The sequence below is a fragment of the Gadus morhua genome, unplaced genomic scaffold, assembly GCF_902167405.1.
Source record: "Gadus morhua unplaced genomic scaffold, gadMor3.0, whole genome shotgun sequence".
NCBI classification, from domain to species: Eukaryota; Metazoa; Chordata; class Actinopteri; order Gadiformes; family Gadidae; genus Gadus; species Gadus morhua.
Window position 1 is genome coordinate 148191 of NW_021964144.1, and position 144179 is coordinate 292369.

Genomic DNA, 144179 nt, shown 5'->3' on the forward strand with positions numbered 1-144179 from the left:
CGTGCTCCTAGACACTTTCTGTGGGAACTTTTTTGACTCCACACTTGGTCAAATCTTCTAAGAAAAAAATCCAAAAAAGTTTACACTGCCCAATTTTGACCTTCAATTTGGACCCTAAATTTGCACCCTCAATTTGGACCTTCAATTTGGACCCTCAATTTGGACCTTCAATTTGGACCCTAAATTTGGACCCTCAATTTGGACCCTCAATTTGGACCTTTTGGGTCCTAAATTTGGACCCTCAATTTGGACCCTCAATTTGGACCTTTTGGGTCCTAAATTTGGACCTTTTGGGTCCTAAATTTGGACCCTAAATTTGGACCCTCAATTTGGACCCTCAATTTGGACCTTTTGGGTCCTAAATTTGGACCTTTTGGGTCCTAAATTTGGACCCTAAATTTGGACCCTCAATTTGGACCCTCAATTTGGACCTTTTGGGTCCTAAATTTGGACCCTAAATTTGGACCCTCAATTTGGACCCTCAATTTGGACCTTTTGGGTCCTAAATTTGGACCTTTTGGGTCCTAAATTTGGACCCTAAATTTGGACCCTCAATTTGGACCCTCAATTTGGACCTTTTGGGTCCTAAATTTGGACCTTTTGGGTCCTAAATTTGGACCCTAAATTTGGACCCTCAATTTGGACCCTCAATTTGGACCTTTTGGGTCCTAAATTTGGACCCTCAATTTGGACCCTAAATTTGGACCCTCAATTTGGACCCTCAATTTGGACCTTTTGGGTCCTAAATTTGGACCCTCAATTTGGACTTTCAATTTGGACCTTAAACTGCCCAATTTGGACTTTTTGTCAGAGTGTCACCATTGAACAAATGTAGAGTTGGACCTTACACTGCCCAATTTGGACTTTTTGTCAGAGTGTCACCATTGAACAAATGTGGAGTTGGACCTTACACTGCCCAATTTGGACTTTTTGTCAGAGTGTCACCATTGAACAAATGAGGATCACGAAATTTTGTCAGTGTCACCCAGATCCAGCCAGACCTCTACGAGCCTCTACCAATCTCCCTTCTATTTCTAATAACCTAAACACACGTCAATTAATTTGGATCGGTTTTAAGTTATTTTCTCGGCATAGGAAGGGGCTAGAAACATAATTCCTGCAGATTCAGGATCGGACCGAGCCCTGCTACTCACATATAATCGTTGGGCGAGATTGCGCCAACAAGTGGTGGAAAGAAATTCCAAAAAAGTGCACCACAGACCACCACCGAACGACTCAAAATGGCCTAAAACGTGCTCCTAGACACTTTCTGTGGGTACTTTTTTTGACTCCACACTTGGTCAAATCTTCTAAAAAAAAAGTGCACCACAGACCACCACCAAAAGACTCGAAATGGCATAAAACGTGCTCCTAGACACTTTCTGTGGGAACTTCTTTTCAGAATTTTCAAATTTCAAATTATAAAAAAAAATAAAAATTCAAATTTCAAATAATCAAAAAGAAAAAAAAAATAATTAATATAATTTTTAAATATTAATTTACAATTTAAAGATTTCAAATTATCAAAAAAAAAAAAAGAAGATTTTTCAAATTTCAATTTATCAAAAGAAAAAAAAATGTGATGAATTTTCAAATTTCTAATTATCAAAAAAAATAAAAGAATGAAAAAAAATGGAATGAATTTTCAAATTCCAAATTAAAAAAATGGTGAATGGGATCGGGCCGGATATTTTTTTTGACTCCACACTTGGTCAAATTTTCCAAAAAAGTGCACCACAGACCAAAAAATAAATAAATAATTAAATGTGAATGATTTGTCAAATTTCAAATTATCAAAAAGAAAAAAAATAAAATAATAATTAATGAATTTTCAATTTTCTAAATATCAAAAAAAAAAAAAATGAATTTTCTCATTTCAAATTATCCAAAAAAAAAAAAATGAATTTTCAAATTTCTAATTATAAAAAAAAAAATCAAATTAATAAAATCACCAAACGAGTCAAAATGGCATAAAACGTGCTCCTAGACACTTTCTGTGGGAACTTTTTTGACTCCACACTTGGTCAAATCTTCTAAAAAAAAAATCCAAAAAAGTTTACACTGCCCAATTTTGACCTTCAATTTGGACCCTAAATTTGCACCCTCAATTTGGACCTTCAATTTGGACCCTCAATTTGGACCTTCAATTTGGACCCTAAATTTGGACCCTCAATTTGGACCCTCAATTTGGACCTTTTGGGTCCTAAATTTGGACCCTCAATTTGGACCCTAAATTTGGACCCTCAATTTGGACCTTTTGGGTCCTAAATATGGACCCTCAATTTGGACCTTTTGGGTCCTAAATTTGGACCCTCAATTTGGACCTTTTGGGTCCTAAATTTGGACCCTCAATTTGGACCTTTTGGGTCCTAAATTTGGACCCTCAATTTGGACCCTCAATTTGGACCTTTTGGGTCCTAAATTTGGACCCTCAATTTTGACCCTAAATTTGGACCCTCAATTTGGACCTTTTGGGTCCTAAATTTGGACCCTCAATTTGGACTTTCAATTTGGACCTTAAACTGCCCAATTTGGACTTTTTGTCAGAGTGTCACCATTGAACAAATGTAGAGTTGGACCTTACACTGCCCAATTTGGACTTTTTGTCAGAGTGTCACCATTGAACAAATGAGGATGACGAAATTTTGTCAGTGTCACCCAGATCCAGCCAGACCTCTACGAGCCTCTACCAATCTCCCTTCTATTTCTAATAACCTAAACACACGTCAATTAATTTGGATCGGTTTTAAGTTATTTTCTCGGCATAGGAAGGGGCTAGAAACATAATTCCTGCAGATTCAGGATCGGACCGAGCCCTGCTACTCACATATAATCGTTGGGCGAGATTGCGCCAACAAGTGGTGGAAAGAAATTCCAAAAAAGTGCACCACAGACCACCACCGAACGACTCAAAATGGCCTAAAACGTGCTCCTAGACACTTTCTGTGGGTACTTTTTTTGACTCCACACTTGGTCAAATCTTCTAAAAAAAAAGTGCACCACAGACCACCACCAAAAGACTCGAAATGGCATAAAACGTGCTCCTAGACACTTTCTGTGGGAACTTCTTTTCAGAATTTTCAAATTTCAAATTATAAAAAAAAATAGAAATTCAAATTTCAAATAATCAAAAAGAAAAAAAAAATAATTAATATAATTTTTAAATATTAATTTACAATTTTAAGATTTCAAATTATCAAAAAAAAAAGAAGAAGATTTTTCAAATTTCAATTTATCAAAAGAAAAAAAAATGTGATGAATTTTCAAATTTCTAATTATCAAAAAAAATAAAAGAATGAAAAAAAATGGAATGAATTTTCAAATTCCAAATTAAAAAAATGGTGAATGGGATCGGGCCGGATATTTTTTTTGACTCCACACTTGGTCAAATTTTCCAAAAAAGTGCACCACAGACCAAAAAATAAATAAATAATTAAATGTGAATGATTTGTCAAATTTCAAATTATCAAAAAGAAAAAAAATAAATACATAATTAATGAATTTTCAATTTTCTAAATATCAAAAAAAAAAAAAATGAATTTTCTCATTTCAAATTATCAAAAAAAAAAAAAATGAATTTTCAAATTTCTAATTATAAAAAAAAAAATCAAATTAATAAAATCACCAAACGAGTCAAAATGGCATAAAACGTGCTCCTAGACACTTTCTGTGGGAACTTTTTTGACTCCACACTGACCTTCAATTTGGACCTTCCATTTGGACCTTCAATTTGGACCTTCAATTTGGACCTTCAATTTGGACCCTCAATTTGGACCTTCAATTTGGACCCTCAATTTGGACCCTCAATTTGGACCCTCAATTTGGACCTTCAATTTGAACCTTCAATTTGAGTTGAGTTGGACCTTACACTGCCCAATTTGGACTTTTTGTCAGAGTGTCACCATTGAACATACGTAGATTTGGAAGTTGGAAGTGTGACCATTGAACATGCGTGGATTTGGAAGTTGGAAGTTGGAATCTGTCAGTGGCACCATTGAACATATGTAGATTTGGAAGTTGGAAGTGTGACCATTGAATATGTGTGGATTTGGAAGTTGGAAGTTGGAATCTGTCAGTGTCACCATTGAATATATGTTGATTTGGAAGTTGGAAGTTGGAAGTGTGACCATTGAACATGTGTGGATTTGGAAGTTGGAAGTGTGACCATTGAACATGCGTGGATTTGGAAGTTGGAAGTTGGAATCTGTCAGTGGCACCATTGAACATATGTAGATTTGGAAGTTGGAAGTTGGAAGTGTGACCATTGAATATGTGTGGATTTGGAAGTTGGAAGTTGGAATCTGTCAGTGTCACCATTGAATATATGTAGATTTGGAAGTTGGAAGTTGGAAGTGTGACCATTGAACATGTGTGGATTTGGAAGTTGGAACCTTCCCAATTCCGACTTCCAAATCTACACATGTTGAATGGTGACACTAAGTATTTAACAAACAAATAAACTAAACTATAAACAAATTATAAATAAACTAATAGTATTTATAATTTGTCAAAATCAAAACATGGTGACAAACACACCAACATCTACAGGGTTTTAAGTATATTCTATGTATAATATGTGTTGAGATTTATTTGATCATTACTTTTCCTAACTAAAAATGTCACTTAATCAGTAAACAAGACGATAAGACGGGCAACAATCAAACATTTATTTATTAATACCGTGACAATGGAACATTTAAACATATCAATAATAGAACATAAAAACAATGGAACCAATCAACATAACAACAATTTAACGCAACTTATATCTTTCAGAACAACCACCATCTTCCTTTGTCTTTGAAACTTTGTGGCGGGCGGCTTTGGGCCTGCAATAACGATAGCTTCCTCTTCATCCCTCGACGTTTCAGTGGGCGCCCCACTTCAGGTTCCTCTGAGTCGGATTCCTCCAGCTCCATGGAGGCCATGTCCTCATCACTGGGAGGGTCTCGCTGTGAAGCGGGTGACGTGGGTGTGGGCGGGGTCCCAGTGTTGAGGTCCTCATCACAGGGAGGGTCTCGCTGTGCAGCAGGTGGCAAATCAACAGACATAGGCTTATGTTAAAGAGGTGTTTACACTTATTTCAATTTTCCAAAAAAGTGCACCACAGACCACCACCAAACGACTCAAAATGGAAATGCATCAAAACTCATTGAAATGTATTTGTGAGAAGAGAGTAATTTATATAAAAATTACAAAATACATTTGTTAATCCTTCTCTTTGCATTCATTATTAATGAGACTGTTCTGACCCCATAAAAATGGACAAACAACGACCAGTTTCCAAATGTTTTTTTTATTGAAACGTTTCTAACACGGAACATGAATAAATATATATAACTAAAACACGGAACATGAATAAATATATATAACTAAAACACGGAACATGAATAAATATTAAGAACTTGAACATAACATGAATAAATATATAGAACTGAAACACAACACGAATAATAAATATATAGAACTGAACTGAACTACTCAACGGTTAGTTTTTTCAGGACAATGACTGCCCTCCTCCTGCTCTTTCGGGGAGAAATCCCCACTCTCTCCTTCACCTTTCTGGCCAAAAATTGGGCCACAGAGGGCCTTAGCCTCTTCTTCATGGAGCCAGCACGACTGGAGGAGGAGGAGGAGGAGCCAGCAGGAGCGGGGGAGGAGGAGCCAGCAGGAGCGGGGGAGGAGGAGCCAGCAGCAGCAGGAGCGGGGGAGGAGGAGCCAGCAGCAGCAGGAGCGGGTGAGGAGGAGGAATCAGATGAAGGCTCCTGCTGTGCCAAGCAGACGAAGAGGTCCCTCATCTGCTTGGCCCGTGGTAATGTCTTGTGGAGCGCATAAAAGCGCTCCTGCGTGTGGACGTCGTGGCACATGAATTCACTCAGACTCCTGCGGACCTCTGAGTGGTTGGTCTCGAAGTTCTACAAACAAAGAAAAAGAGGGGCAATTACAAACAAGAATGTGTTTGCATCGAATGTGCGTAACGGAAGCAAAATGCACCAAATTGACCAATTCCTTATCACGTGTTTTTGATACTCACGTATGTGGCCACGGCTGAACGGATGTCCGTCAAGCTTGGGGACCCGGGGAGGCCCATCTCCCCCCAAGCTTGGAGGAGGGACGACAACACCTATGAGGCCGACTGTGCGAAAAACAAACATAATTAACAACTCTCAGAGTGACACAAGATATACTCATCCTGCTTCTGGAAACATTGGACCCGAAGCTTGTATGTGTTTTAATTATGTGTTTTAATTATGTTTGTATTATAATTGATAATGCCTCATTTGCATTCCTTCTTAAATGTTTTATTGTCAGGATCCTCGCATGGACTGTTGTTTTTGTCTCCCCCTACCTGTTGGAGTGTGATAGTTCGGGACTTTGTTTATGTTTGGAGCCATGTGTTGGTCATGTGTCCGGGGTGACACCCATGTCCTTATTTGGGCGACTTCCTGCCTTTTGTTTGTGCCCTCCATTTTCTCTGTCCACCTGTCCCTCATTTTGCATTGATTGGTGGAGTATTTAAACGCTGCCCTTTCTGCTCACTTTGTCAGATCGTCACGTTAGGTACTGTATGCTACCCGACTGCCACGTGAGTGCGACTAGCGTGAAGCTCTTTAAAGAGAGACTATAGTTTCTGTTCTTCCCGGTTTTGAACCCTGCCTGTTTGGACTAAGCCTTCTGCCTATCAGTTTTTGGATATCTTGCCTGTAGCTGTCCGTCAGTATCTGTCTGCCTGCCTGCCCGTTTACGAACCCTGCCTGTACCTGGAATCTGATTTGCCCGCTGGACTGTATGGAAATAAACCCTTTTGATCTGCTATTGATTCCCGTTCTGTGTCCTGACATTTATATTGTTTTATATATGCGTGTGTGTGTGTGTGTGTGTGTGTGTGTGTGTGTGTGTGTGTGTGTGTGTGCGTGTGTGGACATATACGTGTGCATGTGTGCGTGTGTGCTACATGTTTGGTAGGTGTGTGTAGAAGTTGGAATCTGTCAGTGTCACCCAGATCCAGCCAGACCTTACACTGCCCAATTTGGAATTTTTGTGAACATATGTCGATTTGGAAGTTGGAAGTTGGAATCTGTCAGTGTCACCATTGAACATATGTAGATTTGGAAGTTGGAAGTGTGACCATTGAACATGTGTGGATTTGGAAGTTGGAAGTTGGAATCTGTCAGTGTCACCATTGAACATATGTCGATTTGGAAGTTGGAAGCTGGAAGTGTGACCATTGAACATGTGTGGATTTGGAAGTTGGAAGTCGGAACCTTCCCAGCTTTCGACTTCCAAATCTACACATGTTGAATGGTGACACTAAGTATTTAACAAACGAATAAACTAAACTATAAACAAATTATAAATAAACTACTTATAGTATTTATAATTTGTCAAAATCAAAACATTTTGACAAACACACCAACATCTACAGGGTTTTAAGTATATTCTATGTATAATATGTGTTGAGATTAATCTGACCATTACTTTTCCCAATTAAAAATGTCACTTAATCAGTAAACAAGACGATAAGACGGTCAACAATCAATCATTTATTTATTAATACTGTTACAATGGAACATTAAAACATATCAATAATAGAAAATAATAACATAAAAACAATGGAACTTATCAACATAACAACATTTTAATGCAAGTAAGCTAATATCTTTCAGAACAACCACCATCTTCCTGGCTCCTTGAAACTTTGTGGCGGGTGGCTTGGGCCTGTAATAGCCCCGCTTTATTCCACCACCGCCCCAGAAAACGATAGCTTCCTCTTCATCACTCAACGTTTCAGTGGGCGCCCCACTTCAGGTTCCTCTGAGTCGGATTCCTCCAGCTCCACGGATGCCATGACCTCATCACTGGGAGGGTCTCGCTGTGAAGCGGGTGACTTGGGTGTGGGCGTGGTCCCAGTGTTGAGGTCCTCATCACAGGGAGGGTCTCGTTGTGCAGCAGGTGTGGGCGGGGACTGTTGCAAATATATAACAAAAGTTATTTTTCTTATTTCACTCTTTTATATTTGTACATTTTATTAGAAGCTCTTTTCTTGATAATCACGGGTTATTGAACAAATTCAAAGTCTAGAAGTTTCGATATTTCGATATTTAAATGCAGTGTGTCCTGGGATCCTCGCCCCTCATCCGTGATTTTATCATTACAATTCGGACATTTCCATTCTGTTCTGCTGTGTCATGGATTTTTGTGGATCAATAAAGGTTACACATTATTTTAAAATGTCACTTCAAATGTCAGTCTTTATGTGTATTCTGTGTATAATATATGATGCGATGAATGAGATCATAATTTTTCCGAATTAAAAATGTCATATCAAATGTCTGTCTCTTTCCTTGGATGGGCGTTAATGAAAAGCAAATCAACAGATATAGGCTTATGTTAAAGAGGTGTTTACACTTATTTCATTTAAGAAAATTATTTTGAATCAGTTTCCCTACATATAGTATCTCATATCGTATATATATCATTCAATATGGTTGAATGAAAGAGGGCGTTCAACAAATTGAGTTAACTCACATCTGGAGGAAGTAGGTGGACGACCGCCAAGTGTCTGCGACACAGGTCTGTGTCGCAAACTCGGCAGTTGAATCGACCTGTAACACTAAAATGAACATGAACAGCTTCCATCAAGGCCTTGGCTGGGGATAGTGTTATGAATAAATACATCTGAAACTAGAGAATGCATTTCTTGCAGAACATGCAGTGAGTGCTGTAGTGGAAAGTAAGGTTAGATAAAGAAAAAGAAAGATAGAAAGAAAGAAAAACAATAGTTGAGCACTGCTTGCAACACCCAGCTATGACTTTGACCCACCGCCCACTGGACCAGTTGAGGAGCAGGGTTCTTTCCTGAACGTTGCTCACTTTATGAACTCCTTGTAGGTGTTGACTCAGTTGGGAAATGAGCTTCCCGCAAATTGGGCACTCTCTGAAGTCACAATTTTCTCTCGATGACTGAGGAGATGGACAGATGATGGACAACAATAAAATAGAAGTAAACATTCAAACAAATTACAAATGCTTCTCAATATGTAGTGAAGATGGTATTCCTATGGGAAGCCAAGAAGAGCACTTACCATCATGAAGGTCCGCTGGGGTAAATTACATTGTTGTGCAGCTCCCACTTTTATAGCAGCGAGGGTCTGCCCAAATCAACACCAACTTCCAACTTCCAAATCTATATATGTTCAATAGTGGACTCTGAAACAAAATATCCAACTTCCAACATCCAAATCGACATACATTCAATGGTGAGAAAAAATCCAACTTCCAACTTCCAAATCTATGTATGTTCAATGGTGGACTCTGACCAATAAAATCCAACTTCCAACTTCCAACTTCCAAATCGACACACGTTCAATGGTGAAAAAAATACAACTTCCAACTTCCAAATCGACATATGTTCAATGGCGACAGTGATAAAAATCCAACTTCCAAATCTACATATGTTCAAAGGTGACACTGACAACAAAATCCAACTTCCAAATTCCAACTTCCAAATCGACATACGTTCAATGGTGAGAAAAAACTACAACTTGCAACTTCCAAATCCACATATGTTGAATGGTGAGACTAAGTCTTTAGTAAACGAATAAACTAAACGTATTTATAATTTGTGAAAATCAATACATTGTGACAAACACACCAACATCTACAGGGTTCCATGTATATTCTATGTATAATATGTGTTGAGATTAACCCTTCGGTGTTCGGGTCTGTGGGACCCGTTTTCAGTTTTTAGCTTTATAAAAGTGATACAAATAATTATTTTTTTGAACTAAGATTCATTGGCTTTGGCTCATTTTCTGTGAGGGACCTTGTGCATCCCGCACAAGGTTGCAAAATTGGAGCACCCAACACTATCAAGTTTGGGGACCTGACACTATAAAAAAGCTCTGTCAGCGTGGTTCCATTCCACAACTGATCAAGATGGCAAAGCGATTCTCTGTTCAGACTGCCCTACAGTTGATATTTGAAGAGACAGAGGGTTTTGATGGTGATGCAGAGGAAATAGTTTCGGAAAGTGAGGATAACATTTCAGAGTCTGACACCGAGTTTGAAGAGGAGGATGAGCATCAGCCAGCTCCGAAACGTAAAAGAGCCTCAGGACTAGCCCTTCAGCAGCCAGGACAAGCCTGCGAGCAGCAAGCCCCAGGACCATCCCGTGAGCAGCCAGGACCAGCCCGCAAGCAGCCAGCCCCAGGAACATCCCGTGGGCAGCCAGGACCAGCCCGCGAGCTGCCAACCCCAGGACCAACCCGCGAGTAGCCAGCCCCAGTACCAGCCCGCGAGCAGCCAGCCCCAGGACCAACTCGCAAGCAGCCAGCCCCAGGAACAACCCGCAAGCAGCCAGCCCCAGGACCAACCCGCAAGCAGCCAGCCCCAGGACCAACCCGCAAGCAGCCAGCCCCAGGACCAACCCGCAAGCAGCCAGCCCCAGGAACAACCCGCAAGCAGCCAGCCCCAGGAACAACCCGCAAGCAGTCAGCCCCAGAAACAACCCGCAAGCAGCCAGATGTAGGACCAGCCCGTCAGCCAAAAAGAAACGCTGTGAAGTGTGTGGACCCATGATGGACAGAAAAACACAATATACATGCAACCAGTGCAAAAAATACATATGCAATACACACACAGTGAGACTCTGCCCCTCATGTGTGGTATAGTCTGATATACGTATAATGGCTGTGTTCAAAGGCTTTAATGTGTTGTTCAGACAGATGTTATTGAGTATGTTTCAATTTCTAATGATGTTGATTATTTCCCAGTTATGCCTGTTTTATGAGGCATTTCCTTATTTTGTTGCATTTTAATACAAAAAGAAACAAAAACGAGTGGCACCTCTATTCATAAATGTGATTTAACAAAGGTAAAGGGATCAAATTTAACATATGTGTTGTTTATATTACTTGCAATTGGGTTGAAGTAACCATTTGGTGAGTATTTAAAAAAAAAGTTAGATTACATTGAATTAAAAGGCCTAAAATGCAATGGGTCCACCAGACCCAGCAGCACCTCCTGTGTAACAAAAACACGAACACCCTATGAGGGTTAATTTGACCATTACTTTTCCCAATTGAAAATGTCACTTAATCAGTAAACAAGACGATAAGACGGGTCAACAATAAAAACGTTTATTTATCAATACTGGGTTAGGGTTAGGTCCTCTTCCCAGAAGAATACATTCGAAAAGAGTTCGGAGGGTTGGGGCTGTGTACTCGGTGCCGGCCCAGTGTTCAGGTAATGACTGGGGCTGGCAAGGGCGGCTGAAGAGGTGGCCGTGCTGCTGTCATGCTGCAGGGACATCGTGGCCTGCAGCTGACGGACTTCCAACTCCAGCCCTTCCACCCTCTTCTCCAGTGCAGTGCATGACATGCACTGCACTGCACTGGAGAAGAGAGTGGAAGGGCTATCCACAGGATGGATAGGCATGGGGGCAGGGGTGGATGGGGAGGAAGCCAGGAATCCAAGGGTGGCAACTGGTCCTGGAGAAGGTGGAGGAGGGTCCGATGGAGAGCGCTTGGGGGTTGAGCCGGGTTTATCCAACCTAGACACCATGGGTAGAGTCGGGCTTGTGGCCCTCAGCTCCCTGAGCTTCTGCACGATAAGCCGCTGCTTGGACAGAAGGATCTGTTCATCGACCTCCTGCAAGTTTATTTTAATGAATACAAATATTGAATCAATTATAAGGCAATTGTAAACACAATGTGGAGACAGATCCAAATGTATAACAAAAGTTTTCATTCTACATCTATTTCTTATTTCACTGTTTTATATTTGTACATTTTATAAGAATATCTTTTATTGATGTCCATTGTGTTCTGCTGCGTCATGGATATTTCCTATGTGGATCAATAAAGGTAGCATGTTTTGTTTTTTAAGTGAACTCACGTTTGGAGGAAGTTGGTGGAGGTCGGCCAGGTGTCTGTCCAGGCGGGACAGGCCCACCTTGTCGCAAACCCGGCATGTCAGTTTACCTGTAACCTTAAAAACAAGAACAGTTTCCATCAAGACTTGGCTGTTGATAGGGTTAGGAATAATTACATCTGAAACTACAGAATGCTTTACTTGCAGACAATGCAGCAAGTGCTGTAGTGGAAAGAAAGGTTAAATAAAGAAAAATAAATATATAAAGAATAATAACAGTAGTTGAGCACTCAACTAATAATTAATTAAATTAATTAATAATTAAATAATTTCCCTCTGGGATTATTAAAGTATTTATCTATCTATCTATCTATCAACTAGGACTTTGACTCACCGTCCACTGGACCATTGGACAAGTAGAATATTCTCCTCCACGTTTTTCACTTGGTGAACTCCCTTCAAGTGTACCCTCAGTTGCTACATGTGCTTCGCGCAAATGGGGCACCCTCTGTTGACATGCTGAGGAAAGGGACAAATAATGGAAAAATAAATAAATATATATCCTCATTCAACCGAATTACAATTGCTCATCAATATGTCGACCCGGTATCACGCGATTTCGAGCTCATTCGCACAAACATAGACATCTTATAGCATAGACGGAGCATTTGCTGCTGGGACGCGAGAAATACGGCCGCCATCTTGGAGTGGTGAACCGGGAGCAGCAACAGCAGCAGAAACAAGATGCCGGGCGGTCGTTCAGCGTATTCCTACTCAAGCGGGTGACCTCTCCAAAATGGCGGCCACGCGTCTCGTCAGCGCGGGTAGGCGGTAGCATTCGATGCTCCGTCTATAAGATGTCTATGCGCACAAACGTTATTAATCTATGGAATCGTGTCCCAAATTACTATTGTCCGACTTTTTTAATGCTACAGACCGAAATGTAAACCAATGCATACTGAATGGGAGCGTTCTCCTACAATTGACGTACAGTGCATCCTATAGTAAATATCTGTAGGTCTATACATTATTATCTAGTTATATATATGTCAACATTTCTGATTTGTAAGCAGACCTCCTCAAAAACGACGTTTATTGTCGGAGAACTCTCCCATTCAGAATGCATTAGTTTACCTGTCGTTCTGTGACGCACTAAGGCCGCACACTCACACTGCCAGCACGGTTATGTGTGGGGTGATCTGCGACACGCTGCGCACAGATTAGCGTTTCTGCGCCTGAGCACGAAATGATACCGGGTTGAAATTGTAGTGAAGATGGTGTTACACTGAAATAGTTACAAATTGAAATCACTTCAACGTTCAAATTAGGACCCGTAAGAAGAACAAGACTGCTTAACATCTTGAAGTGTGTGAACAGATGAACGATAAAGCCGTGCAGCCGCTAACTGTATCGACAGTTACGGCCGCCCTCCTTCAATTGGGGCGGACCTAGTTCGAATATAGTTATTTCTGTTTCTAACAGAATCTGAGACTTCTTGTTTCTAATGGTATCTCAGCCACTGTCGGTCGTACAGGAAAACAGAAATATGCGTTGGATTCGTTTAATCAAGACCTTTAAGACGCATTTAACAATAACGTAATTATGTATATATTACAGAGAGTCAGAGTGCCGATTTGGAAGTTGGAAGGTGTAATTCGTCAGTGTGACCATTTGAACATATGTATATTTGGAAGTTGGAATTTGGAAGTGTGTCCATTGAACATGTGGGGATTTGGAAGTCGGAACCATCCAAATTCCGACTTCCAACTTCCAAATATACACATGTTGAATGGTGACACTAAGTATCTAACAAACGAATAAACTAAACTATAAACAGATTATATTAGTATTTATTAGTATTATAGCACTTATAATTTGTCAAAATCAAAACATTGTGTCAAACACACCAACATCTACAGGGGTTTAAGTATATTCTATGTATAATATGTTTTGAGATTAATTTCACCATTACTTTTCCCAATTAAAAATGTCACTTAATCGGTAAACAAGACGATAAGACGGGTCAACAATCAAACATTTATTTATTAATACTGGGTTAGGGTTAGGTCCTCTTCCAAGAAGGATAAATACGAAAAGAGTTCGGAGGGTTGGGGCTGTGTACTCGGTGCCGGCCCAGTGTTCAGGTACTGACTGGGGCTGGCAAGGGCGGCTGAAGAGGTGGCCGTGCTGCTGTCATGCTGCAGGGACATCGTGGCCTGCAGCTGACGGACGTCCAACTCCAGCCCTTCCACTCTCTTCTCCAGTGCAGTGCATGACTTGCACTGCACTGGAGAAGAGGGTGGAAGGGCTATCCACAGGATGGATAGGCATGGGGGCAGGGGTGGATGGGGAGGAAGACAGGAATCCATGGGTGGCAACTGGTCCTGGAGAAGGTGGAGGAGGGGCCAATGGAGAGCGCTTGGGGGTTGAGACGGCTTTATCCAACCTCGACACCATGGCTAGAGTCGGGCTTGTCGCCCTCAGCTCCCTGAGCTTCTGCACAATTGGCCGCTGCTTTGACAGAAGCATCTGCTCATCGACCTCCTGCAAGTTTATTTTAATGAATACAAATATTGAATCAATTATAAGGCAATTGTAAACACAATGTGGAGACAGATCCAAATGTATAACAAAAGTTTTCACTCTATATCTATTTCTTATTTCACTGTTTTATATTTGTACATTTTATAAGAATATCTTTTATTGATGTCCATTGTGTTCTGCTGCGTCATGGATATTTCCTATGTGGATCAATAAAGGTAGCATGTTGTTTTTTTTAAGTGAACTCACGTTTGGAGGAAGTTGGTGGAGGTCGGCCAGGTGTCTGTCCAGGCGGGACAGGCCCACCTTGTCGCAAACCCGGCATGTCAGTTTACCTGTAACCCTAAAAACAAGAACAGTTTCCATCAAGACTTGGCTGTTGATAGGGTTAGGAATAACTACATCTGAAACTACAGAATGCTTTACTTGCAGACAATGCAGCAAGTGCTGTAGTGGAAAGAAAGGTTAAATAAAGAAAAATAAATATATAAAGAATAATAACAGTAGTTGAGCACTCAACTAATAATTAATTAAATTAATTAATAATTAAATAATTTCCCTCTGGGATTATTAAAGTATTTATCTATCTATCTATCTATCAACTAGGACTTTGACTCACCGTCCACTGGACCATTGGACAAGTAGAATATTCTCCTCCACGTTTTTCACTTGGTGAACTCCCTTCAAGTGTACCCTCAGTTGCTTCGTGTGCTTCGCGCAAATGGGGCACCCTCTGTTGACATTCTGAGGAAATGGACAAATAATGGAATAATAAATAAATAAATATCCTCATTCAACCGAATTACAATTGCTCATCAATATGTCGACCCGGTATCACGCGATTTCGAGCTCATGCGCACAAACATAGACATCTTATAGCATAGACGGTTCATTTGCTGCTGGGACGCGAGAAATACGGCCGCCATCTTGGAGTTGTGAACCGAGAGCAGCAACAGCAGCAGAAACAAGATGCCGGGCGGTCGTTCAGCGTATTCCTACTCAAGCGGGTGACCTCTCCAAAATGGCGGCCACGCGTCTCGTCAGCGCCGGTAGGCGGTAGCATTCGAAGCTCCGTCTATAAGATGTCTATGCGCACAAACGTTATTAATCTATGGAATCGTGTCCCAAATTACGATTGTCCGACTTTTTTAATGCTACAGACCGAAATGTAAACCAATGCATACTGAATGGGAGCGTTCTCCTACAATTGACGGACAGTGCATCCTATAGTAAATATCTGTAGGTCTATACATTATTATCTAGTTATATATATGTCAACATTTCTGATTTGTAAGCAGACCTCCTCAAAAACGACGTTTATTGTCGGAGAACTCTCCCATTCAGAATGCATTAGTTTACCTGTCGTTCTGTGACGCACTAAGGCCGCACACTCACACTGCCAGCACGGTTATGTGTGGGGTGATCTGCGACACGCTGCGCACAGATTAACGTTTCTGCGCCTGAGCACGAAATGATACCGGGTTGAAATTGTATTGAAGATGGTGTTACACTGAAATAGTTACAAATTGAAATCACTTCAACGTTCAAATTAGGACCCGTAAGAAGAACAAGACTGCTTACCATCTTGAAGTGTGTGAACAGATGAATGATAAAGCCGTGCAGCCGCTACCTGTATCGACAGTTACGGCCGCCCTCCTTCAATTGGGGCGGACCTAGTTCGAATATAGTTATTTCTGTTTCTAACAGAATCTGAGACTTCTTGTTTCTAATGGTATCTCAGCCACTGTCGGTCGTACAGGAAAACAGAAATATGCGTTGGATTCGTTTAATCAAGACCTTTAACACGCATTTAACAATAACGTAATTGTGTATATATTACAGAGAGTCAGAGTGTCGATTTGGAAGTTGGAAGGTGTAATTCGTCAGTGTGACCATTTGAACATATGTATATTTGGAAGTTGGAATTTGGAAGTGTGTCCATTGAACATGTGGGGATTTGGAAGTCGGAACCATCCAAATTCCGACTTCCAACTTCCAAATATACACATGTTGAATGGTGACACTAACTATCTAACAAACGAATAAACTAAACTATAAACAGATTATATTAGTATTTATTAGTATTATAGTATTTATAATTTGTCAAAATCAAAACATTGTGTCAAACACACCAACATCTACAGGGGTTTAAGTATATTCTATGTATAATATGTTTTGAGATTAATTTCACCATTACTTTTCCCAATTAAAAATGTCACTTAATCAGTAAACAAGACGATAAGACGGGTCAACAATCAAACATTTATTTATTAATACTGGGTTAGGGTTAGGTCCTCTTCCAAGAAGGATAAAAACGAAAAGAGTTCGGAGGATTGGGGCTGTGTACTCGGTGCCGGCCCAGTGTTCAGGTACTGACTGGGGCTGTCAAGGGCGGCTGAAGAGGTGGCCGTGCTGCTGTCATGCTGCAGGGACATCGTGGCCTGCAGCTGACGGACGTCCAACTCCAGCCCTTCCACCCTCTTCTCCAGTGCAGTGCATGACATGCACTGCACTGGAGACGAGAGTGGAAGGGCTATCCACAGGATGGATAGGCATGGGGGCAGGGGTGGATGGGGAGGAAGACAGGAATCCATGGGTGGCAACTGGTCCTGGAGAAGGTGGAGGAGGGGCCGATGGAGAGCGCTTGGGGGTTGAGACGGCTTTATCCAACCTCGACACCATGGCTAGAGTCGGGCTTGTCGCCCTCAGCTCCCTGAGCTTCTGCACAATTAGCCGCTGCTTTGACAGAAGCATCTGCTCATCGACCTCCTGCAAGTTTATTTTAATGAATACAAATATTGAATCAATTATAAGGCAATTGTAAACACAATGTGGAGACAGATCCAAATGTATAACAAAAGTTTTCACTCTATATCTATTTCTTATTTCACTGTTTTATATTTGTACATTTTATAAGAATATCTTTTATTGATGTCCATTGTGTTCTGCTGCGTCATGGATATTTCCTATGTGGATCAATAAAGGTAGCATGTTGTTTTTTTTAAGTGAACTCACGTTTGGAGGAAGTTGGTGGAGGTCGGCCAGGTGTCTGTCCAGGCGGGACAGGCCCACCTTGTCGCAAACCCGGCATGTCAGTTTACCTGTAACCCTAAAAACAAGAACAGTTTCCATCAAGACTTGGCTGTTGATAGGGTTAGGAATAACTACATCTGAAACTACAGAATGCTTTACTTGCAGACAATGCAGCAAGTGCTGTAGTGGAAAGAAAGGTTAAATAAAGAAAAATAAATACATAAAGAATAATAACAGTAGTTGAGCACTCAACTAATAATTAATTAAATTAATTAATAATTAAATAATTTCCCTCTGGGATTATTAAAGTATTTATCTATCTATCTATCTATCAACTAGGACTTTGACTCACCGTCCACTGGACCATTGGACAAGTAGAATATTCTCCTCCACGTTTTTCACTTGGTGAACTCCCTTCAAGTGTACCCTCAGTTGCTTCGTGTGCTCCGCGCAAATGGGGCACCCTCTGTTGACATTCTGAGGAAATGGACAAATAATGGAAAAATAAATAAATAAATATCCTCATTCAACCGAATTACAATTGCTCATCAATATGTCGACCCGGTATCACGCGATTTCGAGCTCATGCGCACAAACATAGACATCTTATAGCATAGACGGTTCATTTGCTGCTGGGACGCGAGAAATACGGCCGCCATCTTGGAGTTGTGAACCGAGAGCAGCAACAGCAGCAGAAACAAGATGCCGGGCGGTCGTTCAGCGTATTCCTACTCAAGCGGGTGACCTCTCCAAAATGGCGGCCACGCGTCTCGTCAGCGCCGGTAGGCGGTAGCATTCGAAGCTCCGTCTATAAGATGTCTATGCGCACAAACGTTATTAATCTATGGAATCGTGTCCCAAATTACGATTGTCCGACTTTTTTAATGCTACAGACCGAAATGTAAACCAATGCATACTGAATGGGAGCGTTCTCCTACAATTGACGTACAGTGCATCCTATAGTAAATATCTGTAGGTCTATACATTATTATCTAGTTATATATATGTCAACATTTCTGATTTGTAAGCAGACCTCCTCAAAAACGACGTTTATTGTCGGAGAACTCTCCCATTCAGAATGCATTAGTTTACCTGTCGTTCTGTGACGCACTAAGGCCGCACACTCACACTGCCAGCACGGTTATGTGTGGGGTGATCTGCGACACGCTGCGCACAGATTAACGTTTCTGCGCCTGAGCACGAAATGATACCGGGTTGAAATTGTAGTGAAGATGGTGTTACACTGAAATAGTTACAAATTGATATCACTTCAACGTTCAAATTAGGACCCGTAAGAAGAACAAGACTGCTTACCATCTTGAAGTGTGTGAACAGATGAATGATAAAGCCGTGCAGCCGCTACCTGTATCGACAGTTACGGCCGCCCTCCTTCAATTGGGGCGGACCTAGTTCGAATATAGTTATTTCTGTTTCTAACAGAATCTGAGACTTCTTGTTTCTAATGGTATCTCAGCCACTGTCGGTCGTACAGGAAAACAGAAATATGCGTTGGATTCGTTTAATCAAGACCTTTAAGACGCATTTAACAATAACGTAATTGTGTATATATTACAGAGAGTCAGAGTGTCGATTTGGAAGTTGGAAGGTGTAATTCGTCAGTGTGACCATTTGAACATATGTATATTTGGAAGTTGGAATTTGGAAGTGTGTCCATTGAACATGTGGGGATTTGGAAGTCGGAACCATCCAAATTCCGACTTCCAACTTCCAAATATACACATGTTGAATGGTGACACTAAGTATCTAACAAACGAATAAACTAAACTATAAACAGATTATATTAGTATTTATTAGTATTATAGTATTTATAATTTGTCAAAATCAAAACATTGTGTCAAACACACCAACATCTACAGGGGTTTAAGTATATTCTATGTATAATATGTTTTGAGATTAATTTCACCATTACTTTTCCCAATTAAAAATGTCACTTAATCAGTAAACAAGACGATAAGACGGGTCAACAATCAAACATTTATTTATTAATACTGGGTTAGGGTTAGGTCCTCTTCCAAGAAGGATAAAAACGAAAAGAGTTCGGAGGGTTGGGGCTGTGTACTCGGTGCCGGCCCAGTGTTCAGGTACTGAATGGGGCTGGCAAGGGCGGCTGAAGAGGTGGCCGTGCTGCTGTCATGCTGCAGGGACATCGTGGCCTGCAGCTGACGGACGTCCAACTCCAGCCCTTCCACCCTCTTCTCCAGTGCAGTGCATGACATGCACTGCACTGCACTGGAGACGAGAGTGGAAGGGCTATCCACAGGATGGATAGGCATGGGGGCAGGGGTGGATGGGGAGGAAGACAGGAATCCATGGGTGGCAACTGGTCCTGGAGAAGGTGGAGGAGGGGCCGATGGAGAGCGCTTGGGGGTTGAGACGGCTTTATCCAACCTCGACACCATGGCTAGAGTCGGGCTTGTCGCCCTCAGCTCCCTGAGCTTCTGCACAATTAGCCGCTGCTTTGACAGAAGCATCTGCTCATCGACCTCCTGCAAGTTTATTTTAATGAATACAAATATTGAATCAATTATAAGGCAATTGTAAACACAATGTGGAGACAGATCCAAATGTATAACAAAAGTTTTCACTCTATATCTATTTCTTATTTCACTGTTTTATATTTGTACATTTTATAAGAATATCTTTTATTGATGTCCATTGTGTTCTGCTGCGTCATGGATATTTCCTATGTGGATCAATAAAGGTAGCATGTTGTTTTTTTTAAGTGAACTCACGTTTGGAGTAAGTTGGTGGAGGTCGGCCAGGTGTCTGTCCAGGCGGGACAGGCCCACCTTGTCGCAAACCCGGCATGTCAGTTTACCTGCAACCCTAAAAACAAGAACAGTTTCCATCAAGACTTGGCTGTTGATAGGGTTAGGAATAATTACATCTGAAACTACAGAATGCTTTAATTGCAGACAATGCAGCAAGTGCTGTAGTGGAAAGAAAGGTTAAATAAAGAAAAATAAATATATAAAGAATAATAACAGTAGTTGAGCACTCAACTAATAATTAATTAAATTAATTAATAATTAAATAATTTCCCTCTGGGATTATTAAAGTATTTATCTATCTATCTATCTATCAACTAGGACTTTGACTCACCGTCCACTGGACCATTGGACAAGTAGAATATTCTCCTCCACGTTTTTCACTTGGTGAACTCCCTTCAAGTGTATGGCAAGCCGAGTGTGCCACAATTCGACTTCAATTAAACGCGTTCTGAAACGCCAGCACGCGTGGCCAGAACGCGTTTTGGTTTTCCAAAACGCGTTCCGGCGTTTCAGCGCGCGCGCCCAGAACGCGTTCCGGCGTTTCAGCGCGCGCGCCCAGCGTTTCAGCGCGCGCGCCCAGAACGCGTTCTGGCATTTCAGCGCGCGCGCCAAGAACGCGTTCCGGCATTTCTGCGCGCGCGCTCAGAACGCATATTAGCATATTAACAGCACGCGTGCTGTTAATATGCTAATGCACTCCTCCCCTCAATTTTCTCAGCCAATAGATTTGAGCCGTTTTCACCTAATCATATGCTAGGGCAAACACACAGACAACATCAGTCGAGACCAGAGCTCTTCTTTCGCGAATCTTTTCTGTTGTGTCGTTCTTAAAGTCGAAAGATGTTAAGATGTTTCAAATTAGGTGGTTAATGTGGAGGTGGTGAACACTACAAGTACATACACTTTGACTATACACTATCTAAGCTACTTGACTTGAGTTAATCCTTGTAATGTGGACAGCAGTCTGATTTATGGTTTTATGGTAATCTTACGCATATGCATTGTTGTGGCCTATGTATTATGTACAATGTGTAAAGATGAACTTCACACCTTAGTCACACATCAGTTGACCAATCACAAGTCAGCTGGATGGATGGGCAGTGCCCTAGCTTGAGACAAAGACCAGATTTGTATAAATCACATTACTTTTGAAAAACTGACCCTGAAGTCCTTGATATTGTCTCTTCTCTATTGGCCTCTGCGGGAGTGTGTGTGTGTGTGTGTGTGTTTTTAAATATATATCTGGTTGTGATTCGTTTAATTTGGTTTACCTGGTTACATTTAAGTTTATTCGTAACTGTTCTTAATGGAGTCAGATGAATCTGTAGTTTCTCCTATTCTTCTCCATTGTTCAGAACTGAAGTATTTTTAAGCTTTAAGTTTCTATTTACAGAGGTGATGGACTTGGTGGGGACTTGATGTCCCTTATTGAGACTACGGTAATAGTAACATTATGATGATTATTAATAAATAGCATCTCAAGTCTGTCAGTCTCTCTCCAACAGGCTGTGTATATTTTGGTCTGTCTCTTTCCCCCAAGCCTGCAGATAGAGCTGTCCGGATGGGCAGGTACTGAATCAAAGGAAGGCCTAATTGGGCAGACTTTAAAGCCTCTTGCTGAGCATGCTGCTCTCTGGCTCTGCTTGCTGCTCCGGCCTGTTGTTACACAGGGCTGGCTGCAGCTTTTTTCTCCTTTACTGGTTTTTGACTTGTATAACAGTGTGGTCTTCTCTGTCAGTTGTACCTGTGTGGCCACATGCTGCTCTGGGTGTAGTAGTACCAGATAGGTTAAATGTAGAGAAAGAATTTCCACAACGGCTTAATAAAGTACACTATTATTGTATTTTTTCTATTACATTTTATATATTCTATATATATATAGTTTTTTCTATCTGTCTCATTCCAACTGATGAAGTGAATTATACCTCGTCTTATAGGCTACTACCACGTACAGGCTAAAACCTGCAACTGCATGTTAATACTTCAGACGGACTTATTTACTTCTAATGGAATTTTAACTCTAACTTCTGAACTCTTTTATTGTTTTTATTGTACTCAGAAGACGAATAAGCTGACTCATGTAATGCTGTAATAAATAAATGTAATAAACAATACGCTATAAATAAAAGTATTTTTTAATTATGTTATCATAGTTGCCACGGCACTTACCATACACAATGTTCGGTCAAGTAGCTTAGATAGTGTATAGTCAAAGTGTATGTACTTGTAGTGTTCACCACCTCCACATTAACCACCTAATTTGAAACATCTTAACATCTTTCGACTTTAAGAACGACACAACAGAAAAGATTTGCGAAAGAAGAGCTCTGGTCTCGACTGATGTTGTCTGTGTGTTTGCCCTAGCATATGATTAGGTGAAAACGGCTCAAATCTATTGGCTGAGAAAATTGAGGGGAGGAGCGCATTAGCATATTAACAGCACGCGTGCTGTTAATATGCTAATATGCGTTCTGAGCGCGCGCGCAGAAATGCCGGAACGCGTTCTTGGCGCGCGCGCTGAAATGCCAGAACGCGTTCTGGGCGCGCGCGCTGAAACGCTGGGCGCGCGCGCTGAAACGCCGGAACGCGTTCTGGGCGCGCGCGCTGAAACGCCGGAACGCGTTCTGGAAAACCAAAACGCGTTCTGGGCACGCGTGCTGGCGTTTCAGAACGCGTTTAATTGAAGTCGAATTGTGGCACACTCGGCTTGCCATACAAGTGTACCCTCAGTTGCTTCGTGTGCTTCGCGCAAATGGGGCACCCTCTGTTGACATTCTGAGGAAATGGACAAATAATGGAAAAATAAATAAATAAATATCCTCATTCAACCGAATTACAATTGCTCATCAATATGTCGACCCGGTATCACGCGATTTCGAGCTCATGCGCACAAACATAGACATCTTATAGCATAGACGGTTCATTTGCTGCTGGGACGCGAGAAATACGGCCGCCATCTTGGAGTTGTGAACCGAGAGCAGCAACAGCAGCAGAAACAAGATGCCGGGCAGTCGTTCAGCGTATTCCTACTCAAGCGGGTGACCTCTCCAAAATGGCGGCCACGCGTCTCGTCAGCGCCGGTAGGCGGTAGCATTCGAAGCTCCGTCTATAAGATGTCTATGCGCACAAACGTTATTAATCTATGGAATCGTGTCCCAAATTACGATTGTCCGACTTTTTTAATGCTACAGACCGAAATGTAAACCAATGCATACTGAATGGGAGCGTTCTCCTACAATTGACGTACAGTGCATCCTATAGTAAATATCTGTAGGTCTATACATTATTATCTAGTTATATATATGTCAACATTTCTGATTTGTAAGCAGACCTCCTCAAAAACGACGTTTATTGTCGGAGAACTCTCCCATTCAGAATGCATTAGTTTACCTGTCGTTCTGTGACGCACTAAGGCCGCACACTCACACTGCCAGCACGGTTATGTGTGGGGTGATCTGCGACACGCTGCGCACAGATTAACGTTTCTGCGCCTGAGCACGAAATGATACCGGGTTGAAATTGTAGTGAAGATGGTGTTACACTGAAATAGTTACAAATTGAAATCACTTCAACGTTCAAATTAGGACCCGTAAGAAGAACAAGACTGCTTACCATCTTGAAGTGTGTGAACAGATGAATGATAAAGCCGTGCAGCCGCTACCTGTATCGACAGTTACGGCCGCCCTCCTTCAATTGGGGCGGACCTAGTTCGAATATAGTTATTTCTGTTTCTAACAGAATCTGAGACTTCTTGTTTCTAATGGTATCTCAGCCACTGTCGGTCGTACAGGAAAACAGAAATATGCGTTGGATTCGTTTAATCAAGACCTTTAAGACGCATTTAACAATAACGTAATTATGTATATATTACAGAGAGTCAGAGTGTCGATTTGGAAGTTGGAAGGTGTAATTCGTCAGTGTGACCATTTGAACATATGTATATTTGGAAGTTGGAATTTGGAAGTGTGTCCATTGAACATGTGGGGATTTGGAAGTCGGAACCATCCAAATTCCGACTTCCAACTTCCAAATATACACATGTTGAATGGTGACACTAAGTATCTAACAAACGAATAAACTAAACTATAAACAGATTATATTAGTATTTATTAGTATTATAGTATTTATAATTTGTCAAAATCAAAACATTGTGACAAACACACCAACATCTACAGGGGTTTAAGTATATTCTATGTATAATATGTTTTGAGATTAATTTCACCATTACTTTTCCCAATTAAAAATGTCACTTAATCAGTAAACAAGACGATAAGACGGGTCAACAATAAAAACATTTATTTATTAATACTCGGTTAGGTTTAGGTCCTCTTCACGGAAGAATAAATTCGAAAAGAGTTCGGAGGATTGGGGCTGTGTACTCGGTGCCGGCCCAGTGTTCAGGTACTGACTGGGGCTGTCAAGGGCGGCTGAAGAGGTGGCCGTGCTGCTGTCATGCTGCAGGGACATCGTGGCCTGCAGCTGACGGACGTCCAACTCCAGCCCTTCCACCCTCTTCTCCAGTGCAGTGCATGACATGCACTGCACTGCACTGGAGACGAGAGTGGAAGGGCTATCCACAGGATGGATAGGCATGGGGGCAGGGGTGGATGGGGAGGAAGACAGGAATCCATGGGTGGCAACTGGTCCTGGAGAAGGTGGAGGAGGGGCCGATGGAGAGCGCTTGGGGGTTGAGACGGCTTTATCCAACCTCGACACCATGGCTAGAGTCGGGCTTGTCGCCCTCAGCTCCCTGAGCTTCTGCACAATTAGCCGCTGCTTTGACAGAAGCATCTGCTCATCGACCTCCTGCAAGTTTATTTTAATGAATACAAATATTGAATCAATTATAAGGCAATTGTAAACACAATGTGGAGACAGATCCAAATGTATAACAAAAGTTTTCACTCTATATCTATTTCTTATTTCACTGTTTTATATTTGTACATTTTATAAGAATATCTTTTATTGATGTCCATTGTGTTCTGCTGCGTCATGGATATTTCCTATGTGGATCAATAAAGGTAGCATGTTGTTTTTTTTAAGTGAACTCACGTTTGGAGGAAGTTGGTGGAGGTCGGCCAGGTGTCTGTCCAGGCGGGACAGGCCCACCTTGTCGCAAACCCGGCATGTCAGTTTACCTGTAACCCTAAAAACAAGAACAGTTTCCATCAAGACTTGGCTGTTGATAGGGTTAGGAATAACTACATCTGAAACTACAGAATGCTTTACTTGCAGACAATGCAGCAAGTGCTGTAGTGGAAAGAAAGGTTAAATAAAGAAAAATAAATATATAAAGAATAATAACAGTAGTTGAGCACTCAACTAATAATTAATTAAATTAATTAATAATTAAATAATTTCCCTCTGGGATTATTAAAGTATTTATCTATCTATCTATCTATCAACTAGGACTTTGACTCACCGTCCACTGGACCATTGGACAAGTAGAATATTCTCCTCCACGTTTTTCACTTGGTGAACTCCCTTCAAGTGTACCCTCAGTTGCTTCGTGTGCTTCGCGCAAATGGGGCACCCTCTGTTGACATTCTGAGGAAATGGACAAATAATGGAAAAATAAATAAATAAATATCCTCATTCAACCGAATTACAATTGCTCATCAATATGTCGACCCGGTATCACGCGATTTCGAGCTCATGCGCACAAACATAGACATCTTATAGCATAGACGGTTCATTTGCTGCTGGGACGCGAGAAATACGACCGCCATCTTGGAGTTGTGAACCGAGAGCAGCAACAGCAGCAGAAACAAGATGCCGGGCGGTCGTTCAGCGTATTCCTACTCAAGCGGGTGACCTCTCCAAAATGGCGGCCACGCGTCTCGTCAGCGCCGGTAGGCGGTAGCATTCGAAGCTCCGTCTATAAGATGTCTATGCGCACAAACGTTATTAATCTATGGAATCGTGTCCCAAATTACGATTGTCCGACTTTTTTAATGCTACAGACCGAAATGTAAACCAATGCATACTGAATGGGAGCGTTCTCCTACAATTGACGTACAGTGCATCCTATAGTAAATATCTGTAGGTCTATACATTATTATCTAGTTATATATATGTCAACATTTCTGATTTGTAAGCAGACCTCCTCAAAAACGACGTTTATTGTCGGAGAACTCTCCCATTCAGAATGCATTAGTTTACCTGTCGTTCTGTGACGCACTAAGGCCGCACACTCACACTGCCAGCACGGTTATGTGTGGGGTGATCTGCGACACGCTGCGCACAGATTAACGTTTCTGCGCCTGAGCACGAAATGATACCGGGTTGAAATTGTAGTGAAGATGGTGTTACACTGAAATAGTTACAAATTGAAATCACTTCAACGTTCAAATTAGGACCCGTAAGAAGAACAAGACTGCTTACCATCTTGAAGTGTGTGAACAGATGAATGATAAAGCCGTGCAGCCGCTACCTGTATCGACAGTTACGGCCGCCCTCCTTCAATTGGGGCGGACCTAGTTCGAATATAGTTATTTCTGTTTCTAACAGAATCTGAGACTTCTTGTTTCTAATGGTATCTCAGCCACTGTCGGTCGTACAGGAAAACAGAAATATGCGTTGGATTCGTTTAATCAAGACCTTTAAGACGCATTTAACAATAACGTAATTATGTATATATTACAGAGAGTCAGAGTGTCGATTTGGAAGTTGGAAGGTGTAATTCGTCAGTGTGACCATTTGAACATATGTATATTTGGAAGTTGGAATTTGGAAGTGTGTCCATTGAACATGTGGGGATTTGGAAGTCGGAACCATCCAAATTCCGACTTCCAACTTCCAAATATACACATGTTGAATGGTGACACTAAGTATCTAACAAACGAATAAACTAAACTATAAACAGATTATATTAGTATTTATTAGTATTATAGTATTTATAATTTGTCAAAATCAAAACATTGTGACAAACACACCAACATCTACAGGGGTTTAAGTATATTCTATGTATAATATGTTTTGAGATTAATTTCACCATTACTTTTCCCAATTAAAAATGTCACTTAATCAGTAAACAAGACGATAAGACGGGTCAACAATAAAAACATTTATTTATTAATACTCGGTTAGGTTTAGGTCCTCTTCACGGAAGAATAAATTCGAAAAGAGTTCGGAGGATTGGGGCTGTGTACTCGGTGCCGGCCCAGTGTTCAGGTACTGACTGGGGCTGTCAAGGGCGGCTGAAGAGGTGGCCGTGCTGCTGTCATGCTGCAGGGACATCGTGGCCTGCAGCTGACGGACGTCCAACTCCAGCCCTTCCACCCTCTTCTCCAGTGCAGTGCATGACATGCACTGCACTGCACTGGAGACGAGAGTGGAAGGGCTATCCACAGGATGGATAGGCATGGGGGCAGGGGTGGATGGGGAGGAAGACAGGAATCCATGGGTGGCAACTGGTCCTGGAGAAGGTGGAGGAGGGGCCGATGGAGAGCGCTTGGGGGTTGAGACGGCTTTATCCAACCTCGACACCATGGCTAGAGTTGGGCTTGTCGCCCTCAGCTCCCTGAGCTTCTGCACAATTAGCCGCTGCTTTGACAGAAGCATCTGCTCATCGACCTCCTGCAAGTTTATTTTAATGAATACAAATATTGAATCAATTATAAGGCAATTGTAAACACAATGTGGAGACAGATCCAAATGTATAACAAAAGTTTTCACTCTATATCTATTTCTTATTTCACTGTTTTATATTTGTACATTTTATAAGAATATCTTTTATTGATGTCCATTGTGTTCTGCTGCGTCATGGATATTTCCTATGTGGATCAATAAAGGTAGCATGTTGTTTTTTTTAAGTGAACTCACGTTTGGAGGAAGTTGGTGGAGGTCGGCCAGGTGTCTGTCCAGGCGGGACAGGCCCACCTTGTCGCAAACCCGGCATGTCAGTTTACCTGTAACCCTAAAAACAAGAACAGTTTCCATCAAGACTTGGCTGTTGATAGGGTTAGGAATAACTACATCTGAAACTACAGAATGCTTTACTTGCAGACAATGCAGCAAGTGCTGTAGTGGAAAGAAAGGTTAAATAAAGAAAAATAAATATATAAAGAATAATAACAGTAGTTGAGCACTCAACTAATAATTAATTAAATTAATTAATAATTAAATAATTTCCCTCTGGGATTATTAAAGTATTTATCTATCTATCTATCTATCAACTAGGACTTTGACTCACCGTCCACTGGACCATTGGACAAGTAGAATATTCTCCTCCACGTTTTTCACTTGGTGAACTCCCTTCAAGTGTACCCTCAGTTGCTTCGTGTGCTCCGCGCAAATGGGGCACCCTCTGTTGACATTCTGAGGAAATGGACAAATAATGGAAAAATAAATAAATAAATATCCTCATTCAACCGAATTACAATTGCTCATCAATATGTCGACCCGGTATCACGCGATTTCGAGCTCATGCGCACAAACATAGACATCTTATAGCATAGACGGTTCATTTGCTGCTGGGACGCGAGAAATACGGCCGCCATCTTGGAGTTGTGAACCGAGAGCAGCAACAGCAGCAGAAACAAGATGCCGGGCGGTCGTTCAGCGTATTCCTACTCAAGCGGGTGACCTCTCCAAAATGGCGGCCACGCGTCTCGTCAGCGCCGGTAGGCGGTAGCATTCGAAGCTCCGTCTATAAGATGTCTATGCGCACAAACGTTATTAATCTATGGAATCGTGTCCCAAATTACGATTGTCCGACTTTTTTAATGCTACAGACCGAAATGTAAACCAATGCATACTGAATGGGAGCGTTCTCCTACAATTGACGTACAGTGCATCCTATAGTAAATATCTGTAGGTCTATACATTATTATCTAGTTATATATATGTCAACATTTCTGATTTGTAAGCAGACCTCCTCAAAAACGACGTTTATTGTCGGAGAACTCTCCCATTCAGAATGCATTAGTTTACCTGTCGTTCTGTGACGCACTAAGGCCGCACACTCACACTGCCAGCACGGTTATGTGTGGGGTGATCTGCGACACGCTGCGCACAGATTAACGTTTCTGCGCCTGAGCACGAAATGATACCGGGTTGAAATTGTAGTGAAGATGGTGTTACACTGAAATAGTTACAAATTGAAATCACTTCAACGTTCAAATTAGGACCCGTAAGAAGAACAAGACTGCTTACCATCTTGAAGTGTGTGAACAGATGAATGATAAAGCCGTGCAGCCGCTACCTGTATCGACAGTTACGGCCGCCCTCCTTCAATTGGGGCGGACCTAGTTCGAATATAGTTATTTCTGTTTCTAACAGAATCTGAGACTTCTTGTTTCTAATGGTATCTCAGCCACTGTCGGTCGTACAGGAAAACAGAAATATGCGTTGGATTCGTTTAATCAAGACCTTTAAGACGCATTTAACAATAACGTAATTATGTATATATTACAGAGAGTCAGAGTGTCGATTTGGAAGTTGGAAGGTGTAATTCGTCAGTGTGACCATTTGAACATATGTATATTTGGAAGTTGGAATTTGGAAGTGTGTCCATTGAACATGTGGGGATTTGGAAGTCGGAACCATCCAAATTCCGACTTCCAACTTCCAAATATACACATGTTGAATGGTGACACTAAGTATCTAACAAACGAATAAACTAAACTATAAACAGATTATATTAGTATTTATTAGTATTATAGTATTTATAATTTGTCAAAATCAAAACATTGTGACAAACACACCAACATCTACAGGGGTTTAAGTATATTCTATGTATAATATGTTTTGAGATTAATTTCACCATTACTTTTCCCAATTAAAAATGTCACTTAATCAGTAAACAAGACGATAAGACGGGTCAACAATAAAAACATTTATTTATTAATACTCGGTTAGGTTTAGGTCCTCTTCACGGAAGAATAAATTCGAAAAGAGTTCGGAGGATTGGGGCTGTGTACTCGGTGCCGGCCCAGTGTTCAGGTACTGACTGGGGCTGTCAAGGGCGGCTGAAGAGGTGGCCGTGCTGCTGTCATGCTGCAGGGACATCGTGGCCTGCAGCTGACGGACGTCCAACTCCAGCCCTTCCACCCTCTTCTCCAGTGCAGTGCATGACATGCACTGCACTGCACTGGAGACGAGAGTGGAAGGGCTATCCACAGGATGGATAGGCATGGGGGCAGGGGTGGATGGGGAGGAAGACAGGAATCCATGGGTGGCAACTGGTCCTGGAGAAGGTGGAGGAGGGGCCGATGGAGAGCGCTTGGGGGTTGAGACGGCTTTATCCAACCTCGACACCATGGCTAGAGTTGGGCTTGTCGCCCTCAGCTCCCTGAGCTTCTGCACAATTAGCCGCTGCTTTGACAGAAGCATCTGCTCATCGACCTCCTGCAAGTTTATTTTAATGAATACAAATATTGAATCAATTATAAGGCAATTGTAAACACAATGTGGAGACAGATCCAAATGTATAACAAAAGTTTTCACTCTATATCTATTTCTTATTTCACTGTTTTATATTTGTACATTTTATAAGAATATCTTTTATTGATGTCCATTGTGTTCTGCTGCGTCATGGATATTTCCTATGTGGATCAATAAAGGTAGCATGTTGTTTTTTTTAAGTGAACTCACGTTTGGAGGAAGTTGGTGGAGGTCGGCCAGGTGTCTGTCCAGGCGGGACAGGCCCACCTTGTCGCAAACCCGGCATGTCAGTTTACCTGTAACCCTAAAAACAAGAACAGTTTCCATCAAGACTTGGCTGTTGATAGGGTTAGGAATAACTACATCTGAAACTACAGAATGCTTTACTTGCAGACAATGCAGCAAGTGCTGTAGTGGAAAGAAAGGTTAAATAAAGAAAAATAAATATATAAAGAATAATAACAGTAGTTGAGCACTCAACTAATAATTAATTAAATTAATTAATAATTAAATAATTTCCCTCTGGGATTATTAAAGTATTTATCTATCTATCTATCTATCAACTAGGACTTTGACTCACCGTCCACTGGACCATTGGACAAGTAGAATATTCTCCTCCACGTTTTTCACTTGGTGAACTCCCTTCAAGTGTACCCTCAGTTGCTTCGTGTGCTCCGCGCAAATGGGGCACCCTCTGTTGACATTCTGAGGAAATGGACAAATAATGGAAAAATAAATAAATAAATATCCTCATTCAACCGAATTACAATTGCTCATCAATATGTCGACCCGGTATCACGCGATTTCGAGCTCATGCGCACAAACATAGACATCTTATAGCATAGACGGTTCATTTGCTGCTGGGACGCGAGAAATACGGCCGCCATCTTGGAGTTGTGAACCGAGAGCAGCAACAGCAGCAGAAACAAGATGCCGGGCGGTCGTTCAGCGTATTCCTACTCAAGCGGGTGACCTCTCCAAAATGGCGGCCACGCGTCTCGTCAGCGCCGGTAGGCGGTAGCATTCGAAGCTCCGTCTATAAGATGTCTATGCGCACAAACGTTATTAATCTATGGAATCGTGTCCCAAATTACGATTGTCCGACTTTTTTAATGCTACAGACCGAAATGTAAACCAATGCATACTGAATGGGAGCGTTCTCCTACAATTGACGTACAGTGCATCCTATAGTAAATATCTGTAGGTCTATACATTATTATCTAGTTATATATATGTCAACATTTCTGATTTGTAAGCAGACCTCCTCAAAAACGACGTTTATTGTCGGAGAACTCTCCCATTCAGAATGCATTAGTTTACCTGTCGTTCTGTGACGCACTAAGGCCGCACACTCACACTGCCAGCACGGTTATGTGTGGGGTGATCTGCGACACGCTGCGCACAGATTAACGTTTCTGCGCCTGAGCACGAAATGATACCGGGTTGAAATTGTAGTGAAGATGGTGTTACACTGAAATAGTTACAAATTGAAATCACTTCAACGTTCAAATCAGGACCCGTAAGAAGAACAAGACTGCTTACCATCTTGAAGTGTGTGAACAGATGAATGATAAAGCCGTGCAGCCGCTACCTGTATCGACAGTTACGGCCGCCCTCCTTCAATTGGGGCGGACCTAGTTCGAATATAGTTATTTCTGTTTCTAACAGAATCTGAGACTTCTTGTTTCTAATGGTATCTCAGCCACTGTCGGTCGTACAGGAAAACAGAAATATGCGTTGGATTCGTTTAATCAAGACCTTTAAGACGCATTTAACAATAACGTAATTATGTATATATTACAGAGAGTCAGAGTGTCGATTTGGAAGTTGGAAGGTGTAATTCGTCAGTGTGACCATTTGAACATATGTATATTTGGAAGTTGGAATTTGGAAGTGTGTCCATTGAACATGTGGGGATTTGGAAGTCGGAACCATCCAAATTCCGACTTCCAACTTCCAAATATACACATGTTGAATGGTGACACTAAGTATCTAACAAACGAATAAACTAAACTATAAACAGATTATATTAGTATTTATTAGTATTATAGTATTTATAATTTGTCAAAATCAAAACATTGTGACAAACACACCAACATCTACAGGGGTTTAAGTATATTCTATGTATAATATGTTTTGAGATTAATTTCACCATTACTTTTCCCAATTAAAAATGTCACTTAATCAGTAAACAAGACGATAAGACGGGTCAACAATAAAAACATTTATTTATTAATACTCGGTTAGGTTTAGGTCCTCTTCACGGAAGAATAAATTCGAAAAGAGTTCGGAGGATTGGGGCTGTGTACTCGGTGCCGGCCCAGTGTTCAGGTACTGACTGGGGCTGTCAAGGGCGGCTGAAGAGGTGGCCGTGCTGCTGTCATGCTGCAGGGACATCGTGGCCTGCAGCTGACGGACGTCCAACTCCAGCCCTTCCACCCTCTTCTCCAGTGCAGTGCATGACATGCACTGCACTGCACTGGAGACGAGAGTGGAAGGGCTATCCACAGGATGGATAGGCATGGGGGCAGGGGTGGATGGGGAGGAAGACAGGAATCCATGGGTGGCAACTGGTCCTGGAGAAGGTGGAGGAGGGGCCGATGGAGAGCGCTTGGGGGTTGAGACGGCTTTATCCAACCTCGACACCATGGCTAGAGTCGGGCTTGTCGCCCTCAGCTCCCTGAGCTTCTGCACAATTAGCCGCTGCTTTGACAGAAGCATCTGCTCATCGACCTCCTGCAAGTTTATTTTAATGAATACAAATATTGAATCAATTATAAGGCAATTGTAAACACAATGTGGAGACAGATCCAAATGTATAACAAAAGTTTTCACTCTATATCTATTTCTTATTTCACTGTTTTATATTTGTACATTTTATAAGAATATCTTTTATTGATGTCCATTGTGTTCTGCTGCGTCATGGATATTTCCTATGTGGATCAATAAAGGTAGCATGTTGTTTTTTTTAAGTGAACTCACGTTTGGAGGAAGTTGGTGGAGGTCGGCCAGGTGTCTGTCCAGGCGGGACAGGCCCACCTTGTCGCAAACCCGGCATGTCAGTTTACCTGTAACCCTAAAAACAAGAACAGTTTCCATCAAGACTTGGCTGTTGATAGGGTTAGGAATAACTACATCTGAAACTACAGAATGCTTTACTTGCAGACAATGCAGCAAGTGCTGTAGTGGAAAGAAAGGTTAAATAAAGAAAAATAAATATATAAAGAATAATAACAGTAGTTGAGCACTCAACTAATAATTAATTAAATTAATTAATAATTAAATAATTTCCCTCTGGGATTATTAAAGTATTTATCTATCTATCTATCTATCAACTAGGACTTTGACTCACCGTCCACTGGACCATTGGACAAGTAGAATATTCTCCTCCACGTTTTTCACTTGGTGAACTCCCTTCAAGTGTACCCTCAGTTGCTTCGTGTGCTTCGCGCAAATGGGGCACCCTCTGTTGACATTCTGAGGAAATGGACAAATAATGGAATAATAAATAAATAAATATCCTCATTCAACCGAATTACAATTGCTCATCAATATGTCGACCCGGTATCACGCGATTTCGAGCTCATGCGCACAAACATAGACATCTTATAGCATAGACGGTTCATTTGCTGCTGGGACGCGAGAAATACGGCCGCCATCTTGGAGTTGTGAACCGAGAGCAGCAACAGCAGCAGAAACAAGATGCCGGGCGGTCGTTCAGCGTATTCCTACTCAAGCGGGTGACCTCTCCAAAATGGCGGCCACGCGTCTCGTCAGCGCCGGTAGGCGGTAGCATTCGAAGCTCCGTCTATAAGATGTCTATGCGCACAAACGTTATTAATCTATGGAATCGTGTCCCAAATTACGATTGTCCGACTTTTTTAATGCTACAGACCGAAATGTAAACCAATGCATACTGAATGGGAGCGTTCTCCTACAATTGACGTACAGTGCATCCTATAGTAAATATCTGTAGGTCTATACATTATTATCTAGTTATATATATGTCAACATTTCTGATTTGTAAGCAGACCTCCTCAAAAACGACGTTTATTGTCGGAGAACTCTCCCATTCAGAATGCATTAGTTTACCTGTCGTTCTGTGACGCACTAAGGCCGCACACTCACACTGCCAGCACGGTTATGTGTGGGGTGATCTGCGACACGCTGCGCACAGATTAACGTTTCTGCGCCTGAGCACGAAATGATACCGGGTTGAAATTGTAGTGAAGATGGTGTTACACTGAAATAGTTACAAATTGAAATCACTTCAACGTTCAAATTAGGACCCGTAAGAAGAACAAGACTGCTTACCATCTTGAAGTGTGTGAACAGATGAATGATAAAGCCGTGCAGCCGCTACCTGTATCGACAGTTACGGCCGCCCTCCTTCAATTGGGGCGGACCTAGTTCGAATATAGTTATTTCTGTTTCTAACAGAATCTGAGACTTCTTGTTTCTAATGGTATCTCAGCCACTGTCGGTCGTACAGGAAAACAGAAATATGCGTTGGATTCGTTTAATCAAGACCTTTAAGACGCATTTAACAATAACGTAATTGTGTATATATTACAGAGAGTCAGAGTGTCGATTTGGAAGTTGGAAGGTGTAATTCGTCAGTGTGACCATTTGAACATATGTATATTTGGAAGTTGGAATTTGGAAGTGTGTCCATTGAACATGTGGGGATTTGGAAGTCGGAACCATCCAAATTCCGACTTCCAACTTCCAAATATACACAAGTTGAATGGTGACACTAAGTATCTAACAAACGAATAAACTAAACTATAAACAGATTATATTAGTATTTATTAGTATTATAGTATTTATAATTTGTCAAAATCAAAACATTGTGTCAAACACACCAACATCTACAGGGGTTTAAGTATATTCTATGTATAATATGTTTTGAGATTAATTTCACCATTACTTTTCCCAATTAAAAATGTCACTTAATCAGTAAACAAGACGATAAGACGGGTCAACAATCAAACATTTATTTATTAATACTGGGTTAGGGTTAGGTCCTCTTCCAAGAAGGATAAAAACGAAAAGAGTTCGGAGGATTGGGGCTGTGTACTCGGTGCCGGCCCAGTGTTCAGGTACTGACTGGGGCTGTCAAGGGCGGCTGAAGAGGTGGCCGTGCTGCTGTCATGCTGCAGGGACATCGTGGCCTGCAGCTGACGGACGTCCAACTCCAGCCCTTCCACCCTCTTCTCCAGTGCAGTGCATGACATGCACTGCACTGCACTGGAGACGAGAGTGGAAGGGCTATCCACAGGATGGATAGGCATGGGGGCAGGGGTGGATGGGGAGGAAGACAGGAATCCATGGGTGGCAACTGGTCCTGGAGAAGGTGGAGGAGGGGCCGATGGAGAGCGCTTGGGGGTTGAGACGGCTTTATCCAACCTCGACACCATGGCTAGAGTCGGGCTTGTCGCCCTCAGCTCCCTGAGCTTCTGCACAATTGGCCGCTGCTTTGACAGAAGCATCTGCTCATCGACCTCCTGCAAGTTTATTTTAATGAATACAAATATTGAATCAATTATAAGGCAATTGTAAACACAATGTGGAGACAGATCCAAATGTATAACAAAAGTTTTCACTCTATATCTATTTCTTATTTCACTGTTTTATATTTGTACATTTTATAAGAATATCTTTTATTGATGTCCATTGTGTTCTGCTGCGTCATGGATATTTCCTATGTGGATCAATAAAGGTAGCATGTTGTTTTTTTTAAGTGAACTCACGTTTGGAGGAAGTTGGTGGAGGTCGGCCAGGTGTCTGTCCAGGCGGGACAGGCCCACCTTGTCGCAAACCCGGCATGTCAGTTTACCTGTAACCCTAAAAACAAGAACAGTTTCCATCAAGACTTGGCTGTTGATAGGGTTAGGAATAACTACATCTGAAACTACAGAATGCTTTACTTGCAGACAATGCAGCAAGTGCTGTAGTGGAAAGAAAGGTTAAATAAAGAAAAATAAATATATAAAGAATAATAACAGTAGTTGAGCACTCAACTAATAATTAATTAAATTAATTAATAATTAAATAATTTCCCTCTGGGATTATTAAAGTATTTATCTATCTATCTATCTATCAACTAGGACTTTGACTCACCGTCCACTGGACCATTGGACAAGTAGAATATTCTCCTCCACGTTTTTCACTTGGTGAACTCCCTTCAAGTGTACCCTCAGTTGCTTCGTGTGCTTCGCGCAAATGGGGCACCCTCTGTTGACATTCTGAGGAAATGGACAAATAATGGAATAATAAATAAATAAATATCCTCATTCAACCGAATTACAATTGCTCATCAATATGTCGACCCGGTATCACGCGATTTCGAGCTCATGCGCACAAACATAGACATCTTATAGCATAGACGGTTCATTTGCTGCTGGGACGCGAGAAATACGGCCGCCATCTTGGAGTTGTGAACCGAGAGCAGCAACAGCAGCAGAAACAAGATGCCGGGCGGTCGTTCAGCGTATTCCTACTCAAGCGGGTGACCTCTCCAAAATGGCGGCCACGCGTCTCGTCAGCGCCGGTAGGCGGTAGCATTCGAAGCTCCGTCTATAAGATGTCTATGCGCACAAACGTTATTAATCTATGGAATCGTGTCCCAAATTACGATTGTCCGACTTTTTTAATGCTACAGACCGAAATGTAAACCAATGCATACTGAATGGGAGCGTTCTCCTACAATTGACGTACAGTGCATCCTATAGTAAATATCTGTAGGTCTATACATTATTATCTAGTTATATATATGTCAACATTTCTGATTTGTAAGCAGACCTCCTCAAAAACGACGTTTATTGTCGGAGAACTCTCCCATTCAGAATGCATTAGTTTACCTGTCGTTCTGTGACGCACTAAGGCCGCACACTCACACTGCCAGCACGGTTATGTGTGGGGTGATCTGCGACACGCTGCGCACAGATTAACGTTTCTGCGCCTGAGCACGAAATGATACCGGGTTGAAATTGTAGTGAAGATGGTGTTACACTGAAATAGTTACAAATTGAAATCACTTCAACGTTCAAATTAGGACCCGTAAGAAGAACAAGACTGCTTACCATCTTGAAGTGTGTGAACAGATGAATGATAAAGCCGTGCAGCCGCTACCTGTATCGACAGTTACGGCCGCCCTCCTTCAATTGGGGCGGACCTAGTTCGAATATAGTTATTTCTGTTTCTAACAGAATCTGAGACTTCTTGTTTCTAATGGTATCTCAGCCACTGTCGGTCGTACAGGAAAACAGAAATATGCGTTGGATTCGTTTAATCAAGACCTTTAAGACGCATTTAACAATAACGTAATTATGTATATATTACAGAGAGTCAGAGTGTCGATTTGGAAGTTGGAAGGTGTAATTCGTCAGTGTGACCATTTGAACATATGTATATTTGGAAGTTGGAATTTGGAAGTGTGTCCATTGAACATGTGGGGATTTGGAAGTCGGAACCATCCAAATTCCGACTTCCAACTTCCAAATATAGACATGTTGAATGGTGACACTAAGTATCTAACAAACGAATAAACTAAACTATAAACAGATTATATTAGTATTTATTAGTATTATAGTATTTATAATTTGTCAAAATCAAAACATTGTGACAAACACACCAACATCTACAGGGGTTTAAGTATATTCTATGTATAATATGTTTTGAGATTAATTTCACCATTACTTTTCCCAATTAAAAATGTCACTTAATCAGTAAACAAGACGATAAGACGGGTCAACAATAAAAACATTTATTTATTAATACTCGGTTAGGTTTAGGTCCTCTTCACGGAAGAATAAATTCGAAAAGAGTTCGGAGGATTGGGGCTGTGTACTCGGTGCCGGCCCAGTGTTCAGGTACTGACTGGGGCTGTCAAGGGCGGCTGAAGAGGTGGCCGTGCTGCTGTCATGCTGCAGGGACATCGTGGCCTGCAGCTGACGGACGTCCAACTCCAGCCCTTCCACCCTCTTCTCCAGTGCAGTGCATGACATGCACTGCACTGCACTGGAGACGAGAGTGGAAGGGCTATCCACAGGATGGATAGGCATGGGGGCAGGGGTGGATGGGGAGGAAGACAGGAATCCATGGGTGGCAACTGGTCCTGGAGAAGGTGGAGGAGGGGCCGATGGAGAGCGCTTGGGGGTTGAGACGGCTTTATCCAACCTCGACACCATGGCTAGAGTCGGGCTTGTCGCCCTCAGCTCCCTGAGCTTCTGCACAATTGGCCGCTGCTTTGACAGAAGCATCTGCTCATCGACCTCCTGCAAGTTTATTTTAATGAATACAAATATTGAATCAATTATAAGGCAATTGTAAACACAATGTGGAGACAGATCCAAATGTATAACAAAAGTTTTCACTCTATATCTATTTCTTATTTCACTGTTTTATATTTGTACATTTTATAAGAATATCTTTTATTGATGTCCATTGTGTTCTGCTGCGTCATGGATATTTCCTATGTGGATCAATAAAGGTAGCATGTTTTTTTTTTTAAGTGAACTCACGTTTGGAGGAAGTTGGTGGAGGTCGGCCAGGTGTCTGTCCAGGCGGGACAGGCCCACCTTGTCGCAAACCCGGCATGTCAGTTTACCTGTAACCCTAAAAACAAGAACAGTTTCCATCAAGACTTGGCTGTTGATAGGGTTAGGAATAACTACATCTGAAACTACAGAATGCTTTACTTGCAGACAATGCAGCAAGTGCTGTAGTGGAAAGAAAGGTTAAATAAAGAAAAATAAATACATAAAGAATAATAACAGTAGTTGAGCACTCAACTAATAATTAATTAAATTAATTAATAATTAAATAATTTCCCTCTGGGATTATTAAAGTATTTATCTATCTATCTATCTATCAACTAGGACTTTGACTCACCGTCCACTGGACCATTGGACAAGTAGAATATTCTCCTCCACGTTTTTCACTTGGTGAACTCCCTTCAAGTGTACCCTCAGTTGCTTCGTGTGCTCCGCGCAAATGGGGCACCCTCTGTTGACATTCTGAGGAAATGGACAAATAATGGAAAAATAAATAAATAAATATCCTCATTCAACCGAATTACAATTGCTCATCAATATGTCGACCCGGTATCACGCGATTTCGAGCTCATGCGCACAAACATAGACATCTTATAGCATAGACGGTTCATTTGCTGCTGGGACGCGAGAAATACGGCCGCCATCTTGGAGTTGTGAACCGAGAGCAGCAACAGCAGCAGAAACAAGATGCCGGGCGGTCGTTCAGCGTATTCCTACTCAAGCGGGTGACCTCTCCAAAATGGCGGCCACGCGTCTCGTCAGCGCCGGTAGGCGGTAGCATTCGAAGCTCCGTCTATAAGATGTCTATGCGCACAAACGTTATTAATCTATGGAATCGTGTCCCAAATTACGATTGTCCGACTTTTTTAATGCTACAGACCGAAATGTAAACCAATGCATACTGAATGGGAGCGTTCTCCTACAATTGACGTACAGTGCATCCTATAGTAAATATCTGTAGGTCTATACATTATTATCTAGTTATATATATGTCAACATTTCTGATTTGTAAGCAGACCTCCTCAAAAACGACGTTTATTGTCGGAGAACTCTCCCATTCAGAATGCATTAGTTTACCTGTCGTTCTGTGACGCACTAAGGCCGCACACTCACACTGCCAGCACGGTTATGTGTGGGGTGATCTGCGACACGCTGCGCACAGATTAACGTTTCTGCGCCTGAGCACGAAATGATACCGGGTTGAAATTGTAGTGAAGATGGTGTTACACTGAAATAGTTACAAATTGATATCACTTCAACGTTCAAATTAGGACCCGTAAGAAGAACAAGACTGCTTACCATCTTGAAGTGTGTGAACAGATGAATGATAAAGCCGTGCAGCCGCTACCTGTATCGACAGTTACGGCCGCCCTCCTTCAATTGGGGCGGACCTAGTTCGAATATAGTTATTTCTGTTTCTAACAGAATCTGAGACTTCTTGTTTCTAATGGTATCTCAGCCACTGTCGGTCGTACAGGAAAACAGAAATATGCGTTGGATTCGTTTAATCAAGACCTTTAAGACGCATTTAACAATAACGTAATTGTGTATATATTACAGAGAGTCAGAGTGTCGATTTGGAAGTTGGAAGGTGTAATTCGTCAGTGTGACCATTTGAACATATGTATATTTGGAAGTTGGAATTTGGAAGTGTGTCCATTGAACATGTGGGGATTTGGAAGTCGGAACCATCCAAATTCCGACTTCCAACTTCCAAATATACACATGTTGAATGGTGACACTAAGTATCTAACAAACGAATAAACTAAACTATAAACAGATTATATTAGTATTTATTAGTATTATAGTATTTATAATTTGTCAAAATCAAAACATTGTGACAAACACACCAACATCTACAGGGGTTTAAGTATATTCTATGTATAATATGTTTTGAGATTAATTTCACCATTACTTTTCCCAATTAAAAATGTCACTTAATCAGTAAACAAGACGATAAGACGGGTCAACAATAAAAACATTTATTTATTAATACTCGGTTAGGTTTAGGTCCTCTTCACGGAAGAATAAATTCGAAAAGAGTTCGGAGGATTGGGGCTGTGTACTCGGTGCCGGCCCAGTGTTCAGGTACTGACTGGGGCTGTCAAGGGCGGCTGAAGAGGTGGCCGTGCTGCTGTCATGCTGCAGGGACATCGTGGCCTGCAGCTGACGGACGTCCAACTCCAGCCCTTCCACCCTCTTCTCCAGTGCAGTGCATGACATGCACTGCACTGCACTGGAGACGAGAGTGGAAGGGCTATCCACAGGATGGATAGGCATGGGGGCAGGGGTGGATGGGGAGGAAGACAGGAATCCATGGGTGGCAACTGGTCCTGGAGAAGGTGGAGGAGGGGCCGATGGAGAGCGCTTGGGGGTTGAGACGGCTTTATCCAACCTCGACACCATGGCTAGAGTCGGGCTTGTCGCCCTCAGCTCCCTGAGCTTCTGCACAATTAGCCGCTGCTTTGACAGAAGCATCTGCTCATCGACCTCCTGCAAGTTTATTTTAATGAATACAAATATTGAATCAATTATAAGGCAATTGTAAACACAATGTGGAGACAGATCCAAATGTATAACAAAAGTTTTCACTCTATATCTATTTCTTATTTCACTGTTTTATATTTGTACATTTTATAAGAATATCTTTTATTGATGTCCATTGTGTTCTGCTGCGTCATGGATATTTCCTATGTGGATCAATAAAGGTAGCATGTTGTTTTTTTTAAGTGAACTCACGTTTGGAGGAAGTTGGTGGAGGTCGGCCAGGTGTCTGTCCAGGCGGGACAGGCCCACCTTGTCGCAAACCCGGCATGTCAGTTTACCTGTAACCCTAAAAACAAGAACAGTTTCCATCAAGACTTGGCTGTTGATAGGGTTAGGAATAACTACATCTGAAACTACAGAATGCTTTACTTGCAGACAATGCAGCAAGTGCTGTAGTGGAAAGAAAGGTTAAATAAAGAAAAATAAATACATAAAGAATAATAACAGTAGTTGAGCACTCAACTAATAATTAATTAAATTAATTAATAATTAAATAATTTCCCTCTGGGATTATTAAAGTATTTATCTATCTATCTATCTATCAACTAGGACTTTGACTCACCGTCCACTGGACCATTGGACAAGTAGAATATTCTCCTCCACGTTTTTCACTTGGTGAACTCCCTTCAAGTGTACCCTCAGTTGCTTCGTGTGCTCCGCGCAAATGGGGCACCCTCTGTTGACATTCTGAGGAAATGGACAAATAATGGAAAAATAAATAAATAAATATCCTCATTCAACCGAATTACAATTGCTCATCAATATGTCGACCCGGTATCACGCGATTTCGAGCTCATGCGCACAAACATAGACATCTTATAGCATAGACGGTTCATTTGCTGCTGGGACGCGAGAAATACGGCCGCCATCTTGGAGTTGTGAACCGAGAGCAGCAACAGCAGCAGAAACAAGATGCCGGGCGGTCGTTCAGCGTATTCCTACTCAAGCGGGTGACCTCTCCAAAATGGCGGCCACGCGTCTCGTCAGCGCCGGTAGGCGGTAGCATTCGAAGCTCCGTCTATAAGATGTCTATGCGCACAAACGTTATTAATCTATGGAATCGTGTCCCAAATTACGATTGTCCGACTTTTTTAATGCTACAGACCGAAATGTAAACCAATGCATACTGAATGGGAGCGTTCTCCTACAATTGACGTACAGTGCATCCTATAGTAAATATCTGTAGGTCTATACATTATTATCTAGTTATATATATGTCAACATTTCTGATTTGTAAGCAGACCTCCTCAAAAACGACGTTTATTGTCGGAGAACTCTCCCATTCAGAATGCATTAGTTTACCTGTCGTTCTGTGACGCACTAAGGCCGCACACTCACACTGCCAGCACGGTTATGTGTGGGGTGATCTGCGACACGCTGCGCACAGATTAACGTTTCTGCGCCTGAGCACGAAATGATACCGGGTTGAAATTGTAGTGAAGATGGTGTTACACTGAAATAGTTACAAATTGATATCACTTCAACGTTCAAATTAGGACCCGTAAGAAGAACAAGACTGCTTACCATCTTGAAGTGTGTGAACAGATGAATGATAAAGCCGTGCAGCCGCTACCTGTATCGACAGTTACGGCCGCCCTCCTTCAATTGGGGCGGACCTAGTTCGAATATAGTTATTTCTGTTTCTAACAGAATCTGAGACTTCTTGTTTCTAATGGTATCTCAGCCACTGTCGGTCGTACAGGAAAACAGAAATATGCGTTGGATTCGTTTAATCAAGACCTTTAAGACGCATTTAACAATAACGTAATTGTGTATATATTACAGAGAGTCAGAGTGTCGATTTGGAAGTTGGAAGGTGTAATTCGTCAGTGTGACCATTTGAACATATGTATATTTGGAAGTTGGAATTTGGAAGTGTGTCCATTGAACATGTGGGGATTTGGAAGTCGGAACCATCCAAATTCCGACTTCCAACTTCCAAATATACACATGTTGAATGGTGACACTAAGTATCTAACAAACGAATAAACTAAACTATAAACAGATTATATTAGTATTTATTAGTATTATAGTATTTATAATTTGTCAAAATCAAAACATTGTGTCAAACACACCAACATCTACAGGGGTTTAAGTATATTCTATGTATAATATGTTTTGAGATTAATTTCACCATTACTTTTCCCAATTAAAAATGTCACTTAATCAGTAAACAAGACGATAAGACGGGTCAACAATCAAACATTTATTTATTAATACTGGGTTAGGGTTAGGTCCTCTTCCAAGAAGGATAAAAACGAAAAGAGTTCGGAGGGTTGGGGCTGTGTACTCGGTGCCGGCCCAGTGTTCAGGTACTGAATGGGGCTGGCAAGGGCGGCTGAAGAGGTGGCCGTGCTGCTGTCATGCTGCAGGGACATCGTGGCCTGCAGCTGACGGACGTCCAACTCCAGCCCTTCCACCCTCTTCTCCAGTGCAGTGCATGACATGCACTGCACTGCACTGGAGACGAGAGTGGAAGGGCTATCCACAGGATGGATAGGCATGGGGGCAGGGGTGGATGGGGAGGAAGACAGGAATCCATGGGTGGCAACTGGTCCTGGAGAAGGTGGAGGAGGGGCCGATGGAGAGCGCTTGGGGGTTGAGACGGCTTTATCCAACCTCGACACCATGGCTAGAGTCGGGCTTGTCGCCCTCAGCTCCCTGAGCTTCTGCACAATTAGCCGCTGCTTTGACAGAAGCATCTGCTCATCGACCTCCTGCAAGTTTATTTTAATGAATACAAATATTGAATCAATTATAAGGCAATTGTAAACACAATGTGGAGACAGATCCAAATGTATAACAAAAGTTTTCACTCTATATCTATTTCTTATTTCACTGTTTTATATTTGTACATTTTATAAGAATATCTTTTATTGATGTCCATTGTGTTCTGCTGCGTCATGGATATTTCCTATGTGGATCAATAAAGGTAGCATGTTGTTTTTTTTAAGTGAACTCACGTTTGGAGTAAGTTGGTGGAGGTCGGCCAGGTGTCTGTCCAGGCGGGACAGGCCCACCTTGTCGCAAACCCGGCATGTCAGTTTACCTGCAACCCTAAAAACAAGAACAGTTTCCATCAAGACTTGGCTGTTGATAGGGTTAGGAATAATTACATCTGAAACTACAGAATGCTTTAATTGCAGACAATGCAGCAAGTGCTGTAGTGGAAAGAAAGGTTAAATAAAGAAAAATAAATATATAAAGAATAATAACAGTAGTTGAGCACTCAACTAATAATTAATTAAATTAATTAATAATTAAATAATTTCCCTCTGGGATTATTAAAGTATTTATCTATCTATCTATCTATCAACTAGGACTTTGACTCACCGTCCACTGGACCATTGGACAAGTAGAATATTCTCCTCCACGTTTTTCACTTGGTGAACTCCCTTCAAGTGTACCCTCAGTTGCTTCGTGTGCTTCGCGCAAATGGGGCACCCTCTGTTGACATTCTGAGGAAATGGACAAATAATGGAAAAATAAATAAATAAATATCCTCATTCAACCGAATTACAATTGCTCATCAATATGTCGACCCGGTATCACGCGATTTCGAGCTCATGCGCACAAACATAGACATCTTATAGCATAGACGGTTCATTTGCTGCTGGGACGCGAGAAATACGGCCGCCATCTTGGAGTTGTGAACCGAGAGCAGCAACAGCAGCAGAAACAAGATGCCGGGCGGTCGTTCAGCGTATTCCTACTCAAGCGGGTGACCTCTCCAAAATGGCGGCCACGCGTCTCGTCAGCGCCGGTAGGCGGTAGCATTCGAAGCTCCGTCTATAAGATGTCTATGCGCACAAACGTTATTAATCTATGGAATCGTGTCCCAAATTACGATTGTCCGACTTTTTTAATGCTACAGACCGAAATGTAAACCAATGCATACTGAATGGGAGCGTTCTCCTACAATTGACGTACAGTGCATCCTATAGTAAATATCTGTAGGTCTATACATTATTATCTAGTTATATATATGTCAACATTTCTGATTTGTAAGCAGACCTCCTCAAAAACGACGTTTATTGTCGGAGAACTCTCCCATTCAGAATGCATTAGTTTACCTGTCGTTCTGTGACGCACTAAGGCCGCACACTCACACTGCCAGCACGGTTATGTGTGGGGTGATCTGCGACACGCTGCGCACAGATTAACGTTTCTGCGCCTGAGCACGAAATGATACCGGGTTGAAATTGTAGTGAAGATGGTGTTACACTGAAATAGTTACAAATTGAAATCACTTCAACGTTCAAATTAGGACCCGTAAGAAGAACAAGACTGCTTACCATCTTGAAGTGTGTGAACAGATGAATGATAAAGCCGTGCAGCCGCTACCTGTATCGACAGTTACGGCCGCCCTCCTTCAATTGGGGCGGACCTAGTTCGAATATAGTTATTTCTGTTTCTAACAGAATCTGAGACTTCTTGTTTCTAATGGTATCTCAGCCACTGTCGGTCGTACAGGAAAACAGAAATATGCGTTGGATTCGTTTAATCAAGACCTTTAAGACGCATTTAACAATAACGTAATTATGTATATATTACAGAGAGTCAGAGTGTCGATTTGGAAGTTGGAAGGTGTAATTCGTCAGTGTGACCATTTGAACATATGTATATTTGGAAGTTGGAATTTGGAAGTGTGTCCATTGAACATGTGGGGATTTGGAAGTCGGAACCATCCAAATTCCGACTTCCAACTTCCAAATATACACATGTTGAATGGTGACACTAAGTAGGCTATCTAACAAACGAATAAACTAAACTATAAACAGATTATATTAGTATTTATTAGTATTATAGTATTTATAATTTGTCAAAATCAAAACATTGTGACAAACACACCAACATCTACAGGGGTTTAAGTATATTCTATGTATAATATGTTTTGAGATTAATTTCACCATTACTTTTCCCAATTAAAAATGTCACTTAATCAGTAAACAAGACGATAAGACGGGTCAACAATAAAAACATTTATTTATTAATACTCGGTTAGGTTTAGGTCCTCTTCACGGAAGAATAAATTCGAAAAGAGTTCGGAGGATTGGGGCTGTGTACTCGGTGCCGGCCCAGTGTTCAGGTACTGACTGGGGCTGTCAAGGGCGGCTGAAGAGGTGGCCGTGCTGCTGTCATGCTGCAGGGACATCGTGGCCTGCAGCTGACGGACGTCCAACTCCAGCCCTTCCACCCTCTTCTCCAGTGCAGTGCATGACATGCACTGCACTGCACTGGAGACGAGAGTGGAAGGGCTATCCACAGGATGGATAGGCATGGGGGCAGGGGTGGATGGGGAGGAAGACAGGAATCCATGGGTGGCAACTGGTCCTGGAGAAGGTGGAGGAGGGGCCGATGGAGAGCGCTTGGGGGTTGAGACGGCTTTATCCAACCTCGACACCATGGCTAGAGTCGGGCTTGTCGCCCTCAGCTCCCTGAGCTTCTGCACAATTAGCCGCTGCTTTGACAGAAGCATCTGCTCATCGACCTCCTGCAAGTTTATTTTAATGAATACAAATATTGAATCAATTATAAGGCAATTGTAAACACAATGTGGAGACAGATCCAAATGTATAACAAAAGTTTTCACTCTATATCTATTTCTTATTTCACTGTTTTATATTTGTACATTTTATAAGAATATCTTTTATTGATGTCCATTGTGTTCTGCTGCGTCATGGATATTTCCTATGTGGATCAATAAAGGTAGCATGTTGTTTTTTTTAAGTGAACTCACGTTTGGAGTAAGTTGGTGGAGGTCGGCCAGGTGTCTGTCCAGGCGGGACAGGCCCACCTTGTCGCAAACCCGGCATGTCAGTTTACCTGCAACCCTAAAAACAAGAACAGTTTCCATCAAGACTTGGCTGTTGATAGGGTTAGGAATAATTACATCTGAAACTACAGAATGCTTTAATTGCAGACAATGCAGCAAGTGCTGTAGTGGAAAGAAAGGTTAAATAAAGAAAAATAAATATATAAAGAATAATAACAGTAGTTGAGCACTCAACTAATAATTAATTAAATTAATTAATAATTAAATAATTTCCCTCTGGGATTATTAAAGTATTTATCTATCTATCTATCTATCAACTAGGACTTTGACTCACCGTCCACTGGACCATTGGACAAGTAGAATATTCTCCTCCACGTTTTTCACTTGGTGAACTCCCTTCAAGTGTATGGCAAGCCGAGTGTGCCACAATTCGACTTCAATTAAACGCGTTCTGAAACGCCAGCACGCGTGGCCAGAACGCGTTTTGGTTTTCCAAAACGCGTTCCGGCGTTTCAGCGCGCGCGCCCAGAACGCGTTCCGGCGTTTCAGCGCGCGCGCCCAGCGTTTCAGCGCGCGCGCCCAGAACGCGTTCTGGCATTTCAGCGCGCGCGCCAAGAACGCGTTCCGGCATTTCTGCGCGCGCGCTCAGAACGCATATTAGCATATTAACAGCACGCGTGCTGTTAATATGCTAATGCACTCCTCCCCTCAATTTTCTCAGCCAATAGATTTGAGCCGTTTTCACCTAATCATATGCTAGGGCAAACACACAGACAACATCAGTCGAGACCAGAGCTCTTCTTTCGCGAATCTTTTCTGTTGTGTCGTTCTTAAAGTCGAAAGATGTTAAGATGTTTCAAATTAGGTGGTTAATGTGGAGGTGGTGAACACTACAAGTACATACACTTTGACTATACACTATCTAAGCTACTTGACTTGAGTTAATCCTTGTAATGTGGACAGCAGTCTGATTTATGGTTTTATGGTAATCTTACGCATATGCATAGTTGTGGCCTATGTATTATGTACAATGTGTAAAGATGAACTTCACACCTTAGTCACACATCAGTTGACCAATCACAAGTCAGCTGGATGGATGGGCAGTGCCCTAGCTTGAGACAAAGACCAGATTTGTATAAATCACATTACTTTTGAAAAACTGACCCTGAAGTCCTTGATATTGTCTCTTCTCTATTGGCCTCTGCGGGAGTGTGTGTGTGTGTGTGTGTGTTTTTAAATATATATCTGGTTGTGATTCGTTTAATTTGGTTTACCTGGTTACATTTAAGTTTATTCGTAACTGTTCTTAATGGAGTCAGATGAATCTGTAGTTTCTCCTATTCTTCTCCATTGTTCAGAACTGAAGTATTTTTAAGCTTTAAGTTTCTATTTACAGAGGTGATGGACTTGGTGGGGACTTGATGTCCCTTATTGAGACTACGGTAATAGTAACATTATGATGATTATTAATAAATAGCATCTCAAGTCTGTCAGTCTCTCTCCAACAGGCTGTGTATATTTTGGTCTGTCTCTTTCCCCCAAGCCTGCAGATAGAGCTGTCCGGATGGGCAGGTACTGAATCAAAGGAAGGCCTAATTGGGCAGACTTTAAAGCCTCTTGCTGAGCATGCTGCTCTCTGGCTCTGCTTGCTGCTCCGGCCTGTTGTTACACAGGGCTGGCTGCAGCTTTTTTCTCCTTTACTGGTTTTTGACTTGTATAACAGTGTGGTCTTCTCTGTCAGTTGTACCTGTGTGGCCACATGCTGCTCTGGGTGTAGTAGTACCAGATAGGTTAAATGTAGAGAAAGAATTTCCACAACGGCTTAATAAAGTACACTATTATTGTATTTTTTCTATTACATTTTATATATTCTATATATATATAGTTTTTTCTATCTGTCTCATTCCAACTGATGAAGTGAATTATACCTCGTCTTATAGGCTACTACCACGTACAGGCTAAAACCTGCAACTGCATGTTAATACTTCAGACGGACTTATTTACTTCTAATGGAATTTTAACTCTAACTTCTGAACTCTTTTATTGTTTTTATTGTACTCAGAAGACGAATAAGCTGACTCATGTAATGCTGTAATAAATAAATGTAATAAACAATACGCTATAAATAAAAGTATTTTTTAATTATGTTATCATAGTTGCCACGGCACTTACCATACACAATGTTCGGTCAAGTAGCTTAGATAGTGTATAGTCAAAGTGTATGTACTTGTAGTGTTCACCACCTCCACATTAACCACCTAATTTGAAACATCTTAACATCTTTCGACTTTAAGAACGACACAACAGAAAAGATTTGCGAAAGAAGAGCTCTGGTCTCGACTGATGTTGTCTGTGTGTTTGCCCTAGCATATGATTAGGTGAAAACGGCTCAAATCTATTGGCTGAGAAAATTGAGGGGAGGAGCGCATTAGCATATTAACAGCACGCGTGCTGTTAATATGCTAATATGCGTTCTGAGCGCGCGCGCAGAAATGCCGGAACGCGTTCTTGGCGCGCGCGCTGAAATGCCAGAACGCGTTCTGGGCGCGCGCGCTGAAACGCTGGGCGCGCGCGCTGAAACGCCGGAACGCGTTCTGGGCGCGCGCGCTGAAACGCCGGAACGCGTTCTGGAAAACCAAAACGCGTTCTGGGCACGCGTGCTGGCGTTTCAGAACGCGTTTAATTGAAGTCGAATTGTGGCACACTCGGCTTGCCATACAAGTGTACCCTCAGTTGCTTCGTGTGCTTCGCGCAAATGGGGCACCCTCTGTTGACATTCTGAGGAAATGGACAAATAATGGAAAAATAAATAAATAAATATCCTCATTCAACCGAATTACAATTGCTCATCAATATGTCGACCCGGTATCACGCGATTTCGAGCTCATGCGCACAAACATAGACATCTTATAGCATAGACGGTTCATTTGCTGCTGGGACGCGAGAAATACGGCCGCCATCTTGGAGTTGTGAACCGAGAGCAGCAACAGCAGCAGAAACAAGATGCCGGGCGGTCGTTCAGCGTATTCCTACTCAAGCGGGTGACCTCTCCAAAATGGCGGCCACGCGTCTCGTCAGCGCCGGTAGGCGGTAGCATTCGAAGCTCCGTCTATAAGATGTCTATGCGCACAAACGTTATTAATCTATGGAATCGTGTCCCAAATTACGATTGTCCGACTTTTTTAATGCTACAGACCGAAATGTAAACCAATGCATACTGAATGGGAGCGTTCTCCTACAATTGACGTACAGTGCATCCTATAGTAAATATCTGTAGGTCTATACATTATTATCTAGTTATATATATGTCAACATTTCTGATTTGTAAGCAGACCTCCTCAAAAACGACGTTTATTGTCGGAGAACTCTCCCATTCAGAATGCATTAGTTTACCTGTCGTTCTGTGACGCACTAAGGCCGCACACTCACACTGCCAGCACGGTTATGTGTGGGGTGATCTGCGACACGCTGCGCACAGATTAACGTTTCTGCGCCTGAGCACGAAATGATACCGGGTTGAAATTGTAGTGAAGATGGTGTTACACTGAAATAGTTACAAATTGAAATCACTTCAACGTTCAAATCAGGACCCGTAAGAAGAACAAGACTGCTTACCATCTTGAAGTGTGTGAACAGATGAATGATAAAGCCGTGCAGCCGCTACCTGTATCGACAGTTACGGCCGCCCTCCTTCAATTGGGGCGGACCTAGTTCGAATATAGTTATTTCTGTTTCTAACAGAATCTGAGACTTCTTGTTTCTAATGGTATCTCAGCCACTGTCGGTCGTACAGGAAAACAGAAATATGCGTTGGATTCGTTTAATCAAGACCTTTAAGACGCATTTAACAATAACGTAATTATGTATATATTACAGAGAGTCAGAGTGTCGATTTGGAAGTTGGAAGGTGTAATTCGTCAGTGTGACCATTTGAACATATGTATATTTGGAAGTTGGAATTTGGAAGTGTGTCCATTGAACATGTGGGGATTTGGAAGTCGGAACCATCCAAATTCCGACTTCCAACTTCCAAATATACACATGTTGAATGGTGACACTAAGTATCTAACAAACGAATAAACTAAACTATAAACAGATTATATTAGTATTTATTAGTATTATAGTATTTATAATTTGTCAAAATCAAAACATTGTGACAAACACACCAACATCTACAGGGGTTTAAGTATATTCTATGTATAATATGTTTTGAGATTAATTTCACCATTACTTTTCCCAATTAAAAATGTCACTTAATCAGTAAACAAGACGATAAGACGGGTCAACAATAAAAACATTTATTTATTAATACTCGGTTAGGTTTAGGTCCTCTTCACGGAAGAATAAATTCGAAAAGAGTTCGGAGGATTGGGGCTGTGTACTCGGTGCCGGCCCAGTGTTCAGGTACTGACTGGGGCTGTCAAGGGCGGCTGAAGAGGTGGCCGTGCTGCTGTCATGCTGCAGGGACATCGTGGCCTGCAGCTGACGGACGTCCAACTCCAGCCCTTCCACCCTCTTCTCCAGTGCAGTGCATGACATGCACTGCACTGCACTGGAGACGAGAGTGGAAGGGCTATCCACAGGATGGATAGGCATGGGGGCAGGGGTGGATGGGGAGGAAGACAGGAATCCATGGGTGGCAACTGGTCCTGGAGAAGGTGGAGGAGGGGCCGATGGAGAGCGCTTGGGGGTTGAGACGGCTTTATCCAACCTCGACACCATGGCTAGAGTCGGGCTTGTCGCCCTCAGCTCCCTGAGCTTCTGCACAATTGGCCGCTGCTTTGACAGAAGCATCTGCTCATCGACCTCCTGCAAGTTTATTTTAATGAATACAAATATTGAATCAATTATAAGGCAATTGTAAACACAATGTGGAGACAGATCCAAATGTATAACAAAAGTTTTCACTCTATATCTATTTCTTATTTCACTGTTTTATATTTGTACATTTTATAAGAATATCTTTTATTGATGTCCATTGTGTTCTGCTGCGTCATGGATATTTCCTATGTGGATCAATAAAGGTAGCATGTTGTTTTTTTTAAGTGAACTCACGTTTGGAGGAAGTTGGTGGAGGTCGGCCAGGTGTCTGTCCAGGCGGGACAGGCCCACCTTGTCGCAAACCCGGCATGTCAGTTTACCTGTAACCCTAAAAACAAGAACAGTTTCCATCAAGACTTGGCTGTTGATAGGGTTAGGAATAACTACATCTGAAACTACAGAATGCTTTACTTGCAGACAATGCAGCAAGTGCTGTAGTGGAAAGAAAGGTTAAATAAAGAAAAATAAATATATAAAGAATAATAACAGTAGTTGAGCACTCAACTAATAATTAATTAAATTAATTAATAATTAAATAATTTCCCTCTGGGATTATTAAAGTATTTATCTATCTATCTATCTATCAACTAGGACTTTGACTCACCGTCCACTGGACCATTGGACAAGTAGAATATTCTCCTCCACGTTTTTCACTTGGTGAACTCCCTTCAAGTGTACCCTCAGTTGCTTCGTGTGCTTCGCGCAAATGGGGCACCCTCTGTTGACATTCTGAGGAAATGGACAAATAATGGAAAAATAAATAAATAAATATCCTCATTCAACCGAATTACAATTGCTCATCAATATGTCGACCCGGTATCACGCGATTTCGAGCTCATGCGCACAAACATAGACATCTTATAGCATAGACGGTTCATTTGCTGCTGGGACGCGAGAAATACGACCGCCATCTTGGAGTTGTGAACCGAGAGCAGCAACAGCAGCAGAAACAAGATGCCGGGCGGTCGTTCAGCGTATTCCTACTCAAGCGGGTGACCTCTCCAAAATGGCGGCCACGCGTCTCGTCAGCGCCGGTAGGCGGTAGCATTCGAAGCTCCGTCTATAAGATGTCTATGCGCACAAACGTTATTAATCTATGGAATCGTGTCCCAAATTACGATTGTCCGACTTTTTTAATGCTACAGACCGAAATGTAAACCAATGCATACTGAATGGGAGCGTTCTCCTACAATTGACGTACAGTGCATCCTATAGTAAATATCTGTAGGTCTATACATTATTATCTAGTTATATATATGTCAACATTTCTGATTTGTAAGCAGACCTCCTCAAAAACGACGTTTATTGTCGGAGAACTCTCCCATTCAGAATGCATTAGTTTACCTGTCGTTCTGTGACGCACTAAGGCCGCACACTCACACTGCCAGCACGGTTATGTGTGGGGTGATCTGCGACACGCTGCGCACAGATTAACGTTTCTGCGCCTGAGCACGAAATGATACCGGGTTGAAATTGTAGTGAAGATGGTGTTACACTGAAATAGTTACAAATTGAAATCACTTCAACGTTCAAATTAGGACCCGTAAGAAGAACAAGACTGCTTACCATCTTGAAGTGTGTGAACAGATGAATGATAAAGCCGTGCAGCCGCTACCTGTATCGACAGTTACGGCCGCCCTCCTTCAATTGGGGCGGACCTAGTTCGAATATAGTTATTTCTGTTTCTAACAGAATCTGAGACTTCTTGTTTCTAATGGTATCTCAGCCACTGTCGGTCGTACAGGAAAACAGAAATATGCGTTGGATTCGTTTAATCAAGACCTTTAAGACGCATTTAACAATAACGTAATTATGTATATATTACAGAGAGTCAGAGTGTCGATTTGGAAGTTGGAAGGTGTAATTCGTCAGTGTGACCATTTGAACATATGTATATTTGGAAGTTGGAATTTGGAAGTGTGTCCATTGAACATGTGGGGATTTGGAAGTCGGAACCATCCAAATTCCGACTTCCAACTTCCAAATATACACATGTTGAATGGTGACACTAAGTATCTAACAAACGAATAAACTAAACTATAAACAGATTATATTAGTATTTATTAGTATTATAGTATTTATAATTTGTCAAAATCAAAACATTGTGACAAACACACCAACATCTACAGGGGTTTAAGTATATTCTATGTATAATATGTTTTGAGATTAATTTCACCATTACTTTTCCCAATTAAAAATGTCACTTAATCAGTAAACAAGACGATAAGACGGGTCAACAATAAAAACATTTATTTATTAATACTCGGTTAGGTTTAGGTCCTCTTCACGGAAGAATAAATTCGAAAAGAGTTCGGAGGATTGGGGCTGTGTACTCGGTGCCGGCCCAGTGTTCAGGTACTGACTGGGGCTGTCAAGGGCGGCTGAAGAGGTGGCCGTGCTGCTGTCATGCTGCAGGGACATCGTGGCCTGCAGCTGACGGACGTCCAACTCCAGCCCTTCCACCCTCTTCTCCAGTGCAGTGCATGACATGCACTGCACTGCACTGGAGACGAGAGTGGAAGGGCTATCCACAGGATGGATAGGCATGGGGGCAGGGGTGGATGGGGAGGAAGACAGGAATCCATGGGTGGCAACTGGTCCTGGAGAAGGTGGAGGAGGGGCCGATGGAGAGCGCTTGGGGGTTGAGACGGCTTTATCCAACCTCGACACCATGGCTAGAGTTGGGCTTGTCGCCCTCAGCTCCCTGAGCTTCTGCACAATTAGCCGCTGCTTTGACAGAAGCATCTGCTCATCGACCTCCTGCAAGTTTATTTTAATGAATACAAATATTGAATCAATTATAAGGCAATTGTAAACACAATGTGGAGACAGATCCAAATGTATAACAAAAGTTTTCACTCTATATCTATTTCTTATTTCACTGTTTTATATTTGTACATTTTATAAGAATATCTTTTATTGATGTCCATTGTGTTCTGCTGCGTCATGGATATTTCCTATGTGGATCAATAAAGGTAGCATGTTGTTTTTTTTAAGTGAACTCACGTTTGGAGGAAGTTGGTGGAGGTCGGCCAGGTGTCTGTCCAGGCGGGACAGGCCCACCTTGTCGCAAACCCGGCATGTCAGTTTACCTGTAACCCTAAAAACAAGAACAGTTTCCATCAAGACTTGGCTGTTGATAGGGTTAGGAATAACTACATCTGAAACTACAGAATGCTTTACTTGCAGACAATGCAGCAAGTGCTGTAGTGGAAAGAAAGGTTAAATAAAGAAAAATAAATATATAAAGAATAATAACAGTAGTTGAGCACTCAACTAATAATTAATTAAATTAATTAATAATTAAATAATTTCCCTCTGGGATTATTAAAGTATTTATCTATCTATCTATCTATCAACTAGGACTTTGACTCACCGTCCACTGGACCATTGGACAAGTAGAATATTCTCCTCCACGTTTTTCACTTGGTGAACTCCCTTCAAGTGTACCCTCAGTTGCTTCGTGTGCTCCGCGCAAATGGGGCACCCTCTGTTGACATTCTGAGGAAATGGACAAATAATGGAAAAATAAATAAATAAATATCCTCATTCAACCGAATTACAATTGCTCATCAATATGTCGACCCGGTATCACGCGATTTCGAGCTCATGCGCACAAACATAGACATCTTATAGCATAGACGGTTCATTTGCTGCTGGGACGCGAGAAATACGGCCGCCATCTTGGAGTTGTGAACCGAGAGCAGCAACAGCAGCAGAAACAAGATGCCGGGCGGTCGTTCAGCGTATTCCTACTCAAGCGGGTGACCTCTCCAAAATGGCGGCCACGCGTCTCGTCAGCGCCGGTAGGCGGTAGCATTCGAAGCTCCGTCTATAAGATGTCTATGCGCACAAACGTTATTAATCTATGGAATCGTGTCCCAAATTACGATTGTCCGACTTTTTTAATGCTACAGACCGAAATGTAAACCAATGCATACTGAATGGGAGGGTTAGGGTTATGGTTAGCTAGGTATGACAGTTGACAATGTTGGTGTATTACAATTCATTATTTGGGTAGGCTACTCCAACTTCGTTGCTGGTCGATATGTAAACATTTACTCTTATATAAATTATTAATTGCATTTTTCGTAAATAGTTAGTTGGAAGGAATCTGTTTCTTAAGCAATAACATTGAACTGATTTTTTAGGCCTACATACGTTTACTATGTTACTATGGTATTATATGGAGCAATCTTACATATTTATGAAGTTTCCAGATCAATAAAGTTCTATCTCTTTTTATTTGAACTGCCTGTCTGTCCTCTTGATTATAGTATTACAGTGTGTAACATGGTTATCAGTTATTAAAGCATAATTTGCCAACGTCCTTGTCACAAACTCCTGTGTAGTATTCCAGTAGGTGGCGGTATATGGGGAAAAACTATGATCCTCCACTAAACTAGAAGAAGAAAAAGAAGATCTCTGCATCCGGTACGTCACGGACTAGGTCACGTGTCTTGGCCCCATAACGCGGAAGCAAATCGCTCCTGCATGTTACCCATGGACATAATAAAGGATGGACCACAGACTGGAAAATGGCCGCCCATTCATTCCTATGCAAACTGCTCAGTGGCGCATGGTAACATACAGGAGCAATTTGCTTCCGCGGTATGTGGCCAGGACACGTGACCTAGTCCGTGACGTACCGGATGCAGAGATCTTCTTCTTCTTCTAGTTTAGTGGCGGATCATAGTTTTTCCCCATATACCATGACCTACTGGACTACTACACAGGAGTTTGTGACAAGGACGTTGACAAGGACAATGACGTTGGCAAATCATACTTTAAATCATACAAATAAATTCAAAGAAAAAAACAAACTAACGAAACAAAATAAACAAAATAAAACAAACTAACAAAAGAAATGAATAAATAAAGAAAATATATATATATACTTAAGGTTAAATTCTTCTAATTAGGTTAGTGTCTTTTAGCTAATTTATCAGCAATCTCATTGCCATATATTCCATGGTGGGCTGGAATCCAACAGAACAGAATAACTAAAACCAAGGCTTATAATATTTAAAAGAAGATGCTTTACCTCTATCACCAAATCTTCACGTATTGAATTATTGTTATAAAACTTAGTATCTACAACCCATCTAAGAGCGGTTATTATTGTGGCCATCTCGATTGAGTATACTGATAAAGTCACCAACTCTATATCCATATCCTTTTTCAAATTCTGGAATATATATGCCAATACCACATTGTCCTTTGGGATCTTTAGAACCATCTGTAAATATTTTCAGATATCCATAGAATGAAGTATTTAAATAACTTGAGCAGGCATTAGCAAAACTTTGCTTGGTGAGATGCTCGCTTTTTCGAAATGGAATAAGATGCAGCTGGGTAGGCGCTGAGAGGTGATGCATGAGGCATGATGGTGGCACGGCAGACAAGTAGAGGAGCATGATGGACTGGGATCTGATGAGGAAACAAAAAAAGATGATCTAACTTAAGATAAAATATACTCTGAAGTTTCCATTTTCTGCAAACAGAAGAGAAGGGGTTTAATTAAGGCTTTGTATCATTAATAAGATAGACTGTGAATAACAAACGAAAAAAATATAAAAGGCCTGGCTTAGTTTAAAGCCCACTCACCACGTCAAGGTGCAGGCCAAGAGTGGGAACATAGAACAAAGACTCACATCACAAACTCAGACAGTCACAACATGTAAAAAACATAAATACATACAGGCAGTTCAAATAAAAAGAGATAGAACTTTATTGATCTGGAAACTTCATAAATATGTAAGATTGCTCCATATAATACCATAGTAACATAGTAAACGTATGTAGGCCTAAAAAATTCAGTTCAATGTTATTGCTTAAGAAACAGATTCCTTCCAACTAACTATTTTACGAAGAATGCAATCAATAATTTATATAAAAGTAAATGTTTACATATCGACCAGCAACGAAGTTGGAGTAGCCTACCCAAATATTGAATTGTAATACACCAACATTGTCAACTGTCATACATAGCTAACCATAACCCTGTCATACATAGCTAAACAAGCAAATGAAAATGAAATACCTACCAACGCAACGGAAATGTTAATATTAGACAATTAACAATATTATGAAAATTACGTAGGTCTCCCATAATCATTCAGGTAATCAATACGTCCGTGCCTGTTACAGCTATTTCAATGATGTGTGTTATATATCCGTGTTCAACGCCATTCATGTTAAGTAAAAGGACAAATCTCAGACTTTGGAAGTTAATGGAGTTAATGGAAGTTAATTCAGAATTTAATTTAATTCGGAAGTTAATGGAGCCGTGCTCTTCAAAATAGGTCCATAGCAAGGAGCCGTTTGTTTCAGTACGACTCCCTTCAGCTGCCCACCCAACATAAACTGCTAATAAAACGCTTGAGGAGGCGTTTTGAAAAGAAAAAACTTACATTTTTTTAGAACAGGGTAGAAATATAATTATGAGCCTTTGATTGATATCCAGACATTTTTTGCGGAGACACAATCCTGTTCCCCACTTGTATTGGAGTGGACGGCGATATCTACTTCTGGGCCACATGAAATGACGGACCCCCGTCCCCAGCCAGCTTAAACAGCTGCAATACCAGGCTTGGCCTCTGAGCACTGGTGGATTGCGGAAGTATGCGCCTATCCTGGGGGCCTGGCTAGTAGTGATGCGCGGGTTACCCAATTACCCGCGGGCCGGGTGGGTTGGGTAGCAGTTTTCTCTAAGTATCGCGGGTTCGGGTGGGGCGGGTCAAAAAAGTCAAAACCCGCAACCACGCATTTGTTAACAGTTCTTCAATAAATAATTGCGTAAAGCTGTCGTTGTTGTTGTTGTTTGATGTAGACCTGCCGTTGAAGTTTCACAATAATGCGAATTTAGCGCAAATCCTTCTCATTTAGTTACGTGTTAAATTAGGCATAAGCCTCAGCCCCAGGCTTTTTATTTTACTTGTTGTTATTATTATTTTTATTTTTTTGCGGGTCAAATTGGGAGGGTCGGGCGGGCCGCTTCAGAATTCCCCACGGGTCGGGCGGGGCGGTTTGGAAAATGTCTTGGGTCGGGTTGGGGCGGTTGTTAAAAAAACGCCGTCTCGCGCATCACTACTGGCTAGTACACCCGGAATAATGGGGGCAGAGTTTTTGACGCGCCACTGCGGCGCCAGTGTGTGGAGGCCTTTACACTGCCCAATTTGGAATTTTTGTCAGAGTGTCACCATTGAACATATGTTGATTTGGAAGTTGGAAGTTGGAATTTGTCAGTGTCACCATTGAACATATGTAAATTTGGAAGTTGGAACCTTCCCAATTCCGACTTTCGACTTCCAAATCTACACATGTTGAATGGTGACACTAAGTCTTTAACAAACGAATAAACTAAACTATAAACACATTATAAATAAACTAGTATTTATAAGTATTTATAATTTGTCAAAATCAAAACATTGTGACAAACACACCAACATATACAGGGTTTTAAGTATATTCTATGTATAATATGTGTTGAGATTAATTTGACCATTACTTATCCTAATTAAAAATGTCACTTGATCAGTAAACAAGACGGTCAGCAATCAAATCAAACATTTATTTATTAATTCTGTGACAATGGAACATTTAAACATATCAATAATAGAACTTAATAACATAAAAACAATGGAACCTATTCACATAACAATTTAACGCAAGTTAGCTAATATCTTTCAGAACAACCACCATCTTCCTGGCTCCTTGAAACTTTGTGGCGGGCGGGCGGCATTGGGCCTGTAATAACCCCGCTTTTTTCCACCACCGCCCCAGAAAACGATAGCTTCCTCTTCGTCACTCGATGTTTCAGTGGGCACCCCACATCAGGTTCCTCTGAGTCGAATTCCTCCAGCTCCAGGTTGGCCATGTACTCATCACTGGGAGGGTCTTGCTGTGAAGCGGGTGACGTGTGTGTGGGCGGGGTCCCAGTGTTGAGGTCCTCATCACAGGGAGGGTCTCGCTGTGCAGCAGGTGTGGGCGGGGTCCCAGTGTTGAGGTCCTCCTCGCTAGTCGACTCTCGCTGTGCAGTGGGTGACCTTGGTGTGGGCAGGGTCTCCGTGTCATAGCTATCATCAAATGATGGCTCTCCTTCCTCCACACTGCTGGTGTCCTCTTCCTCGCTGGTGTCAGCGTCCTCCAAGAGCGCCTTCATTCGTAGACCCCTCACCTGGAACAGTTCCGTCACATTCGGGACAGGGCAGTAAAACCGGTCAGCAGTCGCTACGTCGTGGCACATTGAGCTTGCCACCCTGGTGCGCTCCTCCTGTGTCAGGTGTTTCTTTGCCTTGGAAGAGGTCAAAAAAGTTGGTGTTAAATTTCAGAGGGCTTTGTTCTAAGTTATGTCCACTTTCACACTCAAGCCTGAGGTGGAGAATGCAATGCAAGCTTCCACACTTACCTGACTGCTGACACTGGATCGCACCATGTTAAAGTTGATGCTGCCCTTCATGCCAGCATCAACCCAAGCGCCAAGGAGCAGACGACTCAATTTTGAATGTTGCTGCCCATCAAGCCTGTGGATGAGGTAAGGCGAGTCCTTGTGGAGGCAGTTGGATATGTCCATCAGACGTCTCAGCCAACCGTACTCCTCCTCAAAGAGAGCCATCTGGGCATGCCCAAAGCTTCTTTGAGTCTTATGCTCCCCAACCTGAAAGACAAAATAAACATATGGTAGTCAAACACACATACACACACACACACACACACACACACACACACACACACACACACACACACACACACACACACACACACACACACACACACACACACACACTTGAAAACAAGCATGAAAAACAACCATCTGATTTGTAACTCACCCACACTACATATCCTTCTCCCTCGTGTTCTGCCTCCAGGACCTCCTTCTTCTTTAAAGAATTGAACACCACTGGCCGGTGTCCAGTGAGAATGGCCAGGTAGCCAGTAATGTAGCCCTGGACCAGGTCAAGGTCCAGCGATGTGGCCTTTTTTTCCAGTCGATCTAATAGGAGAAAAAATAGAAACCCTAAATGGGGCACCATCTCTTCATGTTCCTTCAGAGAACTTCTCCTCATTTTCCCGAGCATTTTTCCTTATTGCCTGCTATAAGGAAACATACTGGGGAACATGGTATGTTTCCTTATTGCCTGCTATAAGGGTTGAAATCAGGGGGTATCGTTCTGATTGTTTTACTGAACTGTGAGCATGTAAAGCTCTTTTAAACTGTAAACAGGGATTCAAGGCTATAAAAAAGCTTGTACCAGAACTTGAATTGAACATTATTGAAACCTAAACAAGGCAATCCAAAAGAGAATATGTTTTTGGCTTACTTACTGAGCAATTTGGGGATCTTTCGCTTCGCCTTCTCTAAGAAGCAGTTTTCCTCCCCGGCACTCAGCATGTTCTCTGGACACACAAAATGATGAAAATGAAATACATATTTGTATTTCTGTAATAACAATAAGTCACATATAGAGGCTGACATCTTTAGACTGGCTCCAGTGCCTATTGAGTCCCAGTCCCACAACTCACTCCATATTGAACACACTTCCAATTTTTGATCTCCCTTCCTTTTGGAAGCGGGACAAATGAGGGTATGGTTAAGGAGACCATGGGACCAAAGTAGTTTAGTGAGGCACACGCTTCAAAAACATTACAATTACTTTAAAAACGACGAAACTTACGACTCTTCTTCTTCTTTATTGTTTGGCGGTGGCTCACCACGTCCCGCAGAATGTCGCTCTGAAGGGCTTTAATGGTCTGCTGTATCTGCCCCATCTGCACCCCAGTGATTTTGCTTGTTGAGCGATGGAAGAGCTCCACATGCTTCATGAACCCCTTCACATTGCACATCATATTCTTTATGGTCGTCACTTGATAGTTTGCTCTTTTCAGCACAAGTGGCCACCTGCAGAAAGAACAGTTATAAGCAGTTGTAAACAAACATTACTTAGCATTGTCTTTGAGTATATATCTTTAAATTTTAATCAATGGGGTGCTCCGAAGTAATGTTACTTACTCTTGCAACTTCTTCAGGTTAAAGAGGAACCTCATCCCCCTCTTGGCTGATGCCCCCTTCTGCATGTATGTACAAAAACGCTGGGCATGGCTTCGCAGGGTCCTGGCATTTTCCTTGTCCTTTTTCCCTGTCTTGCACCCCAGGGAAGCCCGCTGGTACATCAGCAGTGCATTTCCTGTATGGAAACATGTCCCAGTTAATGTTGAGACCAGAATCCCTGTACTGCAATCCAAGGGGGCCTTCCATGAACACACACACTCTTTGCAATAAAAACAAAAAAGGTACTAATAATTACCGAGAGCGGTCTTCTTCAGCATGGGTGATTTCGGGGTATGCTTGAATTTCTTTCCAGGGCTGGGGCTGGCAAGGGTGGCTGAAGAGGAGCCCTGTGCTGTTCCGGTCCTGTTATACAGCTGCAGGCACACCGTGTCCTGCAGCTGACTAACTGCTAACTCCAGCCCTTCCACTTTCTTCTCCAGTGCCGTGCATGACATGCAGGAGTAGACTGGATGGATAGGCATGGGGGCAGGGGTGGATGGGGAGGAAGCCAGCAATCCAGTGGCAACTGGTCCTGGAGAAGGTGGGGGAGGGGCCAATGGAGTGCGCTTGGGGGTTGAGCGGGGTTGGTTGCAGGCCAACGGAGAATGGTTCGACTGGGTCGACCATGGAGAAGAAGGTGCCGGAAAAGAAAATGCCTTGGGGGTTGAGTGGGATTGGGGGGAAAGCATCGCAGGAGAGGGAGACTGGAGTTCAGTTGGGGTGGCTGGATCAACTGAAGGCCCAGGTTGGACTTCTGCCTCCTCCTCAATTGCTGAAGCCAGTTGGTGCTGTGGGTCAATGATGTAGCAATACATTTAATGGAGGTCGCCTGATGTGCATTTGCATTTTCACGGATATCATATACCATGCGCTCAGGACATAATAAGTGATTAATGCAGGACAAATTCTAAAAAAAATCTAAATCACCACTGACTTTTAAATCTAACCTGGACACCATGGGGATAGTTGGGCTTGTTGCCCTCAGCTCCCCAAGCTTCACCACAACAAGCTGCTGCTTGGAGGGTAGCATCTGCTCTTCGACTTCCTGCAAGGTTATGAATACAAATATTGAATGCATTATAATGCAATTATAAACACAATAGAGAGACAGCTGCAAATATATAACAAAAGTTATTTTTCTTATTTCACTCTTTTATATTTGTAGATTTTATAAGAAGCTCTTTTCTTGATAATCACGGGTTATTGAACAAATTAGAAGTCTTGGAGTTTCGATATTTCAATATTTAAATGCAGTGTGTCCTGGGATCCTCGCCCCTCACCCGTGATTTTATCATTTCAATTCGGACATTTCCGTTCTGTTCTGCTGTGTCATGGATTTTTGTGGATCAATAAAGGTTTTAAAATGTCACTTCAAATGTCAGTCTCTTTCCTTTAATGGGTGTTAACGAAAAGCAAATCAACACACATAGGCTTATTTTAAAGAGGTGTTTACGCTTGGTGCAGAGTAAGATAGCATTTTTTTTTTCTCAGCACACGGGACACCTTCCAAATTCCAACTTCCGACTTCCAAATATAAATATGTTGAATGGTGAGACAAATTCTTTGGTAAACGAATAAACTAAACCATAAACGAATTATAAATAAACTACAATTACGCAAAATGGCCACCATAATGGTGTCCGCTTTAGGTCAAAATCAAAGTATTGTGACAAACACCAAAATCGACAGGGTTTTATGCGTATTCTGTATATAATATATGTTGAGATGAATGAGATCATAATTGTTCCTATTTAAAAATGTCACTTCAAATGTCAGTCTCTTTCCTTTGATTGGCGTTAATGAAAAGCAAATCAACAGACATAGGCTTATGTTAAAGAGGTGTTTACACTTACTTCATTTAAGAAAATTATTGTGAATCAGTATCCCTACATATAGTATCTCATATCGTATATATATCATTCAATATGGTTGTATGGAAGAGGGCGTTCAACAAATTGAGTTAACTCACATCTGGAGGAAGTTGGTGGATGCCCGCCAGGTGTTTGTCCAGGCGGGACAAGCCCACCTTGTCGCAAACTCGGCAGTTTAATCGACCTGTAACACTAAAATGAACATGAACAGCTTCCATCAAGGCCTTGGCTGGGGATAGTGTTATGAATAATTACATCTGAAACTAGAGAATGCATTTCTTGCAGACAATGCAGTGAGTGCTGTAGTGGAAAGTAAGGTTAGATAAAGAAAAAGAAAGATAGAAAGAAAGAAAGAAAAACCATAGTTGAGCACTGCTTGCAACACCCAGCTATGACTTTGACTCACCGCCCACTGGACCAGTTGAGGAGCAGGGTTTTTTCCTGAACGTTGCTCACTTTATGAACTCCGTGTAGGTGTTGACTCAGTTGGGAAATGAAGTTCCCGCAAATTGGGCACTCTCTGACGTCACTTTTTTCTCTCGATGACTGAGGAGATGGACAGATGATGGACAACAATAAAATAGAAGTAAACATTCAAACAAATTAAAAATGCTTCTGAATATGTAGTGAAGATGGTATTCCTATGTGAAGCCAAGAAGAGCACTTACCATCATGAAGGTCCGCTGGGGTTAATAACATTGTTGTGCAGCTCCCACTTTTATAGCAGCGAGGGTCTGCCCAAATCAACACCAACTTCCAACTTCCAAATCTATATATGTTCAATAGTGGACTCTGAAAAAAAAAATCCAACTTCCAACATCCAAATCGACATACATTCAATGGTGAGAAAAAATACAACTTCCAACTTCCAAATCTATCTATGTTCAATGGTGGACTCTGACAAAAAGATCCAACTTCCAACTTCCAAATCGACACATGTTCAATGGCGACAGTGATAAAAATCCAACTTCCAAATCTACAAATGTTCAAAGGTGACACTGACAACAAAATCCAACTTCCAACTTCCAACTTCCAAATCGACATACGATCAATGGTGAGAAAAAACTACAACTTGCAACTTCCAAATCCACATATGTTGAATGGTGAGACAAAGTCTTTAGTAAACGAATAAATTAAACGTATTTATAATTTGTGAAAATCAATACATTGTGACAAACACACCAACATCTACAGGGTTTCATGTGTATTCTATGTATAATATGTGTTGAGATTAAGGAGAACATAATTGTTACCAATTAAAAATGTCACAAATGTCTCTTAGTCTCATCGTCTTTTTTCCTTTGATGGGTGATAAATGAAAAGCAAATTAACAGACATAGGCTTATTTGATAGAGGTGTTTACACTTATTTCATTTAAGAATGTTATTTTGAATCAGTAGCCCTACATATAGTATCTCCTATCGTGTGTGTGTTAATGCATACATATATATATATATATCATTCAATATGGTTGTATGGAAAAGGGCGTTGAACTATAAACGCCACTTCCAGATTTGGTACCCCTCCATTTTGGAAGCGAGGATAAACCATGACTGAGTTCTGAAAAGGAGCCATTTCCTCTGCAGACGCGTTCGCCATCCCTAAAATAGAATAGAGTATTATTTTGGGGCATTTCTGTCTTTTCATTGTGGAACGGTAGACACTTCCAGATTGGGTACTGTACTCTTTTTGGAAGGCCTTCCTTGACCTATTGACCTTTGGGAAGCGTTCAATGGTGTCGCTCTGCCATCTTAAGAGGCTGAAGCTCCACACTTATAGCCCAAAGAGAAGGTTGTTGGTGCTACAACATACCTCAAGCTCGGACAGAAAACCCTTTTCCTTGGCTTTTTACAGAGGGTGAAAGGTGCTTCCAGAAGCACTCAAACCTTAACCCAATATAAGTGGTTGGGGAAAACCCTAACCTCTTTGCGAAGCTTTCAATGGAGCCGCTCTGCCATCTTAAGAGGCTGAAGCTCCAAACTTATAGCCCAAAGAGAAGCTTGTTAGTGCTACAACATACCTCAAGCTCGGACAGAAAAACCTTTTCCTTGGCTTTTTACAGAGGGTGAAAGGTGCTTCCATAAGGCAATATAAGTGAATGGGGGAGGTTGGGGAAACCCTAACCTACAAAGTTTGTGACCTTTCGAGATAGCGGATGGTTTCAAAACGCATTCACGCGTCCCCATTGTTCCCATGAACGACATATCCGACAGACGGCCCATTTGACACAACAGAAAAAAAATTGGTACTGGTCTCTTTTTGGAAGCCCATAGGCCTTTTGGAAGCCTTAAGCTTTGCCAAGCGGCCATCTTAATAGACTGAAGCACCAAACCTATAAGCAAAATCGATGGCTGTTGATGCAACAACATATATCAAGCTCAGAAAGAAACAGCTTTTCGTTGGTCTTTTAGAGAGGCTGAAAGGGGCTTCCAAAAGCAGACTGTTTGGTTTGACTTCCAGATTGGGTACTGGTCTCTTTTTGGAAGCCCATAGGCCTTTTGGAAGCCTTAAGCTTTGCCACGCGGCCATCTTAATAGACTGAAGCACCAAACCTATGCCCAAAATAGATGGCTGTTGATGCAACAACATATATCAAGCTCAGAAAGAAACAGCTTTTCGTTGGTCTTTTAGAGAGGCTGAAAGGTGCTTCCAAAAGCAGACTGTTTGGTTTGACTTCCAGATTGGGTACTGGTCTCGTTTTGGAAGGCCTTCCTTGACCTATTGACCTTTGGGAAGCGTTCAACGGTGTCGCTCTGCCATCTTAAGAGGCTGAAGCTCCAAACTTATAGCCCAAAGAGAAGGTTGTTGATGCTACAACATACCTCAAGCTCGGACAGAAAAACCTTTTCCTTGGCTTTTTACAGAGGGTGAAAGGTGCTTCCAACAGGCAATATAAGTGAATGGGGGAGGTTGGGGAAACCCTAACCTACTAAGTTTGTGACCTTTCGAGATAGCGGACGGTTTCAAAACGCATTCACGCGTTCCCATTGTTCCCATGAACGACATATCCGACAGAAGGCCTATTTGACACGACAGAAAAAAAATTCATCGTTAAGGTCACTTTTTCTATCAGATCTACTCAGAAGTGTAACCCCCAAGGGCTTCTTAATCAGCATTGGGCGAAAAAACAATTAAGAGACAGGAAGGTGTCACCGCCCCGAGACTCGACAAGCTTTTCACAGGGTCTGACTGGGACCTCCACTCCGAATCTCAGCCCTCTAGGACCTCGGGGTCGCCATTGGTCACCCTAAACCCTCCCCCGAAAGGTCAACTTTGAACCCTTTTAACTTTGTGAAATAAAGGCCTACAGGAATGAGGCCAAGTGTTTTGGAAAGTTCTGAATGAGTTATTTCCAGCACATGTCATCATCAATAGAAGGTACTATTTCTTGATATAGAAATCAAATTTGGAACACTTTGTGAAACAAAATGTTAAATTAGACAATTCAGGCCTGTTCGCCATCCCTTAAATAGCCCAGTGTCTTATTTTGAGGCATTTCTGTCTTTTCATTGTGGAACGGTAGACACTTCCAGACCTTACACTGCCCAATTTGGAATTCTTGTCAGAGTGTCACCATTGAACATATGTCGATTTGGAAGTTGGAATTTGGAAGTGTGAACATTGAACATGTGTGGATTTGGAAGTTGGAAGTTGGAATCTGTCAGTGTCACCCAGAGCCAGCCAGACCTTACACTGCCCAATTTGGATTTTTTTGTCAGAGTGTCACCATTGAACATGTGTGGATTTGGAAGTTGGAATCTGTCAGTGTCACCATTGAACATATGTAGATTTGGAAGTTGGAAGTTGGAAGTGTGACAATTGAACATGTGTGGATTTGGAAGTCGGAACCATCCCAATTCCGACTTTCGACTTCCAAATCTACACATGTTGAATGGTAACACTAAGTATTTAACAAACAAATAAACTAAACTATAAACAAATTATAAATAAACTACAAGTATTTATAATTTGTCAAAATCAAAACATGGTGACATACACACAAACATCTACAGGTTTTTAAGTATATTCTATGTATAATATGTGTTGAGATTAATTTGACCATTACTTTTCCTAATTAAAAACGTCACTTAATCAGTAAACAAGTCGATAAGACGGGCAACAATCAAACATTTATTTATTAAAAACTGTGACAATGGAACATTTAAACATATCAATAATAGAACATAATAACATAAAAACAATGGAACCTATCAACATAACAACAATTTAACGCAAGTTAGCTAATATCTTTCAGAACAACTACCATCTTCCTGGCTCCTTGAAACTTTGTGGCGGGCGGCTTTGGGCCTGTAATAACCCCGCTTTTTTCCACCACCGCCCCAGAAAACGATAGCTTCCTCTTCATCACTCGACGTTTCAGTGGGCGCCCCACTTCAGGTTCCTCTGAGTCGGATTCCTCCAGCTCCATGGAGGCCATGTCCTCATCACTGGGAGGGTCTCGCTGTGAAGCGGGTGACGTGGGTGTGGGCGGGTTCCCAGTGTTGAGGTCCTCATCACAGGGAGGGTCTCGCTGTGCAGCAGGTGTGGGCGGGGTCCCAGTGTTGAGGTCCTCCTCGCTAGTCGACTCTCGCTGTGCAGTGGGTGACCTTGGTGTGGGCGGGGTCTCCGTGTCATAGCTATCATCATATGATGGCTCTCCTTCCTCCACACTGCTGGAGTCCTCTTCCTCTCTGGTGTCAGCGTCCTCCAAGAGCGCCTTCATTCGTAGACCCCTCACCTGGAACAGTTCCGTCACATTCGGGACAGGGCAGTAGAACCGGTCAGCAGTCGCTACGTTGTGGCACATTGAGCTTGCCACCCTGGTGCGCTCCTCCTGTGTCAGGTGTTTCTTTGCCTTGGAAGAGGACATGAAAGTTGGTATTAAATTTCAGAGGGCTTTGGTGTAAGTTATGTCCACTTTCACACTCAAGCCTGATGGTGGAGAATGCAATGCAAGGTTCCACACTTACCTGACTGCTGACACTGGATCGCACCATGTTAAAGTTGATGCTGCCCTTCATGCCAGCATCAACCCAAGCGCCAAGGAGCAGACGACTCAATTTTGAATGTTGCTGCCCATCAAGCCTGTGGATGAGGTAAGGCGAGTCCTTGTGGAGGCAGTTGGATATATCCATCAGACGTCTCAGCCAACCGTACTCCTCCTCAAAGAGAGCCATCTGGGCATGCCCAAAGCTTCTTTGAGTCTTATGCTCCCCAACCTGAAAGACAAAATAAACATATGGCGGTCAAACACACAAACACACACACACACACACACACACACACACACACACACACACACACACACACACACACACACACACACACACACACACACACACACACACACACACACACACACTTAAAAAACAAGCATGAAAAAACACCATCTGACATGTAACTCACCCACACTACATATCCTTCTCCCTCGTGTTCTGCCTCCAGGACCTCCGTCTTCTTCATAGAATTGAACACCACTGGCCGGTGTCCAGTGAGAATGGCCAGGTAGCCAGTAATGTAGCCCTGGACCAGGTCAAGGTCCAGCGATGTGGCCTTTTTTTCCAGTCGATCTAATAGGAGAAAAAATAGAAACCCTAAATGGGGCACCATCTCTTCATGTTCCTTCAGAGGACTTCTCCTCATTTTCCCTAGTATGTTTACTTAATGCCTGCAATAAAGGTTAAAATCAGGGGGCATCGTTCTGATTGTTTTACTGAACTGTGAGCTTGTAAAGCTCTTTTAAACTGTAAACAGGGATTCAAGGCTATAAATAAGCTTGTACCAGAACTTGAATTTAACTATATTGAAACCTAAACAAGCTAAACCAAAAGAGAATATGTTTGTGGCATACTTACTGAGCAGTTTGGGGATCTTTCGCTTCGCCTTCTCTAAGAAGCGGTTTTCCTCCCCGGCACTCAGCATGTTCTCTGGACACACGAAATGATGAAAATGAAATACATATTTGTATTTCTGTAATAACAATAAGTCACATATGGAGACTGACATCTTTAGACTGGCTCCAGTACCTATTCGGTCCCAGTCCCACAACCCACTCCATATTGAACACACTTCCAAATTTTGACCTCCCTTCCTTTTGGAAGCGGGACAAATGAGGGTATGGTTAAGGAAACCATGGGACCAAAGTAGTTTAGTGAGGCACTTCAAAAACATTAAAATTACTTAAAAAATTAAGAAACTTACGACTCTTCTTCTTCTTAATTGTTTGGCGGTGGCTCACCACGTCCCGCAGAATGTCGCTCTGGAGGGCTTTGATGGTCTGCTGTATCTGCCCCATCTGCACCCCAGTGATTTTGCTTGTTGAGCGATGGAAGAGCTCCACATGCTTCATGAACCCCTTCACATTGCACATCATATTCTTTATGGTCGTCACTTGATAGTTTGCTCTCTTTAGCACAAGCGGCCACCTGCAGAAAGAACAGTTATAAACAGTTGTAAACAAACATTACTTAGCATTGTCTTTGAGAATAGATATTTTTTTAAAATGTAATCAATGGGGTGCTCCTAAGTATTGTTACTTACTCTTGCAACTTCTTCAGGTTTAAGAGGAACCTCATCCCCCTCTTGGCTGGTGCCCCCTTCTGCATGAATGTACAAAAACGTTGGGCATGGCTTCGCAGGGTCCTGGCATTTTCCTTGTCCTTTTTCCCTGTCTTGCACCCCATGGAAGCCCGCTGGTACATCAGCAATGCATTTCCTGTATGGAAACATGTCCCAGTTAATGTTGAGACCAGAATCCCTGTACTGCTGTCCAAGGGGGCCTTCCAAGAACACACACACTCTTTGCAATAAAAGCAAAACAGATACTAGTAATTACCGAGAGCAGTCTTCTTCAGCATGGGCGATTTCTGGGTATGCTTGAATTTCTTTCCAGGGCTGGGGCTGACAAGGGTTGCTGAAGAGGAGCCCTGTGCTGTTCGGGTCCTGTTATACAGCTGCATGGACACCGTGGCCTGCAGCTGTCTAACTGATAACTCCAGCCCTTTCACTCTCATCTTCAGTGCCGTGCATGACATGCAGGAGTAGGCTGGATGGATAGGCATGGGGGCAGGGGTGGATGGGGAGGAAGCCAGGAATCTAGTGGCAACTGGTCCTGGAGAAGGTGGGGGAGGGGCCATTGGAGAGCGCTTGGGGGTTGAGCAGGGTTGGTTGCAGGCCAACGGAGAATGGTTCGACTGGTTCGACCATGGAGAAGGAGGTGCCGGAAAAGAAAATGCCTTGGGGGTTGAGTGGGATTGGGGGGAAAGCATCGCAGGAGAGGGAGACTGGAGTTCAGTTGGGGTGGCTGGATCAACTGAAGGCCCAGGTTGGACTTCTGCCTCCTCCTCAATTGCTGAAGCCAGTTGGTGCTGTGGGTCAATGATGTAGCAATACATTTAATGGAGGTCGCCTGATGTGCATTTGCATTTTCACGGATATCATATACCATGCGCTCAGGACATAATAAGTGATTAATGCAGGACAAATTCTAAAAAAATTCTAAATCACCACTGACTTTTAAATCCAACCTGGACACCATGGGGATAGTTGGGCTTGTTGCCCTCAGCTCCCCAAGCTTCACCACAACAAGCTGCTGCTTGGAGAGTAGCATCTGCTCTTCGACTTCCTGCAAGGTTATGAATACAAATATTGAATTCATTATAATGCAATTATAAACACAATGCAGAGACAGTTGCAAATATATAACAAAAGTTATTTTTCTTATTTCACTCTTTTATATTTGTAGATTTTATAAGAAGCTCTTTTCTTGATAATCACGGGTTATTGAACAAATTAGAAGTCTTGGAGTTTCGATATTTCAATATTTAAATGCAGTGTGTCCTGGGATACTCGCCCCTCGACCGTAATTTTATCATTTCAATTCGGACATTTCCGTTCTGTTCTGCTGTGTCATGGATTTTTGTGGATCAATAAAGGTTTTAAAATGTCACTTCAAATGTCAGTCTCTTTCCTTTAATGGGTGTTAACGAAAAGCAAATCAACACACATAGGCTTATTTTATAGAGGTGTTTACGCTTGGTGCAGAGTAAGATAGCATTTTTTTTTTCTCAGCACACGGGACACCTTCCAAATTCCAACTTCCAACTTCCGACTTCCAAATATAAATATGTTGAATGGTGAGACAAATTCTTTGGTAAACGAATAAACGAAACCATAAAGGAATTATAAATAAACTACAATTACACAAAATGGCCACCATAATGGTGTCCGCTTTAGGTCAAAATCAAAGTATTGTGACAAACACACCAAAATCGACAGGGTTTTATGCGTATTCTGTATATAATATATGTTGAGATGAATGAGATCATAATTGTTCCTATTTAAAAATGTCACTTCAAATGTCAGTCTCTTTCCTTTGATTGGCGTTAATGAAAAGCAAATCAACAGACATAGGCTTATGTTAAAGAGGTGTTTACACTTACTTCATTTAAGAAAATTATTGTGAATCAGTATCCCTACATATAGTATCTCATATCGTATATATATCATTCAATATGGTTGTATGGAAGAGGGCGTTCAACAAATTGAGTTAACTCACATCTGGAGGAAGTTGGTGGATGCCCGCCAGGTGTCTGTCCAGGCGGGACAAGCCCACCTTGTCGCAAACTCGGCAGTTTAATCGACCTGTAACACTAAAATGAACATGAACAGCTTCCATCAAGGCCTTGGCTGGGGATAGTGTCATGAATAATTACATCTGAAACTAGAGAATACATTTCTTGCAGACAATGCAGTGAGTGCTGTAGTGGAAAGTAAGGTTAGATAAAGAAAAAGAAAGATAGAAAGAAAGGAAAACCATAGTTGAGCACTGCTTGCAACACCCAGCTATGACTTTGACTCACCGCCCACTGGACCAGTTGAGGAGCAGGGTTTTTTCCTCAACGTTGCTCACTTTATGAACTCCGTGTAGGTGTTGACTCAGTTGGGAAATGAAGTTCCCGCAAATTGGGCACTCTCTGAAGTCACTTTTTTCTCTCGATGACTGAGGAGATGGACAGATGATGGACAACAATAAAATAGAAGTAAAACTTCAAACAAATAAAAAATGCTTCTGAATATGTAGTGAAGATGGTATTCCTATGGGAAGCCAAGAAGAGCACTTACCATCATGAAGGTCCGCTGGGGTTAATAACATTGTTGTGCAGCTCCCACTTTTATAGCAGCGAGGGTCTGCCCAAATCAACACCAACTTCCAACTTCCAAATCTATATATGTTCAATATTGGACTCTGAAAAAAAAATCCAACTTCCAACTTCCAAATCGACATACATTCAATGGTGAGAAAAAATACAACTTCCAACTTCCAAATCTATATATGTTCAATGGTGGACTCTGACAAAAAAATCCAACTTCCAACTTCCAAATCGACATATATTCAATGGCGACAGTGATAAAAATCCAACTTCCAAATCTACACACGTTCAAAGGTGACACTGACAACAAAATCCAACTTCCAACTTCCAACTTCCAAATCGACATACGTTCAATGGTGAGAAAAAACTACAACTTGCAACTTCCAAATCCACAAATGTTGAATGGTGAGACTAAGTCTTTAGTAAACGAATAAACTAAACGTATTTATAATTTGGGAGAATCAATACATTGTGACAAACACACCAACATCTACAGGGTTTCATGTATATTCTATGTATAATATGCACTGGAAAAAGGTTTTTAAGCCGTACTTCATCTGATTATTATTTTGTAATTCAATTCAAATAAACATTTTTTGTTTTATTTTTAAAATAACTTTTTTTTATTTCAAAATACTGTGAAATATAGATATTTTTAATTAGGAGCTCAATTAAGAAATATCCATTTGACAAATGTAAAATTTAAAGGTTGTGTATTTAACTGATTAATAATTTTGTCATTCAATCCAAATAAACATTTTTTGTTTTCTTCCTAAAACACTGTTATATTTGATTAGGAGCTCAATTTAGAAATATTTGTTTAGACAAATGTACAATTTCAAGGTTACGTACAAGCCTGCGCATGCGTATTAAATACAAAGACGCTTACGACTACTGGACCAAACCGCTGTGTTGCCAACTTAGCGATTTTGTCGCTATATTTAGCTACTTTTCAGACCCCTTTGGCGCCTTTTTTTCAAATCAGCGACAAGCGACAATTCTAGCTTCTTTTTCAGCTGCTATTGGTGACTTTTGGCGACTTTTTGAGGTGAAAGCACTATCGCTATTACCTTTTCACAACGAGCACCGGGTGCCTGCACGGCCCCTCCCCCGTCTCAACGCACTTACAGGCAGCTCAGTCCTCGTGGTAAAAAGCAAACTCAAGAACCGGATGTCCTTGCAGACCTTAAACTCCATCCTATACATCCGATATGGATTAAAGCTGTCAGGTGATGCTTGCTTTGAGCACTAGCTGCCTGATCATGTTTTGAAGCTTTTTGGAACATCAGCTGCTTATTCATTCAAGGTAGCACCTACAGCTGAACCTGCAGTAGAGAGCCTTGACCAGAGTGACGATGACTCACTGGTTCTGTGAGCTAGGACAGCCTGTCTGTCTGGAGGGAGGTCTGGAGTAGGCCTAACTCTGCCATTTAGATTGTTAATATATATTGTACACAAAAATATGTTATGTTTAAAAATGTTCATGTTTAAATGAGAAACAATTGTTTGATTAAATTTTAATCTTTTTGATTGGATAAAACAAATTATTTCTGATAGATATTTCTTAAATGAGAAACAATTGTTTGATTCGATTTTTATCTTTTAAATTGGATAAAACAAATTATATCGGATGCATATTATGACTTAAATGAGAAACAATTGTTTGATTAAATTTTAATCTTTTTGATTGGATAAAACAAATTATTTCTGATAGATGTTTCTTAAATGAGAAACAATTGTTGGAGTGAATCAATATTTTTTTGTTTAGGATTTAACATACGATTTAAATGTATTAACTTCATTCAAAGAATAGAATTATACTTGGTGCCAAGTTGTATTATTTTGTTTTTATGAACATAGGAAATATTGTTTGAGGCAAGCTATATATTTGTCATTGGCTCAAGTTATGTAATATAGATGTGAACCATTACCCTACATTTTTTTAATTGGTTCAATGAAAGACTTTTTCCAGTGTGTGTTGAGATTAATGAGAACATAATTGTTACTAATTAAAAATGTCACAAATGTCTCTTAGTCTCATCGTCTTTTTTCCTTTGATGGGTGATAAATGAAAAGCAAATCAACAGACATAGGCTTATTTTGATAGAGGTGTTTACACTTATTTCATTCAAGAACGTTATTTTGAATCAGTAGCCCTACATATAGTATCTCCTATCGTGTGTGTGTTTATGCATATGTATATATATCATTCAATATGGTTGTATGGAAAAGGGCGTTCAACTATAAACGCCACTTCCAGATTCGGTACCCCTCCATTTTGGAAGCGGGGATAAACCATGACTGACTTCTGAAAAGGAGCCTTTTCCCTCTGCAGACGCGTACACTCAATCTAACCCCTCCCCCGAAAGGTCAACTTTGAACCCTTATAACTTTGTGAAATAAAGGCCTACATGAATGAGGCCAAGTGTTTTGGAAAGGTCTGAATAAGCTCTTTCCAGCACATGTCATCATCAATAGAAGGCACTATTTCTTGATATAGAAATCATTTCAGGACACTTAATTAATAAATGTATGGATTTATATCACTTTTATTCAAAACAAGACACATTTGTGTGTGGATCAGAAATGTGTGTGTGAAACTTACTTTTGCTTATGGATTTATTTTACATTTATACCTGCAGATATCCATTTGTGTGTGCATTGAAATGTATTTGTAAGAAGAGAGTAATTTATATAAAAATCACAAAATACATTTGTTAATCCTTCTCTGTGCATTCATTATTAATGAGACTGTTCTGACCCCATAAAAATTGACAAACAACGACCAGTTTCCAAATGTTTTTTTTATTGAAACGTTTCAAACACGGAACATGAATAAATATATATAACTAAAACACAACATGAATAAATATATATAACTAAAACACAACATGAATAAATATATATAACAAAAAAAAAAAAAAAAAAAAAAAAAAACCCTAACCCAAACAATTTGACCCAGTGAATGCTTAGAGAGCAGTCTTTTACTGCTCCATACACACTTTGATACTCTTGAGCATTGAACACAAATTTTCATCTATTTTTGCATGCATGTTAGAACTTGGAGCCAACACAGACTACCCGATAGACTACCAGACAACTTCACCAAACCAAGTAAGTGCAATAACCCTAGGGTAACCCTAACCCTATCAGTGCAATTTAAAGGTACAGGTTTTCTGTGCATCCTTGTGTATTTTTATTTTATAGGCTGTTCCTTAATACAGTAGTTATTCTAGCTATATGACGAGGCAGTTTTGTTCTCTCGACAGTTAAATCTCATGTCATCATCAATAGAAAGCACTATTTCTTGATATAGAAATCATTTCAGGACACTTAATTAATAAATGTATGGATTTATATCACTTTTATTCAAAACAAGACACATTTGTGTGTGGATCAGAAATGTGTGTGTGAAACTTACTTTTGCTTATGGATTTATTTTACATTTATACCTGCAGATATCCATTTGTGTGTGCATTGAAATGTATTTGTAAGAAGAGAGTAATTTATATAAAAATCACAAAATACATTTGTTAATCCTTCTCTGTGCATTCATTATTAATGAGACTGTTCTGACCCCATAAAAATTGACAAACAACGACCAGTTTCCAAATGTTTTTTTTATTGAAACGTTTCAAACACGGAACATGAATAAATATATATAACTAAAACACAACATGAATAAATATATATAACTAAAACACAACATGAATAAATATATATAACAAAAAAAAAAAAAAAAAAAAAAAAAAAACCCTAACCCAAACAATTTGACCCAGTGAATGCTTAGAGAGCAGTCTTTTACTGCTCCATACACACTTTGATACTCTTGAGCATTGAACACAAATTTTCATCTATTTTTGCATGCATGTTAGAACTTGGAGCCAACACAGACTACCCGATAGACTACCAGACAACTTCACCAAACCAAGTAAGTGCAATAACCCTAGGGTAACCCTAACCCTATCAGTGCAATTTAAAGGTACAGGTTTTCTGTGCATCCTTGTGTATTTTTATTTTATAGGCTGTTCCTTAATACAGTAGTTATTCTAGCTATATGACGAGGCAGTTTTGTTCTCTCGACAGTTAAATCTCATGTCATCATCAATAGAAAGCACTATTTCTTGATATAGAAATCAAATTTGGAACACTTTGTGAAACAAAATGTTGAATTAGACAATTCAGGCCTGTTCGCCATCCCTTAAATAGCCCAGTGTTTTATTTTGGGGCATTTCTGTCTTTTCATTGTGGAACAGTAGACACTTCCAGACCTTACACTGCCCAATTTGGAATTTTTTTCAGAGTGCCACCATTGAACATATTTCGATTTGGAAGTTGGAATTTGGAAGTGTGACCATTGAACATATGTAGATTTGGAAGTTGGAAGTTGGAAGTGTGACCATTGAACATGTGTGGATTTGGAAGTTGGAAGTTGGAATCTGTCAGTGGCACCATTGAACATATGTAGATTTGGAAGTTGGAAGTGTGACCATTGAACATGTGTGGATTTGGAAGTTGGAAGTTGGTCATCATCATCAATCGAAGGCACTATTTCTTGATATAGAAATCAAATTTGGAATACTTAATCAAAAATTACAGTGATTTAGATGTTAGCGACAGTAGGATAGGACGGATGAAGATGTGATGGTTTGATTAGGGAGATGTTTAGTTGCAGTTAAAGGTAAAGTCAACTACTGTTTAACTCGCTGGCAGTTAAATCAACCTATCCGCCTTCTTTCCAAACGGGCCTTAGTATCATTAGTATCATTAATGTCTGATAACTTCTTATCAGATGCTGACCTAATGCTCCTCCTCCATCCTTCTCTTCCTCCTCCTCCTCCGGAGGAGGAAAGACGAAAGACGATTGCCCCTTATCAGTCAAGCAAATCCAGGGACGCTACAAGATCCAAGAGGAACATAGTACCTCCCCAGCGCTTCTCTTCCTACGTCACAGAGCCGAGGAAGATGTACTTTGTTGCTTGCCTCTCTGAGAACATCTTTAATCAGTGTATCTGTGCCACTTTAATTGCCATCTAAGGCTAAATACTGGCACGAGACCGATAGTCGACAAGTACCGTAAGGGAAAGTTGAAAAGAACTTTGAAGAGAGAGTTCAACAGGGCGTGAAACCGTTAAGAGGTAAACGGGTGGGGTCCGCGCAGTCTGCCCGGGGGACTCAACCCGGCGGGTTACGGTACGGCGGCTCGGTGTCGTGTGGATCGTCTAGTCGGCGACCACCGCCCCTGTCGGCTCCGGCCCCCGTTTCTCAAAAAGCGTTTCTCTGGCTACGATGTGGAGAGGACCCGCATCAAGGTCGCCATCAGAAGATGCTGGAAAAGGGAACCCTGGTCCACACCAAGGGCATCGGAGCATCTGGGTCCCTTAAAGATCGCGATTAGGTCCCACACAATACACCTGAAGCTCATAGAGCAACGGAAAGATCCACCAATAGTGCAAGAATATGATGTTCCAGTGTTTGCTAAAGATAAAAAAAACCACTTTTTTTAATCCCAATGGGACCTGACCACTCAGCAGATCCTGCCCTATATTGACGGGTTTCGACATATACAGAAAATCTCAAAGAGCTTCCAGCTTGCCGGAACTTTATAAAAATAAAATTAAACTTTAAGATGAGGAAGTGTCTACTACTACTGCTGCTGCTACTTTGGCGAGGCAGTTTTGTTCTTTCGACAGGTAAATCTCATGTTACATGCTTTGTTAAGCCTTTTCCTGTTGGATAAAACAATTATTTCAGCAAGAAATCTACCCCAAAGAAAGCGATCTGATCGTCAAAGCCGTGTCCGCTTCCAAAGAGCGAAGCAGAGTTTCTCTGGTTACGATGTTATAAACATTATGCAGTATGTTGTCTGTCTATTAAAATGGTCAGTGGCGTTTCTACATTAGGGGCAGGTGGGGCAGTGCCCCACCAGACCCACGAGATGGCGCTGTTGAGCAGAAGGCTCAATCCATTCCTACTTCGTGGCAAACTATATATATATTTTTATATGCAAAGTAGCGTACATATTTGTGTGAATAAACTTGACTCACAAGCATTATTGCCTTGTTTTGGAGTAATTTGATTTGTGTGTTCTACTGCCTGTGTGCTTGCTTGAATGAACGTTATGTCTATATTTCTGTTTCCTGTTTCCGGAGGGGCAAAGACCCACGCTGCCCCACCGTTACCATAGAAACACCAATGAGCGCGAACCACACCGGCCAAAGTTAACATTGAGGCTAGGGGCAATTTCAAATTTGCCCCTAGACGTTAACTGCGTAATCTACGTATTCTACGTAATGTAGACTGGGATAATGTGAAACCCGCGAGAACTCCACCCCGAGACTAAGCAAAAAAAACATACAGAGAGTGAGATCAGAAGTTTCAGGAGACTTACAGAAGAGTTCGCTATCGGTAGATTTTACACAATTTTGAAAGAGTTTTTTAATTAATGAATAACAATGAATAACGTAGATTATTTGCTGAGGGTGCAATTCAGCACATTGCCGCAGGAAGAAAAATTAGAAATAAAACGTTTGGGACCACACAGACCAGACGACTTCATTCTGAACCAGCCTGGTGAGAAAACGAACCGAAATTTCAAGATGGAGTGGTTTGAAAGAAAGACATGGCTAACTGCGAGCACAACAAAAAGAGCACTGTTTTGCTTTCCATGCCTTCTTTTTGGAAATACAACTAACGCAGACTCAGTTTGGACCACTGATGGCTTTAAAGACCTTAAGCATCTGGGGAAAAGAACGGTAAAGCATGAAAGTAGCAAAGCTCATATCAATTGCGCCATGAAATTGGGACTATTGGGACGGGTCAACATCATGGCACAGCTGGACAGTGCTTATCAGCGGAGCATTTTAGAGCACAACAAGCAGGCGGAGGAAAACCGATATGTACTGGGGTTATGTATAGGCAACATCTTTGTGTAGTACTGAGCGCTTAAGCGCTCAGTACTACACAAAGATGAAACGTATTTGAAATAGGATGTCTGCTCCCTGCTGGCACTCAAAATGCAGCCCATAGTATACCTGACTGGTCTATATACGTAGGCCTACTGTTATAATAATCAGCTACCTCTATCTTTGTGACGTAATATGACGTCATATAAATTTGCCCCACCAGAAATTTCAGGCTAAAATCGCCACTGAAAATGGTCAATATCTTTCTGAAGTCAATGTGTCTGCCTTACTACAAATAAATATATCCTATCCTATCCTATACTGAGTAAATCTTTCAAGGTGGAGAGTCTGTACTGTCATGCAGTTTTCTTCGGTTTGAACAAATCATAAGTGTTATTTGTAGTTGACCTTGATATAACTACTGTAGCTGTAATACTTAGGCTGAATCACTAACAAAGTGTAAATCATTTAAAACATATTTCAGCAGACACTTGTTAACTCTCTGGCCACTTCTACTCATGTAAACTTCAACCTCCAAAACAATCTATGTTCCTTTTTTTATTTGGATATTTCTGTTAAAAAAAAAAAAGGGTATGGCACCTGCTTGTTAAAATAATGAAGTTCAGAGTTGTTTTATTTTTTCAGGCCAGAGAGTTAACAAGTGCTAAGAAAGTTGCTCCAAAGTTTCTGGAGGTCGGTGAAGACGCACAGCTGCAGTCCCCGTGCTACCCCAAAGAAAGCCTATATTGACGGGTTTCGACACATCCAGAAAATCTCAAACCCTATAAAAAGTCCCAGTGCTGCAGAGGATATTACGGGATTGGACCTACGCTTTCTTGGCTGTTTTTTGGCTTTGAGCTAAAAAAATAAATACAATATATGAAGATTGCCTATCCACCTTGGAGCTTTTACATTCACGTGAACTTCTAAAAGGATGCATCACTGCTAATATTTTACAGAAGAATTGGAAAGTCAAATTGCAGCGCCGGGCCCAAGGGAGACAACATCTATGAGTGGCGCTCCACCATCCTGGGACCCCCGGGCTCCGTGTACGAGGGAGGAGTCTTCTTCCTGGAAATCGCTTTCACGCCAGACTACCCCTTCAAACCCCCAAAGGTGACGTTTCGCACGAGGATCTACCACTGCAACATCAACAGCCAGGGGGTGATCTGTCTGGACATCCGGAATTCCAAATCTATGTAGCGTCTGGATCCGCTGCTAAACCACCACAGGAAGACAGATGATTCGAGACTAAAACACTACTTTGTCCACCTTTCTAGAGTTGTTCCGATTCCGATACCAGTATCGGAAATGTCTCCGATACTGCCGAAAATGCTGGTATCGGTATCGGCGAGTACTGGAGTCCAGGCACCTCCGATACCACGTAATTTATTAAAATAGAAAGCTATTTACTGGTTAGCTCCGTTAGCGCTGACACAGTTCTTCTTCACGGCTCTTAAAACAGTTGCGCTGTGCTGCCATCTGCAGCCTGCTGTTTTAGAGGGGCGAAGAAGAATTGATCACCTGTCAATCAAGGAGCTAGCGTTATCATGTCGGCGGTGTGGCAATATTTCACGCTGGATGCTCCCACCAGCAAGACTGCGACATGCAACGTATGCCGTGAAAGGGGTGGCACGAGTGTTGCTAATTTCAACACTAGCAACTTAATAAAACACTTGAAGACGCGTCACGCTAAAGAGCACGACAAATATAAATCAAAGGGGAAAAGGAAGGATGAGCTGCAGCAGCAAACGCTGGAAACTGCCTTCCAGCGACGAGAAAAATTTCCCAAAGACAGCCCAAAAGCCACAAAGATAACAGACAAAATTGTTGAATTTATTGTCTTGGATGATCAACCCCTGTCCGTCGTCGAAAATGTGGGATTTCGCCGCTTAATGGAGCATTTGGAGCCACGGTACTCTTTGCCTGGTCGTAAATACATCTCAGAAACTGCGCTACCCAAATTATATGAGGCAGTAGGGGAACACATTTCGTGCATGCTGAAAGACGCGCATGCAATTAGCTTCACCACTGACATTTGGAGCTCCGACGTGTGTCCCATGTCTTTATTGAGTTTAACGTCACACTGGGTGGACAGAGAGACATCATTTACCCCCCGAAGTGCGGTGCTGCACGCCAACGAGTTCCGAGGGTCACATACTGGCAAATTAATTGCCGAAGCAATTGAGGGGATGCTAGTACAATGGAAAATCCCTAAGTCCAACATTCATGTTGTTTTGCGCGACAATGCTAGCAACATGAAGAAAGCTATGGATGAGATGGATGTACCGAGTTTGGGATGCTTCGCCCACACTCTCCAGCTGTGCATGAAGGTCTACTGTCACAGAGAAGTGTGAGTGACGCACTGGCGAATGGGAGGAAAATAGTCGGGCATTTTAAACACTCGCCACTGGCTACTACACGCCTAGAGGATCTTCAAAAAGATCTGCAAATGCCCGTCAAACGTCTGCACCAAGACGTAGCAACAAGGTGGAATAGTACTTATTATATGGCAGAGAGTTTACTGGAACCGAAGCGGTCAATTTCAGCATATGGAGCTGACCACGACCTGCCAGTGACCCTTACTGCTAACCAGTGGGCTTTACTGGAGAAAGCTATCACTGTTCTGGCACCATTTGAAGAACTAACCAGACAGATGAGCTCCTCCACCTCATCTGCAGCTGAAGTCATCCCCTCGGTCACAGTGCTGAAGCGCCTGCTTGCTCGGGACAACGAGGACACTGGTATAAAAAACATGAAAAAAACCCTTCTTGAGGCTGTCCAGAAAAGATTTAAGACCATCGAGAATGAGCCCTTGTATGCAGTTGCCACTCTTTTAGATCCACGATTCAAAGACAGGTATGTCGTCTTAATATTTTTATTAAATGTCTATATTATAAACACGTTTGAAATGGTGTTTTGGCTAACTACATATTGCATTATTATTTATTACTATTGCATTAATATGTTACTATTAAATGCTACTATGGAGGAGGTTGTTTATTTGCTTATTTTACACATTAAGACATTTCATATTTTTCCTATGCTGTTTCAGATACTTCACAGGTGCAGACAGCATCAAGCATGCCAAGGATGCTCTGACACAAGAGGTGGAGAAGATGGAGGCTTTACAGAGCAGCAGGACCACACCTGAGGGAGCAGAGGCAGTGCCAGGCAACCCCCATAAAGCCCCACGTATGGAAGCACAGCCAGACAACAGCAGCAGCAGCAGCAGCAGCAGCAGAAAGAGCAGCTTCAAAGGCCTGTTTGAGGAAATCCTACAGGAGCATGGCGAGGAACGTGGGGCAAGCAGCACAAGCACACAGGGTCAAATACAAACATATTTGACAGAACAAACGGTCCCGCGCTCAGACAGCCCATACCAGTACTGGGGAGTCATCCAAACTCGGTTTCCCACCCTGGCTTCCACTGCTGTAAAGTTTCTCTGTGCTCCTTGAACCAGTAAGGAAGCACGGCGAGGGCAACTGGAAGCGCATGCTGCTGGACCACGACTACAACGGCCGCACGGGTTAGGGTTTACCTTGGCTTTCACTACTTCCATTGCATATTGTTGCATCTGACAAGAAATTGTGCGTTTCGTGTTCTAAGTTTGGTCGCCCAGTTATTTCTCTGTGATAGAGGACCGGCTGTAGCTGTGATAGAGGACAGACTGTAGCTGTGATCTCTCCGTGTCTCTCTCTCCCGCAGCACGCTGACCATCTACGGCATCAGCCAGGACGACGCCAGCTACCAGTGCATCGCCGAGAACAGCGCCGGCTCCACGCAGGCCAGCGCCCGCCTCACCGTGCTGTGGGCCGACGGGCTGCAGAAAAGCCAGCAGTAGAAGCTGTAACTATTGTCACGAAGAAGGACATTGGAAGGCAGATTGCCCTGCATTAAAGCCCTGTTACCCAGAGAAGTTGTGTCAGGCAGAGATGAGGAGCCTTTTGCTCAAAACACAGACCTCGGCTGGAGAACTTGGAGCCAACACAGACTACCCGATAGACTACCAGACAACTTCACCAAACCAAGTAAGTGCAATAACCCTAGGGTAACCCTAACCCTATCAGTGCAATTTAAAGGTATATGTTTTCTGTGCATCCTTGTGTATTTTTATTTTATAGGCTGTTCCTTAATACAGTAGTTATTCTAGCTATATGACGAGGCAGTTTTGTTCTTTCGACAGTTAAATCTCATGTTCCATGCTTTGTTAAGCAAGCCTTTTCCTGATGGATTCAAACAATTTCACAGCAGCCATGGGCGGCGCCATCTTGGAAAAAATAATACCAATAATAATAAAAAAATAATAATTATAAAATTGAAATGTTTAAATTTCAAAATATAAAAAAAATAATGTATGTCCTGTGGCAACCCCGATCCAACGGAGGAGTTCGAGCCCCACCAGCGCCCTCTCCGTGGGCAGGTAGTCAGGGGGAGATATGTGCCGCTCGGCACAGCGACGCGGGAGCGCGCATCGAGCGCACCCGCGCAATCACGGCGATGCGGAGCACCCGGCGGAGCAAGACGGCGGAGGGTACTTAACGACCGCGTGGACACCAGTCGGGGAAACGCGACCGAGTGGGAAAGACGCAGTAGGTGGAGATTACCCGAACCCCCGCTAACGCAATTACGCTTCCCCCCAGGACTAAGCCGCCGAAGACGCCGGGGATCGAGACCCCGCCCCCCGCAGCAGGACCAGACCCGGCGCGGTGTCCTTTTTCCCAGACCAGGAAGAACCTGAGTTGACTCCTTTGTTACCCTTTTTCTGCATGAGTGGTTAGAAGAAATAAAAGACCGTTAACCCACACCTTGTTTGGTCCGTCTCCTTTGGAAATCTCAGCCGCCGACGATCGGGGTTGCCACATATGGTGGAGGATGCGGGCAACTCGACCGAGCTACGGGCCATTTTGGGTGGGAGCGCCCACCTCAAGCCACCCCCAAACCAGACCATCACGCAGCCGGAGCCGACGCAGCCTGAGCGGACGCAGCAGAGACGATGCCGCCAGAGACGATGCCGCCAGAGACGACACGCCGCCAGAGACGACACGCCGCCAGAGACGACACGCAGCCCGAGACGAGGCCGCGGGAGACGAGGCCGCGGGAGACGAGGTAGCGGGAGACGGGGCCGCGAAACGAGCCACGTCGGCAGCAGACGCAGCCATGCTGCGCGCCGGACCGCCGCCCCTCAGAAAGGCCACCCGAGGCTTCAGCAAAGGGTGGAGGAGTGTGGCAACCCGGCCCAGGCCAATTAAGGATATTGAGAGCACCTGAGGAACAAGTGGAGAAGCAGGGCTTAAATAGCCCGCTTCTCCACTCATTCGGGGCTCTCCCAGCCCTGGAGCTCCAGCACGGAGAGACCGGTTCTCGTGGGTGACGGGATTCCACCCACGAAGGAGGGGACCGTTGATTCCTCCCAGGTCGAGTTGGTGCGCTCAACGTGGCGGGTTGCCACAGATGATCTGCCCCGGCCAAACAACCATTATCAAAGCTCTGCTGCTAACTATCAAACCACAATTTTGATACGAGCATCGCCGAACAGCTCAACGCGAACACGGGGCATGCACCTTACCAATTGAAGAGTCCAACACGATACACCTGAAGCTCATAGAGCAACACAAAGATCCACCAATAGAACAAGAATACGATGTTCCAGTGTTTGCTAAAGGCAAAGACCACTTTATTAAATCCCAATGGGACCTGACCACTCAGCAGATCCTGCCCTATATTGACGGGTTTCGACATATCCAGAAAATCTCAAACCATATAAATCGTTTTGTAGATAATGTAAATGTTATATATGAACATGCTACAGTACTGTTATAACAGCTAACGCTTTGCAAATGTACTTTTTGAGAGTTTATTGTATATATGTGCGTCAGAGTATCCGTTTGTTTGTTTGCTAGGCGGGAATGTGGTCCTGGCTATGACGGTTTACATGACGGTTTACATGCGATGACATGATTTTCTTTGGCTCATCCCTCTAGGACCTCGGGGTCGCCAATGGTCACCCTAACCCCTCCCCCGAAAGGTCAACTTTGAACCCTTATAACTTTGTGAAATAAAGGCCTACAGGAATGAGGAATGAGTCTGAATTAGTTCTTTCCAGCACATGTCATCATCAATAGAAAGCACTATTTCTTGATATAGAAATCAAATTTGGAACACTTTGTGAAACAAAATGTTAAATTAGACAATTCAGGCCTGTTCACCATCCCTTAAATAGCCCAGTGTCTTATTTTGGGGCATTTCTGTCTTTTCATTGTGGAACGGTAGACACTTCCAGACCTTACACTGCCCAATTTGGAATTTTTGTCAGAGTGTCACCATTGAACATATGTCGATTTGGAAGTTGGAAGTTGGAATCTGTCAGTGTCACCATTGAACATACGTAGATTTGGAAGTTGGAAGTTGGAAGTGTGACCATTGAACATGTGTGGATTTGGAAGTTGGAAGTTGGAATCTGTCAGTGGCACCATTGAACATATGTAGATTTGGAAGTTGGAAGTGTGACCATTGAACATGTGTGGATTTGGAAGTTGGAAGTTGGTCATCATCATCAATCGAAGGCACTATTTCTTGATATAGAAATCAAATTTGGAATACTTTGTGAAACAAAATGTTAAATTTGACTCTGCAGGCGTGTTCGCCATCCATTACATAGCCCAGTGTCTTATTTTGGGGCATTTCTGTTGTTTCATTGTGGAATGGTAGTCACTTCCAGATTCGGTACCCCTACTAATTTTGTGACCTTTCGAGATAGCGGATGGTTTCAAAACGCATTCACGCGTCCCCGTCATACTTGCCAACCCTCCCGATTTTCCCGGGAGACTCCCGATATTCACTATCCGCTCCCGTTTTCCTCCCGCTGTTAAAAATCTCCCGCAATTCTCCTGATTTCTGAAAAGATTTCATGTCTCCCTTTCTCCCCACTTTCGTCATCATCACAACAACCTGTTCTTCAGAAAAGGATATTGTTTGAGCGAGCCCGCTGTTACCACGGAGACGTTTGCCGCCGCTCCGTGGTAACAGCGGGCGCGACCAATCAGAGACGGCGCGACCAATCAGAGACGTCTCTCTGACGCTACTCTAGTATTCTTTCTTCCGTTATTCTACCAGCGCTCGTGAATAAACCTCAGAGTATTTAAAAAGACAACAAAGAAGACGAGAATGGAGCCGAAAATAAAAAAATACACTTGTAAATCGGAGCTCGCTTCTCTTACTACTAGGTTTAAAGGTTCTGGCTATGGATGATTTTTCCGTGGAGCACGGCGGTCGGACGGACATAAAACACCATGCCAATACAGGCAAACATAAGAAGGCAGTAGCTGCTTCAGAGTCTCAGCCAAGCATCGCTGGTTTGCTGGGGAAAGGGAGACCAGATGCAGTCATATATGCCGAAACAAAAATGGCAATGTTGGTGGCAAAGAATAATATTCCTCTGAGCTTTACTGACGAAATAAATAAGTCAGTAAGGGACATGTTTCCTGACTCGGATGTAGCAAAGAAGTATGCCTGTGGGAGGACCAAAGCCGCACAGATATTGAAAGGTAATCCATTAACATACCCTTAGAAACATATAAACATTTATTTTTTCGTAATGAAAATGATAAAAACAATCCATATAAGGATAATGTTCCAAGCTTTCCATTTACTATGCGTACATGGGATAGGCTAATTTCACAGCCCATTTGCAGTGATAGTAAGAGTTAACCTACATGTTAACCTACATGTAGCACTTACATGATGTAGTAGCTTACTTGGTAGTTTTGTTTATTAGAAGCTAGTGTATTTGCGTGATAACATAAGACTTATTGGAAGTTGCTAAGATAAAAGCGTCAGTAAAATGTAATGAATGTAATGAAATGAAATCTATTGATATGTAATAATAATATGAATTGTAATGACATGAAATGTAAATTAAATGAAAGTATTCAACATAAAATTGACGTTTGAATTTACTAATTTTTTTGTTGGTTTTATTATTTTAAAGTCACCAGAATGCGGGAAACAATGACTTTAAAGCTGAAAATGTTATGGGGGGGGACCCCCAGACCCCCGCTTGTTTGGGAATCCTCCCTATTTTCGAAGTCTTAAGGTTGGCAAGTATGGTCCCCGTTGTTCCCATGAACGACATATCCGACAGACGGCCTATTTGACACAACAGAAAGAGAACAAGAAGAGCCCCCAAGAAGGCACCCAAGCCCGTGTTGTGTGCCCTATCTTTGCAGCCAATTCCAAAAGACTGAAAAAAAAATCTGGATTTAGCAAAACAAAATGAGTTTCTCTGCCAGCACTCAAGAAGGTTTTGGGTTAGTTTTCCACCGAAATGGAAGGGACTATTCCATGGATAATCTTTTCATTTGTGTTGTTAATTTGTCATTGTGAAGGTAAGACCACACTGTGAATGACTAAAAACGGTTAGTCTTTTCAGGGCAAAGACTGCCCTCTTGCCCTCTTGAGGGGGGTGCGGCAAGGAGGAGAAAAGGAGGCGGAGTAATACCAGCTCGGACCAGTGACTGGAAGCGCGAGAAGCGCGAGAAGAAAATATATATAACTAAAACACAACATGAATAAATATATATAACTAAAACACAACATGAATAAATATATGTTACAAAAACACGGAACATGAATAAATATGAAGAACTTAAACATAACATGAATAAATATATAGAACTGAAACACAACACGAATAATAAATATATAGAACTGAACTGAACTACTGAACGGTTACGCCGCTTTTCCACTGCATGGTACCAGCTCGACACGACTCGACTCGACTCGACTCAGCTCGCATTTTTTGCGTTTCCACCGTGAAAACATGGTATCTGGTACCTGAAGTGGCTGCTTTTTTTAGTACCGCCTCGCTCTAGGTTCCAAGCGAGCTGAGCCGATGCTAAAAGGTGACGTCGCCTGGAAACTACCTGTACAATCAATATCCGATACTGAGTAAATCTTTCAAGGTGGAGAGTCTGTACTGTCATGCAGTTTTCTTCGGTTTGAACAAATCATAAGTGTTACTTGTAGTTGACCTTGATATAACTACTGTAGCTGTATTACTTAGGCTGAATCACTAACAAAGTGTAAATCATTTAAAACATATTTCAGCAGACACTTGTTAACTCTCTGGGAAGGCAGGCCACACCACAACCAATCTCGAATACGACCTCAGATCAGACGAGACAACCCGCTGAACTTAAGCATATCAGTAAGCGGAGGAAAATAAACTAACCAGGATTCCCCTAGTAGCGGCGAGCGAAGAGGGAAAAGCCCAGCTTATCCCTCTTGTGTGTATACGTACAGACGGAGGGCAGATTATATAAGGGAAACCACCTCCTGATGGGACCGGTTCATGAATAGGGTTGGTTATCGAACAACGATGCCATTTGGCACCGACCGAATTATGTCGGTCCTACCGAGTATCGAATTGTTTTGGAGAAAACGGTGCCAAATTTCGATACTTTACGGTAGACGGCGTGAAAGCTTTTATTTATTTATTTTTTATCTATCGCAGCCAGCCAATCACTACCGTTGTTGTTGTATACAGGCGACTTGACTGACAAATCAGCATGAAGCTATTTGGGTGACGTCACGTGAGACTCGTCACTGCGTTCGAGTTGAAAGCGGGGCAAATTCACTGAACTTCGCGCTAGCCAAGATGCGTTCTAAAACGTGGTTATATTTCGTAAGAATTGACAGCAATACTGTAAATTGCAACCGTTGCTTGGTGATTATAAAATGCAAGTCCGGGAACACCTCAAAATGATGAAACATTTGATCATCCATGGCATCAATTTAAGACTGGACAACTGCACCGTCTTCAACACTCCATCTGCTGGGTCTTCTTCTGCTAGCAACAATGACATAACAGGTACGTTTCCCGCTAGACGTTAGCCAGCTAATAGCAGGTTAGCTGTCCTATACTCAACCCAGCCTGAGGAAGAGGCCCATGGGGGCGATCACTTTGAATGTTGAGCACTGTTAAATGTTCCTCAGTTTGTCGTTACAAGTTGCTTTAGATTTTTGCTGCAGAGGATATTACGGGACTGGACCTACGCTTTATTGGCTGTTTTTTGGCTTTGAGCTAAAAAAATAAATACAATATATGAAGATTGCCTATCCACCTTGGAGCTTTTACATTCACGTGAACTTCTAAAAGGATGCATCACTGCTAATATTTTACAGAAGAATTGGAAAGTCAAATTGCAGCGCCGGGCCCAAGGGAGACAACATCTATGAGTGGCGCTCCACCATCCTGGGACCCCCGGGCTCCGTGTACGAGGGAGGAGTCTTCTTCCTGGACATCGCTTTCACGCCAGACTACCCCTTCAAACCCCCAAAGGTGACGTTTCGCACGAGGATCTACCACTGCAACATCAACAGCCAGGGGGTGATCTGTCTGGACATCCGGAATTCCAAATCTATGTAGCGTCTGGATCCGCTGCTAAACCACCACAGGAAGACAGATGATTCGAGACTAAAACACTACTTTGTCCACCTTTCTAGAGTTGTTCCGATTCCGATACCAGTATCGGAAATGTCTCCGATACTGCCGAAAATGCTGGTATCAGTATCGGCGAGTACTGGAGTCCAGGCACCTCCGATACCACGTAATTTATTAAAATAGAAAGCTATTTACGGGTTAGCTCCGTTAGCGCTGACACAGTTCTTCTTCACGGCTCTTAAAACAGTTGCGCTGTGCTGCCATCTGCAGCCTGCTGTTTTAGAGGGGCGAAGAAGAATTGATCACCTGTCAATCAAGGAGCTAGCGTTATCATGTCGGCGGTGTGGCAATATTTCACGCTGGATGCTCCCACCAGCAAGACTGCGACATGCAACGTATGCCGTGAAAGGGGTGGCACGAGTGTTGCTAATTTCAACACTAGCAACTTAATAAAACACTTGAAGACGCGTCACGCTAAAGAGCACGACAAATATAAATCAAAGGGGAAAAGGAAGGATGAGCTGCAGCAGCAAACGCTGGAAACTGCCTTCCAGCGACGAGAAAAATTTCCCAAAGACAGCCCAAAAGCCACAAAGATAACAGACAAAATTGTTGAATTTATTGTCTTGGATGATCAACCCCTGTCCGTCGTCGAAAATGTGGGATTTCGCCGCTTAATGGAGCATTTGGAGCCACGGTACTCTTTGACCGGTCGTAAATACATCTCAGAAACTGCGCTACCCAAATTATATGAGGCAGTAGGGGAACACATTTCGTGCATGCTGAAAGACGCGCATGCAATTAGCTTCACCACTGACATTTGGAGCTCCGACGTGTGTCCCATGTCTTTATTGAGTTTAACGTCACACTGGGTGGACAGAGAGACATCATTTACCCCCCGAAGTGCGGTGCTGCACGCCAACGAGTTCCGAGGGTCACATACTGGCAAATTAATTGCCGAAGCAATTGAGGGGATGCTAGTACAATGGAAAATCCCTAAGTCCAACATTCATGTTGTTTTGCGCGACAATGCTAGCAACATGAAGAAAGCTATGGATGAGATGGATGTACCGAGTTTGGGATGCTTCGCCCACACTCTCCAGCTGTGCATGAAGGTCTACTGTCACAGAGAAGTGTGAGTGACGCACTGGCGAATGGGAGGAAAATAGTCGGGCATTTTAAACACTCGCCACTGGCTACTACACGCCTAGAGGATCTTCAAAAAGATCTGCAAATGCCCGTCAAACGTCTGCACCAAGACGTAGCAACAAGGTGGAACAGTACTTATTATATGGCAGAGAGTTTACTGGAACAGAAGCGGTCAATTTCAGCATATGGAGCTGACCACGACCTGCCAGTGACCCTTACTGCTAACCAGTGGGCTTTACTGGAGAAAGCTATCACTGTTCTAGCACCATTTGAAGAACTAACCAGACAGATGAGCTCCTCCACCTCATCTGCAGCTGAAGTCATCCCCTCGGCCACAGTGCTGAAGCGCCTGCTTGTTCGGGAGAACGAGGACACTGGTATAAAAAACATGAAAAAAACCCTTCTTGAGGCTGTCCAGAAAAGATTTAAGACCATCGAGAATGAGCCCTTGTATGCAGTTGCCACTCTTTTAGATCCACGATTCAAAGACAGGTATGTCGTCTTAATATTTTTATTAAATGTCTATATTATAAACACGTTTGAAATGGTGTTTTGGCTAACTACATATTGCATTATTATTTATTACTATTGCATTAATATGTTACTATTAAATGCTACTATGGAGGAGGTTGTTTATTTGCTTATTTTACACATTAAGACATTTCATATTTTTCCTATGCTGTTTCAGATACTTCACAGGTGCAGACAGCATCAAGCATGCCAAGGATGCTCTGACACAAGAGGTGGAGAAGATGGAGGCTTTACAGAGCAGCAGGACCACACCTGAGGGAGCAGAGGCAGTGCCAGGCAACCCCCATAAAGCCCCACGTATGGAAGCACAGCCAGACAACAGCAGCAGCAGCAGCAGCAGCAGCAGCAGAAAGAGCAGCTTCAAAGGCCTGTTTGAGGAAATCCTACAGGAGCATGGCGAGGAACGTGGGGCAAGCAGCACAAGCACACAGGGTCAAATACAAACATATTTGACAGAACAAACGGTCCCGCGCTCAGACAGCCCATACCAGTACTGGGGAGTCATCCAAACTCGGTTTCCCACCCTGGCTTCCACTGCTGTAAAGTTTCTCTGTGCTCCTTGAACCAGTAAGGAAGCACGGCGAGGGCAACTGGAAGCGCATGCTGCTGGACCACGACTACAACGGCCGCACGGGTTAGGGTTTACCTTGGCTTTCACTACTTCCATTGCATATTGTTGCATCTGACAAGAAATTGTGCGTTTCGTGTTCTAAGTTTGGTCGCCCAGTTATTTCTCTGTGATAGAGGACCGGCTGTAGCTGTGATAGAGGACAGACTGTAGCTGTGATCTCTCCGTGTCTCTCTCTCCCGCAGCACGCTGACCATCTACGGCATCAGCCAGGACGACGCCAGCTACCAGTGCATCGCCGAGAACAGCGCCGGCTCCACGCAGGCCAGCGCCCGCCTCACCGTGCTGTGGGCCGACGGGCTGCAGAAAAGCCAGCAGTAGAAGCTGTAACTATTGTCACGAAGAAGGACATTGGAAGGCAGATTGCCCTGCATTAAAGCCCTGTTACCCAGAGAAGTTGTGTCAGGCAGAGATGAGGAGCCTTTTGCTCAAAACACAGACCTCGGCTGGAGAACTTGGAGCCAACACAGACTACCCGATAGACTACCAGACAACTTCACCAAACCAAGTAAGTGCAATAACCCTAGGGTAACCCTAACCCTATCAGTGCAATTTAAAGGTATATGTTTTCTGTGCATCCTTGTGTATTTTTATTTTATAGGCTGTTCCTTAATACAGTAGTTATTCTAGCTATATGACGAGGCAGTTTTGTTCTTTCGACAGTTAAATCTCATGTTCCATGCTTTGTTAAGCAAGCCTTTTCCTGATGGATTCAAACAATTTCACAGCAGCCATGGGCGGCGCCATCTTGGAAAAAATAATACCAATAATAATAAAAAAATAATAATAATAAAATTGAAATGTTTAAATTTCAAAATATAAAAAAAATAATGTATGTCCTGTGGCAACCCCGATCCAACGGAGGAGTTCGAGCCCCACCAGCGCCCTCTCCGTGGGCAGGTAGTCAGGGGGAGATATGTGCCGCTCGGCACAGCGACGCGGGAGCGCGCATCGAGCGCACCCGCGCAATCACGGCGATGCGGAGCACCCGGCGGAGCAAGACGGCGGAGGGTACTTAACGACCGCGTGGACACCAGTCGGGGAAACGCGACCGAGTGGGAAAGACGCAGTAGGTGGAGATTACCCGAACCCCCGCTAACGCAATTACGCTTCCCCCCAGGACTAAGCCGCCGAAGACGCCGGGGATCGAGACCCCGCCCCCCGCAGCAGGACCAGACCCGGCGCGGTGTCCTTTTTCCCAGACCAGGAAGAACCTGAGTTGACTCCTTTGTTACCCTTTTTCTGCATGAGTGGTTAGAAGAAATAAAAGACCGTTAACCCACACCTTGTTTGGTCCGTCTCCTTTGGAAATCTCAGCCGCCGACGATCGGGGTTGCCACATATGGTGGAGGATGCGGGCAACTCGACCGAGCTACGGGCCATTTTGGGTGGGAGCGCCCACCTCAAGCCACCCCCAAACCAGACCATCACGCAGCCGGAGCCGACGCAGCCTGAGCGGACGCAGCAGAGACGATGCCGCCAGAGACGATGCCGCCAGAGACGACACGCCGCCAGAGACGACACGCCGCCAGAGACGACACGCAGCCCGAGACGAGGCCGCGGGAGACGAGGCCGCGGGAGACGAGGTAGCGGGAGACGGGGCCGTGAAACGAGCCACGTCGGCAGCAGACGCAGCCATGCTGCGCGCCGGACCGCCGCCCCTCAGAAAGGCCACCCGAGGCTTCAGCAAAGGGTGGAGGAGTGTGGCAACCCGGCCCAGGCCAATTAAGGATATTGAGAGCACCTGAGGAACAAGTGGAGAAGCAGGGCTTAAATAGCCCGCTTCTCCACTCATTCGGGGCTCTCCCAGCCCTGGAGCTCCAGCACGGAGAGACCGGTTCTCGTGGGTGACGGGATTCCACCCACGAAGGAGGGGACCGTTGATTCCTCCCAGGTCGAGTTGGTGCGCTCAACGTGGCGGGTTGCCACAGATGATCTGCCCCGGCCAAACAACCATTATCAAAGCTCTGCTGCTAACTATCAAACCACAATTTTGATACGAGCATCGCCGAACAGCTCAACGCGACCACGGGGCATGCACCTTACCAATTGACGAGTCCAACACGATACACCTGAAGCTCATAGAGCAACACAAAGATCCACCAATAGAACAAGAATACGATGTTCCAGTGTTTGCTAAAGGCAAAGACCACTTTATTAAATCCCAATGGGACCTGACCACTCAGCAGATCCTGCCCTATATTGACGGGTTTCGACATATCCAGAAAATCTCAAACCATATAAATCGTTTTGTAGATAATGTAAATGTTATATATGAACATGCTACAGTACTGTTATAACAGCTAACGCTTTGCAAATGTACTTTTTGAGAGTTTATTGTATATATGTGCGTCAGAGTATCCGTTTGTTTGTTTGCTAGGCGGGAATGTGGTCCTGGCTATGACGGTTTACATGACGGTATACATGCGATGACATGATTTTCTTTGGCTCATCCCTCTAGGACCTCGGGGTCGCCAATGGTCACCCTAACCCCTCCCCCGAAAGGTCAACTTTGAACCCTTATAACTTTGTGAAATAAAGGCCTACAGGAATGAGGAATGAGTCTGAATTAGTTCTTTCCAGCACATGTCATCATCAATAGAAAGCACTATTTCTTGATATAGAAATCAAATTTGGAACACTTTGTGAAACAAAATGTTAAATTAGACAATTCAGGCCTGTTCGCCATCCCTTAAATAGCCCAGTGTCTTATTTTGGGGCATTTCTGTCTTTTCATTGTGGAACGGTAGACACTTCCAGACCTTACACTGCCCAATTTGGAATTTTTGTCAGAGTGTCACCATTGAACATATGTCGATGTGGAAGTTGGAATTTGGAAGTGTGACCATTGAACATGTGTGGATTTGGAAGTTGGAATCTGTCAGTGTCACCCTGATCCAACCAGACCTTACACTGCCCAATTTGGATTTTTTTGTCAGAGTGTCACCATTGAACATATGTCGATTTGGAAGTTGGAAGTTGGAATCTGTCAGTGTCACCATTGAACATACGTAGATTTGGAAGTTGGAAGTTGGAAGTGTGACCATTGAACATGTGTGGATTTGGAAGTTGGAAGTTGGAATCTGTCAGTGGCACCATTGAACATATGTAGATTTGGAAGTTGGAAGTGTGACCATTGAACATGTGTGGATTTGGAAGTTGGAAGTTGGTCATCATCATCAATCGAAGGCACTATTTCTTGATATAGAAATCAAATTTGGAATACTTTGTGAAACAAAATGTTAAATTTGACTCTGCAGGCGTGTTCGCCATCCATTACATAGCCCAGTGTCTTATTTTGGGGCATTTCTGTTGTTTCATTGTGGAATGGTAGTCACTTCCAGATTCGGTACCCCTACTAATTTTGTGACCTTTCGAGATAGCGGATGGTTTCAAAACGCATTCACTAAGAATAATATTCCTCTGAGCTTTACTGACGAAATAAATAAGTCAGTAAGGGACATGTTTCCTGACTCGGATGTAGCAAAGAAGTATGCCTGTGGGAGGACCAAAGCCGCAGATATTGAAAGGTAATCCATTAACATACCCTTAGAAACATATAAACATTTATTTTTTCGTAATGAAAATGATAAAAACAATCCATATAAGGAACGTTCCAAGCTTTCCATTTACTATGCGTACATGGGATAGGCTAATTTCACAGCCCATTTGCAGTGATGGTAAGAGTTAACCTACAAGTTAACCTACATGTAGCACTTACATGATGTAGTAGCTTACTTGGTAGTTTTGTTTATTAGAAGCTAGTGTATTTGCGTGATAACATAAGACTTATTGGAAGTTGCTAAGATAAAAGCGTCAGTAAAATGCAATGAATGTAATGAAATGAAATCTATTGATATGTAATAATAATATGAATTGTAATGACATGAAATGTAAATTAAATGAAAGTATTCAACATAAAATTGACGTTTGAATTTACTAATTTTTTTGTTGGTTTTATTATTTTAAAGTCACCACAATGACTTTAGAGCTGAAAATGTTATGGGGGGGGGACCCCCAGACCCCCGCTTGTTTGGTAATCCTCCCTATTTTCGAAGTCTTAAGGTTGGCAAGTATGGTCCCCGTTGTTCCCATGAACGACATATCCGACAGACAGCCTATTTGACACAACAGAAAGAGAACAAGAAGAGCCCCCAAGAAGGCACCCAAGCCCGTGTTGTGTGCCCTATCTTTGCAGCCAATTCCAAAAGAAAATTCTGGATTTAGCAAAACAAAATGAGTTTCTCTGCCAGCACTCAAGAAGGTTTTGGGTTAGTTTTCCACCGAAATGGAAGGGACTATTCCATGGATAATCTTTTCATTTGTGTTGTTAATTTGTCATTGTGAAGGTAAGACCACACTGTGAATGACTAAAAACGGTTAGTCTTTTCAGGGCAATGACTGCCCTCTTGCCCTCTTGAGGGGGGTGCGGCAAGGAGGAGAAAAGGAGGCGGAGTAATACCAGCTCGGACCAGTGACTGGAAGCGCGAGAAGCGCGAGAAGAAAATATATATAACTAAAACACAACATGAATAAATATATATAACTAAAACACAACATGAATAAATATATGTTACAAAAACACGGAACATGAAAAAATATGAAGAACTTAAACATAACATGAATAAATATATAGAACTGAAACACAACACGAATAATATATATATAGAACTGAACTGAACTACTGAACGGTTACGCCGCTTTTCCACTGCATGGTACCAGCTCGACACGACTCGACTCGACTCGACTCGACTCAGCTCGCATTTTTTGCGTTTCCACCGTGAAAACATGGTATCTGGTACCTGAAGTGGCTGCTTTTTTTAGTACCGCCTCGCTCTAGGTTCCAAGCGAGCTGAGCCGATGCTAAAAGGTGACGTCGCCTGGAAACTACCTGTACATTCAATATCCTATACTGAGTAAATCTTTCAAGGTGGAGAGTCTGTACTGTCATGCAGTTTTCTTCGGTTTGAACAAATCATAAGTGTTACTTGTAGTTGACCTTGATATAACTACTGTAGCTGTATTACTTAGGCTGAATCACTAACAAAGTGTAAATCATTTAAAACATATTTCAGCAGACACTTGTTAACTCTCTGGGAAGGAAGGCCACACCACAACCAATCTCGAATACGACCTCAGATCAGACGAGACAACCCGCTGAATTTAAGCATATCAGTAAGCGGAGGAAAATAAACTAACCAGGATTGGATTGGATTGGATTGGATTGGATTCAGTTTATTGTCATTGATTCCCCTAGTAGCGGCGAGCGAAGAGGGAAAAGCCCAGCTTTTCCCTCTTGTGTGTATACGTACAGACGGAGGGCAGATTATATAAGGGAAACCACCTCCTGATGGGACCGGTTCATGACCGGGGCAACGCCTACCAGTGCATCGCCGAGAACAAAACAAGACAGAATCTCAAGAAGAATCTCAATGGGCTCCTGCACTCCTTGCAAGAAACGAGAAAGTCGTTTCTTGCAAGGAGTGCAGATACAGCCAGATACAGCCCTGACCAGATTGAAGAAACAGACTCTAGCAAAAATAAGTAGAAATATAAAATAAACTATAGGATGAAATATTATTCATACTATAACATTAAGAGGATAGATAAAACAAAAACAAAATCAAGCCAACATGATGACGATTGTCTATGATCGGACTATCAATTCTAAAAAAATATTTCTCATGACCTCAAAGTTGAATACTGACAAAACTACTTGCCTTAGACAGAAAATAAAAAGAATTAAACCTTTAGTAAAAACGGGTGAGCACAGTCTCATGTATTGGAATCTATTTTGGATTTTCTTTAACAAATGATTTGTTCCTGAATTGATAGATAGTATTTCTCTATTGATGAGGAATTGATAGTCCGATCATAGACAATCGAACCAGAGAATCTGTTATCACATTGTTCTTTTTTTAGTTCTTTTTGGCCCATTTTGCCCATTTTGGATGACGCTCAGAAGAAAGCAGTTTCTGACTACCTGGCCCATTCTGGGGCAACAGAAGCAGAAGAAGAGGAACAACAGTGTGATTTCAGGCCTGTCCTTTGTGGCTCCAGCCTTCATGAGAAGACCATCGAAGTATGGACACCAACAAGGGTCTCTATTCTCAGTCTCAGTCTGTAAATAAGATTTAATTTCTGTCCCTGGTTTAGGAGTGTGAACAGCTCACAAAACCGTTTCCCTGGATACGACGTAGAGAGCAAGGATGTAAAATGATAAAAAGGGGGATTTTTTTTCAATAAAGCCAGAAGCCAGAGACTTCCACCGCTTGGCTAGTAGTCCACCGCTTGGCTAGTATTATTGAATGTGCTGCTACGTACACTTGAATTGTTTAGCTCATTGAACAGCTCAACGCGAGCGGCGAGCGAAGAGGGAAAAGCCCTGACCAGATTGAAGAGACAGACTAACCCTGATGGGACCGGTTCATGACCGGTCCCATCAGGGTTAGTCTGTCTCTTCAGGACAGACTAACCTATCAGTGCATGCCTATCAGGCGATGCACTGATAGGCAACGCCTATCAGTGCATCGCCGAGAACAAAACAAGACAGAATCTCAAGAAGAATCTCAATGGGCTCCTGCACTCCTTGCAAGAAACGAGAAAGTCGTTTCTTGCAAGGAGTGCAGATACAGCCAGATACAGCCCTGACCAGATTGAAGAAACAGACTCTGTCGAACCCTCTCCCCTGCTCGTATTTATTTGACTCACTCGATGGAGTTCAGTGTTTTCGGAGTAGTTGTGATGAAGGCCGCAAGCGCTTTGAACTCTGTTGTGCAGTTGGCAGAAAACTGATTGCATGAAATGAGATTTTAAATTATTGTGCTCATAGCTAACAACACTTTTGTTACTTATTTTGACAGATCAATTCAATCGGAGGAGGCCAACGAAAGAGCGTGTCGACACATGGGTCAAAAAGCAGGGATGGAAGTGCAAGGCTGCCAACAGGGAGCGAAGAGGGAAAAGCCCAGCGGTCTTTGTTTAAAAGCCGTCCTTTATGCTCCTTCATGCTACCAGTGCATCGCCGAGAACAAAACAAGACAGAATCTCAAGAAGAATCTCAATTTTATTGCTGTTCTTGCTAAGTGTTTGTAGTGAATAAACAAAAGTGGAAAGTTATATTTATGGTTATTTTAACGGTTAATGCTTCCTATAGTGACCCTCACAATTTCATACTCCGTTCTACTGTATCTGTGGGACTGAAAGACCAACACTTGTCTGGCAGCACCAAGCCCGGTTTTGAAAAGGGTCTGATGTGTTTTTCATCCAAGCAACACTGCCGTTTTCTTTTTTCAGCAATAACCAAAACTCTCCTCACATTTGTGTACTACCCATTACGCCATGCAGAAACCACCCATGGTAGTTCTACTCACTCCATCGAGTGAGTATTTATTTGACTCACTCGATGGAGTTCAGTGTTTTCGGAGTAGTTGTGATGAAGGCCGCAAGCGCTTTGAACTCTGTTGTGCAGTTGGCAGAAAACTGATTGCATGAAATGAGATTTTAAATTATTGTGCTCATAGCTAACAACACTTTTGTTACTTATTTTGACAGATCAATTCAATCGGAGGAGGCCAACGAAAGAGCGTGTCGACACATGGGTCAAAAAGCAGGGATGGAAGTGCAAGGCTGCCAACAGGGAGCGAAGAGGGAAAAGCCCAGCGGTCTTTGTTGAAAAGCCGTCCTTTATGCTCCTTCATGCTACCAGTGCATCGCCGAGAACAAAACAAGACAGAATCTCAAGAAGAATCTCAATGGGCTCCTGCACTCCTTGCAAGAAACGAGAAAGTCGTTTCTTGCAAGGAGTGCAGATACAGCCAGATACAGCCCTGACCAGATTGAAGAAACAGACTCTGAGGAGGGACTCAGACTCATGATGTTGGGTCAATAGCTCCACAATCACGCTTTTTCTCTTGCGGTCTTTGTTCATGTACGTACAGACGGAGGGCAGATTATATAAGGGAAACCACCTCCTGATGGGACCGGTTCATGACCGGGTCAACGCCTACTAGGGCTTTGACTTCGAACTTCGTGATTCGAATATAATTCGAATATCAAAAAAAATAAAAATAATTCGAACGAATATTAGGCAGCCCTTAATATTCGAACCTGTTATGGGCAGGCCAAGAGGGAGAGACGTCGGAGAACCCATGCAGTCTATTCATAATATTGTAATGACCACGGAAGAGGCAGTGAATGAAGTATTGATTAGACAGCGATTTATTAGAAACATAATAAACAGTTGGAACACGCAAGACCGGTAACCATAGCAACGCCTGTAAACAAACCTCGCAAAGCCCAATCCAGGGCTGAATCCGAATACTCATACTTATAGTATGCATTTTGTAGTACGCCACAAATATAGCGTGTCCGAATGCTCAGTGTGCATTGTGTAGTACGGAAAACGTTTCCGAATGCGTACTACCGCCACAGTATACAACGGTAGGTCACTACGTTACCAGACTACGAGTCTGGTAACGAACGAAGAAGTGATGGCTGACCCGACACTACCAACAGCGGCTTAGAAAGACGTCATAGAAAGCGGCGAAAAAAAGAGACATTAAAAAGAGTAAAAAAGTAAAGTAAGTAATTAAGTAAAAAGAGACATTTTTAATTTAATAGCAACGATGACAAGATGGAAAACAGGTAACTAATCAAGGTAATTTTGCCGGCATCTGAGGGGAGACACGTCATCTCCAAACATCCGGTGGAGTTACGGCGGTGTTCGGAAGAGTTCAGAGGCGTTCTACGCATAGCTGTAGACCGTTCTAGGCGTTCACGCATAGCTGTAGACCGTACTACAAGTGTAGTACGGTCAAGTAGTAGACACTGAACATAAATAGTATGTACTAAGTACTCGGATTCAGCCCAGGTATTACTGAAGGCATTTAATGGTCAAAATATTATTAATAAATATTCGAATATATTCGAATACTAATATTAATAAACAAACGAACTTCGAATATGATTTTTGGCCAAAAGTCAAAGCCCCAACGCCTACCAATGCATCGCCGAGAACAGCTCAATGGGCTCCTGCACTCCTTGCAAGAAACCGGATGAAATATTATTCATACATTAAGAGGATAGATAAAACAAAAACAAAATCAAGCCAACATGATGACGATTGTCTATGATCGGACTATCAATTCGAAAAAAATATTTCTCATGACCTCAAAGTTGAATACTGACAAAACTACTTGCCTTAGACAGAAAATAAAAAGAATTAAACCTTTAGTAAAAACGGGTGAGCACAGTCTCATGTATTGGAATCTATTTTGGATTTTCTTTAACAAATGATTTGTTCCTGAATTGATAGATAGTATTTCTCTATTGATGAGGAATTGATAGTCCGATCATAGACAATCGAACCAGAGAATCTGTCATCACATAGTTCTTTTTTTAGTTCTTTTTGGCCCATTTTGCCCATTTTGGATGACGCTCAGAAGAAAGCAGTTTCTGACTACCTGGCCCATTCTGGGGCAACAGAAGAAGAAGAAGAGGAACAACAGTGTGTTTTCAGGCCTGTCCTTTGTGGCTCCAGCCTTCATGAGAAGACCATCGAAATATGGACACCAACAAGGGTCTCTATTCTCAGTCTCAGTCTGTAAATAAGATTTAATTTCTGTCCCTGGTTTAGGAGTGTGAACAGCTCACAAAACCGTTTCCCTGGATACGACGTAGAGAGCAAGGATGTAAAATGATAAAAAGGGGGATTTTTTTTCAATAAAGCCAGAAGCCAGAGACAGACTCTGAGGAGGAGCAGCTCTGGACCTCTGGATTGACCGGACCAGTGCATTGCCTGGTGAAAAGCTCAAACCTGCTACTGAAGTTGAAGCGATTGTTCGTCCACCGCTTGGCTAGTATTATTGAATGTGCTGCTACGTACACTTGAATTGTTTAGCTCATTGAACAGCTCAACGCGAGCGGCGAGCGAAGAGGGAAAAGCCCTGACCAGATTGAAGAGACAGACTAACCCTGATGGGACCGGTTCATGACCGGGGCAACGCCTATCAGTGCATCGCCGAGAACAAAACAAGACAGAATCTCAAGAAGAATCTCAATGGGCTCCTGCACTCCTTGCAAGAAACGAGAAAGTCGTTTCTTGCAAGGAGTGCAGATACAGCCAGATACAGCCCTGACCAGATTGAAGAAACAGACTCTGAGGAGGGACTCAGACTCATTCTGGGGCAACAGAAGCAGAAGAAGAAGAACAACAGTGTGTTTTCAGGCCTGTCCTTTGTGGCTCCAGCCTTCATGAGAAGACCATCGAAATATGGACACCAACTATGGTCTCTATTCTCAGTCTCAGTCTGTAAATAAGATTTAATTTCTGTCCCTGGTTTAGGAGTGTGAACAGCTCACAAAACCGTTTCCCTGGATACGACGTAGAGAGCAAGGATGTAAAATGATAAAAAGGGGGATTTTTTTTCAATAAAGCCAGAAGCCAGAGACTTCCACCGCTTGGCTAGTAGTCCACCGCTTGGCTAGTATTATTGAATGTGCTGCTACGTACACTTGAATTGTTTAGCTCATTGAACAGCTCAACGCGAGCGGCGAGCGAAGAGGGAAAAGCCCTGACCAGATTGAAGAGACAGACTAACCCTGATGGGACCGGTTCATGACCGGGGCAACGCCTATCAATGCATCGCCGAGAACAAAACAAGACAGAATCTCAAGAAGAATCTCAATGGGCTCCTGCACTCCTTGCAAGAAACGAGAAAGTCGTTTCTTGCAAGGAGTGCAGATACAGCCAGATACAGCCCTGACCAGATTGAAGAAACAGACTCTGAGGAGGGACTCAGACTCATTCTGGGGCAACAGAAGCAGAAGAAGAAGAACAACAGTGTGTTTTCAGGCCTGTCCTTTGTGGCTCCAGCCTTCATGAGAAGACCATCGAAATATGGACACCAACTATGGTCTCTATTCTCAGTCTCAGTCTGTAAATAAGATTTAATTTCTGTCCCTGGTTTAGGAGTGTGAACAGCTCACAAAACCGTTTCCCTGGATACGACGTAGAGAGCAAGGATGTAAAATGATAAAAAGGGGGATTTTTTTTTCAATAAAGCCAGAAGCCAGAGACTTCCACCGCTTGGCTAGTAGTCCACCGCTTGGCTAGTATTATTGAATGTGCTGCTACGTACACTTGAATTGTTTAGCTCATTGAACATCTCAACGCGAGCGGCGAGCGAAGAGGGAAAAGCCCTGACCAGATTGAAGAGACAGACTAACCCTGATGGGACCGGTTCATGACCGGGGCAACGCCTATCAATGCATCGCCGAGAACAAAACAAGACAGAATCTCAAGAAGAATCTCAATGGGCTCCTGCACTCCTTGCAAGAAACGAGAAAGTCGTTTCTTGCAAGGAGTGCAGATACAGCCAGATACAGCCCTGACCAGATTGAAGAAACAGACTCTGAGGAGGGACTCAGACTCATGATGTTGGGTCAATAGCTCCACAATCACGCTTTATCTCTTGCGGTCTTTGTTCATGTACGTACAGACGGAGGGCAGATTACATAAGGGAAACCACCTCCTGATGGGACCGGTTCATGACCGGGTCAACGCCTACCAATGCATCGCCGAGAACAGCTCAATGGGCTCCTGCACTCCTTGCAAGAAACGGGAAAGTCCTCGAAGAGGACCAGATACAGCCCTGACCAGATTGAAGAAACAGACTCTGAGGAGGGACTCAGACTCATGATGTTGGGTCAATAGCTCCACAATCACGCTTTTTCTCTTGCGGTCTTTGTTCATTAATTTCAAAAGACCGCAAGAGAAAGGGACCAGCCCTCAGTCAGTGGAGTCTTCCAGCCATGGTGACCATTGTGCTCTCCCTCAGCCTTCCTTGAGACAGCTAGTGATCGATTTAGAGAGGATTCCTGAGGGAAATTACAAAGTAAAATTCCACGAGGCATTCAAGTCCCTCTTGGAAAACCACCCTGTGACACTGAGTGGTCAAATCCCAAAAGTAAGACTCCGCAGGGACACCTCGGAGGCCAATCAGCGGACGCTTTACACGCACTGGGCGAAAGAGCAATTGGAAATGCGTGTAAAACACACCCGTGGTAAGTTGCATTTGACTTCACATATTCAACATTACTTTCAAGAAAAACTGATTGCATGAAATGAGATTTTAAATTATTGTGTTCATAGCTAACAACACTTTTGTTACTTATTTTGACAGATCAATTCAATCGGAGGAGGCCAACGAAAGAGCGTGTCGACACATGGGTCAAAAAGCAGGGATGGAAGTGCAAGGCTGCCAACAGGGAGCGAAGAGGGAAAAGCCCAGCGGTCTTTGTTCAAAAGCCGTCCTTTATGCTCCTTTCCTCACTCACAGTAGACTGGTTGTTGGATGCAAAACAGAGCCTAGATGTAATGAGATACATAGGCGTCTTTTATTATAATTCTGTATTTCTGTATTTTTCTTGTTTTTTTTCTTGTCACAGGTTTGCTTGTCACTGCTTATTTAACTTATCAAAACATATTTATTGGTGATCATTTGCCGACAGTTAGTTTGATAATTGTCTTCCAACGAGTCTGTAAGATATCGTGTCTGTAAGATATCGTGTCGATATCGTGCAGATCAGAACAAGTGACCACAAGGTCTAAGGTGGACCAAGAAACAAGAACATAACACTGACTGCTGTGACAATAAATAACGACATATTAGCAAAAATAAGTAGAAATATAAAATAAACTATAGGATGAAATATTATTCATACTATAACATTAAGAGGATAGATAAAACAAAAACAAAATCAAGCCAACATGATGACGATTGTCTATGATCGGACTATCAATTCGAAAAAAATATTTCTCATGACCTCAAAGTTGAATACTGACAAAACTACTTGCCTTAGACAGAAAATAAAAAGAATTAAACCTTTAGTAAAAACGGGTGAGCACAGTCTCATGTATTGGAATCTATTTTGGATTTTCTTTAACAAATGATTTGTTCCTGAATTGATAGATAGTATTTCTCTATTGATGAGGAATTGATAGTCCGATCATAGACAATCGAACCAGAGAATCTGTCATCACATAGTTCTTTTTTTAGTTCTTTTTGGCCCATTTTGCCCATTTTGGATGACGCTCAGAAGAAAGCAGTTTCTGACTACCTGGCCCATTCTGGGGCAACAGAAGAAGAAGAAGAGGAACAACAGTGTGTTTTCAGGCCTGTCCTTTGTGGCTCCAGCCTTCATGAGAAGACCATCGAAATATGGACACCAACAAGGGTCTCTATTCTCAGTCTCAGTCTGTAAATAAGATTTAATTTCTGTCCCTGGTTTAGGAGTGTGAACAGCTCACAAAACCGTTTCCCTGGATACGACGTAGAGAGCAAGGATGTAAAATGATAAAAAGGGGGATTTTTTTTCAATAAAGCCAGAAGCCAGAGACAGACTCTGAGGAGGAGCAGCTCTGGACCTCTGGATTGACCGGACCAGTGCATTGCCTGGTGAAAAGCTCAAACCTGCTACTGAAGTTGAAGCGATTGTTCGTCCACCGCTTGGCTAGTATTATTGAATGTGCTGCTACGTACACTTGAATTGTTTAGCTCATTGAACAGCTCAACGCGAGCGGCGAGCGAAGAGGGAAAAGCCCAGTGCATCGCCGAGAACAAAACAAGACAGAATCTCAAGAAGAATCTCAATGGGCTCCTGCACTCCTTGCAAGAAACGAGAAAGTCGTTTCTTGCAAGGAGTGCAGATACAGCCAGATACAGCCCTGACCAGATTGAAGAAACAGACTCTGAGGAGGGACTCAGACTCATTCTGGGGCAACAGAAGCAGAAGAAGAGGAACAACAGTGTGTTTTCAGGCCTGTCCTTTGTGGCTCCAGCCTTCATGAGAAGACCATCGAAATATGGACACCAACTATGGTCTCTATTCTCAGTCTCAGACAAGTTTTTTTTTTAAAAGAGTATTCCTCCGTATTGGTTGGAGGAAGTTAGTGGTAACCAATCGTGAGTCTCTGTGTTCAGTCTTTGTGCACTAGTTCAGCCAACCAATGGGATTGTTGATTCATTTGTTGACTCATGATGTTGGGTCAATAGCTCCACAATCACGCTTTATCTCTTGCGGTCTTTGTTCATGTACGTACAGACGGAGGGCAGATTACATAAGGGAAACCACCTCCTGATGGGACCGGTTCATGACAAGGGTCAACACCTACGCCTACCAATGCATCGCCGAGAACAGCTCAATGGGCTCCTGCACTCCTTGCAAGAAACGGGAAAGTCCTCGAAGAGGACCAGATACAGCCCTGACCAGACTGAAGAAACAGACTCTGAGGAGGGACTCAGACTCATGATGTTGGGTCAATAGCTCCACAATCACGCTTTTTCTCTTGCGGTCTTTGTTCATTAATTTCAAAAGACCGCAAGAGAAAGGGACCAGCCCTCAGTCAGTGGAGTCTTCCAGCCATGGTGACCATTGTGCTCTCCCTCAGCCTTCCTTGAGACAGTGATGTCCAAACAGACGCAGGCCATAGTGGACACTGGCAGCATGGTCACCCTCCTCCGGCCCGACCTGGCGGGGGGAAGGGAAGGGTCACCAATGGAGGTGACATGCGTACACGGGGACACACGAACATACAAGACCTGCCACGTGGTCGTCCAATACGACCACGGGTGCGACCACCAGTGCAGAACAGCTCAACGCGACCAAGCGTTTCCCTGGATACGATGTCGAGAGGACATGCAATAGATGTATTGTAAATACCATCTGATCTCTTCGGATAACGTGGCGAGAAGGCTACCCCAAAGAACGCCAAGAAAAAGAACAACAGTGTGTTTTCAGGCCTGTCCTTTGTGGCGAAAGAGCAATTGGAAATGCGTGTAAAACACACCCGTGGTAAGTTGCATTTGACTTCACATATTCAACATTACTTTCAAGAAAAACTGATTGCATGAAATGAGATTTTAAATTATTGTGTTCATAGCTAACAACACTTTTGTTACTTATTTTGACAGATCAATTCAATCGGAAGAGGCCAACGAAAGAGCGTGTCGACACATGGGTCAAAAAGCAGGGATGGAAGTGCAAGGCTGCCAACAGGGAGCGAAGAGGGAAAAGCCCAGCGGTCTTTGTTAAAAAGCCGTCCTTTATGCTCCTTTCCTCACTCACAGTAGACTGGTTGATCCACTCGGATCTCAGCGGGAGAAGGAGCCGGCAGCGAGAGACTCTCATGGCTTATGTTTTCCTTCTTCTTCTTCTTCTTCTTCGGAGTCGCACTCCACCGCATCCAGCTCCTCTTTATCCATGTTTACGCCTTCAGTCCCCGTCCCGTCCCCCCAGCGTTTCCCTGGATATGATGTCGAGAGGACATGCAATAGATGTATTGTAAATACCATCTGATCTCTTCGGATAACGTGGCGAGAAGGCTACCCCAAAGAACGCCAAGAAGAAGAACAACAGTGTGTTTTCAGGCCTGTCCTTTGTGGCTCCAGCCTTCATGAGGAGAGAGAAGACCATCGAAATATGGACACCAACAAGGGTCTCTATTCTCAGTCTCAGTCTGTAAATAAGATTTAATTTCTGTCCCTGGTTTAGGAGTGTGAACAGCTCACAAAACCGTTTCCCTGGATACGACGTAGAGAGCAAGGATGTATCACTGCTTATATTTGACAGAAGAATTGGAAAGTTTTCCACCGAAATGGAAGGGACTATTCCATGGATAATCTTTTCATTTGTGTTGTTAATTTGTCATTGTGAAGTTAAGACCACGCTGTGAATGACAGAACCGTAATCACACTGGACCCTCCGCCAAATTGCAGCGCAGGGCCCAAGGGAGACAACATCTATGAGTGGTGTTAAACATTGTAACTTAAAGCTGTTACAATGTTGTGGCAATGTTACAAAGACTGAAGTTCAAAAGCCCTACAAAAGCGTTTCCCTGGCTACGATGTAGAGAGCAAGGATGTATCACTGCTAATATTTTACAGAAGAATTGGAAAGTTTTCCACCGAAATGGAAGGGACTATTCCATGGATAATCTTTTCATTTGTGTTGTTAATTTGTCATTGTGAAGGTAAGACCACGCTGTGAATGACAGAACCGTAATCACACTGGACCCTCCGCCAAATTGCAGCGCCGGGCCCAAGGGAGACAACATCTATGAGTGGTGTTAAACATTGTAACTTAAAGCTGTTACAATGTTGTGGCAATGTTACAAAGACTGAAGTTCAAAAGCCCTACAAAACCGTTTCCCTGGCTACGATGTAGAGAGCAAGGATGTATCACTGCTTATATTTGACAGAAGAATTGGAAAGTTTTCCACCGAAATGGAAGGGACTCAATGTTTTGAATTCAATGTTTCGTTCAAAAAGAAAAACTGCCTATTTGTTGTCGTCATGTTTCGTTTTTGATAAAAAGGGGGATTTTTTTTCAATAAAGCCAGAAGCCAGAGACAGACTCTGAGGAGGAGCAGCTCTGGACCTCTGGATTGACCGGACCAGTGCATTGCCGAGAACAGCTCAACGCGAGCGGCGAGCGAAGAGGGAAAAGCCCTGACCAGATTGAAGAGACAGACGAGGACTTCTACCAGACAGAGGACACGTATTACATGTCCTGGAGCTGATGGAGGGGGGAGAGCTGTTTAACAGGGTGAAGGCGGGACAAGGCCTGGATGAGGCTGTGGCTAAACTCTACTTCTACCAGATGCTGATGGCAGTGGAGTACCTCCACAGGAATGGCATCATCCACAGAGATCTGAAACCCGAGAATAATCTATTGGCTTGGCGTCGTTGTCCTGGCTGATGCCGTAGATGGTCAGCGTGCTGCGGGAGAGAGAGAAATCAATAAAAACGTGTGCGTGTGTGGACATATATATGTGTGCGTGTGTGCTATGCACATGTTTGATGAACTAATCCATCCCACTCACCACATCCCTGGTGTCTCCTCCTCCTCCTCCTCCTCTTTGCCTTTAGCAAACACTGGAACATCAGATTCTTGCACTATTGTATGAGCTTGAGGGCCGGTATTGGGGCTGGGGCTGGGGCTGGGGCTGAGGGTTAGAAAAAACAAACAGCAAGAGAAAAAAGGACAGCAAATTAGCTTGAGAAATAAATTGATAATGGAAAGAATGCATAATTGCCATGTATTTTTCTTTCACTCACAGTACGGTGCCAGGGACGACAACACCTGATGACGCCAACTGTGCGAAAAACAAACATAATTAACAACTCTCAGAGTGAGACAAGATATACTCATCCTGCTTCTGGAAACATTTGACCCGAAGCTTGTATGTGTTTTAATTATGTGTTTTAATTATGTTTGTATTATAATTGATAATGCCTCATTAGCATTCCTTCTTAAATGTTTTATATTGTTATATATATATATATATGTGTGTGTGTGTGTGTGTGTGTGTGTGTGTGTGTGTGTGTGTGTGTGTGTGTGTGTGTGTGTGTGTGTGTGTGTGTGTGTGTGTGTACATATACGTGTGCGTGTGTGTGTGTGCTATGCACATGTTTGGTGTGTGTGTGTGTGTATGCACATGTGCGTGTGTGTGGTCCTGACCTGAGGACCGCCGGATGTGCAGCACGTAGCCGATGATGTCCTGGACATCAGGACACCTGGATGGCGCCGGGCGACAACGCCTGGGCCCGCACCTGTGTGGGGGCCCCGGGGAGCCCGTCGGCCCAAAGCACTGTGAGGCGGGCGCTGGCCTGCGTGGAGCCGGCGCTGTTCTCGGCGATGCACTGGAGGAGTTGCTCCCTCTTAGTTGCGGGAGAGAACTAAAAGGGAGAGAGAGAAATCAACCTTTTTGTTGTTATATCTTTGGTCAAATGATTAAGCAGTATGTGCGGGCTAATCTATCTTCAGGGCTTTGAAAGGGATAATGTTCACTGCACATTACTCCTTGCAGAAATGTCTTGCAAATGTCTTTGTACCGGTCAATCCGGAGGTCCAGAGCTGCTCCTCCTCAAGAGTCTGTCTCTTCAGGTGAGCAGACTCTCACCTGGCTGGACTTCTCTCTCCTCATGAAGGCTGGAGCCACAAAGGACAGGCCTGACAACACACACACACGCTCACACACACACACACACACACACACACACACACACACAAGCATACGTTGACAGTGTACGTTTCGTGAACACTGGATTACGTCGCATTTCAACATAAAATAGCGTGTTATACACACATACGCACGCACACACACACACAAGCACACAGGGAGAGGTAAGCAAGTGATGTGTTTGTATTATTATTGATAATGCCTCATTTGCATTCCTTCTTAAATGTTTTATATTGTTTTATATATGCGTGTGCGTGTGTGTGTGTGTGTGTGTGTGTGTGTGTGTGTGTGTGTGTGTGTGTGTGTGTGTGTGTGTGGACATATACGTGTGTGTGTGTGTGTGTGTGCTATGCACATGTTTGGTGTGTGTGTGTATGCACATGTGCGTGTGTGTGGTCCTGACCTGAGGACCGCCGGATGTGCAGCACGTAGCCGATGATGTCCTGGACATCAGGACACCTGGATGGCGCCGGGCAACAACGCCTGGGCCCGCAGCTGTGTGGGGGCCCCGGGGAGCCCGTCGGCCCAAAGCACTGTGAGGCGGGCGCTGGCCTGCGTGGAGCCGGCGCTGTTCTCGGCGATGCACTGGAGGAGTTGCTCCCTCTTAGTTGCGGGAGAGAACTAAGAGGGAGAGAGAGAAATCAATAAAACCCCTTTTTGTTGTTATATCTTTGGTCAAATGATTAAGCAGTATAAGGCTAATGTATCTTCAAGGCTTTGAAAGGGATAATGTTCACTGCACATTACTCCTTGCAGAAATGTCTTGCAAATGTCTTTGTACCGGTCAATCCGGAGGTCCAGAGCTGCTCCTCCTCAAGAGTCTGTCTCTTCAGGTGAGCAGACTCTCACCTGGCCGGACTTCTCTCTCCTCATGAAGGCTGGAGCCACAAAGGACAGGCCTGACAACACACACGCACACACACACACACACTCACATTTACGTAATAATGCAATAATAATAAACGGAGATTCTCGGAGAGCACAAGTAATAACAGTCTAATCATAAACTGTAAAGAATTTAAGTCATGCATTGTTCACTTACATTTGACTCTTGATCAATTCGTAACGTATATAAGTTAGCAGCCGTAGCAGCGCCATTTTGCGAATGAAAACCATGTGGACTCAATCAATATATGTCTGAATATACGAAACTTCGTTTCGTTTGTTTTTATAGTAACAATATTTGGCCAAAACATTGTGGCTCGGGCTGATGAACATTCAATTGTAACGTAGTTTGAGAAGTAAAAGAAAGACAATGACAATCGTCATGTCGTAGGCCTACTGACCTCACGAGCAGGGTCAACGAGCACGGTCAACCATAAAACTTTGTTTTACCCAAGAATTCTGTCTTCTGCCTTTATGTTTGTTAGTCCAAAGGCTGCTGATTTTACGTTTGTTGGACACCGTAACAGTGTGTCACTATCTTATTGCCTGCATGAGAAATCAATGTTGTTATAAGCTGTTACGTCTTTCTCTCACCGATCGCACATGGCTGACTAGGGCCGTACCACTTCGGGAGGGGTCGCTCAGTTGAATTGGTTGCGCCCTTGAGTTAGTCTGAAGCCATGGCACACAAATATACATTAACTTGTATATTTGTAATAATTAATTAATCCTCACCAACTAGGAAGCTGACACACCGTTATTGTTCAATAATTAATAATGAAATAATAATATTAAACGGAGATTTTCTCGGAGGTGTTCGGGTCCAGTGGACCCGGAGCTAGTTTAAGTGTGGAAATCATAGGTTCTGTATCTATCTATCTATCTATCTATCTATCTATCTATCTATCTATCTATCTATCTATCTATCTATCTATCTATCTATCTATCTATCTATCTATCTATCTATCTATCTATCTATCTATCTATCGTGTTGGGAATAACACGTTGTTATAACACGTTGTTCTACCACTATGTAGGTCTAGCTATGTCATTCATTATGCTATGAATTCTCTGTGAATGAAATTGAGAAGACTGTCCATGTATCCATCTATCTATCCTTTCTATTCTATCTATTCACCCTCATTTTCCCTTTCTCCTGTGTGTGTGTGTGTGTGTGTGTGTGTGTGTGTGTGTGTGTGTGTGTGTGTGTGTGTGTGTGTGTGTGTGTGTGTGTGTGTGTGTGCGTGTTGCCCCAGGACGAGGCCTCTCTCTCTTACTTAATACAATACACAGGGCAGTGCAGGGAGCTCTGTGTGTGTCCGTGTGACCCTCAGTGACCTTTAACAGAGAGCAGGCTTAAGGGGCCTACCTGGGGAGGTGTCTGTGCCTCTGGGCCTGTCAGTGACTTAATGAAACACACAGGGCAGTGTTTGGTGCTCTGTGTGTGTCTGTGTGACCCTCAGTGACCTTTAATGAATGGACAGCAGGCTTATGAGGCCTACCCGGAGAGGCGGAGAGTGGGGGCCCTCTGGGCGCCATTCATTTTAATGGGCAAAAAGCGGATACACTTTCAAGAGTCCCTGGGGGGCCAGAAATCTCACGGAGGAACCAAAGTGGATATTAATTCATTATCGTCGCACACTGAAATGCTTTTCAGCTTTTTTCAGAGTTTTAAGGCGATTTAAGGCATTTCACCACATTTGCTTACAAGGCTTGGTGACGAGGCTTGTGACCAAAGCGCCTTGACAATTTGTCCACGCTCATCATTCCAAAGCCAAAATCTGTCGTTCCCCGACGGAATCGAGTGAAACTCCTCAGGGACGTTGCGGACGGGCCGACTAGACGTCGCGTCGAAAAAAAAAAGATTTCCGACGTCCCGCGCGCGATTTATGGAAGATTTAGTTTGTTTTTTTTCGCCGACCATCACCACATATGGTGAAATATGATGAAAAATTTTGGAAAAAAAGTTCCATACAAAAGTTTGGGGCTCATCTTGACCGCCTTCTCGAGACGAGAATAATGGTGCGAAAATTTTCCGGGAGTCAAAATTTAGGAATAGGCTGTTAAATTTGACTCTGCAGGCGTGTTCGCCATCCATTAAATAGCCCAGTGTCTTATTTTGGGGCATTTCTGTCGTTTCATTGTGGAATGGTAGTCACTTCCAGATTCGGTACCCCTCCATTTTGGAAGCGAGGATAAACCATGACTGAGTTCTGAAAAGGAGCCTTTTCCCTCTTTCCCCTCCCCCGAAAGGTCAACTTTGAACCCTTATAACTTTGTGAATAAAGGCCTACAGGATGAGGCCAAATGTTTTGGAAAGGTCTGAATGAGCTCTTTCCAGCACATGTCATCATCAATAGAAAGCACTATTTCTTGATATAGAAATCAAATTTGGAATACTTTGTGAAACAAAATGTTAAATTTGACTCTGCAGGCGTGTTCGCCATCCATTACATAGCCCAGTGTCTTATTTTGGGGCATTTCTGTTGTTTCATTGCGGAATGGTAGTCACTTCCAGATTCGGTACCCCTCCATTTTGGAAGCGGGAATAAACCATGACTGAGTTCTGAAAAGGAGACTTTTCCCTCTTTCCCCTCCCCCGAAAGGTCAACTTTGAACCCTTATAACTTTGTGAAATAAAGGCCTACAGGAATGAGGCCAAGTGTTTTGGAAAGGTCTGAATTAGTTCTTTCCAACACATGTCATCATCAATAGAAAGCACTATTTCTTGATATAGAAATCAAATTTGGAATACTTTGTGAAACAAAATGTTAAATTTGACTCTGCAGGCGTGTTCGCCATCCGTTACATAGCTCAGTGTCTTATTTCGGGACATTTCTGTTGTTTCATTGTGGAACGGTAGACACTTCCAGACCTTACACTGCCCAATTTGGAATTTCTGTCAGAGTGTCACCATTGAACATATGTCGATTTGGAAGTTGGAATTTGGAAGTGTGACCATTGAACATGTGTGGATTTGGAAGTTGGAAGTTGGAATCCGTCAGTGTCACCCAGAGCCAGCCAGACCGGGGCCTGCCCGTAATTCCGACGCCTCATTGTTCCGACGTCTCAATGTTCCGAAATATTTCCCATTAGATCGACATGTCACTATACCGACGGTTCAATGTTCCGAAAACGAAACCCATTGGTCCGAAGGTCCGTTAGTCCGACTTTTCAAAAAGGAGGCGCATTAGGCCGACGGTTCAATATGCCGAATAGGAAAAAGAGTTTTATACCTCGCTCGCTCTCTCTCACTCTCACTCTGTGTGTGTGTGTGTGTGTGTGTGTGTGTGTGTGTGTGTGTGTGTGTGTGTGTGTGTGTGTGTGTGTGTGTGTGTGTGTGTGTGTGTGTGTGTGTGTGTGTGTGTGTGTGTGTGTGTGTTCGTGCCCGTGTTGAGAATTAGACCTCCGCTCTCTGTCCATGGTGCTGCAACACCGTGTCGAAATGAAGTGAAGCGTTGTCTTTTTGCCCTCCAAAATTCATCGTGAACGTGATATGTAGGCCTAGGTTGTATTTTGGAGACAGAGAGAGAGTGAGAGTGAGATTGAGAGAGAGAGGGAGAGGGAGCGAGCGAGGTATAAAACTATTTTTCCTATTCGGCATATTGAACCGTCGGCCTAATGCGCCTCCTTTTCGAAAAGTCGGACTAACGGACCTTCGGACCAATGGGTTTCGTTTTCGGAACATTGAACCGTCGGAATAGTGACATGTCGATCTAATGGGAAATATTTCGGAACATTGAGACGTCGGAACAATGAGGCGTCGGAATTACGGCATGGCACCGCCAGACCTTACACTGCCCAATTTGGATTTTTTGTCAGAGTGTCACCATTGAACATGTGTGGATTTGGAAGTTGGAAGTTGGAATCTGTCAGTGTCACCATTGAACATATGTAAATTTGGAAGTTGGAAGTTGGAAGTGTGACCATTGAACATGTGTGGATTTGGAAGTCGGAACCTTCCCAATTCCGGCTTTCGACTTCCAAATCTACACATGTTGAAAGGTGGCACTAAGTCTTTAACAAACGAATAAACTAAACTATAAACAAATTATAAATAGTAAAGTCGTATTTATAATTTGTCCACACCAACATCTACAGGATTTTAAGTATATTCTATGCATAATATGTGTTGAGATTAATTTGACCATTACTTTTCCTAATTAAAAATGTCACTTCATCAGTAAACAAGACAAGACGGTCAACAATCAAACATTTATTTATTAATTCTGTGACAATGGAACATTTAAACATATCAATAATAGAACATAATAACATAAAAACAATGGAACCTATTCACATAACGATTTAACGCAAGTTAGCTAATATCTTTCAGAACAACCACCATCTTCCTGGCTCCTTGAAACTTTGTGGCGGGCGGCATTGGGCCTGTAATAACCCCGCTTTTTTCCACCACCGCCCCAGAAAACGATAGCTTCCTCTTCGTCACTCGATGTTTCAGTGGGCTCCCCACATCAGGTTCCTCTGAGTCGGATTCCTCCAGCTCCAGGTTGGCCATGTACTCATCACTGGGAGGGTCTAGCTGTGAAGCGGGTGACGTGGGTGTGGGCGGGGTCCCAGTGTTGAGGTCCTCATCACAGGGAGGGTCTCGCTGTGCAGCAGGTGTGGGCGGGGTCCCAGTGTTGAGGTCCTCCTCGCTAGTCGACTCTCGCTGTGCAGTGGGTGACCTTGGTGTGGGCGGGGTCTCATTGTCATAGCTATCATCATATGATGGCTCTCCTTCCTCCACACTGCTGGAGTCCTCTTCCTCTCTGGTGTCAGCGTCCTCCATTAGCGCCCTCATTCTTAGCCCCCTCACCTGAAACAGTTCCGTCACATTCGGGACAGGGCAGTAAAACCGGTCAGCAGTCGCTACGTCATGGCACATTGAGCTTGCCACCCTGGTGCGCTCCTCCTGTGTCAGGTGTTTCTTTGCCTTGGAAGAGGACATGAAAGTTGGTGTTAAATTTCAGAGGGCTTTGGTGTAAGTTATGTCCACTTTCACACTCAAGCCTGAGGTGGAGAATGCAATGCATGGTTCCACACTTACCTGACTGCTGACACTGGATCGCACCATGTTAAAGTTGATACTGCCCTTCATGCCAGCATCAACCCAAGCGCCAAGGAGCAGACGATTCAATTTTGAATGTTGCTGCCCATCATGCCTGTGGATGAGGTAAGGCGAGTCCTTGTGGAGGCAGTTGGATATGTCCATCAGACGTCTCAGCCAACCGTACTCCTCCTCAAAGAGAGCCATCTGGGCATGCCCAAAGCTTCTTTGAGTCTTATGCTCCCCAACCTGAAAGACAAAATAAACATATGGTAGTCAAACACACACACACACACACACACACACACACACACACACACACTTGAAAACAAGCATGAAAAACAACCATCTGACATGTAACTCACCCACACTACATATCCTTCTCCCTCGTGTTCTGCCTCCAGGACCTCCTTCTTCTTTAAAGACATGAACACCACTGGCCGGTGTCCAGTGAGAATGGCCAGGTAGCCAGTAATGTAGCCCTGGACCAGTTTAAGGTCCGGCGATGTGGCCTTTTTTTCCAGTCGATCTAATAGGAGAAAAAATAGAAACCCTAAATGGGGCACCATCTCTTCATGGTCCTTCAGAAAACTTCTCCTAATTTTCCCTAGTATGTTTCCTTATTGCCTGCTATAAGGAAACATACTGGGGAACATGGTATGTTTCCTTATTGCCTGCTATAAGGGTTGAAGTCAGGGGGTATCGTTCTGATTGTTTTACTAAACTGTGAGCATGTAAAGCTCTTTTAAACTATAAACAGGGATTCAAGGCTATAAAAAAGCTTGTACCAGAGCTTGATTTGAAGTATATTGAAACCTAAACAAGGCAAACCAAAGGAGAATTTGTTTTTGGCTTACTTACTGAGCAATTTGGGGATCTTTCGCTTCGCCTTCTCTAAGAAGCAGTTTTCCTCCCCGGCACTCAGCATGTTCTCTGGACACACGAAATGATGAAAATGAAATACATGTTTGTATTTCTGTAGTAACAATAAGTCACATATGGATGCTGACATCTTTAGACTGGCTCCAGTGCCTTTTGAGTCCCAGTCCCACAACTCACTCCATATTGAACACACTTCAAATTTTTGATCTCCCTTCCTTTTGGAAGCGGGACAAATGAGGGTATGGTTCAGGAGACCATGGGACCAAAGTAGTTTAGTGAGGCACACGCTTCAAAAACATTCAAATTACTTTAAAAACGACGAAACTTACGACTCTTCTTCTTCTTTATGGTTTGGCGGTGGCTCACCACGTCCCGCAGAATGTCGCTCTGGAGGGCTTTGATGGTCTGCTGTATCTGCCCCATCTGCACCCCAGTGATTTTGCTTGTTGAGCGATGGAAGAGCTCCACATGCTTCATGAACCCCTTCACATTGCACATCATATTCTTCAAGGTCGTCACTTGATAGTTTTCTTTTTTCAGCACAAGCGGCCAACTGCAGAAAGAACAGTTATAAACAGTTGTAAACAAACATTACTTAGCATTGTCTTTGAGTATACATATTTTTTTAAATTGTAATCAATGGGGTGCTCCGAAGTAATGTTACTTACTCTTGCAACTTCTTCAGGTTAAAGAGGAACCTCATCCCCTTCTTGGCTGGTGCCCCCTCCTGCATGTATGTGCAAAAACGTTGGGCATGGCTTCGCCGGGTCCTGGCATTTTCCTTGTCCTTTTTCCCTGTCTTGCACCCCAGGGAAGCCTGCTGGTACATCAGCAGTGCATTTCCTGTATGGAAACATGTCCCAGTTAATGTTGAGACCAGAATCCCTGTACTGCAGTCCAAGGGGGCCTTCCAGGAACACACACACTCTTTGCAATAAAAGCACAACAGATACTAGTAATTACCGAGAGCAGTCTTCTTCAGCGTGGGAGATTTCGGGGTATGCTTGAATTTCTTTCCACGGCTGGGGCTGGCAAGGGTGGCTGAAGAGGAGCCCTGTGCTGTTCCGGTCCTTTTATACAGCTGCAGGGACGATGTGGCCTGCAGCTGACTAACTGTTAACTCCAGCCCTTCCACTCTCTTCTCCAGTGCCGTGCATGACATGCAGGAGTAGAATGGATGGATAGGCATTGGAGCAGGGGTGGATGGGGAGGAAGCCAAGAATCCAGTGGCAACTGGTCCTGGAAAAGGTGGGGGAGGGGCCAATGGAGAGCGCTTGGGGGTAGAGCGGGGTTGGTTGCAGGCCAACGGAGAATGATCCGACTGGGTCCACCATGGAGAAGGAGGTGCGGGAAATGAAAATGTCTTGGGGGGTGAGGGGGATTGCGGGGAAAGCATCGCAGGAGAGGGAGACTGGTGTTCAGTTGGGGTGGCTGGATCAACTGAAGGCCCAGGTTGGACTTCTGCCTCCTCCTCAATTGCTGAAGCCGGTTGGTGCTGTGGGTCATTGATGTAGCAATCAATTTGGTGGAGGTCGCCTGATGTGCATTTGCATTTTCACTGATATCATATACCATGCACTCAGGACATAATCAGTGATTAATGCAGAACAAATTCTAAAAAAATTCTAAATCACCACTCACTTTTAAATCCAACCTGGACACCATGGGGATAGTTGGGCTTATTGCCCTCAGCTCCCCAAGCCTCACCACAACAAGCTGCTGCTTGGAGAGTAGAATCTGCTCTTCGACCTCCTGCAAGGTAATGAATACAAATATTGAATTAATTATAATGCAATTATGAACACAATGCAGAGACAGTTGCAAATATATAACAAAAGTTATTTTTCTCTTTCTCTTTTTTTCAAATTATATGATATATATATATTATATGATATTTCGATATTTAAGTGCAGCGTGTCCTGGGATCGTCACCCCTCACCCGTGATTTTATCATTTCAATTCGGACATTTCCATTCTGTTCTGCTGTGTCATGGATTTTTGTGGATCAATAAAGGTTACACATTATTTTAAAATGTGACTTCAAATGTCAGTCTTTATGTGTATTCTGTATATAATATATGATGCGATGAATGAGATCATAATTGTTCCTAATTAAAAATGTCACTTCAAATTTCAGTCTCTTTCCTTTGATGGGCGTTAATGAAAAGCAAATCAACAGACATAGGCTAATGTTAAAGAGGTGTTGACACTTATTTCATTTAAGAAAATTATTTTGAATCAGTTTCCCTACATATAGTATCTCATATCGTATATATATCATTCAATAGGGTTGTATGGAAGAGGGCGTTCAACAAATTGAGTTAACTCACATCTGGAGGAAGTTGGTGGATGTCCGCCAGGTGTCTGTCCAGGCGGGACAAGCCCACCTTGTCGCAAACTCGGCAGTTTAATCGACCTGTAACACTAAAATGAACATGAACAGCTTCCATCAAGGCCTTGGCTGGGGATAGTGTTTGTAATAATTACATCTGAAACTAGAGAATGCATTTCTTGCAGACAATGCAGTGAGTGCTGTAGTGGAAAGTAAGGTTAGATAAAGAAAAGGAAAGATAGAAAGAAAGAAAAACAATAGTTGAGCACTGCTTGCAACACCAAGCTATGACTTTGACTCACCGCCCACTGGACCATTTGAGGAGCAGGCTTTTTTCCTGAACGTTGCTCACTTTATGAACTCTGTCTAGGTGTTGACTCAGTTTGGAAATGAACTTCCCGCAAATTGGGCACTCTCTGAAGTCACTTTCTTCTCTCGATGACTGAGGAGATGGACAGATGATGGACAACAATAAATAGAAGCAAACATATTACAAATGCTTCTCAATATGTAGTGCAGATGGAATTCCTATGGGAAGCCAAGAAGAGCACTTACCATCATGAAGGTCCGCTGGGGTTAATAACATTGTTGTGCAGCTCCCACTTTTATAGCAGCGAGGGTCAGCCCAAATCAACACCAACTTCCAACTTCCAAATCTACGTATGTTCAATAGTGGACTCTGACAAAAAAATTCAACTTCCAACTTCCAACTTCCAAATCGACATACGTTCAATGGTGAGATGAAATACAACTTGCAACTTCCAAATCTATATATGTTCAATGGTGGATTCTGACAAAAAAATCCAACTTCCAACTTCCAAATCGACATATGTTCAATGGCGACAGTGATAAAAATCCAACTTCCAAATCTACATATGTTCAAAGGTGACACTGACAACAAAATCCAACTTCCAACTTCCACCTTCCAAATCGACATACATTCAATGGTGAGAAAAAACTACAACTTGCAACTTCCAAATCCACATATGTTGAATGGTGAGACTAAGTCTTTAGTAAACGAATAAACTAAACGTATTTATAATTTGTGAAAATCAATACATTGTGACAAACACACCAACATCTACAGGGTTTCATGTGTATTCTATGTATAATTTGTGTTGAGATTAATGAGAACATAATTGTTACTAATTAAAAATGTCACAAATGTCTCTTAGTCTCATCGTCTTTTTTCCTTTGATGGGTGATAAATGAAAAGCAAATCAACGGACATAGGCTTATTTGATAGAGGTGTTTACACTTATTTCATTTAAGAACGTTATTTTGAATCAGTAGCTCTACACATAGTATCTCCTATCGTGTGTGTGTTTATGCATAAATATATATATCATTCAATATGGTTGTATGGAAAAGGGCGTTCAACTATAAACGCCACATCCAGATTTGGTACCCCTCTCCTTTTGGAAGTGGGGATAAACCATGACTGAGTCCCAAAAAGGAGCCATTTCCTCTGCAGACGCGTTCACTCACCCTAATCCCTCCCCCGAAAGGTCTACTTTGAACCTTGTAACTTTGTGAAAGAAAGGCCTACAGGAATGAGGCCAAGTGTTTTGGAAAGGTCTGAATGAGCTCTTTCCAGCACATGACATCATAGAAAGCACTATTTCTTGATATAGAAATCAAATTTGGAACACTTTGTGAAACGAAATGTTAAATTGGACTCTGCAGGATTTGTTCGCCATCCCTTAAATAGACCAGTGTCTTATTTTGGGGCATTTCTGTTGTTGTATTGTGGAATGGTAGTCACTTCCAGATTCGGTACCCCTCCATTGTGGAAGCGGGGATAAACCACGACTGAGTCCTGAAAAGGAGCCTTTTCCCTCTTTCCCCTCCCCCGAAAGGTCAACTTTGAACCCTTATAACTTTGTGAAATAAAGGCCTACAGAAATGAGGCCAAGTGTTTTGGAAAGGTGTGAATGAGCTCTTTCCAGCACATGTCATCGTCGATAGAAAGCACTATTTCTTGATATAGAAATCAAATTTGGAATACTTTTCATTGTGGAATGGTAGTCACTTCCAGATTCGGTACCTCTCCATCCCTTTGGGAAGCGTTCAATGGTGCCACTCTGCCATCTTAAGACGCTGAAGCTCCAAACGTATAGCCCAAAGAGAAGCTTGTTGGTGCTACAACATACCTCAAGCTCGGACTGAAAAACCTTTTCCTTGGCTTTTTACAGAGGGTGAAAGGTGCTTCCAAAAGGCAATATAAGTGAATGGGGGAAACAATAACCCACTAATTTTGTGACCTTTCGAGATAGCGGATGGTTTCAAAACGCATTCACGCGTCCCCATTGTTCCCATGAACAACATATCTGAGAGTCTGCCTGTTTGACCCAACAGAAGAAAAAAAAATCCCTGTTTGGTTTGACTTCCAGAATGGGTACTGTACTCTTTTTGGAAGCGAGGATAAACCATGACTGAGTTCTGAAAAGGAGCCTTTTTTTCCTCTTTCCCCTCCCCCGAAAGGTCAACTTTGAACCCTTATAACTTTGTGAAATAAAGGCCTACAGGAATGAGGCCAAATGTTTTGGAAAGGTCTGAATGAACTCTTTCCAGCACATGTCATCATCAATAGAAAGCACTATTTCTTGATATAGAAATCAAATTTGGAACACTTTGTGAAACGAAATGTTAAATTTGACTATTCAGGCGTGTTCCCCATCCCTTAAATAGCCCAGTGTCTTATTTTGGGGCATTTCTGTTGTTTCATTGTGGAATGGTAGTCACTTCCAGATTCGGTACCTCTCCATCCCTTTGGGAAGCGTTCAATGGTGCCACTCTGCCATCTTAAGACGCTGAAGCTCCAAACGTATAGCCCAAAGAGAAGCTTGTTGGTGCTACAACATACCTCAAGCTCGGACTGAAAAACCTTTTCCTTGGCTTTTTACAGAGGGTGAAAGGTGCTTCCAAAAGGCAATATAAGTGAATGGGGGAAACAATAACCCACTAATTTTGTGACCTTTCGAGATAGCGGATGGTTTCAAAACGCATTCACGCGTCCCCATTGTTCCCATGAACAACATATCTGAGAGTCTGCCTGTTTGACCCAACAGAAGAAAAAAAAATCCCTGTTTGGTTTGACTTCCAGAATGGGTACTGTACTCTTTTTGGAAGCGAGGATAAACCATGACTGAGTTCTGAAAAGGAGCCTTTTTTTCCTCTTTCCCCTCCCCCGAAAGGTCAACTTTGAACCCTTATAACTTTGTGAAATAAAGGCCTACAGGAATGAGGCCAAATGTTTTGGAAAGGTCTGAATGAACTCTTTCCAGCACATGTCATCATCAATAGAAAGCACTATTTCTTGATATAGAAATCAAATTTGGAACACTTTGTGAAACGAAATGTTAAATTTGACTATTCAGGCGTGTTCCCCATCCCTTAAATAGCCCAGTGTCTTATTTTGGGGCATTTCTGTTGTTTCATTGTGGAATGGTAGTCACTTCCAGATTCGGTACCTCTCCATCCCTTTGGGAAGCGTTCAATGGTGCCACTCTGCCATCTTAAGACGTTGAAGCTCCAAACGTATAGCCCAAAGAGAAGCTTGTTGGTGCTACAACATACCTCAAGCTCGGACTGAAAAACCTTTTCCTTGGCTTTTTACAGAGGGTGAAAGGTGCTTCCAAAAGGCAATATAAGTGAATGGGGGAAACAATAACCCACTAATTTTGTGACCTTTCGAGATAGCGGATGGTTTCAAAACGCATTCACGCGTCCCCATTGTTCCCATGAACAACATATCTGAGAGTCTGCCTGTTTGACCCAACAGAAGAAAAAAAAATCCCTGTTTGGTTTGACTTCCAGAATGGGTACTGTACTCTTTTTGGAAGCGAGGATAAACCATGACTGAGTTCTGAAAAGGAGCCTTTTTTTCCTTTTTCCCCTCCCCCGAAAAGGCCAACTTTGAACCCTTATAACTTTGTGAAATAAAGGCCTACAGGAATGAGGCCAAATGTTTTGGAAAGGTCTGAATGAACTCTTTCCAGCACATGTCATCATGAATAGAAAGCACTATTTTTTGATATAGAAATCAAATTTGGAACACTTTGTGAAACGAAATGTTAAATTTGACTATTCAGGCGTGTTCCCCAGCCCTTAAATAGCCCAGTGTCTTATTTTGGGGCATTTCTGTTGTTTCATTGTGGAATGGTAGTCACTTCCAGATTCGGTACAACTCCATTTTGGAAGCGGGGATAAACCATGACTGAGTTCTGAAAAGGAGCCATTTCCTCTGCACACGCGTTCACCATCCCTAAAATAGCCTAGAGTATTGTTTTGGGGCATTTCTGTCTTTTCATTGTGGAACGGTAGACACTTCCAGATTGGGTACTGTACTCTTTTTGGAAGGCCTTCCTTGACCTATTGACCTTTGGGAAGCGTTCAACGGTGTCGCTCTGCCATCTTAAGAGGCTGAAGCTCCAAACTTTTAGCTCAAAGAGAAGGTTGTTGGTGTTACAACATACCCCAAGCTCGGACAGAAAAACCTTTTCCTTGGCTTTTTACAGAGGGTGAAAGGTGCTTCCAGAAGCACTCAAACCTTAACCCAATATAAGTGAATGGGGAAAACCCTAACCCCTTTGGGAATTGTCAATGGTGCCGCTCTGCCATCTTAAGAGGCTGAAGCTCCAAACTTATAGCCCAAAGAGAAGGTCGTTGGTGCTACAACATACCTCAAGCTCGGACCGAAAAACCTTTTTCTTGGCTTTTTACAGAGGGTGAAAGGTGCTTCCATAAGGCAATATAAGCGGTTGGGGAAAACCCTAACCTCTTTGCGAAGCGTTCAATAGAGCCGCTCTGCCATCTTAAGAGGCTGAAGCTCCAAACTTATAGCCCAAAGAGAAGCTTGTTGGTGCTACAACATACCTCAAGCTCGGGCAGAAAAACCTTTTCCTTGGCTTTTTACAGAGGGTGAAAGGTGCTTCCATAAGGCAATATAAGTAAATGGGGGAGGTTGGGGAAACCCTAACCTACAAAGTTTGTGACCTTTCGAGATAGCGGATGGATTCAAAACGCATTCACGCGTCCCCATTGTTCCCATGAACGACATATCCGACAGACGGCCCATTTGACACAACAGAAAAAAAAATCCTTGCTAAGGTCTCTTTTTCGACTCAGATCTACTCAGAAGTGTAACCCCCAAGGGCTTCTCAATCAGCATTGGGCGAAAAAACAAATATGAGACAGGAAGGTGTCACCGCCCCGAGACTCGACGGGCTATTCACAGGGTCTGACTGGGACCTCCACTCCGAATCTCAGCCCCCTAGGACCTCGGGGTCGCCAATGGTCACCCTAACCCCTCCCCCGAAAGGTCAACTTTGAACCCTTATAGCTTTGTAAAATAAAGGCCTACAGGAATGAGGCCAAGTGTTTTGGAAAGGTCTTAATGAGCTCTTTCCAGCACATGTCTTCATTAATAGAAAGCACTATTTCTTGATATAGAAATCAAATTTGGAACACTTTATGAAACAAAATGTTAAATTTGACAATTGAGGCCTGTTCGCCATCCCTTAAATAGCCCAGTGTCTTATTTTGGGGCATTTCTGTCGTTTCATTGTGTAATGGTAGTCACTTCCAGATTGGGTACTGGTCTCTTTTTGGAAGCCCATAGGCCTTTTGGAAGCCTTAAGCTTTGCCACGCGGCCATCTTTATAGACTGAAGCACCAAACCTATACCCAAAATAGATGGCTGTTGATGCAACAACATATATCAAGCTCAGAAAGAAACAGCTTTTCGTTGGTCTTTTAGAGAGGCTGAAAGGTGCTTCCAAAAGCAGACTGTTTGGTTTGACTTCCAGATTGGGTATTGGTCTCTTTTTGGAAGCCCATAGGCCTTTTGGAAGCCTTAAGCTTTGCCACGCGGCCATCTTAATAGACTGAAGCACCAAACCTATACCCAAAATAGATGGCTGTTGATGCAACACCATATCTCAAGCTCAGAAAGAAACAGCTTTTCGTTGGTCTTTTAGAGAGGCTGAAAGGTGCTTCCAAAAGCAGACTGTTTGGTTTGACTTCCAGATTGGGTACTGGTCTCTTTTTGGAAGCCCATAGGCCTTTTGGAAGCCTTAAGCTTTGCCACGCAGCCATCTTAATAGACTGAAACACCAAACCTATACCCAAAATAGATGGCTGTTGATGCAACAACATATATCAAGCTCAGAAAGAAACAGCTTTTCGTTGGTCTTTTAGAGAGGCTGAAAGGTGCTTCCAAAAGCAGACTGTTTGGTTTGACTTCCAGATTGGGTACTGGTCTCTTTTTGGAAGCCCATAGGCCTTTTGGAAGCCTTAAGCTTTGCCACGCGGCCATCTTAATAGACTGAAGCACCAAACCTATACCCAAAATAGATGGCTGTTGATGCAACAACATATCTCAAGCTCAGAAAGAAACAGCTTTTCGTTGGTCTTTTAGAGAGGCTGAAAGGTGCTTCCAAAAGCAGACTGTTTGGTTTGACTTCCAGATTGGGTACTGGTCTCTTTTTGGAAGCCCATAGGCCTTTTGGAAGCCTTAAGCTTTGCCACGCGGCCATCTTAATAGACTGAAGCACCAAACCTATACCCAAAATAGATGGCTGTTGATGCAACAACATATATCAAGCTCAGAAAGAAACAGCTTTTCGTTGGTCTTTTAGAGAGGCTGAAAGGTGCTTCCAAAAGCAGACTGTTTGGTTTGACTTCCAGATTGGGTACTGGTCTCTTTTGGAAGGCCTTCCTTGACCTATTGACCTTTGGGAAGCGTTCAATGGTGTCGCTCTGCCATCTTAAGAGGCTGAAGCTCCAAACTTATAGCCCAAAGAGAAGGTCGTTAGTGCTTCAACATACCTCAAGCTCGGACCGAAAAACCTTTTCCTTGGCTTTTTACAGAGGGTTAAAGGTGCTTCCATAAGGCAATATAAGTGGTTGGGGAAAACCCTAACCTCTTTGCGAAGCGTTCAATGGAGCCGCTCTGCCATCTTAAGAGGCTGAAGCTCCAAACTTATAGCCCAAAGAGAAGCTTGTTGGTGCTACAACATACCTCGAGCTCGGGCAGAAAAACCTTTTCCTTGGCTTTTTACAAAGGGTGAAAGGTGCTTCCATAAGGCAATATAAGTGAATGGGGGAGGTTGGGGAAACCCTAACCTACAAAGTTTGTGACCTTTCGAGATAGCGGATGGTTTCAAAACGCATTCACGCGTCCCCATTGTTCCCATGAACGACATATCCGACAGACGGCCCATTTGACACAACAGAAAAAAAATTCCTTGCTAAGGTCACTTTTTCGACTCAGATCTACTCAGAAGTGTAACCCCCAAGGGCTTCTCAATCAGCATTGGGCGAAAAAACAAATATGAGACAGGAAGGTGTCACCGCCCCGAGACTCGACGGGCTATTCACAGGGTCTGACTGGGACCTCCACTCCGAATCTCAGCCCTCTAGGACCTCGGGGTCGCCAATGGTCACCCTAACCCCTCCCCTGAAAGGTCAACTTTGAACCCTTATAACTTTGTGAAATAAAGGCCTACAGGAATGAGGCCAAGTGTTTTGGAAAGGGCTGAATGAGCTCTTTCCAGCACATGTCTTCATTAATAGAAAGCACTATTTCTTGATATAGAAATCAAATTTGGAACACTTTATGAAACGAAATGTTAAATTTGACGGTTGAGGCCTGTTCGCCATCCCTTAAGTAGCCCAATGTCTTATTTTGGGGCATTTCTGTCGTTTCATTGTGGAATGGTAGTCACTTCCAGATGGGGTACTGGTCTCTTTTTGGAAGCCCATAGGCCTTTTGGAAGCCTTAAGCTTTGCCACGCGGCCATCTTAATAGACTGAAGCACCAAACCTATACCCAAAATAGATGGCTGTTGATGCAACAACATATATCAATCTCAGAAAGAAACAGCTTTTCGTTGGTCTTTTAGAGAGGCTGAAAGGTGCTTCCAAAAGCAGACTGTTTGGTTTGACTTCCAGATTGGGTACTGGTCTCTTTTTGGAAGCCCATAGGCCTTTTGGAAGCCTTAAGCTTTGCCACGCGGCCATCTTAATAGACTGAAGCACCAAACCTATACCCAAAATAGATGGCTGTTGATGCAACAACATATATCAATCTCAGAAAGAAACAGCTTTTCGTTGGTCTTTTAGAGAGGCTGAAAGGTGCTTCCAAAAGCAGACTGTTTGGTTTGACTTCCAGATTGGGTACTGGTCTCTTTTTGGAAGCCCATAGGCCTTTTGGAAGCCTTAAGCTTTGCCACGCGGCCATCTTAATAGACTGAAGCACCAAACCTATACCCAAAATAGATGGCTGTTGATGCAACAACATATATCAATCTCAGAAAGAAACAGCTTTTCGTTGGTCTTTTAGAGAGGCTGAAAGGTGCTTCCAAAAGCAGACTGTTTGGTTTGACTTCCAGATTGGGTACTGGTCTCTTTTTGGATGCCAATAGGCCTTTTGGAAGCCTTAAGCTTTGCCACGCGGCCATCTTGATAGACAGAAGCACCAAACCTATACCCAAAATAGATGGCTGTTGATGCAACAACATATATCAAGCTCAGAAAGAAACAGCTTTTCGTTGGTCTTTTAGAGAGGCTGAAAGGTGCTTCCAAAAGCAGACTGTTTGGTTTGACTTCCAGATTGGGTACTGGTCTCTTTTTGGAAGGCCTTCCTTGACCTATTGACCTTTGGGAAGCGTTCAATGGTGTCGCTCTGCCATCTTAAGAGGCTGAAGCTCCAAACTTATAGCCCAAAGAGAAGGTCGTTGGTGCTACAACATACCTCAAGCTCGGACCGAAAAACCTTTTCCTTGGCTTTTTACAGAGGGTGAAAGGTGCTTCCATAAGGCAATATAAGTGGTTGGGGAAAACCCTAACCTCTTTGCGAAGCGTTCAATGGAGCCGCTCTGCCATCTTAAGAGGCTGAAGCTCCAAACTTATAGCCCAAAGAGAAGCTTGTTGGTGCTACAACATACCTCAAGCTCGGGCAGAAAAACCTTTTCCTTGGCTTTTTACAGAGGGTGAAAGGTGCTTCCATAAGGCAATATAAGTGAATGGGGGAGGTTGGGGAAACCCTAACCTACAAAGTTTGTGACCTTTCAAGATAGCGGATGGTTTCAAAACGCATTCACGCGTCCCCATTGTTCCCATGAACGACATATCCGACAGACGGCCCATTTGACACAACAGAAAAAAAATTCCTTGCTAAGGTCACTTTTTCGACTCAGATCTACTCAGAAGTGTAACCCCCAAGTGCTTCTCAATCAGCATTGGGCGAAAAAACAAATATGAGACAGGAAGGTGTCACCGCCCCGAGACTCGACGGGCTATTCACAGGGTCTGACTGGGACCTCCACTCCGAATCTCAGCCCTCTAGGACCTCGGGGTCGCCAATGGTCACCCTAACTCCTCCCCCGAAAGGTCAACTTTGAACCCTTATAACTTTGTGAAATAAAGGCCTACAGGAATGAGGCCAAGTGTTTTGGAAAGGTCCGAATGAGCTCTTTCCAGCACATGTCTTCATTAATAGAAAGCACTATTTCTTGATATAGAAATCAAATTTGGAACACTTTATGAAACGAAAAGTTAAATTTGACAATTGAGGCCTGTTCGCCATCCCTTAAATAGCCCAGTGTCTTCTTTTGGGGCATTTCTGTCGTTTCATTTTGTAATGGTAGTCACTTCCAGATTGGGCACTGGTCTCTTTTTGGAAGCCCATAGGCCTTTTGGAAGCCTTAAGCTTTGCCACGCGGCCATCTTAATAGACTGAAGCACCAAACCTATACCCAAAATAGATGGCTGTTGATGCAACAACATATATCAAGCTCAGAAAGAAACAGCTTTTCGTTGGTCTTTTAGAGAGGCTGAAAGGTGCTTCCAAAAGCAGACTGTTTGGTTTGACTTCCAGATTGGGTACTGGTCTCTTTTTGGAAGGCCTTCCTTGACCTATTGACCTTTGGGAAGCGTTCAATGGTGTCGCCCTGCCATCTTAAGAGGCTGAAGCTCCAAACTTATAGCCCAAAGAGAAGGATGTTGGTGCTACAACATACCTCAAGCTCGGACCGAAAAACCTTTTCCTTGGCTTTTTACAGAGGGTGAAAGGTGCTTCCATAAGGCAATATAAGTGGTTGGGGAAAACCCTAACCTCTTTGCGAAGCGTTCAATGGAGCCGCTCTGCCATCTTGAGAGGCTGAAGCTCCAAACTTATAGCCCAAAGAGAAGCTTGTTGGTGCTACAACATACCTCAAGCTCGGGCAGAAAAACCTTTTCCTTGGCTTTTTACAGAGGGTGAAAGGTGCTTCCATAAGGCAATATAAGTGAATGGGGGAGGTTGGGGAAACCCTAACCTACAAAGTTTGTGACCTTTCGAGATAGCGGATGGTTTCAAAACGCATTCACGCGTCCCCATTGTTCCCATGAACGACATATCCGACAGACGGCCCATTTGACACAACAGAAAAAAAATTCCTTGCTAAGGTCACTTTTTCGACTCAGATCTACTCAGAAGTGTAAACCCCAAGGGCTTCTCAATCAGTATTGGGCGAAAAAACAAATATGAGACAGGAAGGTGTCACCGCCCCGAGACTCGACGGGCTATTCACAGGGTCTGACTGGGACCTCCACTCCGAATCTCAGCCCTCTAGGACCTCGGGGTCGCCAATGGTCACCCTAACTCCTCCCCCGAAAGGTCAACTTTGAACCCTTATAACTTTGTGAAATAAAGGCCTACAGGAATGAGGCCAAGTGTTTTGGAAAGGTCCGAATGAGCTCTTTCCAGCACATGTCTTCATTAATAGAAAGCACTATTTCTTGATATAGAAATCAAATTTGGAACACTTTATGAAACGAAAAGTTAAATTTGACAATTGAGGCCTGTTCGCCATCCATTAAATAGCCCAGTGTCTTATTTTGGGGCATTTCTGTCGTTTCATTGTGGAATGGTAGTCACTTCCAGATTGGGTACTGGTCTCTTTTTGGAAGCCCATAGGCCTTTTGGAAGCCTTAAGCTTTGCCACGCGGCCAACTTAATAGACTGAAGCACCAAACCTATACCCAAAATAGATGGCTGTTGATGCAACAACATATATCAAGCTCAGAAAGAAACAGCTTTTCGTTGGTCTTTTAGAGAGGCTGAAAGGTGCTTCCAAAAGCAGACTGTTTGGTTTGACTTCCAGATTGGGTATTGGTCTCTTTTTGGAAGCCCATAGGCCTTTTGGAAGCCTTAAGCTTTGCCACGCGGCCATCTTAATAGACTGAAGCACCAAACCTATACCCAAAATAGATGGCTGTTGATGCAACACCATATCTCAAGCTCAGAAAGAAACAGCTTTTCGTTGGTCTTTTAGAGAGGCTGAAAGGTGCTTCCAAAAGCAGACTGTTTGGTTTGACTTCCAGATTGGGTACTGGTCTCTTTTTGGAAGGCCTTCCTTGACCTATTGACCTTTGGGAAGCGTTCAATGGTGTCGCCCTGCCATCTTAAGAGGCTGAAGCTCCAAACTTATAGCCCAAAGAGAAGGATGTTGGTGCTACAACATACCTCAAGCTCGGACCGAAAAACCTTTTCCTTGGCTTTTTACAGAGGGTGAAAGGTGCTTCCATAAGGCAATATAAGTGGTTGGGGAAAACCCTAACCTCTTTGCGAAGCGTTCAATGGAGCCGCTCTGCCATCTTGAGAGGCTGAAGCTCCAAACTTATAGCCCAAAGAGAAGCTTGTTGGTGCTACAACATACCTCAAGCTCGGGCAGAAAAACCTTTTCCTTGGCTTTTTACAGAGGGTGAAAGGTGCTTCCATAAGGCAATATAAGTGAATGGGGGAGGTTGGGGAAACCCTAACCTACAAAGTTTGTGACCTTTCGAGATAGCGGATGGTTTCAAAACGCATTCACGCGTCCCCATTGTTCCCATGAACGACATATCCGACAGACGGCCCATTTGACACAACAGAAAAAAAATTCCTTGCTAAGGTCACTTTTTCGACTCAGATCTACTCAGAAGTGTAAACCCCAAGGGCTTCTCAATCAGTATTGGGCGAAAAAACAAATATGAGACAGGAAGGTGTCACCGCCCCGAGACTCGACGGGCTATTCACAGGGTCTGACTGGGACCTCCACTCCGAATCTCAGCCCTCTAGGACCTCGGGGTCGCCAATGGTCACCCTAACTCCTCCCCCGAAAGGTCAACTTTGAACCCTTATAACTTTGTGAAATAAAGGCCTACAGGAATGAGGCCAAGTGTTTTGGAAAGGTCCGAATGAGCTCTTTCCAGCACATGTCTTCATTAATAGAAAGCACTATTTCTTGATATAGAAATCAAATTTGGAACACTTTATGAAACGAAAAGTTAAATTTGACAATTGAGGCCTGTTCGCCATCCATTAAATAGCCCAGTGTCTTATTTTGGGGCATTTCTGTCGTTTCATTGTGGAATGGTAGTCACTTCCAGATTGGGTACTGGTCTCTTTTTGGAAGCCCATAGGCCTTTTGGAAGCCTTAAGCTTTGCCACGCGGCCAACTTAATAGACTGAAGCACCAAACCTATACCCAAAATAGATGGCTGTTGATGCAACAACATATCTCAAGCTCAGAAAGAAACAGCTTTTCGTTGGTCTTTTAGAGAGGCTGAAAGGTGCTTCCAAAAGCAGACTGTTTGGTTTGACTTCCAGATTGGGTACTGGTCTCTTTTTGGAAGGCCTTCCTTGACCTATTGACCTTTGGGAAGCGTTCAATGGTGTCGCTCTGCCATCTTAAGAGGCTGAAGCTCCAAACTTATAGCCCAAAGAGAAGGTCGTTGGTGCTACAACATACCTCAAGCTCGGACCGAAAAACCTTTTCCTTGGCTTTTTACAGAGGGTGAAAGGTGCTTCCATAAGGCAATATAAGTGAATGGGGGAGGTTGGGGAAACCCTAACCTACAAAGTTTGTGACCTTTCGAGATAGCGGATGGATTCAAAACGCATTCACGCGTCCCCATTGTTCCCATGAACGACATATCCGACAGACGGCCCATTTGACACAACAGAAAAAAAAATCCTTGCTAAGGTCTCTTTTTCGACTCAGATCTACTCAGAAGTGTAACCCCCAAGGGCTTCTCAATCAGCATTGGGCGAAAAAAACAAATATGAGACAGGAAGGTGTCACCGCCCCGAGACTCGACGGGCTATTCACAGGGTCTGACTGGGACCTCCACTCCGAATCTCAGCCCCCTAGGACCTCGGGGTCGCCAATGGTCACCCTAACCCCTCCCCCGAAAGGTCAACTTTGAACCCTTATAGCTTTGTGAAATAAAGGCCTACAGGAATGAGGCCAAGTGTTTTGGAAAGGTCTTAATGAGCTCTTTCCAGCACATGTCTTCATTAACAGAAAGCACTATTTCTTGATATAGAAATCAAATTTGGAACACTTTACGAAACGAAATGTTAAATTTGACAATTGAGGCCTGTTCGCCATCCCTTAAATAGCCCAGTGTCTTATTTTGGGGCATTTCTGTCGTTTCATTGTGGAATGGTATTCACTTCCAGATTGGGTACTGGTCTCTTTTTGGAAGCCCATAGGCCTTTTGGAAGCCTTAAGCTTTGCCACGCAGCCATCTTAATAGACTGAAGCACCAAACCTATACCCAAAATAGATGGCTGTTGATGCAACAACATATATCAAGCTCAGAAAGAAACATCTTTTCGTTGGTCTTTTAGAGAGGCTGAAAGGTGCTTCCAAAAGCAGACTGTTTGGTTTGATTTCCAGATTGGGTACTGGTCTCTTTTTGGAAGCCCATAGGCCTTTTGGAAGCCTTAAGCTTTGCCACGCGGCCATCTTAATAGACTGAAGCACCAAACCTATACCCAAAATAGATGGCTGTTGATGCAACACCATATCTCAAGCTCAGAAAGAAACAGCTTTTCGTTGGTCTTTTAGAGAGGCTGAAAGGTGCTTCCAAAAGCAGACTGTTTGGTTTGACTTCCAGATTGGGTACTGGTCTCTTTTTGGAAGGCCTTCCTTGACCTATTGACCTTTGGGAAGCGTTCAATGGTGTCGCTCTGCCATCTTAAGAGGCTGAAGCTCCAAACTTATAGCCCAAAGAGAAGGTCGTTGGTGCTACAACATACCTCAAGCTCGGACCGAAAAACCTTTTCCTTGGCTTTTTACAGAGGGTGAAAGGTGCTTCCATAAGGCAATATAAGTGGTTGGGGAAAACCCTAACCTCTTTGCGAAGCGTTCAATGGAGCCGCTCTGCCATCTTAAGAGGCTGAAGCTCCAAACTTATAGCCCAAAGAGAAGCTCGTTGGTGCTACAACAAACCTCAAGCTCGGGCAGAAAAACCTTTTCCTTGGCTTTTTACAGAGGGTGAAAGGTGCTTCCATAAGGCAATATAAGTGAATGGGGGAGGTTGGGGAAACCCTAACCTACAAAGTTTGTGACCTTTCGAGATAGCGGATGGTTTCAAAACGCATTCACGCGTCCCCATTGTTCCCATGAACGACATATCCGACAGACGGCCCATTTGACACAACAGAAAAAAAATTCCTTGCTAAGGTCACTTTTTCGACTCAGATCTACTCAGAAGTGTAACCCCCAAGTGCTTCTCAATCAGCATTGGGCGAAAAAACAAATATAAGACAGGAAGGTGTCACCGCCCCGAGACTCGACGGGCTATTCACAGGGTCTGACTGGGACCTCCACTCCGAATCTCAGCCCTCTAGGACCTCGGGGTCGCCAATGGTCACCCTAACCCCTCCCCCGAAAGGTCAACTTTGAACCCTTATAACTTTGTGAAATAAAGGCCTACAGGAATGAGGCCAAGTGTTTTGGAAAGGTCTTAATGAGCTCTTTCCAGCACATGTCTTCATTAATAGAAAGCACTATTTCTTGATATAGAAATCAAATTTGGAACACTTTATGAAACAAAATTTTAAATTTGACAATTGAGGCCTGTTCACCATCCCTTAAATAGCCCAGTGTCTTATTTTGGGGCATTTCTGTCGTTTCATTGTGTAATGGTAGTCACTTCCAGATTGGGTACTGGTCTCTTTTTGGAAGCCCATAGGCCTTTTGGAAGCCTTAAGCTTTGCCACGCGGCCATCTTAATAGACTGAAGCACCAAACCTATACCCAAAATACATGGCTGTTGATGCAACAACATATATCAAGCTCAGAACGAAACAGCTTTTCGTTGGTCTTTTAGAGAGGTTGAAAGGTGCTTCCAAAAGCAGACTGTTTGGTTTGACTTCCAGATTGGGTACTGGTCTCTTTTTGGAAGCCCATAGGCCTTTTGGAAGCCTTAAGCTTTGCCACGCGGCCATCTTAATAGACTGAAGCACCAAACCTATACCCAAAATAGATGGCTGTTGATGCAACAACATATATCAAGCTCAGAAAGAAACAGCTTTTCGTTGGTCTTTTAGAGAGGCTGAAAGGTGCTTCCAAAAGCAGACTGTTTGGTTTGACTTCCAGATTGGGTATTTGTCTCTTTTTGGAAGCCCATAGGCCTTTTGGAAGCCTTAAGCTTTGCCACGCGGCCATCTTAATAGACTGAAGCACCAAACCTATACCCAAAATAGATGGCTGTTGATGCAACAACATATATCAAGCTCAGAAAGAAACAGCTTTTCGTTGGTCGTTTAGAGAGGCTGAAAGGTGCTTCCAAAAGCAGACTGTTTGGTTTGACTTCCAGATTGGGTACTGGTCTCGTTTTGGAAGGCCTTCCTTGACCTATTGACCTTTGGGAAGTTTTCAACGGTGTCGCTCTGCCATCTTAAGAGGCTGAAGCTCCAAACTTATAGCCCAAAGAGAAGGTCGTTGGTGCTACAACATACCTCAAGCTCGGACCGAAAAACCCTTTCCTTGGCTTTTGACAGAGGGTGAAAGGTGCTTCCATAAGGCAATATAAATGGTTGGGGAAAACCCTAACCTCTTTGCGAAGTGTTCAATGGAGCCGCTCTGCCATCTTAAGGGGCTGAAGCTCCAAACTTATAGCCCAAAGAGAAGCTTGTTGGTGCTACAACATACCTCAAGCTCGGGCAGAAAAACCTTTTCCTTGGCTTTTTACAGAGGTTGACAGGTGCTTCCATAAGGCAATATAAGTGAATGGGGGAGGTTGGGGAAACCCTAACCTACAAAGTTTGTGACCTTTCGAGATAGCGGATGGTTTCAAAACGCATTCACGCGTCCCCATTGTTCCCATGAACGACATATCCGACAGACGGCCCATTTGACACAACAGAAAAAAAATTCCTTGCTAAGGTCACTTTTTCGACTCAGATCTACTCAGAAGTGTAACCCCCAAGTGCTTCTCAATCAGCATTGGGCGAAAAAACAAATATAAGACAGGAAGGTGTCACCGCCCCGAGACTCGACGGGCTATTCACAGGGTCTGACTGGGACCTCCACTCAAAATCTCAGCCCTCTAGGACCTCGGGGTCGCCAATGGTCACCCTAACCCCTCCCCCGAAATGTCAACTTTGAGCCCTTATAACTTTGTGAAATAAAGGCCTACAGGAATGAGGCCAAGTGTTTTGGAAAGGTCTTAATGAGCTCTTTCCAGCACATGTCTTCATTAATAGAAAGCACTATTTCTTGATATAGAAATCAAATTTGGAACACTTTATGAAACAAAATTTTAAATTTGACAATTGAGGCCTGTTCGCCATCCCTTAAATAGCCCAGTGTCTTATTTTGGGGCATTTCTGTCGTTTCATTGTGTAATGGTAGTCACTTCCAGATTGGGTACTGGTCTCTTTTTGGAAGCCCATAGGCCTTTTGGAAGCCTTAAGCTTTGCCACGCGGCCATCTTAATAGACTGAAGCACCAAACCTATACCCAAAATAGATGGCTGTTGATGCAACACCATATCTCAAGCTCAGAAAGAAACAGCTTTTCGTTGGTCTTTTAGAGAGTCTGAAAGGTGCTTCCAAAAGCAGACTGTTTGGTTTGACTTCCAGATTGGGTACTGGTCTCTTTTTGGAAGCCCATAGGCCTTTTGGAAGCCTTAAGCTTTGCCACGCGGCCATCTTAATAGACTGAAGCACCAAACCTATACCCAAAATAGATGGCTGTTGATGCAACACCATATCTCAAGCTCAGAAAGAAACAGCTTTTCGTTGGTCTTTTACAGAGGCTGAAAGGTGCTTCCAAAAGCAGACTGTTTGGTTTGACTTCCAGATTGGGTACTGGTCTTGACCTATTGACCTTTGGGAAGCGTTCAACGGTGTCGCTCTGCCATCTTAAGAGGCTGAAGCTCCAAACTTATAGCCCAAAGAGAAGGTTGTTGGTGCTACAACATACCTCGAACTCGGACCGAAAAACTTTTTCCTTGGCTTTTTACAGAGGGTGAAAGGTGCTTCCATAAGGCAATATAAGTGAATGGGGAAAACACTAACCTACTAATTTTGTGACCTTTCGAGATAGCGGATGGTTTCAAAACGCATTCACGTGTCCCCATTGTTCACATGAACAACATATCTGAGAGTCTGCCTGTTTGGCCCAACAGAAAAAGAAAATCCTTGTTAATGTCACTTTTCTATTGGAACTAATGTAACCCACATGTTCTTTTCCCTAAGCATTTTTCGAACCTTGGTAGCTGCATCAAGGACAAGACCTTCATGGTATTCGCTCTACCCGGTGAACCGCCGGGGCTAACCTGCTTGACACAGCATGTTTGAGCAATTTTACTTCATTAATAATCTTTTCTTTTTTTAAAGATTCAAAGGACACAGCCTGGATTCGAACCCTGGTCGCTGTGGTGAGGCCTAGGCTTTATTGGTACACACTCTACCCAGTATACCACCGGGACAACGGAGTATCACTTGTTTTACTTAATTTAAAATGCATGAGGAATCGTCTTGAAATGTGGTAGTGAGTAGTGATTGTATGCAGGTGTGCAAACAAACATTTTGACCCAGTGAATGCTGAGAGAGCAGAGTTTTTTACTGCTCAATACACACTTTGATACTCTTGAGCATTGAATTCTTATTTTTGACATTTCTATCAATTTTCATCTATTTTTGCATGGATGTTAGAGCTTGGAGCCAACACAGACTACCCGATGGACTATCAGACAACTTCACCAAACCAAGTAAGTGCAATAACCGCCTCTACATTTATTGTCAATGTGGAAATCCATCTTCCTAAGCTACATATGTTCAATGGGCTTTATTCTGTTTTGGGCATTTCCTCCCAGTGCATATATGTTTAAATGAGTTACTGAAAGCATTGTTCTGAAATTGGATCAATCAATGCTACGTAGCCTAAACCTATATTGTGAGCAATGGAGAAGAAAATGTATAAATATATTTATGTGACACAGTCAGGATTCGAACCCCTGTTGCTATGGTGAGGCCTGGCCTTCAGTGATACGCTCTATCCAGTGCACCACCGGGACAACCGAAGATTGACTTATTTTACGTCAGGTGTATTAAATGCATGAGGAATCGTCTTGAAATGTGGTAGTGATGAAAAGCCTTATAATCAGTCAGTAATTGTATGCAGGTGTGCAAACAAACAATTTGACCCAGTGAATGCTGAGAGAGCAGTCTTTTACTTTTTATTTATTTAACCTTAATAAACATTAAGAACAGTTTCTTATTTACAATATTGATCTGGTCCAAGAGGCCCCACCAGGAATAAAAGGAACAAATAACAAAAACACGAACATGCATGACTAATTTAGACAAATATAAAACGGATACACAAATACTGTGTACAGAAAGAAAATAGAAAAGACCAATGCACTATAAATAATAATAATAATTAAGATGGGTCAATACTACCAGGGATGGTCAGGAGTGCAATGGGTGCCACAATTGACACACAGGTAAATAGCTGCACATTATAATAAAACTGTGAATGGGATCTGGCCGGATATCCATGAGGAGAGTCCAGGCATCCAGTCCAGCACCCCCGCAACACGCTGGAACAGACAGAATAGTGAATTAGAACAGAAAAGTACATAGTGGGAATGTATACTGTAATAACAAAGCTATTCATCTATTTTTTCATTCATGTTAGAGCTTGGAGCCAACACAGACTACCCGATAGACTAACAGACAACTTCACCAAACAAAGTAAGTGCAACAACCGCCTCTACATTTATTGTCAATGGGGAAGATTCCAAATCTACACATGTTCAATGGTGACACTGACAAATTCCAACTTCCAAATCCACACTTGTTCAATGGTCACACTTCCAAATTCCAACTTCCAAATCTACATATGTTCAAAGGTGACACTGACAAATTCCAACTTCCAACTTCCAAATCCACACATGTTCAATGGTCACACTTCCAAATTCCAACTTCCAAATCTACACATGTTCAATGGTGACACTGACAAATTCCAACTTCCAACTTCCAAATCTACATATGTTCAATGGTGACACTCTGACAAAAATTCTGACAAAACTTGCAACTTCAGGACATTTACCTACTTCCAGCTTCCAAATTGACATATATTCAATGGTGACACTCTGACAAAAATTCAGACAAAACTTAGACTATACATTGATTTTTAACCAACTTCCAACTTCAGGACATTTACCTACTTCCAACTTCCAAATTGTAGACATCAGCCAATTGCTGTTGGTGGACTTAGATTATACATTGATTTTTAACCTACTTCCAACTTCCAACTTCAGGACATTTACCTACTTCCAGCTTCCAAATCTACATATGTTCAATGGTGACACTCTGACAAAAATTCTGACAAAACTTCCAACTTCAGGACATTTACCTACTTCCAGCTTCCAAATTGACATATATTCAATAGTGACACTCTGACAAAAATTCTGACAAAACTTAGACTATACATTGATTTTTAACCAACTTCCAACTTCAGGACATTTACCTACTTCCAACTTCCAAATTGTAGACATCAGCCAATTGCTGTTGGTGGACTTAGATTATACATTGATTTTTAACCTACTTCCAACTTCCAACTTCAGGAAATGTACCTACTTCCAACTTCCAAATCGTAGACATGAACCGATTGCTGTCGGTGGACATAGTGTTTGAATACATTTTCAACTTCCAAATTACTGATGTTTAGTTTTACCATGGAGCACTACTGCCCCTAGAGGTTTTTCGAATTACACTTCCAAATCCAGACGTACATTTTTTGGACTCAGTGCTGCCGCCCTTTAGTACGGGAGTACAAATTTCCAACATCCAAATTCAGCATCCAAATTCGAGCATCCAACTTCAACATCCAAATCCAGGGTCCAACTTCAGACTTCGAAGGTCCGACTTTAAACTACTTCAATGGTGACACTCTGTCAAAAAGTCCAAATTGGAGGGGGGTCAGTCGAGCTGAATCTTGACTTTCCAAATCGGGTATTAAACTCCATGTTAAATTGGCCTCAAACCTTAACCCTAACCCTAACCCTAACCCTAACCCTAACCCTAACCCTAACCCTAACCCTAACCCTAACCCTAACCCTAACCCTAACCCTAACCCTAACCCTAACCCTAACCCTAACCCTAACCCTAACCCTAACCCTAACCCTAACCCTAACCCTAACCCTAACCCTAACCCTAACCCTAACCCTAACCCTAACCCTAACCCTAACCCTAACCCTAACCCTAACCCTAACCCTAACCCGAGTGGCTATCCCTACCACTGATCTAAATCCTAACCTTAACCTTTAGCCTTATTCCCTAACCTTAACCCGAGTAGCTATCCCTACCACTTATCTAAATCCTTACCTTAACCTTTAGCCTTATTCCCTAACCTTAACCCGAGTGGCTATCCCATCTTAACACTAACCCTTATTTAAGAGAAAACCTTCCACACCAATTTTATAATAAAAACGATTTTATTATTATTTAAACGAAACCACACAACTATATACAAAAACAAACATAAAAAAATAATTCAATCATCCCCCTCATCATCTCCCAAATATCCCTCCTCGTCCCCCTCCTCAGCCGGGGGTAGTTGAGGGGGAGCAGGCTGAGGAGGGGGCTGCGGAGCCAGCTGGGGAGCCAGCTGGGGACGCAGCTGGAGAGCGGGGGCCTCCTCCTTTAAAAAAAAACATTCTATGTGTACATATGTATATAATGTATTTAGAACTAAGTTTACATTGAGACTTGTAACATAAAATGTGGCAATAGGGTGTAACTTACAGTTCTGGACAGGATGAGGGTGGAGTCCTGCGACATCCCCCCCGTCGTGTAGCCACTTGTTTCGGCCATCTGAAAAAAAAATAGTGGTTAAGTTTTGTATAATTAGTCATGAATGACCAAGTTAATAAAAAGGAAAAGGCCACACACACACACACACACACACTGGAGAGCTCCCGGTCAGTCCGATTTTGATGAATCCAGAATGTATGACATTTTCATGTTTTTAGTTGCATTACAGAAAATAAAGGACTTTATCACAATATTCTAATTTCCTGAGACAGTCCTGTAAGCACAGGTAAGTAAGGTAAGTAAGGTAGATAGATAGATAGATAGATAGACTGGATAGACTTCAGAATAGATAGAATAGATAGGATAGATAGACACTTTTGTAACGCGTTACTCCCAACACGATAGATACAGGACTTTATTTTCGCAATGCAATTTTTAATGCAACTAAAAACATGAAAATGTCATACATTCTGGATTCATTACACATCAACTGAAATATTGCAAGCCTTTTGTCGTTTTAATATTGCTGATTAAGTCTGGAGGAAGCTAAATCCGAGTTGCTTGAAATCCAGTGTGAAGTTCCCAGTGACCGTGGTATAAACGGGGTAATGCCCTTTGAGGTGTCGATTATCAGGAATTAATGGACTTCGCGGAGGCAACCGTCCTTCGGACGGTTCACGCCTCCACTTCGTCCATTAATTCCTGCTAAATGACACCTCAAAGGGCATTATCCCGCTTAACTCCCGCTTATACCACGGTCACTTACCAACGGTGACCAAATTAAGACCAAATTAAAAATCTCTATTTGGATTGGTTTTAAGTTATTTTCTCGGCCTAGGAAGGGGCTAGAAACAGAATTCCTGCAGATTCAGGGTCGGACCGAGCCCAGCAAAAAAAATAAAAATAAAACTTCACCAAACCAATTCAGTGCAATAACCGCCTCTCCATGCATTGTCAATGGGGGAAATCTATTTTGGGCAAAATGACGTCGGACTCAGTGCAGACTGACTCAGGGGGCTCTAAAACACTCTCCAAAAATGTTTTGAAGCCTCTACCTGTCTCCCTTCTATTTTTAATAACCTAAACATACGTCAATTAATTTGGATCGGTTTTAAGTTATTTTCTCGGCCTAGGAAGGGGCTAGAAACATAATTTCTGCAGATTCAGGGTCGGATCAAGCCCAGCAAAAAGAAACATAAAAAAAATAATAATAATAAAATAAAAAAAAAAAATAAAAATAAATAAAAAATTATCAAATTTTTTTTTAAAAAGGGTTAGGGTTAGAATGTACCAAAAAAGTGCACCACAGACCACCACCAAACGACTCAAAATGGCCAAAAACGTGCTCCTAGACACTTTCTGTCAAATTTTCACAACATTTTCACAAAATTTTCTAAGTATTTTTACATTGGAGTCAACGGTAGCTATGTGAAGGAAGTGAGCTAGAACTCCAAAACTTTGCACACATGTCGAAGGAGCCTACAAACCCTTCCACACAAATTTTTGTCAAAATTAAATATTGGTAACACCCCTTTTTCCCGCGTTTAGTGAAAAACTTCAAATGCGATTTTCTATACCAAAACGAGCCACCAGGTGGCCAAAATTTTGCACAAAGGTCCGCCTCATAAATACCTACCAACCATAGGAACCTTGTTCCCATGACCCTCCCTCAGCTCCCGTGAGGTCGATTAAAGCTGTTTTCCCATGTTAAAAAAAGTTGCCACTAGGGGCGCCAAATTTCTAGGGGATGAAGAGGGGCCCAAGGGGAACATCTGGGACTATTCCGAATTCCCATGCACCGCTCAAAAAAAAAAACGCTTCACTTTAAACTTTTAAAATCGAAATTGCAGTACCCAAAAAAACCGCCAGGGGCGCCACATTTTTTGAGCAAGTCCGCTGGGCCTAGACCTATCCGAGGGTGGTCGCCGAATTCCCATGCACCGCTCAGTTCTCGAACTAGCTCAAAAAAACCGTTTTTCAAAAGTGGTAGATGGCTCTTAACCTACTCTAACCCTAACCCAAATTGGTTTTAAGCTATTTTCTCGGCCTAGGAAGGGGCTAGAAACATAATTCTTGCATATTCAGGGTCGGACCGAGCCCAGCAAAAAAAAGGTATGAAAAAAAAAACAAAAAAAAGAAGAAAAAAAAAGAACAATTTTGATCGGTTTTAAGTTATTTTCTCGGCCTAGGAAGGGGCTAGAAACATAATTCTTGCAGATTCAGGGTCGGACCAAGCCCAGCAAAAAAAAGGTATGAAAAAAAAAAGAAAAAAAAGAAAAAAAAAAAAGAACAATTTTGATCGGTTTTAAGTTATTTTCTCGGCCTAGGAAGGGGCTAGAAACATAATTCTTGCAGATTCAGGGTCGGACCGAGCCCGGCAAAAAAAAGGTATGAAAAAAAAGAAAAAAAAAAAAAAAAAACCCTAACCCAAACAATTTGACCCAGTGAATGGGTCATGACATGACTTGAGCCAACACAGACTACCCCCCGATCGACTGCCAGACAACTTCACCAAACCAAGTAAGTGCAAACCAAGTAAGTGCAATAACCGCCTCTCCATGCATTGTCAATGGGGGAAATCTATTTGGGGGAAAATGACGTTTTCACAGCAGCCATGGGTGGCGCCATCTTGAAAAAAAAAAAAAATTGAATGAATTTTAAAATTTCTAATTATGAAAAAAAAACACAAAAAATTTGAAATTTTCAAATTTCTTATCAAAAAAGAAAAAAGACTCGAAATGGCCTAAAACGTGCTCCTAGACACTTTTTGTGGGAACTTATTTTTTTCCTAACAATTTTTGTTTGACTCCACACTTAGAAAAAAAAAAAAAAAAAAAGAAAATGAGAATTTCTAT

The 144179-nt window shown here is 42.7% G+C and overlaps 2 long non-coding RNA genes across 2 annotated transcripts; both read right to left on the minus strand.

Moving 5' to 3' along the window:
* Positions 1–5918: 5918 nt before the first annotated feature.
* LOC115539175 (uncharacterized) lies at positions 5919–111072 on the minus strand. The gene is made up of 3 exons (XR_003975745.1): positions 110957–111072; positions 110583–110800; positions 5919–6124 (listed from the first exon to the last, which is right to left on the minus strand). It is a non-coding gene; the product is annotated as an uncharacterized LOC115539175 (long non-coding RNA).
* On the minus strand, positions 89296–94155 carry LOC115539176 (uncharacterized). The gene is made up of 3 exons (XR_003975746.1): positions 94144–94155; positions 90985–90986; positions 89296–89582 (listed from the first exon to the last, which is right to left on the minus strand). It is a non-coding gene; the product is annotated as an uncharacterized LOC115539176 (long non-coding RNA).
* Positions 111073–144179: the final 33107 nt, after the last annotated feature.